Source organism: Callospermophilus lateralis, chromosome 2 (assembly GCF_048772815.1).
Source record: "Callospermophilus lateralis isolate mCalLat2 chromosome 2, mCalLat2.hap1, whole genome shotgun sequence".
Lineage (NCBI taxonomy): Eukaryota > Metazoa > Chordata > Mammalia > Rodentia > Sciuridae > Callospermophilus > Callospermophilus lateralis.
In genome coordinates this window covers 143,464,127-143,608,305 of record NC_135306.1, presented here as the reverse complement: position 1 = coordinate 143,608,305, position 144,179 = coordinate 143,464,127, and positions in this window count along the sequence as shown.

Sequence of the window (144,179 nt, the reverse complement as noted above, 5' to 3'; positions counted from 1 at the left end):
ATCAAAAGATCAAAGCTAAGATTTATTGGGATAGAAGAAGGCACAGGGATTCAAACCAAAGGAATGCACAATCTCTTCAATAAAATAATATCAGAAAAATTCCCAAACATGAAGAATGAATTGGAAAATCAAATACAAGAAGTTTACAGGACACCAAATGTACAAAATTATAACAGATCTACACCAAGTCACAGTATAATGAAAATACCTAGCATGTAGAACAAGGATAAAATTTTAAAGGCTGCAAGACAAAGGAATCAAATCACACATAGGGGAAGACCAATTCACATCTCGGCAGATTTTCCAACCTAGACTCTCAAAGCAGGAAACCCTGAAACAGTATATATCAAGCTCTGAGAGAAAATGGATGCCAACTAAGAATCTCATATCCAGAAAAATAAAGCTTCAGATATGATGACAAAATAAAGACCTTTCATGAAGAACAAAAGTTAAAAGACAGTGAGAAAGCCTGCGCTACAAAGCATTGTCAGCAAAATATTCCAGGAGGAGGAAATGAGAAACAATAATGAAAATCAGCAAAGGGAGGAAGTATCCTAAAAGAAAGGCCAATCAAAGGAGAAACCAAGCCAAGTTAAAACCAAAATTAAACCTAAATGTCCTGTAATACAAATCATATTTCAATAACAAGCCTGAGTATAAATAGACTTATCAATTAATAGACATAGACTGGCAAATTGGATTAAAAAATTTTAAAAAACCCAACAATATGAGAGGAAAAGACATCCATAGACTGAAGGTGAAAGGGTGGAAAAAACATACCACTTACATGGACCATGTAAACAAGCAGGGGTTTCCATCTCATATCAGATAAAGTAGACTTCAAAATTTTATACTACTTAAGGGATTCGTACATCAACAAGACAAAACAATCATAATATCAAATAAACCCTTCTCAAATACAAGAACCAAATAGATGATGACACAATAATACTGGATGACTTTAATACACCTTTCTGGCCACTGGATAAATCTTCCAAACAAAACTAAACAAAGAAACTATAGAACTCATAATACAATTAATAAGTCAGACTTAGCACACATATAGAATATTCCATTCATCAATGAGAGACTACACTTTCTTCTCAGCAGCACATGGGTTCCTTCTACAAAATAGATCATATGTTATGCCCCAAAGCAAGTCTTAGTGAATACGAGAGAGAGAGAGAGAGAGAGAGAGAGAGAGAGAGAGAGAGAGAATACCCTACATTCTGACACTAATGTAATAAAATTAGAAATCAATGATAAAATTAAAAATACAAGTTATTCATATACACTGAAACTAAATAATATGCTATCAAATGGTACATGAATAACAGAAGATATCAGGAAGGAGATAAAAGAATTCATAGAGGTAAATGAGAAAGCTGATACAACTTATCAAAATTTATGAGACACTATGAAGGCAGTGCTAAGAGGAAAGTTCATTGCATTAAGCTCATTCATTAAGAGAAGAAAAAGTCATCCAAGCATGATAGTGCACACCTGTAATTCCAGTGGATCGGGAGGCTGAGATGGGATCATGAGTTCAAAGTCAGCCTCAGTAATTGTGAGGTGCTAAGCAACTCAGTGAGACCCTGTCTCTAAATAAAATACAAATATGCCTTGGGATGTAGCTCAGTGGTTGAGTGCCCCTAAGTTCAGTCCCAGCATCAATAAATAAATAAATAATAAAAAATAAACATGAAAAAGTCAACATATAAATCCTAGGGCTTTGACATTACATCTCAAAGTCCTAGAAAAAGAATAAACCAACACCAACAATAGTAGAAGACATAAAATAATTAAAATCAGATATTAAATCAATGAAATTGAAACAAAACAAAGAATTCAAAAAACTTGCAAAATAAAAAGCTGTTTTTTTGAAAAAATAAATTAAACTGACAAACCTTTAGCCATCCTAAGAAAAAGAAAAAGAGAAAAATCAAATCATTAAAATTTATGATGAAAAAAGAAATATGACAGACACAACTGAAATAAATATGACAATTAGAAACTATTTTGAAAATGCATACTCCAGTAAAATAGAAAACCTCAAAGACCCCAACAAATTTCTACAGGCATATGATAAACCCAAACTGAGTCAATTTAAAATGACCAATTTTAAGCAAGTAAATAGAAGATGCCAACACAAGCGTATGAACCAAGAAAAGCCCAGGACAAGACACATTTATAGCTGTGTTCTATAAGACCTACAAAGAAGAATTAATACCAATACTCCTCAGATTATTCCATGAAATAGAAAAGGAGGGAACCCTTCCAAACATTCTATGAAGCTAGTATCATCCTGATACCAAAACCAGGAAGAGACACATCAAGAAAAGAAAATATTTCAGACCAATATACCTGATGAACACAAATTCTCAATAAAAGCAAAAATTCTCAATAAAATTCTGGCAAATTGCATTCAAACACATGTTAAAAAAAATAGTACACCATGATCAAGTGGGATTCATTCCAGGAATGCAAGGTTTGTTCAACAAATCGAAATCAATAAATATAATTCATCACATCAATAGATTAATAGGTAAGAATCATATGTTTATAGCAATAGATGCAGGAAAGCATTTGGCAAAATATATTCTTTCACGTTCAAAACACTAGAAAAACTAAGGATAGTAAAAACATACCTCAAAATTGTAAAAGCTATCTATGCTAAACACAAGGTCAACATCATTCTAAATGGAGAAAAATTGGAAACATTCCCTCTAAAAACTGGAACAAGACAGAGATGCCCTCTTTCATTGCTTCTATTCAACATAGTTCTTGAAACACTGGCCAGAGCAATTAGACAGACAAAATAAATTAAAGGATACAAATAGGAAAAGAAGAACAGAAACTATCATTATTTGCTGACATGATTCTATACTTAGAGTATCCAAAAAACTCCATGAGAAAACTTCTAGAATTAATAAATAAATTCAGCAAAGTAGCAAGATATAAAATCAATACCCATAAGGCAAAGGCATTTCTATATTTCAGTGATGAATCCTCTGAGAAATTAGGAAAACTAGCTTATTCACAATAGCTTCAAAAAAAATAAAATAAAATAAAATACTTGGGAATCAACTTAAGTATTGATCACCTCTTCACAAAAGAGGTGAAAGACCTCTAAAATAAAAAATTACATTAGAAGATGGAAAGATCTCCCATACTCTTGGATAGGCAAAATTAATATTTTCAAGCACTATACAGATTCAATGCAATTCCAATTAAAATCTCAATGTCATCCCTTGTATAAATAGAAAAAACAATCATGAAATTCATTTGAGAAAATAAGAGAACTAAAATAGCCAAATCAATCCTTAGCAAGGAGAGTGAAGCAGGAGGCATCACAATACCAGACCTTAAACTATACTACAAAGCTATAGTAACAAAACTGGCATGGTACTGGCACCAAAAGAGACATGTAGACCAATGATACTGAATAGAAGACACAGAGATAAACCCATATAAATACAGTTATCTCATACTAAACAAAGGTGCCAAAATATATATATTGGAAAAAAGTTAGCCTCTTCAACAAATGGTGCTGGGAGAACTGAAATCCATATGCAGTAAAATGAAAATAAAACCCTATCTTTCACCATACACAAAACTTAAGGTAAAATGGTTCAAAGACCTAGGAATTAGACCAGAGACCCTGCACCTATAAAAAGTAGGCTCATATCTTTATAATATCAGATTATGCCCTGACTTCCTTAACAAGAGACTCCTAAAGCACAAGAAATAAAATCAAGAATTAATAAATGGGATGGACTCAAACTAAAATGCTTCTTTTCAGCAAAAGAAACAATCAATGAGGTGAAGAGAGAGCCTACAGTTTGGAAGCAAATGTTTGCCACATACACATCAGATAGAGCACTAATCTCTAGGATATATGAAGAACTGAAAACACCAAATACCAAAAAATAAAATAAAATAAATAACCTCAATCAATAAGTGGGCTAAGGAGATGAACAGATACTTCTCAGAAGAAGATATACAATCAATCAAAAAATATATGAAAAAGTGTTCAACATCTCTACTAATTAGAAAAATGCCAATCAAAACTACTCTAAGATTTCATCTCATGCCAGTCAGAATTGTATCAAGAATACAAACAAAATAAATGTTGGTGAGGATGTGGGGAAAAGGCACACTCATGCATTGCTGGTGGGATTGCAATTGGTGAAACTAATCTGGAAAGCAGTATGGAGATTCCTTAGAAAATTTGGAATGCAACCACCACTTAATCCAGCTATCTTACTCCTTAGTCTATATGAAAAGGATTTAGAATCAGCATACTCTGGTAATACAGCCACATCAATGTTTATAGCATTTCAATTCACAGCAGCTAAAATGTTGAAGCAACCTAGATGCCCTTCAATAGATGAATGGATAAAGAAACTGTGGCATATATGCACAAAGGAATATTACTCAGTATTAGAAAAGACTAAAATTATGGCCTTTGCAGTTTAATGGATGGAGTTGGAGAATATCATGCTCAGTAAAGTAAGCCAATCTCAGAAAATTCAAAGGCCAAATGTTCTTGATAAGTGGATGCTGATCCAGAACAGGATGGTAGGTCATGGGAAAAATCGAAGTACTTTGGGCAAAAGGGAGGAAGTGGAGGGGAGGGAGCATGGGGGATAAAAGATGGTGGAATGAGATGAACATCATTACCCTAGGTATATGTATGACTGCACATATGGTGTGATGCTATATCATGTACAATCAGAGAAATGAAAAGTTCTGGGGCAATTGTGTACAATAAATCAAAATGTATTATTCTGTCATATATATCTAATTCAAATAAATAAATAATTTTTTTAAAGAAATTATATTCTAGGGGGCTAAAAAGCCAAAGGGACCAGACATGTCCTCCTCTGCTACCTGGAAGCCAATCAGACCTATCTGTAGAACAGTAGGAAATACATTCTTTGAGTATGAAAAAGAAACTATTGCTGTTCTTAGTATGAATATATTTAAATGAAAATAATAAATGAATTGAAGCATACTGTTAATAACTTACTCAAGGAAAAGATAAAAGCATAGGATATTCTTTGTACTATTGCAGTCCTTGAAATTTTCCAGTAAATTTGTTTTCTTTTCCAAAAAAAAAAGGATTTACTAAAATTTTTGAAATAAAAACAATTAAGAGAGTTATATATGTGTCTATTTTTTCCATCTGTAGAGATCTACCTTACTTTTAAAGGCTCATCAGCCATTTCTGTATGCACACTACTCTGAGAAGTATTGGCCTGAATTCTTTCCTTCCTAATCTCCTATTGGCCCCTGTTTACCGAGACATCTTTAATACAGATTTAGTACCCCTAATCTGGAAAATCTGAAATCTTTAATCTTCCCAAATCCCAATGTTTATGAGCACCATCATGATGCCATGAGTACAAAATTCCACACTGAACATCATCAGATGAGATGCAGCCTAAACAGATGTACTAGAAATACTGGATAAAGTTACCTTCACTCTAGTTACATTCATTGTAGTTGTAAAAGGTAAATATGAAGCAAAAGCAAATTTCATGTTTAAATATGGGTCGCATATTTCATTATACATATTCAAATATTCTAGATTCCAAAAAAAATCCAAAATATCTCTGGTCCTAAGAATTTTGGCTAAGTGATACTCAACCATTTAGAATTTTAATAGGCTTATTAATATGGCCAGACCTAGAGCTAGTTATGTGATATAATATATGTTTAGGAAAATCTAACAGCAGCCTAAAATCAGAGAGATTGACATTGCAAGATGGACCAACCTACCTACCTACCTTCCTTCCTTCCTTCCTTCCTTCCTTCCTTCCTTCCTTCCCTCCTTCCTTCCTCCCTCCCTCCCTCCCTCCCCTCCTTTCTGCCTTCTTTCCCAGTGAACCTCACTTTCCCTCCTGTGTCCCCACCTCTCTTTTCTCATTAATCTAACATAGTGATTGGAAGGGTGGGCTTTTGAACAAGATTATCTGGGTTCACATTCTGGCTGCATGACAACCTTGGGCAACTTACTTAATCTCTTAGGCTTAACATTCATTGTCTGCTGGGCATGGTGGTGCACACCTGTATGCCCAGTGGCTCAGGAAGCTGAAACAGGAAGATCTTGAGTTCAAAGCCAATCTCAGAAATTTATCAAGGCTTCAAGCAACTCAAAGATACCTGATATCTTACTACAATACAAAAAAGGGTTGGGGATATGGTTCAGTGTGTCCCTGGGTCCAATCACCAGTACCAGAAAAAAATAAATAAATAAAAGATTTGTTATCTGTAAGTGGAGAAGAAATAATAGTACCTACAACTTGGGGCTCATCTGAGGGTTAAAAATGATGGCTGCCACTGCCACTCATGTTTGTGACAAATAACACATTTCCACCATTAACATTGTGATTACTGAGATCATCCTCATGTCAACCTGTGTGGTTATTGCTAGGATTTGATATAATATATGAAAACCACCTAGAACTCCTTACAACATAAAAGACAGCACTTTGACAATGGTAGTGATTAAGGTGAAGTGAGGAAGCTGGTTGAGTGGGGCATTCTGACACGACCTCAAGTTTCCAGCCTTATAGTCCAAGGCTTAGTGTTCTGTAAAAGTTATCCTTCTTTCTTGTGTGCTCTAAATTTCACTGTTAAAGCCATTTTTGAAATAATTCATCAAATAACACTGTGGCATATAGCTTGGAATTCACATATGGCCAATGGTTTCTCTAATTTAGGTGTGACTCTCTAACATTTCCATCTGGTCTAGAAGTGGCTATTTTCTTTAATGATTTTGCTAGAAACAATGATTTCACATAAATGACTTTGCTCTTTGGCCATAAGAGTCAAACAATGCTTCGGTTTTGGAAAATAACACCCATTTCCCACCACTTGGGCTTTTTCTGTGTCTTTCAAGCTGCAAACAAAATAGGTACAATAATTTTCCCTAGATACTATCGTGTTTCTTCCCACTTTTTAAACTATGGTCTAAAAGTAAACTGGGAGAAATATAACTAAGTTCCCATCAATAATTAGTTCATTGGCGGAGAAATAAAAAATTGGCTAAGGAAAATAATTAGCAATTCTGTTCTGTCATTAAAGACTCGTTATTTGGGGGTCCAGTAACACCATATTCAAATTAAAAGTAAGAACAGCTGGTGGATAAGTTGAAAGATGCCAAATACATTTGATTTTCTCCACATTCTGCTGCTCCAGTTATTTCTTTAAAGTAAACTATTACTGCTATAAAGATTATAGCAAAAATGGTGGTAAAATTGAAATTTAGAAGCCCATGTTAGTATTATATAATAAAATTACATAAAATTAGTGCATCATAGATCTGATTCTGTCACAACTTTTGTTGTTAATTAAGTATGACATAGGACAAATTACTTAACCTTCACACTTTCAATTTCCTTATCTCTTATGTTGGAATAATAGCATATATATTTATTCTATCATAGTGTATCCATGGTGATTAAATTGTGTAAATTTGTGTGAATACATTTTGAACAGTATAAAAATATAGAAATGTTTGCTTTCCTTGTTAATCACTCACTATTGTAAAATCTTCTGTATGTGGTATTTGCAGAAAAGCCATGATATTTTCTGCAAAGACATAGGACCATTATTATGTGCCAGTAACTTTACACCATTTTTAGAAATTTGAACAAGCATTTTCTGCACAATTGATTGAAGGTCAGAAAATAAAACCACCTTCATCAATCAGGTGAACTTGGAGATTATCAAACACACAGGCTTTAAGAGATAAAAATATGTCCTTTCCAAACAGAGAATGATAATAAGTGTGGTGGTGGCAATGATGATGAGACTATGATAATAATAATGAAAGTGATAATAATAGTCATATATATGACTATATTATTATATACACACATATCTATAATACACACACACACACATATATATATATACACACACACACATATATATATATATATATATACACACACACACACACACACACATATATATATATATATATATATATATATATATATATATATAATATTTTTAAAGCACTGGTAGATCTTATAGTATTTTTGTTTTAAGAAACCTGTGAGAATAAATAAATGTGCACGCATATTATCTTCATACTATGATAAAGAAACTGTTAATCAGAGTGGTGAATTACCTTAACTAAGATCAGGAGTAATTAAGTGGGAAATTTTAGAATTGTCTTTCATTCATTAGTTTAGCCAGTCAATAAACACTGAGTACTTTCTGGGTACCAGTGAGCTGGGCAATGGTGATTTAAAAGTGAATTAAACACATGAGTGTTTCCAAATAAATGTGACACAGTGGATCAAAATTTAGGAAATAGGAATAAATAATTAAATCAACAATTATAAGATAATAGTGTAAGAGTGATATGGAAATATTTACAAAATATATGGGGGGCAGTGTATGCAAGATGATGGAATACCTCATTCCCCCCCAACAAAAACTAATTTAACAGATACATGGCTCAAAATCCCTTTAAGAGAATTCCTGAATTTGAAGTTGTAACTTAGGCAAGTACAAACATGTATTAAAAGCACAGAATAGGACATTAAAAAGAATAATTCTACTCTGCTTGAATATCTTCCCTCCCCAAGTCAGCTTGGCCCAGCACAGAGAAGATCCAGCTCATGACTTCTTAAAGAGAAGAAGAAACAGTGTGTACAATGTTCCAGTCCTGCTCAGAGGATGTAAGGTAAAGGCATAGTTTGGATATCTGTGAGCTATGAACAAAAAAGGCAAGTGGTGGGCAGTTTGTTATGACCAGTTTGGTTTGTATAAACAAAAACAGGTCAGGCTTCCTTCTCAGCAGAAATGGAAAGAAATGAATCATGCCTCTAATGTCCCAGCATTTCATAGTACTAACCAAGAATTGGTCACCCTCTTACCTGTCACAGAGCACTGGTAGTATCCAACATACTCACTCTATACATAAAGGTCACTGAGAACCAAAGTAAATGCTTAGACCATGTAAGAGTTCTCCTACTACCATACAAGCATGGTCCCAGATTCTCCCTAGAGAGGAGAAAAGAACACTGAAACCTACCCAATGCTTGGACTTATAGTGGGTTTCCTGGGGAACTGGTTTCTTTTTATCTGTCTCAGAGTTCTGACCAGACATATCATACCCTAGATCCCTGGGTATCAATAACAATAACAGTTAATAATGTAAAAGAGCTGCCATACTCCTGCTCCAGAGGCCATAATATAGAAAACAGACATGCCAGAAGGTAAGATTATGTACTTTTGAAAAGAGAAATCAGAAAATTCTATAATTAGAAGTTTTACACAAAATTCAGAGAAACACAGATACAGAAATGGTTCGATAAATTCCAGAATCTCTAGTTGGACTAATTGGTGAAAGTCTCTTCCAGGATGAAGCCAGTCCATAAAGACTCGGAGAGGTGGCTGGTTTTAGAAATGCAAAGATATGAATAAAAATTGTCAGGATATTCCAGAAAAACAGCAAAATATGGCCCAAATAAAGAGACAAAATAAATTGCTAGCCATTAATCCTAAACAAATGTGTTTGAATGCCCTGACAAAAAGGAAAACAGACATCATAAAATGCCCTTTAACCTTTGTAAAATATACATAAGTAAAAATAATTTTGGCAAAGAAAAAATATAAAACAGAAATTTGGGAGGTTAATATATGATGATTGAAATGATAAAATACACTAGATGGGTTCAACAGCACATTTGATCTAATAGCCAAAAGAATTTGGGCCATGTAAATTAAATAGTCAGAGGAGAAAAAAGAATCAAGTGAATAAAGCTTGAAAAACTTTCAGGACACCATGAAGTAGGCCAATATACTCATTTCATAAGTTCCAAAAGAAGAAGAGAGAGAATGGGTCAAATGCTTACTTAATGAATAATGGCCAAAACCTTCCCAAAATTGAAGAATGAAATAAACACCTTGATTCAAGAATTCCCCAAGCCCCAAACAAAGAGAATGTATAAAACAACCAAATAGTGACTTCTATAATGGAATCTATTTAACACTGAGTGGATTTCTCAACATAAACTTTGTAGACAGGCAGGAAGTGAAATTATATATGCCAAATGCTAAAAGGAACAGTAAAATTTCTAATCAAGAATACTACATCTAATAAAATTGACCTTTAATAATGAAGAACAGATAAAAGGCTAACAATATTGTTTAAAAATTAGACATAAATGGGTAAACATCTAATTTTCATGGATGAAAAGTCTTAATAATATTAACAGGTTCATATTATCCAGAGGGATCTACAGTCTTAGTATGAAGCATATCAAAATCATGAGGTCATTTGTTATATAAATGCAAAAAATCCTTCATGTTCATGTGGAATCACAAGACTTTTAAATAGACACAACCATCTTTTATTTTAATTTTTTTAGTTGTAGATTATCTCAATGCCTTTATTTGTTTTTAGGTGGTCCTAGGATTGAACTCAGTGCCTCACATTTGCAAGGCAAGTGCTCTACCACTGAGCTACTACTTCAGCCCGACACAACCATCTTGAGAAAAGAGAACAAAGCTAAAGGCATTATATTTCCTGATATCAAAAATATTAAAGGGTTACAGTAAACAAAACAGTATGGTACAGGCATAAAGAATGACATATAGATGCTGGAATTGAATTTGAGAGCCTGGAAGTGTACACTTTAACTGATATTCAGCAAGAACATCAAGAATACACAATGGAAGAAGGATAATCCCTTGAACAAGAAGCATTGGGAACAATGAATATCTGCATACAAAAGAATCAAATGGAACCTTATACCATACACAAATGCCAATATGAAATGCATTAAAAACTCAGACACAGATCTGAAATTTTTGCTGTGCACAGTGGCTCACGCCTGTAATCCCAGTGCTCGGGAGGCCTAGGCAGGAGAATCGCGAGTTCAAAGCCATCCTCAGCAATTTAACGAGGTGCTAAGCAACTCAGAGAGACCCTGTCTCTAATAAAATACAAAATAGGGCTAGAGATGTGGCTCAGTGGTTGAGTGCCCCTGAGTTCAATCCCTGGTACCCAAAAACAAAAATTAAAATAAAACAAAAACAAAACAAGCAAAATCTGAAATTTTAAAATTTCTAGAAGGAAACACAAGGGAATTTTTTCTTGATGTTGGTCTGAACAATGACTTCTTAGCTATGAAACTAAATGCAAATGTGACATTTCTACCAAGAAAATGCAAAATAAATACATAGACTATATTAAAAAAAACAAGAAATAAACAAACAACAAAAGCAACAAGAAATCCCTCTGGCCAACAGAGAAAATAATAAAGTAAAATGGCAATCTGTGAAGTGGGAAAAGGAGATTTGAAAATCACATATTTGATAAGGGTTAATAACTAAGGTACAGGGAACTCATAAATTTAATAACAAAATCTCCCAAATAAGTGAATTTAAAGTATCAGCAAAGAGGGCTAGAGGTATAATTTAGTGCTAGAGTGAGTTCCTACCATGCACAAGCCCCCCCCCCAATAAAAACAACAAAACCAAAAAAACAATGCCTTTTTTGAATAGTTATTTTACAAAGAAGGCATACAAATGGCCAACAGATAGAGACAAAATGCTCAACATCACAAATTATTATTGAAATACAAATTAAAACGTCAATAAAGTATTACCTCACGCCTGAAAGAATGACCGTTTTATTAAGTGAATGAATAAATGAGTGTAGCTGTAAAGATATAAAAATATGTGTACCCTTGTGCACTGTTTATGTCAGTGTACAATTATGTATTCACTATGGGAAACAGAATAGAATTTTCCTAAAACATTAAAAAATAACATATTATGAACCTCAGTCCTACTTCTGAGTATTAACCCCCAAAACATCAAGATCTTGAAGATATATTTGCATTTATATGTTCATTACAACATTATTCACAATATCCCAACTATAGAAGCAACTGAAATTTTATCACTAGACAAATGGATAAAGAAAGTATGGTATAAGCAATAAGCATACATACACACATAATAGTATATTAATCATACTTAAAAGGAATTAAATTCTGTTATGTGTGACATGGATAAACTTTGAGAACATCATGAATGGTGAAACAGACAGAAACAGAGAGAAAACTACTACATGATTCTACTCATATAAGTGATCTAACATAATCAAAATCATAGAAGCAGAGTGGTATGTTTGCTGCCAGGGGCTGATGAGAGGTTCAAATGAGTAGTTGTTGTTCCACAGGTACAAAATTCAGATATGCAAGATGAAAAAGTTCTACATAGCTTCCATGTAATACTTTACTGATAGTTAATACTATGCTATACACCTAAATTTATTAGATTCAATCTTGTTTTTTTTTTGCCACAAGAGAAAAATGAAAAAAAAAATATTATGGGTCTAAAGAGATTTACTCAGTCATTTTAACTTTGTCAGGGTGGTTTATCATAAGCAGACTCAGATGCTTTTGGCTCAGGTGCTTTTCTGCACATGTGCATGGGTTACAACAGGGTCAATTTCATGTTGATTTTAGTCAATCTTTTCAACTAGTTTTTTTTTTTTAATTTTCATTTAGTCACATTTATCTAGGTAAATTAGGAGTGCAAAAATCCTACAGAACACTTCCACACATGTTGCTCATAGCAATATTCTTTTAAAAGACAGACTGGAAGCTGGAAATCTGGTAAAAATCCTGACCATGACTTTTTCTCTCAGGGTTTCCAGTTGGCAAGCCATCTCCTATTTTCCTGAATGATGGACTGTTCCATTGAAAAATGCATTTCTTGGAATCATACAATTTGAGTCTGGGGATCAATGTAGCTGGAAAATATCCTTATCCATCTAGCAGCAATGGAAGCTACACAATTAAATATGAACAATGTACCAAGTGTCACTAGTTTGTGAGATGATTAAGCATCATGAACAATGACAAAAATTCTGAACAGAAATGTTTATCCTGAGAATAAAAGAGAAGTAATTCAAGAAACAAAATAATTTATAAGAATCCCTTAATTCATGTATCCAGACAGATTTGAGAAAATATTATAACAAAAACAGATGTGAACTGATGTGATGAGAGTAAAACAAAATACAAAAACCACTATTACAGACAAAAATTATGATTAAAGATATTTGAAAAAAATATCAACAGAATACCTAAAATATAAAGACGAGAAAACTTCTCAGAATATATGTGATAGCAATTAAAAAAAAAAAAAAAGAAGGTAAGAGGGAATGCAAGAGTTAATAGGGCTCAATCTAAGAGGTACTGCATGATGACGATTTTAGAAAAAAGAATAGTGAAGGGGAAATTTACCAAAGAAGAAGGAGGATTTCTTTGTGGCTTGAAGAAAGGCCTAAGTCAGGCTGACAGTACCATTGAGTTTAATTTGCATACAAATAATAAAAACAATAAAAAAATCTCAAATTTCATTGCATCCTTGTATATTTTAAAGTATAGATTCTGATTGCTTCTAGAGAAAGAAACCAAGAGACATATGGAATAAGAATGATGACTATCATCAGCTTCTGATTAGTGACACTAGATGCTAGAAAATAATGGAGGGCAATGATAAAATCTTTTTTTTTTTTTGGGAAAATGATTTTCCAACTCTTGTTTGAAATAGTGCTATCATTTGATGAAGAATGATGAGAAGTCAAGATATGTTCAAGATATTCTCACACAAAAAAATATCAGCTAGCTCCAATTCTGAAAGGGTCCTTTAAGAAGTACTCTAATAACTATACCCCAAAAAAGAAAAGTAAAATCTCGGTGTGTTAGTGCACACCTATAATCCCAGGAACTTGGGAGGTTTAGGCAGGAGGATCACAAGTTCAAAGCCAGCCTCAGCAACTTAGTGAGACCCTGTCTCAAATAAAAAAAAATAAAAAGGGTTGGGGATGTGGCTCAGTAAAAAATACACCTGGGTTCAATTACTAGCATCAGTAAAAATGATTTAAATAATTAAATTAAAATAATAATTAAAAGTAAATACTAATTTAAAAAATTAATTAAATCAGAGAAATAGTGGATGCAGCCTGCAGGAACAGTATAGGAGGAGGTGTAGGAGGAGGAGAGCTGAAATAGCAGAGCTGGGTTTAAGATGCAGGGAGGGAGGAGGATCCATGTGGAGGAGCAGAATACATGATAAGATCTTGGGGGAATTAGAATATTTCTAAAACAAAGAAGGAAAAAATAAAACTAGTTAGAAATTGAAAGAAACACAATCACTGAATATGAAGCTATTTAAAATATGAATGAATTTTAGCTGTAGATAGAATGCAAAAAATAAATGAGTAATTTGAACATTATGTTTCTAGAAACATTCTCCTTTAAGTAGTCAAAGGTTTTTGATGTTGGATTACAACAGAATGAAATTCATTTTTGTTGTAATTTTGAACAATATTTATTTATTTACTTATATGCTTTCTATGGTACTTTAGCTTTGTGACTCAGTGCATTTAAACTGTTCACAAAGTCATAAAGAATTATCAATGCTTGTGGGAGATAAATATTAAAAACTTTGATTATTCAAAAAGAAAAAAAATGGAGCTGTTGTATAATGAGTCCCAAAAAGTATGTAAAATATTATGAAGAGATAGTATCAAAATTGATGGAATAGAGAAGGATATGAAATTATTAGATTGAAATGTAATCATTAAAAATGGTAAAACAATGATACAAATATCAAGCATCACTATTTGTTGAGGAGAGAACAGCAATCAGAAATGTGAACTGAGTACTTATCTTCCCATTGGAGAGTCAATTTCTATTATCTAAAGTTGATGAATTAAGTTAATAAGATATAATACCTAGAGTTACAGAAAAAGTCACCAGAAGAATTAAACACAGAAACAATTAAAAGATACTGCCTTTGAGCCGAAGGCTAGAGGAAAATGCTCTTTATCATAAATTCTTCCTTGCCTGTTAATTTTATCATTGTACATACACACTGAAAACAAAACAAACAAACAAAAAAAGCAAGAAAACAAAACTTCAAACAATACAGAATTTCCTGAGGTCTGTAGCTTAAGATATTAGATCTATAATGCTAAAAGTAGGTAAGATAAAAGGGAAGATCCCATTGTTAAACAAGCACAGAGAAAGTGCAAACTTTCAGTTACAAGATGAGTTTCTGGGATCTAACCAAGCGCATGGTAGCCATAGCGAACAAGAAAGATGTTCCTTGACTTATGAGTTAGATTCCAGAACACCCAAAGCAATTTAAAAAAACTAAGTCAAAAATGCATTCAATGCATGTACCTTACAAAACATAGCTGTAGATTACCCATAGTTTACCCTTGTAATCACGTGGCTGACTGGGAACTGTTGCTTGCTGCCTCTGCCTGGTGCCACAAGAGAGTATAGGACCACAGACCAGCAGTCTCTGCCAAGGACAAATTTCTAAATTTGAAGTACTTTTCTAATGCACTTACTTTTCTAGTGTTTTCTAGTGAATGTTTCTAGTACTAGTTTAGCCCCACAGTAAAGTTGGAAAATCCTAAGTCCAATCATCACAAGTCAGAAACTATTCATACTGTATTTTTTGGACTGTACTGTGCTGTAATTTTCCAAGAAATCTGTTAGAAAATGTTCTCACCACAATGATAACTAGGTGAGGAGATGATGTGTTAACTGACTGGATTATGGAAATCATTTCACAATATATACCTATATCAAATCATCCTGATGAACACATTCAACTTACACACTTTTACTAATCAATCATTCTTTGCAAATGTGGAAAAATAAGCTTACTACATAAATCCTATTTAAAAATTCAGAGTGTATAAACCTATGCTAGGAGGTAGTATAGTGTAGCTAGTGATAAAAGGTAGTGTAAAAGAGATCAAGTGATTCAAAACTTCTCTGACCAACAAATCCTTTCTGCTTTTTAAAAATTTGTTTTTAAATGTAATATTCATTTTTAATCCAAGGTACAACTGTTCTACAAAACTATCGTTCAGAAACACTTTAAGAAAAATATATTCACTCACAGTGAGGGAATTGTCATGGAACTGCAATTTTTCCAATTGTAATGTGTAGTTTTGAATTGTGAAAGTGCATTCATAAATGACAAGCAACAGTTTATTGCTGAAAATGTTTCTTGGCCTTTATGTGTCTTAATTCACTAACCACACCTTTTATTATTTTTTTTTTCCCCTGGGCTGGGTATTGAACTCAGGGCCTCATACATGCCAGTTAAATCCTCTACCAGTGAGCTATAGCATAATCATGGCCCTCTACTTTTAAGCATACTATTTGATTTCCTGTCTGTTATACCCAGATGCTGTTGTTAAATATAAATAAATACATTTATTGAAGATACGTCCCTAAATTTCTATTTCTTCCACTAAATTGTCAAATCTACCATTTGTCCTCAAACCCCAAACTCAATCCTTTTAAAAAATATAGCTGTGTTAACATGTATTTTTTGTTGTTGTTTTTTTACTTAATTCATATTTTTTATTTTATTTTTCTTCCATCATACTGAAACAACTGGTAGACAACTTCTACTGTCCTCCTACCAGCACCCACCTCTAAAACCAATTACTATTATTAATGCCAAGTCAATCTTAAAAACAAGCATATAAACAGAAAATACAGGGTTTGGGGGTGTGGGTCAGTGATAGAGCTCTTGCCTAACATGTGTGAGATCCTGGGTGGGATATCCAGTACCACAAAACAACAACAAAAAAGTACACAAATCACCTTCCAATGACTCCTCCCTTCCTATCATAGAGTGTGATAGACAAAAGCTATTTCTATATTTCTACCTGAGAGAAAATCCTCTTTACAAGCTCTCCTACTCTCCTACTATACTCTTTCCATGAATGTCCTCCTCCTATAATATACTTTCTAAGGTGAAAACTGTATCTGCCTTTATGTCTGCCCCCCTCTCTCTCCTTCCATCAACATCACACTCCTACCCCAAGTTGATTTTACTGTACCTACCAAGCAAACTCTTATCCCTAAGGTGTAGATCAAATGTCACCTTCTCTTAGAAGACAGTAGAGGAAGTGTTACAGTTTGGATCTTATATGTCCCTAAGAAGCTCACCTGTTGAAGGTTTGGTCTCCTGCTGATGGTTCTAATCAGGAGTGGTGGAGACTTTATGAGGTAGGGCTTCCTTGGGAAAGCAAATCACCATGGTGTGTGTTCTTGAAGGGTCTATTTGGCCCCAACTACTTTCTCTGTCTTTCTGCTTCTGGGCTATTATGAAATGAGCAGCTCTGATCTAGTGTGCTCTCCCTTGCCTGGATGAGCTGACTCCTCAAAGCTACCTACAGGGGGTTGGGGGGTGGGCAGGAGCCAAGTGGCCATGGAAGGAAAACACTGTGACTGTGAATCAAAATAAATCAATACCCCATTTCAGTAATTTTTCATGGACACCTTGTTACAGTGCTGGAAAGCTGACTAACACAGCAAGTAACCTGATATTAGGTGACTTCCTACTGAGGTTGAGACAAAGGGGGACCCAGATTAGATATTTTGCCATAACAAGGTCAAGCCATAATCCAGATGACACAATTTATTTATTTGTTTGTTTGCTTATTTATTTATTTATTTATTTTTGGTGCTAGGGATTGAACCCAAGGCCTTGTGCCGGCGAGGCAAGCACTCTACCAACTGAGCTATATCTCCAGCCCCCAATCCAGATGACAAAACTGAGAGATTAAGCAAATTACCCAAAGTCACACAATTCATAAATGACTGTGTGGGAATTCAGCCTGATTTCAGAGTCCATTCATTTCCCACTTCACCATTCCATTTGAAACTTTTACTTCTGTGTTTTCAATGCCCCTTTTCACATATTATACATAGCCTTCATGTTATCATGCTAAGATTCTTTATTAATATATATGTGTCTCATATTAGGATCTCCATACTTCAGAATACTAAACTTTATACTTCCAGAATCTGGCACAGTGCTTGGATTATGAAATAGATGTAACAAATTATTGTTTAATGAGTGAGTATAAAATAAGACTTCAGAATCCGAAACAACTGCTGTTTGTCAAAATCTTTCTCTTTCTCTTCTCCTAGTAGATGATGTTTACTTCTTAAAGATAAGAAAATAAGAGTGTTTGCCTCCCACTTGTTTTCTTTGGAGTCAGTCCATATTCCTGGAATTACTGGTCTGGGTTAATACATATGGAAATTCAAGAGAGATTCTAGGAGCCTAAGAGATTATCTAAGAGAACTCATATTTTATTAAAATAAGTTTCAGGGATGGGAAATAGCTTGTTACAAGCTAATAAGCATTTATTCTATACCCAAGTAGTTATTCTGCTCAACTATATCTAATTTCCTGATACTATAAAGAGAGATTACATAATAATTTAAGTCATGTGTAGGAAATAGGCTCAACCAGACTCCAGGGTAGCTCAAACCAAATGGTATTCTTTGTGTAGTCAGATGGCAAAGAAGAATTAATTGATTCTTAACTGGAGGTCTGTTAAATGTCTAGCTCCTCCAGTTTGTAACATTCTGACCTTGACTGGTACTTCTCTTCACACTTGGTGGTAGTGAGGATAGGGAAACTATGGTTCAATTTAGGGAAAAACATGCACGAACATCTACTGTGAATCATATGTCTAGCACTGTTCTATGAATTTCATATGTTAAATTGTCTACTACTCACCAATGCTTTAAGGTTAAGTGTTGTGATCATATCTAATTTGCAGATTAAAAACAAACAAACAAACAACAACAACAAAAACAGGTTTTAGCAAAGTTAAATTGCCAAAGCCTCTCAAGATAAAGCTAATGGGCCCAGAATTAACCTAGCCAGTGCCACTGCAGGGCTACCTTGCATCCATTACTCTGTTGAAATAGAAAGCCTTCTTCCTTAGTCTCTAATAAATCAGAACTCTGTCTGGCCACCCTCAATAGGTCCAATGATGCTTAGGCATGTCAGCTAATGCACTCATCTGCACTATCACGTCTAAGGGAGTTCCCCAGAGCAGCCTGAGTGGAGAGGGAAGAAATGCACAGAAGATGAAGCTCAATACTATCTGAGCTCTCATCTCCAAGAAGGTAGTTATTATAGAGAAGATAAAACAGACTGTTGTGCTCACATAAAATTAATTCCACAGTTGCTCTTTACCAATGAATGCATTTTGAAGTCTAAAAATAACCATTGTAAATGAAAACAGTTGGCTTATTAATGGAGTGGATTCTGGATATTCCTTTGTTCTACCTTGCCTTTTTTTGTTGTTGCTTCTTTGATTTCTGTTGCTCTTGCAACAAAATTATTATATTTTTTTCTTCAAAGTTATTGTAAATATTAATAATACTTAGGAAATAAATGTTCATATTTTGTGCCCCCAAAACACCAAAATGAAAAAAAGTTACTAAAGTAAGAGAATGATGGTTAATAGAGTTTTACAAGAATCTTAAAATGCAAATAAAGCATTTACATCGGGAAAGCAATGCCTTTTTAGTGCACCAAGCAATTTGCGTTACAACTTGGAGCAACTCATCTTCTACATAGCTGTGCTTATAAAAGCTGAGTACACATACAGCAATGGTAGGAAAGTAGTTTTCATTATGAAAACTATAAAAAATAAATGTGCGAATATAAATGATCTATTTGTAATCAGACTTCAGGAGTCCTGAAATAAAAGCCAAAAAGCAAGATGGTGTACAATAATATTGCTTTTGAGCATTGATTTATATGATATTCTGGTGCTGGCAGGAGTTCCCAGTTATTATTGCAGCATAACAAACATATAGCAAAGGGGAGAATTTGGCAGTTACTATTCACTTAGAAGAAAGCTCATTTCTTATTTTTATAATATGCAACAGCTGACAAAGTTGCATTATCATTCCTACATTGTTGCAATAAATAGTGATGGGGTACCTACTATGTACAAGGCATTGAACTACAAAGATTAGCAATGGTTAGTATAAGGGTTGGGAGCAGGGTAAGTGAATTAGTTGAATGATATGTTTTCCCTTTGAAGAGACTTTGCATGTGCGTGTGTGTGTGTGTGTGTGTGTGTGCGCGCGCACATGCGCGCGCACGCATGTGTGTGTTATATCTTGACCCCAAGTGATTTTCAAAATGTTAAAGACAGACACAAACATTCAGCAGATCTCCCAAACTCAGTTTATGATGGCTCCTCTGCTATGCATTTATATTTCATTCACTCTTGATTCAATCTTGATTTTTCAACAACATAGGGAGCTTTATCTTCCTTCTGATGCCTTTTCTTGAAAATCTTCAGGTAGAATTTACCATTCTCTCTTTGATGTCTTTTTAATAAATAGAGACCTTTTGGCATCCTACATTCAATCCTTTATTATATTTATTTGCCAATTTCTCAATCTGCTACCATTGGATTATAAGATCCTTGAGGGCATTTATACATCCATAGAACTCAACAAAATGTCAGGCTCATGGTGGGTGCTCAATAATGTTTGATGCAAACATGCATGAAATATTTATAAGGCAGATGGCAATTTTGATTAAAGTAAGAACCAGAATAATGAGAGTATGGGGAGAGAAAAGAGTTATAAAGAAGTTGGCAACAGGGAAAGAGGTTTTCTATTTATCTCCAAGGGTGATGATGGTAGGACATATAGAGAAATCACTTTGCAATTGGAAAATGCTTCCTTAAGTGATTGGAGACTTAAGACAGTGGTGGTGAATGCTCAGTAAACATTTGCTGATAGGATGATAGGATGGGTCTGCTTTCTTCTTGGGCTTTACTAATTTGCAAATCCTCTGTCTCCTCTTTCAATAATTGATTAATTCTGATCCATGTACACATCTGTTGTTTCAACTAATTTTTAAATTTTGTTTAACAAGTATTCACTGTTCTTTCTCACATCATTGGGTCTTTCCAGGAATTCTTTCAATTTTCCTGTCTTGTCCTTTCTCTTTTGGTCTTCTCTTGCAAATCTGATTTCTGTTCTACATTTATTCCTATAAACCACAAGTGGTACTCTCCACTCAGATCCTCCTCTGCTTTGTACTTGCTTATCTCCAGATGTCTCCATTATGTTTTCCTGTGTCACTTCCAGCATTAACAGAACAAATAAAAAACAGCTATCCTTTTTAAATGTTAGCTTTAATTTTTCTCTTTTCTGTCTCTGTCAGTAACTATGTTACCTCTATTTCTAGTAATCATCCTTGGTGTCCTATAGGTTCCTAGTTATCATGCATGTTATCATTTTGGTTTAAATTCCATAACAAATGTAAATTAAGTCTAGGTAACATTATTCAAAATCTCTTCTCTATTCATCACTGTATCATCATAGCTGAGTACATACTAAACATCTGTATTGTAGACTTTGTAGGACTGTAGATACTATAACAAGTGATATTTGAGTGTTCATTGTGTGTATGTGTATACACATACTGTATGTATTGTGTTTACCTGTGTATGTATTTCATATATATATATGAATTTTGGTCAGAAAGAAATGCTTTACCTAAAAAGTAGTGACTGCAACAAAATCCATGCACATTCTGTCATAAAGGAAAATAACATTTATTCAAATAAGTTAATATGAAATATAGTAGAAACTAATGGATTTATGAGTTCTTAATTTTTGTTGGGCAGTCTTCTTTTGTTATTTTCTATAATAAACCTCTAAACTTTGCTTCATGGTCACACTAAAAAATAGCCTGTGTATTTGGAGTGTTAGAATGGATGCATTTATTTTAGGAGGCAATCTCCTAAGCAAATATATATATATATATATATATATATATATATATATATATATATATATATACACACACACACACACACACACACACACACATATATATATATATATATGTATACGTATGTGTATGTGTGTGTGTGTTTACACACACATATTTAATTTTTAGGCCTTTGTGACATGTAAGGAGAAGCCACCCACCTACTTGTAAATTTGCTTCTCATTTATTCTGCTAGAGGGACAAGGCAGTGTGTAGATAATTGTGGGTTCGTTAGGATCAGCTAGAGTGAGGGAAGTATTGATAACTGTTATAATTTATAGGTGGTTTTCACCTGGAAGTGAGACTTATTAAATAGTCAAGTTAAAAAGTAACCTTTCCCCTGTTTTCTTTTTCTTTTTTTAATTAGTTGTGGATGGACACAATCTCTTTATTTTTATTTATTTATTTTTATGTAGTACTGAGGATAGAACCCAGTGCCCCACATGTGCTAGGTGAGTGCTCTACCACTGAGCCACAGCACTAAACCTGACCTTTGCCCTGTTTTCTACATAACCATTTTATACCAACAGGGGGTTGTGGTGGGGAGACAGGAATGACAGACAAATAGCACTTTTTACCCTTAGAAAAACCCAAATAACAACATCGCCTGATTAATTCTGGTCCCCAAGATAGTAAAAGCTTAGAGACTTTCCATAAATCTGCACTACCTAAAATAAAAAATTATCTCTTATTTTTCCTATGCTGATATCTGAGTGCAAGACCTGACCTTTATGAATATGAAAATCATGTGGGAAAGTTTCTGTCTGCCACCAACAGACTAATAGATATTTTCTGTTTCCCTTTTTTGTTGTGTTTCCTCTAAATACTTGCTAAGTATTTTGTTTGGCCAGGCAGCAAGATTTTCTAACCCCTTTGTTCTTTCTGTAGGTCAATTCCTTCCTTTCTTTCCTATAATCCCTTTTACATATTTTTGACAGATTATGCATTTTGGATGTTACAGCACCTACTTTCTTGCTCCACCTCTGAAATCTTAAGTTTGAGCATCCTCTCTGATCACAGTTTTATAGAAATTCATTGTGCACCTGGAGTCTGTCCCTGGACTCAACTGTGTTTGTATGTCTGGGTCACTATTATCTTTGATTAAGTTTCACTGTGTTTTTTCCATTTTTATTTTGTTCTGCTTTTTCCCTTAAATGAGAGGCAGGTAGGCTAAAGTAAACTAGGTATTTTTTACTTTACCCAGATATGTAAGACTATGGTAAAACCCCAGTAGATTAGGCTCTGATAAAGCAGTTTTACTTGAAGGCATCCCTTATTAATAACAGAATGAGTGTTCCTGGCATTTTTCAGAATAGCAACTCTTCTCCACACCCTCTCTTTGCTGAAGTGTGAGGAGATTCTGCACAGTGAGAATGTGATTGAGCTACTGGAGGTAAAAGCACTAGGGTGCGGGAACCCTGGGACTCCCTCCATGCCCACTTATTCACAGAGTCTCCAGCAGCTCTCCCATTACAGATCTGACTTTCTTGCCCTGGTTCTGGGTCCTATGGACATTTCCTGTTCTGAGCTTCTTCTATGGTAACTCGATTCCCTCTATCGGCCTGTCTGTATCTTCAATTTTCGAACAGCAGTGTGCCATGATATTAGTTCCATAATAGCCTTACAAAGAGTTGTTGAATTCAGTTTATTTTTTTTTTATTCTCAGGTGAATGATAAAAATACTGACTCCCAAACTCCAAGATCCTAAAGTGCCAAATAAGAAAGGGGAAGACCGATGACTTCTCTATAGGTTCCTATGTTTGTTGCCTATCCATTGTCTCTCTTTTGTTTTCTTTCTCTATCAAATGATATCATTGCAACCACTCACTATAAAATGAAGCCCCAATTTTATTCAGTCTTTCTCTTTACCTATTCTGCTTCTGGGCTACAGAGAAATTTTAAAGAAAATTCCAAGCCTTCCAAGACCTGATATATCGGTCCAGTCCCCAGGTATTTCCATCCACCATACCTGTCTCCATTAATCATTTGACATTTTAAGTAGAAGTCTTTTTTCCCTTCTACTTAAAGAAACTTGTTGGTTCTTCCCCAATAAACACTTCTCTTTTCTATACACTTACCTTTATCATTGATAAATCTATGTTAGGCATTTGATCTTCTGACCTGATTGCAGTCATAGCCTCCTGTTTATTCTCCAGGCCCTCAATCCTGACTTTTCCAATCCATTCCTCCACAGTGGGAATAGATAGATGATTTCAATGCACACTTAATTGTGACTTTACTCCAAAACATATCTGTTTCTGTCTTCTGCCCATAGATGTTCAATATGGTCTCAGCGTGATTATCAAAGGCCCTCATAACTTGGTGTTTTCCTCATTTTCTGACCATGGCTCTTGTCATATATCCCTTTAGTCTGTGGACTATATTGAGTTTAACCTTCAGGTTCTAGATAGGACAATGGCATACAATATCTTGGGAAGTTCATGAGTTGATCTGAATTTTATCTTAAATTAGATATCAGTTATTATACTAGGTATAACTTTTTAAGATTTGATTATTCCTCTACCCTCCCTTAGATGCTTTCCTCCCTTATTTAGAATGCATATTGCACTAAATTTTTTATTTACCTTCTTTTCTGATTCTTTCCCATAAGGAAAGAGACCTCATCTCTTATTTATTATTGTATCTTCAGTATCTAGCACAATGCCAGTCACATAAAATGCATACAATGAATATTTATAATGAACTACAAGAAAATGCCATATAGCATTACATAAAAGATAATACTAGTCTCTAGCGCTATATTCTTAACCTGCTTGCTGAACTTACATACTTCTTCTCTTATTGTAAACTGTAAGCTATTACACTCAAAGTTGTAAACAACCAGTCTTCAGGCTGAATGTTATCTACAACAATGTTTGTTTTGGTACTCTTCACACTGGGAGGAAATGGTGCCGACATTTGAGAAACAAAATATTCATCCCTTGTGTCACTAAGGGCTGTTACCTATGTATTAGTCACCTATTAGTCACCATGCACCATCCCATCAATGCAGCTGTCACATCCTTTCTTTGCCATTGGTTTACCATTAGAGACTGCTTCTTCTACCTACACTCCTCTCATCAAAGGAAAGGAAATTCCAAATTGGGTTTTCATAGCCTTAGGCCTTGTGAGACCTTCTTTGTGGGTGAGATCAGTGCTCACAGTACCTGCTCTCATTCTTCCTGTCTCCACAGGTCAACAGACTCCAGAAACCCTGGTTTTAGATCATGCTGTCATATGTCTTTTCCAGTTCTCCATTCCTGTACAGATGGACAGATGTGTAAATAGAGATGGAGCTTTGCTTCAGTGAAAATGAGGCATTTTTCCAGCTTACCTTTTTCTTTTTCTCTTGCTACTAATTAGGAAGGGCAAACATACTCTCCTTTTTAGTCAGTCTTTCATTGTTCAGAGCAATGGTCTCCAGCATACTCTGAGCAGGACTTTCCTAGCATCATAGTGACGTTGATGTGTGGAAAGATGATGTAGACAGAGCCTGTGACTACAAGCCAAAAACATAGCTACAGCTTCTAGAGGTATCCAGAACACGCCATGATGCTGGGAAACCATGTTCCTATATTAAGTGAGCCTGAACATCATTGGTAGTTAGAAAAGTAAGAAGAGAAAAGAAAAGGTTCTCTTAGAGAATTTACTCTAGGGTAACAATCTTTCTTATGGAGGTAAATCAGATATGTGAGGGGAGAATGCACATGTCACACAGAACCTTTGTTCACAGACTTTTGAACTTTGTTTAATAGAAGAATTGGAGGATCCTAGCTTGTTCTACTGTCTGTCTTATATCCAGACTGCTCAGGCAAGGCCTATTGGCTATGTAAACCTGCAGCCCCTAACTATATAAGAGTCATGGTCCTCGGGTTGTCTATGCTGGATAAAAGGCTGTCCCATAGATGAATGGCTCATTTTGTTTATTCCTCTATCACTTTGGTTGGCTTTTTGGATTTCTCTCACCTAATACACCTTTCATCTTGCTTCTTAACAGGGTGTACTAGTCCACACTTCAACACTGCCATGTGGCAGACCAAGCCTCCAGCATGTGAACCTTTGGGGAACAAACCACATCCAAAATATAACTAAGGCTAGGAGAGTCCAGGTTTAATGGTGAATTTCTGTGATACTGGGTGAAATCAAGCCAAAGCCTGAGGGTTAAACAATGGCCAAAAACAAATAGGATACAAGGAGTTTGGGAGATAAATATGGCAAATGACATATTTATTATGAACCTTTGAATGCACAGACTTGAAAATACTTGCAGAAATACTACAGGGTTAAGAGGGGCTTAGGAGGGAAGGGAGGGGGCATGGGGTTACAAGTGATGGTGGAATGTGATGATCATTATTATCCAAAATACATGTAAATAAAAAGACACAAATTGGTGTGAATATACTTTGCATAAAACCAGAGATATAAAAAAAATGTGTTCTATATGTGTAATAAAAATTGTAATGCTTTCCACTGTCATATGTAAATAAAATTTTTTAAAAAAGAGGGGCTCAGAAGCCACCTGACAGAAGCCTATGTAATCACAATGTCCCTTTAAAGATCGTACAACGCTGTGGCCTTGGACAACTAGCATGGATTTAATGACGTCTAAGTGAAACTAAAACTAGCTATGATTTTTTTCTTCCACATTCTCAATTTTGATTTTGCTAGATAAGAATATATTTAGGTGAAAATGAGAGAGAAACATAACCTCTGCTTGGGAGTGTTCATTGACACAGCTATTAAATATATTCCATACTATGTTTTGTTGGTTGGGACTGGTGCTGTTCTGTACATGTGTGATTTGTTAATTCATTGAACCCTGGAAAAGTGAACACGTGAGAAATAGAGCTTTTGATTGCTCAACAGAAGAGGTATTCAGAAGACAGGACTGTTTTCAAGAAAGATAACCCATGGGGGGAATAGTATAGTCTGCTTCTGAGATTAATTTTATATCTAGATCTTTTTTTTTTTTCCTTTAGGGATTTGTTGAAGGAGGCAGTTGTAGTTTATATTACAGCACCTTTCAACATACCATTTGATCTGTTGAGATGAACTAGTATGAAGAATATGCAAGGAACATTTTAAATAGATTTAGAATTAGGGGCATGAAGTTTTTTACTTATTTTACAGGGTGGCTTTGAAGTTAATGATTATACTGACTCATTTGAAAAATGTCTGAGGTCTTTGATTGAACACTGTATCTCACTAGTTTTGATGCAGCATGTTAACACACTTGCATGCAACCCTGTGAGACAGAGGCAGGGCTTGCCTAAAACTCCACCAGTATCTCCACTGAGGAAATATTTGTATTTCTGAGTGATTGATCCTGGGAGTGGCTGCTAAGTTGATCTGAGTTGCAGACTAACCACATGGAGGGAAGAATAAAGGCAGTAGAGACTGTGGGCAGTCTGTGTGTTGTCTCTCTGATCCTTCACTTCCCAAGTCAAGAAAAGAGAAGTTGCTAACCTGACCTATCATAGTCCAGTGCCTCCACAGGGCTTCAGAGAGATATGGTGCCTTAATAGGTCACTCACCTGCCCACAACTCTCTCTTTAGTGCTCTCCGACTTCCTATGCTAGTTCTAAGCCTTAGTTGGTATGTTGATCCAAGGTTAATCTTGCCTCTGTATGTGTGTCTAAGCATGTGGGCCATTGCATTGGCTTCCTGATCCATATATAAGGTCAAACATGATAGAACCCAGTAAAACATATTTCAACCAATTATCCCCAGAGTTTTACTTGGAGGCATTCAGAAGTAGCCGAATAAGTTATGGATGTGAGGCATTGGTTTGCATTGAACCAATGTACGCCCAGCACTTCTTAAGAACTTTCTTCAGGGAGGCTATGTGATAGGAGAGTGTAATTTAACACTATTAAAATTATATCAATACTCCAGATACACAACAGACTACTTTTGATCTTCATATATTTATTGTTTATGGATCTAGATTCTGCTTTATCACTTCTTCAGCATGGAGTTTTTTAAAACTTCAAAAAATATTTGTGCTCATAGGAACACATACTCCAGTTCTAAAGTATAGGCCAAACCAACCCATCACTGAGGTCCAAAAAAACAAAAACAAAAACAAAACAGCAATGAAAACATGATAAATATGCAACTACAAGATATCATCAATTTGTTTAAATAAATTATGCTTTAAATTACTTATTGTTGAGTAAAATTGATTCTGTAATAGAGAACAGGGATCAGTGTTGATGTAGCAGATGGGTATGAATCCTAATTTTATATTTACTAGCTCTAGGACCTTTGGAAAGTTAAACTGCTTTGAGGGTTAGTTTTTAAATTCTTATCTCGTATTGTACATTCTATATCTCTGTCCCTTTGACATTGGTTTCCAGGAAGGAGTAGGTTTATTCTAGCTTGAGAAGGATGGATGTAGTGATGACACCCATTTCTCCAAGATGCCCTCTGTGTTCTAGGCCCTTTCTCCTCATACACAGACACAATGATTTACTCCACATTTGGTTGGAAGAATGAAACAGAAAACTGCTTTCCCAAGTTGTCTTACTCTAGGGAAATGGATTCACAGTTTGCTTTTGATTTAACTAATCCTTTCTTCCCCTGGGCTGTTCATTTTTGTTTCTCTTTTTTAAAATCCTTCAGATTTATCCATGCCTTCCAGCGATTTCTGCTGTCCAGGACACAATGACGGATTCTAATACAGCAGCGACAGCTGGAGAGTTTCACATTTTCCTCTGGGAGATCCCATTGGTCGGTGAAACTGAAAATGAAGACATTTTAGGCTTTTCCCTGAAGTGCTTCTCTACCATCCTTATGGCTAGTTTGCTTGCCCACACTGCTTGAGCAGAGGCCTGTTAACACAATGATTGCAAAACATCTGGGGGAAATATTTAGGTTTAAGAGGTTGCAGGAGGAGCATTTATTGTTATTAATGAAACCAGCTCACCATTTGGCACAAGAGTCCCATGCCTTCTGAGTGCTGTACAGAGTGATGCCTCATTGCCTGAGATATGCTTTGTCCCCAGGATTCACTGCCAATTAAAATAATAAATAAGCAACACAAGCTATAGAGATTGAAGGGAAGGATAATTGTCCTTCCTAGTCATATAAATGAGGGGCTGGCTGGGATAAGAAAATAGAGAGGTATCTGTTTTCCTCTCCCATGGTGCCATTTTCTTTGTTGCTTTATCTACACTACAATGGGTAAAAAGCAAGATTTAGTCACAGTAATAACAACCAGCTGAGGTGTTTATACCCTTGCAGGCTTTAGGCAGAATTTTTCCTTTCCCTACTCTGACAACTTCTGACTATTCCCTTCAGTGCTTCTGTGGAAGCTTGGGATAAAACTATTTTATCAAAAGGGAGAAGGAACATTAGCTACATACCCTTTGGGAGAAACCAACAAATACCAGATCAATTCAAAAAAAAATAAAAATAAGGAAATACAAACTACAGGGATATTCCATCTCAGGCCATGAATGGAAATAGATTTTACCATTTGAAAAATAACACCAAGAGTAATAATGGCTAAACTCTATGAAGTTGCTTACTGTGTACTGTTTGCCAAATTAAGAAATAACCTGTAAAATCTTGATTGCTTAATATAGTAATCTGTAGTAGGTGCTGTTATTTTCATGAGAATTAATAGTAAATTTTCCAAGGTCAAACAAAAAGTTCAGTACCATACTCCACAAGTAAGTTCAAGATAACTCTGATATCAGTAGTCATTGAATTACCCTTGATGTAGCAGATTTTGATAAGCTTACATATAATACTTTTTGAATAAAACAATCAGGAATATTACTTCAAAATGTTACCAATTGGCTATTGTCAGATTTAATTGTGGAACTGAAGAAGAAAGCTCAGGAAACCTGGAATGGAGAGTAGTTGGATGTTAAACTGAACACATAATTTGTATCACAATGTATCAAAATGTTTATTTGCATTTAACTCTCCATTCCGCCCCCCCACAAACACATTTAACTTTGGGCCACTGAACCAATAATCTCATTATATTCACCTCTCTTTGTATATTTATATGACTTATTACAAGCTCAAGTAAGATCGTGTTAAAACTTAAGAAAGGAGGGGAAATAAGAGTGATGAAGCATTTCTTTGAGGACTTGAACAGTGCTAACAATTAAAGTTCTATGTAGCATCACATTCAATGTCATTTTAAAGAAAGTAGGGTTATTCAGTAATAGAAATAGGAGCATGAAATTTCAGGGAATGTACATAATCATAGGTCAGTTAGTACATGGTAGAACTGGCATGGAAATCTATATTTGTACATGCTTATTCTATAACACTAAGTTGAGTGCATTGTTTTATGCTTTTTTCTAGAACAAAATGTTGAACGTTTAAGTTTTTATCATGATTGATCTTGCATAATTATGGTCAACTTCTAAGTCTGTTAATAAATCAGCAGATGACTCTTAGAGTAATGATTTGAGTTAAGTGTGTGTGTGTGTGAATGTGTGTGTGTGTGTGTGTGTATAAGAGTGTAAAATACAAATAAAAATTTGATACAAATTATATGTGTTTAGTTTAACATCTAATTGGTGAGCTCTCCATTGAAAAATAAAATATATAAAGAGAAATAGCATTCAAGTATAAGACAGGAAGATGTGTTTGTTTTTTCACCATTGAGTTTTAGGCGACCATGCTACATGAAAAGATTTTTGGATAAGAGCTGAAAATATGAACTTGTAAATTAGGAGGTAAATTTGTGCCAGAGTTGGGGTCATGAGAAATAGGCTAAAAAGTTGGCAGCTATGACCTTGGGAATGAATAAAAGAGAAAATATTAGCTGAGAAGAGTTGCTAAAGGTTAGTTAGCCTTCATGAAATAAGAAGAGAAAGAGAAGTCTAAAAAGATTTTGAAAATGTTCACCTCAAGAGGAGAAAAAAACAGACACAAAGTTACTAGAAAAAAAGAAACAGTTTCAAGAAAGAAGAAACCTGAATATATAAAAATGAGTTAAGAACCAACATATACCCATTGGATAGATCAATGAAGAATTCTGTTTTATCAACAATTAGGACAATTTGAAGGTTCAGGGTTATATCAGATCTAAGGGACATTTGATTTAGGTTGATTTTTTTGTTAGGCATATTAATAAGGAAATTCTACTATGCACTTGTAAGCAATGCTCAATATTGTCTACACTGGATTTCATGAAAGAAGAGTCACTCTTTTATCCTTTACTATGGCTTCTTCCACTTTAATACATTTATCATTATTCATCATCTGCAGTATTACATATACATTTGTGTCTGCCTCCTCATGTTAGCTTATGAAAATAGCACTTTATTTTATGACTCCTATATCTTTGATTTCTGGAATAGTAATTGGCCAAATATAGCTCACTGCTTGTTGTTATAAATAAAAATCCATTATAAAACCATGCTTTTTATATTAATTATGATTCCATATGACAGAAAACATGTTGCCCACAAAACTACTTACATGGCCTATTACAACACAAAATGTTTGCCAACTCCAGGTCAAAAATAATACTTGTACATTGTGGGTGGTCAATAAATATAAAGATTAATAAATAAGAGAATTTATACTTTAAGGGAATTATTTCCAATTATTCAACATTTTGGCAAAATTACTAATTAATTAAGCTTTTCAAGTTCTGTTTTTGATTTGTAAGAAAAATATATATATATGGATGGAAGTGAGAACTAAATGAACTATACATAGTTGGCATGTGATAAAATAAAAATATATTTATTCCCTTCATTCTTATCCCTTGTAGAGCTCTGTCTGTGAAGTAGATTTCAGGGCCTATGACCAGTTTCTCATGTGTTCAGAAGTGCCATTAGTCACTCTGCTTGAAGTCATACTGATCAGCAATATGAAGACAGCCAAATGATGCTGAATCACCCAAATACAATGTCCCTCTGTCCCTAGAAGTTAAAAGACTTAGATTGCTATAGTCACCAAAGAAATAGGGCCTAAGGAAAGTCAAAGGCGCCCTATTACCAAGTAGGCCCATTTCTTTACCATCATTACATCATTAGTAACATTATTTTGATGTGGAAAAGGAGCAAGAAATAATAAACAGATATATTGGAGTTGATAGAAACATTGGGAATAGCCTTCCAAAGACACAGACCTTTACTTCTCTTCTTTCCAGAAGAGCTCTTCATTATTCATGGCTTTCTCTGCAGTGTGGTATATCATTCAATGTAGCTGTCAAGACCATTCAACTTCTTAATTTTTTTTTTGGTACTTTTTGCTAGGGTTTCTTTTTCATTTATGGTTGTTGGGTATCCAATGAGGAAGGTTATTTTTAAAGTCACTTAGCTTTGAAAAAATACTAGTACTGAAAGCTGTTACAAGCTTTTGTTCTTAGACATACACATACTCAACCAAGGGAGATATTTTCAATTTGAGTTTGAAAAGGGATTTAAACATTAAAATTAAAGGCTTTGGAATTGACAGGTATGAAGAAAGAGAAAAGAGCAGAGACAAATATTTCACTTTTCAGAAGTATTTTAACAGTTTAGGAAAAGCTAGACAAGAGAGTATAAGAACAGGAAAGAGTTAGAAAAAGAACAATGCTACTATATACCTACATCCAGCTCTTTATTTTTAGGCCCCAATTATCCATACTGTCTGGTAAAACCTCAAGTCACACTCTATGTTTCACAGGCCCTATATTCCCTGGATATCAACACCTTCCATAATTAATTTAACAAATATGTAGTCATCTTCTGCATTTGCTAACATGCATTTATCTATTATGTGTTAGACAATACAAAAGTGGCTAGGAAGATAATGATATCACCTTGAACAAAGCTCATTATATTAGGAATTTCTTAACTACATTAGGATATTTTTAAAGATTGAATTTGCCCATTTGATGATAAACACACTTATTCTCACTTTTATGATCATCATTATCTAGTTTTTAATTTTTCTAACATATGATAAAGATATTACCTGTCTCTTCTTTCAGATAACTCAGTTCAACTCCTACTTCTGCCTTACTTTGCAAAAGAATTTAACATTTTTTCTAAGCTGCAGTTTTTTGATTTTTAAAATGAGTATAGTACCACCTACCTTAAAGAGCCATAAAAATTACACAAATTAGTTTATAAGAAATATGTAAGGCATTTAAATCTTACTTGCTGGTACTATAGTACGGCAGAAAAGTTACTGAACATTACTTAATCAGAACTGGGTGGTAATTTGTATTTTTCAGGCTTTTCCCTGTATAAATCACTCAAGTTACTAAGATCTCAGGTTTTCATTTTTAATGTTGAAAGAACCCACCAGAGAAAGAGGTCATGCATGAAGATTAAACTGAATAATGAATGTGAATTAGCATACTCATTGGCTCTTTGTAGTACTAAATTCATGGTTTTAAAAAGTCTTCAAATTTATGGGAGGGGAAATAAAACAAACACACATAACAAGCAACTGTCATGGAAGAAAGCTTCGCTACAAATATAGTAGACAGATACAGAGAGCTCTAAGAAATTAATTGAAAATCCTTCAAAGGATCCAATAGAAAAATGAGCAAAGAACCGAAAAAGGTAATTTTCAGAAAAGAGAAGTCAAAAGATAAATAAGTAAATTAAAAAGTCAACCTCATTATATAATGAAAAAAAAGGAGGGGTTTGTTTTGGTCTCTTTTTATATAGTGTTTTCCATGGTGCAGTGGCTGTCTCATCTTACACAGCTTGCTGGACCTCTGATTAGTATAACCTGATGAAATCTCTAATTATTTTAACCTTTACAGAGAACAGGCTGGCAGCATGTATCCAGATCTTTACAAATGGTCATAGCCTTGGGCTTGGTAATTCATGCAAAGGAAATAACCAGAGATGCTGAATAATTGTTATTCATAAAATTATTCATGCATATCTTAATTTTTAACAGTAAAAAATATGTGCCAAAAATGGGAAATTGATTTTAAAAACAAGTAATATTTAATGAGAAAAATGATTCTAATATTATGTGAAAACAGTAATTGAATTCAGTTTTTTTTCTTTTTGTGTTTGTGTGTGCGTGTGTGTTATTGATTATATAACCAGTTTATTAATGAGTTGGAGTCCTTGAGGCTCAATGAGAAAAAAAAATTTACTTTTCCCCCAAACTTTATTCAATCTGCTCTGTTTAGTTCTCTACACCATGATATCTCTGACATGTCCCATAGCTGTTCATCCATTCTTGTTTTGAGATATTGAGAAGTCCAGTTAAAAACAGTAGTATTTGGAAAAATATTAAAAAGCATATTTCTGCTATGAAATTTATTGAAGAGATCATCTTCTCCTTTTCTTCATGATAAAATTTTAGCAGTTATTTATGTAATTTGGAAATGTGTGATCAATGCATTAACTAGAGCTCCTGGGATGACTTGGTCACATATCAGCAGGTTGGAGATGATATATCATGCACTTCTTCTCAGAATATGTGGGATTTTATCACCTATCATCCTGAGCTGTGGTGATAAATTTAGTTCCTCTCTTTAGAATATGTGAGCATTTATCACCTGTAGTACTTAGCTTTGGGCATTTGTTAAAAATCTAAGATCAAGAAAAAATGCCTTTTAACAGGGGGCTTTAATTTTGGAATTGCAGATAATTTCTGTTCTTTTTTTGGTATCATGTCTTATGAGTTCTCTATAGTCAGTCTTATTAGAATAAAATAAAAAAATAATTGTTTGTACCAGTCTGTATTATTCATATCACCTAAAGTACATTGTAATTTACTTGCAGAAAATGATTGTTTACACTTTTTATGTAAATCATAAATACTGAATAAAATCACTGTTTAGAGAAAGGTCAAGAAAGTCAATAAATTAATCAATATTGATCATAGAAAGGAAAGAAGGACTCCGAATTGGGATTCAGTTTTATTTTTCCAAAGACTAATGTGGCATGACTATACCTTACTGCTGCTTCTGCTCAGTAACTGTATGATGACTACTCACTGTGAGATAAACAATATGCTCAATGTGATGCATGAAATTTTCTAGGTTCATCCATGATATTCTTTAAGCAACAACTGGTCATTTCAGACTAGGGTTTAGGTAAGTGCTATATTTTTACCAAAATTACTCAATTAAAATTTGACACAACCAGTATTCAAATCTTGCTTGACTTAACTAGAAAGAAGATCATGCTGTTTCCTTGTCCCACATTAGAGGAAATGAAAAATAGCAGCACTATGGAAAATGGTGTTATCATCATGTTAAAATTCCCTCTTCTGCAAGGTGAAAAATCACCATTCCACATGCAGACAGGGAGCATATGGGAAATCTTTGCATCTGTTAAATTTTTCTGTGGACCTAAATTTACCCTTAAAAAATAAAATCTATTAAAATATTACACAAATAGTTGTCCTTAGATAATCAAGATATATTAGATTATTGATATCTGACATTTTTGTATAAGGAAGATATTTAGTATAAATAGGGATATAATATATATATATATATATATATATATATATATATATATATATATACATGTATGTGTGTATATATATATACACATATATATATATACAAACTTACACAGTATAGTATAACATGTTCATACAGAAATTATTTTGTTTTGTAAAGGGTGATTTAATTATTACAGCTTGCAAAGTCTGTTTTTTATTGAGATTAACAAGGTAGAATGCTGTAGCCACATGCTGAATCCCTGGCTGGCTCAGATCTAACAAGAACCAGTTGCTTCATTCAATTTCTTTCTTCCTCCGAAATGCAATTAACAGACTGTGATTAGTTGAACAAATTCCAAATCGTATTCAAATGAAAGCAATTTACCCAGAGTCTGGTTCCAACAGGTGATCATTTTCAAAGCTCCTGGAAGAATTGGATGGTTTCATCTAATTGTTCTCAGGAAGAAATGGATTTAAATGCTCGGTTCCAATAGGCCCCACCATGCGCAGCCCATATGGTGGTTCAGTGTTAGCCTTTCAGCTTCACTAGCCCAAAGGGCGGCCTGGATAATTACATCTTACTTCCAAAATATTTTATGGTGGACTAAAATGTTTCAATCTAGCACAAAATAATTGCTGAAACTTTCTAACTTCTAGGCAAAGAAAGTTGTCGAGATATATATGTGCAGATGGGACATTTGTAGGAAGAAGACCTCTGTTTCTGAGGGAGAGGGGTGAGAGTAGCAAATAAATAATGATAAAGGCTCTTTATGTGCTACATGAGAAACATGGAAAGTGCTTTCTTTTTTATTGTGGGGGCTAAGTAGCACATTTAATTTGTACTAAAAAATGTACAATATGTGTCTCTTTTTCCATTAGTATATGGAAGAAACTGAGGCTTAGGATATATTAACAAATTCCCATAAATCCCATGTTGGCATGTGATTTGAAACTGGAAAATCTGGGGATTCAAAATGAAGTATGAATAAATAAAAATAAAGAGCTTTTCATTTCTTCTCTGCCAGGTTGCCTTAAATTATGCTTGAAAAACCATACAAATTTGGCTGAAACATTTTGTATTAGGTTGACCTAAGAAAGTCTAATTAAAAAAAAAAGAAACAAATACACAAGTCTATAAAATTCATGCAAGCCTATCAAAATCATTAGAGATCACCAAAACAAATAATATTCCAATAGTATTGTAACATCAAAATTAAAGGTTTTCTTGAGGCACTGATCTGAATTTACATTTTACAAACTCTTTTCAGTATTTATATTCTTGTGGGGGCACTTGCAAATGGTGTCCAAAAGACAGTAACCTAGACTGGAACACACACACATTTACTTCACTTAATGAACATGCTGGCACAGACATTTATGATAATTTCTAATTTTTAATAAAAATATTATTTTAAGAAGTTATCAGCATATAATACTTCTGATAATAAACTATTATTTTATTAATTAATAAAAAATAAAAGAAGACATGTAGCAGTAGAATTAGAAATAAAAAAATGATCGAGAACCTCAAAGCCGTCAAGTCCTATCATATTGAAGTTTCCAAATCCTAGAATAAAGTAGCTACCAATTACTAATTACTGCTATGATCAGCACATCAGATGGATGTTGGTGCTCATGGACTGCAATCAGGTACTCCCTCCAGGAGAATTCTTTTACATTAATGCAGTCTCTGTACTTTTTCATCAACATGGTTGCAGAAGAAACCATCTATTTATTTCTTCTAAAAAAATCCACTATCAGTAAAGCAATAAAAATTTACAGATCCTCCCTTTGTCCATCCTTTAATATCAAATTTGTATCCCAATTTTATGCCGATCAAGTCAATACCACCCCCAATTCTGCCCCTATAATAGCACAGCATTTGTATGTACAGACATTTCTTTTCATTTTTAGACATGTTTATGCTGTATTTTCATATTCAGTGAATATTAAACGAATATTAACTGACTTAAGAAAACACAGCAAGTAAAGAGGACAACCAGTGCTCCAATCTAGGTTCACATTTTTGTAGACAAAAACATATAACATTTTATTTGCATGTGCACATACATAGGTAGTTTGATTGAAATGAATTGTCCATTTAGTTTAAAAATCAGATCAAAAATAGAAAGTAACTGAATTACTAATTTAATCAATAGGTCCATCAAATCAACTCAAACTAACTGGAGTGACAGTTTATGCAAATAGTTTGTGACTTAAGCTTTTTAAATAAATCAATTGAGTATTTCCTTGCAAACTATGCTCAGGATTCCTCTGCATAGAGGGCTTTGGGCTCTAATGTATGTTCACCAATGTACAGATCCTGCTGGACCATTCATGCAGATGGTAAATTGTGCAATTATTTATATAGAAACTTCAGAACAGTCATGGCTTTCCTAACCAACATTCCTCTACAAAAAGTTTAATGTATTACTCTTCAAATATCAAACTTATCTTCTCCCATTCCCCCCACTCCTACTCTTTGTCATGTCTCATATTTTGTAATTCCTGTAGACATATCTGATAAAGGCCCATCAAAACCACTGAAATTCATCCTTTGTCTTTCCATTTCTCATCACTCATTAGTGACACATACAGTTAAGTCTTTGACTATTTTGCTCTCTCTTTTTTTAATTCTTCATATTTTACTGCACACAAAGAGATGAGAGACAAAGGCTCATCAAAGCCATCATTAGGCTACATTTATCTCCTTTGAACTGCCTTTGTCTTCTATTAGTTCTTAAAATGGTCCCAGTCCTAGTATAGCTAGCTGGAATCTCTCGTCACATTTGCTCTTTTTTTCAAGTTACTGAAATAGCAGTGCTACTTGATTTTTTTGTGCTGCGTTTCCAGTGATGAGAATATCTCTGAGCAATCTTCTAGAGGTTTGAATTCAAAAGAAAATCTTTTTCTTGTAATTAAAATATTAAGTGTTGCCTGCATTTATGTTTATCATCTGTGAAACATTCATTTTTCATACTCATTTTCTTGCAGTTTGAAAGCATTGTTATGCAATGATTACTCCCAATGCCAAGCTATCAACAGGAATATTTTGAGATAAACAGTGTGTTTACAATAGGAACTTTAGTGGAGTCTTGTCTTTTGTTTTGGAAGATGTTGGCATTTATATTATCATTCTGCTCAGGAACAAGCCTGTTCTAAGCCTATTGGAAAATTGCAGTAATTTTCTCAGTGATTGCACACAGAATTGGCCCTCTTGTCAGCGTCATCACGGGCTGAGGTAAGGTCTTCTTGCATTTTTGGTAACCCCCACTATTTTATTCACGCATTTGTTCATTCATTCATTCACTCCCTCATGTAGCAATCACTAACAGTGTAGCTTTCAATTATGCCTAAAAAACTGCTTTTACAACATCCTCTCCATCGAACTATAAAATATGTATGAATTTGTAGAAAAAGAAAGTTAGCAGTAACATGAGAAACAAAAATCATTAGACACATTCTGGGAAGGATTTCCACTAATTTTGAAGCCCCAGTGATTTAGATTAAGACATAGCAATGCTAACCTACTAACACTGACCCTCAGAACACAGAAACTGAGAGAGAAAGACATTTGACACTTGTATTCCAATTACTACTTTCAGGAAGATGGTCCTAGCTTTGAAACAAACAAAGGCTATATCCATTGGAAAGATCCTTTCAGAAAGAATAGTTAAAAAATGAAGGGAACAACTCTGTGATAAGATGGGGAAGATAGTTTAAAATATTGGCACTCCATGGCACTCCATGGCATTCTGGTAAGAGAAGTTATTTATTCTTGCAGTCCTTTACTCCCCTGAATATCAGAAAACTCAGAAATAAGAGAGGAAAACAATAAAAGAGAACTATAGTTGCCCTGGAGGAGGGCCTACTTGATTCAGACACTGGGCTGGCAGAGATGTGCTTTTGTCCCCTTGCAAATGAGCAGAATAAGCACAGCTAAATAACATATTATGATCTGTCCTGTTATCAAACAGGGAATCTAAACAAAATGTTTAATAGCCTATAATTATCTCTTGATGATTTTAGGTAAATGCTTTACTCTAAATATGCCTTTCTAAATGCTTTACTTTGAAATGTGTTATAATTCAGGATTGATGATTTTTATCATTGCTGACTCCACCTGTTGTGGTCTATAAGTCTTTAAATACAGAAAAAAATAGCTTATGGCAGTTTAAGATACTTGTGAATATTCAGGATAATATTTTCTTTCCCTTAATATACAGTATTTTGAAAAAACACATATGTTGATTTCATTTTTTTCATCTTTCATATAAAGACATTAAGCCATTATGGTGACAGATATGACTGAGAATGCAGGGAATGATGATGATACAAAGTTTTCTTTGACACCATCTCAGGAAATTTAGGATTCTCCTTCAAAGCTGAGTCTTTGGGGAGAGTCCACATGATATTGTACTTTTTTAAAAAATTGAAACTTTTGTTCATATATGTATTGAGGGTGTAAAGTAAAATGTTAGAATTTGTCTAAGATGTAAATGTAAAACAGTTCGACTTTCATAGTAAATGTTCAATAATCAGTCTCCTTTTCCTCTAGCCAATACATTTTTATTTAACTTGATGGTCCAAATCCTGGATAGACACTACAAACAATTCCAGAATCTGTCAAACTGAAATAATTGCTTTCTTTTATTTACACATGTGACTCTCTTACCTCACTGATGAACTTTGAGCCCCTTAAGTATAGACTTATTCCTTGTTGTATCTCTCCTGCTTTGTTTGACATGCCCTATACGTGTTTCCTAAATGACAGAGAGGAATGACAGGGCCAGGTAATGCAGTGCAGGTAAGTCAGGGCAGGCCAGAAAATGGAAATCATTGACATTAAAACTCAAGGACTATCAGTCAGGGTTTAGATTTTGTTGTCAGAGCCCTGAATCAACTCCTTGCTAACTGAGGTTATTTAACCTGTCTAAATTTAATTTCTTCACATGTAAACTGAGGATAATGATAACACTCAAGAATTGGCTAATATCATTATGTTAGCATTATTATTCTCGTTGGAAAGGGAATTTGTGGCAATACATAGCTATTGAAAGCACAAACATTCTTCAAAAGTTTGTACAGTAAAAGAAATCCGTCTCTCATCTTCTCCAACATAATATCATCAGCTTTAAAAATAATAGAGCACTCTCATAATCAAAGAGGGCATTACTAAGCAATTACTCATCCATAGCTTAAAACAGCTTTCGTTAATGTCACAGTGACTCTCATGCATCTAGGAAATAATTTTGCTTTTGAAACTTTGAACTAATTAAACTCATGCTTGGAACTTAAAAGAAAAAGAACCACCAAAAAACAAAAACAAAAAAGCAAAATAAATAAATAAATAAATAAATAAAACAAAACAACCCACACCCCCCAACACAAAACCAACAAAAGCAAATGAGATTTTTTACTGAATTAGAATAAATAGGTATATGCGACATAATTGCCGCTTGCTGCTGAATTAACATTGGCAGTGTTGGCATAATTTGACATCTAAATAAAGGTATTGAAACTGAAAAAAAAAAGGTGACGTTTTCAAAAGAGTGAACTATGTGATTAAGCTATGTAAGTGTTGTTTGGATATCAACCTTAGAAGTCATTTAGAAAGCATTTAACACACAAAACAGTAGGAGATGAAAAAAATAAAATGCTGAGATAAAGATAAACTAGACTGTTTTAGAGTATAAATTCTTAAGGATAATAGAAAAGACAATACTGTGCATATTACCACTGCTTAGTTTTTTTCATTTCTTTAAAGAAATGAAAAATATTGCTTAGTCGTACCCTCGTTGATTATGACAGTACTCCATTATTTTTAAAGAAGATGATATTCTGTGGGAGAAGATGAGAGACAGACTTCTTTTGCTGTACAAGAAAAAAAAAAGTTACACAATCTCAAGTCCTCATATTCAGAAAATTTCAGCTTTTTTGCACTCGTGTCTCCTTCTTTTCTATATGTTGGAAAAGTCATTCCGGATAAAAAAAAAAATGCCAGAGCTGGATCAGGGAAAATCTGATCTATGGGAAAATATGGAAGAAAATGGCATTTCCAGGCTGTGTGAGCATCAGAGCTGGAGAAGTCTTTGAAGCTAAACACAGGTGGTTTCAAATACTATCTCCATAGCATAGAAATCATTTGTTACTTCATCTGACTGGGCCTCAGTTTCCTCCTCCATAAGGGTGAGATGATAAGATGTAAGAGTTTGGGTATAGAGAAAAAATCATATCTTTTTTTTTCAATCTCAAACTCAGAAGACATCTCTTGCCCTTGCACAAGGTCAAATGGCTTGACAGAGAAAAGATTAAAACCCCAGTATCTCAAAGACAAAACTGCTTCTCTTTTACCTATACCCAGTTGCTTCTCTGGGCTACCATTTGTTAAGTGGACCCCAAACTCATTTTGGTTGTTGCTATGCTACGTTAAATATTGACAAATAGCCCCCAACACATCCTAACCTTTTATGGATTCATTTATTAACAAGTAATTGTAAAGCATCTGCTGTACATCAAGCATTTTTCTAATTACCAGTGATGCACTGTAAGTCAGTGGGGACAAGGTGCCTGATCTTGAGCAGCCCATGCTTGTCCAGGAGAAGGAGTGGGAGGGCAAATGATAGAAAATAAACAAATAAACAAGAAATATATCAAATGGTGATACATGCTAGAGAATTAAACCAAGGGCTTTGATAGAAAGTGACCAGGTGGCTGTGTTAGATTAAGTTATCCAGGAAGCATTCTCTGGGGAAACATTTACTCTGTCGCCCGGACTAAATGACAAAACCAGTCATAGAGCAGGAACTAGTGTTGAAGCTACAAAGCAGGAATGATCTTAGCATGTTTGAGAAACAGAGGGATCTGTCAATGCTGCAGCAGGAAAGGGAGGGCCATATCAGATGAAATGAGAGAGAAAGCCAGAGGAGGCGCATCCTAATGTGAAGATTTCAAAGCCTATGTAAGCAGCTTAGGCTTTATTATCTGTGCTATAAAAGACTTCTGGAAGGTTTGAGCTGATGGAAGTGTTCTAAGAGATTTAAATACATGTAAGAAAGGGAGAGAAAGCCTGAAGGAGAGGTGCAAAGACAAGGAGAATAATAAGAGCCAGAAAGATGACAAATGATAGATGATAGATGGATGGATGTATAGATAGATAGATGGATACATACATACGTAGATACAATCAGACAGCCAAATATTCAGAGAGATGACAGATGGGTCGTAGATAGATGATACATAGATGAAAGAAATAAGGAAGAATGATGATAGAAATAGTCACAGAGATAGAAAGATCAACAGACATATGATAGGTTGATAGTAGGTAGATAAAAATATGGTATCCAACAATACCTAAACTGGCCATGAACTCTGATTATCAAAGTTGGGGCCATTTTTAGTCATATTCTCAAAATGAAAATAGTAACAGGGGCTGGGGATGTGGCTCAAGTTGTAACATGCTCGCCTGGCATGCGGGGCACTGGGTTCGATCCTCAGTACCACATACAAATAAAGATGTTGTGTTTGCCAAAAACTAAACAATAAATATTAAAAAATTCTCTCTCAAAAAAAAAAAAGAAAGAAAAGAAAAGGAAAAAAATAATAGTAACAGAGTTCTGCACCCAAGTTCATTTCAAAAACAAGGACAGTTAGAGTGAATGTACTGAAGATAAAATTCAGGGAGAGAGGAGAGAAGTGGGAGAAGTTTACTTTGTGTAGGGGCAGCCTCCATAGCCTCCTTTCACCATTACTCCTTCTGTCAAGCTCCATATCTGACATCTGGCTTCCTTTCTTCCCCTCTCTGCCTCTGTGAAACACTCTGCTTCCCGGGACTCCCACACCCCAGGAAAGGTCCCTTTCTCCTCCTTGTTCTAGAACCTCTCCTTAGGGCATTTTCTTAGTTTACATCTCATGTCCCAGTTCATGGACACAAAGGTCCTTCCTTGGAATCTTCCACTTTAATGGGTGCAAAAATGAGACTGATGAAACTGAGAAAGTTTTAACTAACTAGTAGTTAAGTTCTAAGAAACATGGAAGCAGGGTCTCTCCTGAACCAATTCAATAGACCCTCAAGAAAGGCAGCATTCCAAGATGGCGCCAAGATTCCTGCTGCCAGTAGACTCCCATTTCCTTGGGAAAGGGTAGGACTAGTGATTGTGATGGGATGCCATGCTCATGATTAGATTACATTATGTGACAAAGAAGAGAGCATTTACAAATGCAATTTAGATTGCAGATCAGCTGACTCTAAATGAATCAATATGGACAACATTCTGAGACTATTTCATTAGCAGTACTTTGTGGTTATTTTTCCTCTTTCCCACTCACAGCAAATGTTTTGTTTCTACTTTATCACCTTCTTCACTTAGGATTGTTGGTACAGTCTATCCTCTTGATTGATGGCCTATTGAAATTATTCCCTCTATTTTATAAGTGCTTTAGGAAATTTGGGCTGTTATAGCATAAACTGGATGTCGTATACACAATAGGACTTCTCAGTTTCTTTTTTTTAGGAAACATATATTTATATATTCATTTATTTATTTTTATGTGTTACCAAGGATTGAACCCAGTTCCTCACACTTGCTAGGCAAGTCCTCTACCACTGAACTGCTCTCCCAGCCCCACTTCTCAGTTTTAAAGGCTGAGAAATCTTAAGATCTGGTAGTAGACTTAGCATTTGGTAAAAGCTTTTATCCTGGTTCATAGACATCATGTTATCATTGTTTCTTATATGGTAAGAAACAATGTATTCTTCTGGAATCTCTTTTATTATTGCAATGTAACTCATGAAAATTGTTCTCTTATGATGTAATCACCTGTCAAAAGCCTTACCTCCTATGCAAAAGGGGCTAGAAATTTAACATATGTATTTTGGAGTAACATTCAGACCACAGTAGGGAGGGTTGTGAGTAATTTACTTATTTCCCAAGGCTATTCTTCTTAATCTAGATTTATCTTCTCTTATCCTTCTTTTAAAATTCTATGTATTCTTCTAAGTGTTGTTCACAAACCACTTTCCCCATGAAGCATCATCTGAATACAGTTGTAATTGTTTATTCTAAATTCCCTTAACAATTTCTCATTATGTTGCATCCTTATGTTTCTTTTGCCTTGTAGGATTATTACTTTCTGTGTTCAATTGAACTATGAGCTCTTTGATAATAGGGGGCCAGTTTTTTTCAGTAGCACCAAATACAGCCAATCCTCATTACATGTAGATTCAATATTTACAATTTTTCCAGTGGTTAAAATGTCCCTTATAATCAAAACTCATGGAATACACAGTGATTTCAATCAGAGATTAACTGAGTAGTGACTATAGGCAGCTAGTGTGTGGATATAGAGGGTGGGTTATTAGGGGTTTGCATTTGGGGTATATATTTTGTGATTACAATAGCACCCCGGCTTCAGCATAATTTTTCGACTTGTTGTTCCATTGCCTGTGTCATATTTATTAAAAGTGATTGCACCTAGTGCTGTGGTTCATGTCTATAATCTCAATGACTCAAGAGACTGAGACAGAAAGATTACAAGTTCAAGGGCAGGCTTAACAACTTAGAGAGACTCTACCTCAAAATTCTAAAAATAAATAAAAAAAAGGGTTGAGATTATAGCTAAATGGTAGAGTGTCCCTGGGATCAATCTACAGGAAGAACCAAAAATGATTATCAAAATTAATGAAAATAATAGTAAATGATAGCTGAATAGATGAACTGAATCTTCCATAAACTACTCAAGAGGTATAATTTGAAATAAATTTACTTAAAACCAGTAGCAGTTGATTTGTAAAATATATGTTCACATTCTATTAACTAAATTAGGTGTTCAAATGGAAACTTAAAAGTCCTAAAAGACTAAAAATCAATGCAGAACAAAAAATAAGCAACTCAAAAACCTGGCAAAACATTAATAAAGTATTTTGTGTAATATAATAACTCAATTTAATGAGTGTGTGTCCAATATGTATTAATTTTCCATCAATAAAACAAATTATTTCACTATCAATATAACTTTACAAAGCACACAATTCACTATTGGCTCATAAAGTGCTAATATATAAGGGCAGAAATATCATCTCATGAAACAATCATTTTCATTTACAATTCAAGAATTGATAAGTTTTGATTCCTACTGCTCTACAAAATTCAAGGTGATAGACTAATCAACACAAAATGAACTTTTGTTCATGTGTGGTTTCAAATTTTTATTTATTTAGTTATATTTTTTCTATGTATTAATGACTGTTAGTCTGATTAACTCTTTCTCAAAGTGGATTTATCAGACTTGTTTCTAAATAGTATGACAATAATAATTTGCATATATACTTTGATAAGTCCTTGTTTTATCAAGAGATTTTTCTTATGGAAAGTTGTACTTCCTAGCTTGTGACCACAGTTCTTTGCAAGACTAACTGACTTTAAAATGTTAGTGAAATATTAATAAATACCAAGAGTTATTCACTGAGATAAGGCATGCATCCTACTTAAGGGGATGTATGAATATCCTATCTATCTATGTGTACATATCCTGAATTTATACATATATCCTCACATCTGTATCTTTATATGTATAAAGAAAAGAAGGGTAACAGAAGTAAGAAGGAAGGCATAGAGGAAAGCAAATGCTTTACTCAAAGACTAAGTAGTTCTTTATTTTTCCTTTGTCTTCAAGTAAATTTAACTCATATTTAATGATTTAAATAAATATTAATGCATGAAAGTTTGCATGATTGAATGAATCTTTGAATATATTTAATATCATACTGCCTTATTTGACAGAATATGAAGGAAGGGATAAGAGGCCATCAAGATTAGTGGTTTTTATTGTGTGTTCTACAGCATACTTATTTCACTGGGACTTAATACTGCTAGAAAAGAGAAAGGAAATACTTTTTAAAAGAGCAGAGACCACTCAAATTAATGCTGAGCTGGAAGGAAACTTTGGGCTTTACAAGATGCTGGCCATACCTGAAATGTAACTGAAAACAATAAGACATAGTTAACTTACACTTATATGACAAGAATCTAAAACAATAATATTTAGGGTTGCATAAAAATAGTAAATCAAGCATAAATAAGCAGATTGTGGTGTTTACCACTGTAATTTTGTAAGGATATATTTTATTAAATGTGCAAATTGAAAATAATCTAAAGCATTAAACATTTTATATCAATTCCACATATTGAAATATATGAAAATAGAAAGCTGGTGACAAGGTGATTGTGGAAGGATGTTTATTATAAACTACATTATTAAACCTCAAGAAATATGTTATTGTGCTATATGTGTATATTTCATGAATATACTAATAATATTGGAAAGGAATGGAGGATATTAATCATAGTAATTCTAGATGCACAAATGGCTTATTCGTGACTATACATTTATTTTAACTTATAATTTTAAAGTTTTCCAAAATGATCGAATATTTTCACATCATAAATTTATCACTACTTATTCCTTGCATGATCCTTTTTTACTTCCTCAAGTAACTCTTGCTTTGCTGAGAAGTAGCTGAAGCACCTGTAGTCTTCTGTGTTTGGGTCAAGGGTGAGATTTCATAGACTTTTTCAACAGAAAAGGAAATTTATAAGGACTTCTGCAAATTCTACCTTTAAAATTGGCTTCTAAGCTACATGTGGAAGGGTTCACTTAGGCATGCAATTACCCATCGCAGGTCTAATTGCCCATTTGCATGCACAATTTAGAAAGGCACAGTTGAAATTTAGTCCCAGGCTCTCCAACACTAATTTTCTCCCTTGAAATTGACATTTCAAAGAACATCAGGTGGCTAAAACTCCAGATTTGTTATTTATTTCAACAGGAAGGGAATTTTTCTCCTTTCCAAGTTGAAGGTTTGGTTTTAAAAAAAATAAATTAAAAGATGAGAGGGAGAAGACAAGTTCACAAAGGAATATGCCTCCCCTCCACCTTCAGGAAGAGATTCTTCTTTGCCTTTAAAGAAGTTATAATGTGATCAGTTATCCAATTAGCAAGACTGTCCTTACTGCTTCCTGGAGGAAAAAAAAAAAAAACGATATTTAACCATCCTGTGGTTTTCTGCCTCCAATTATAAACACCTCTATTCTCCTGAGTGAAAGAAAGGGTAATAAAACATTTTTCTTAAGATGGTTTTGAAAATTAAAACTGATAATACATGGAAACAAACCTGTCCTGAACCCTCAGTATCAGTCTTCTCTCTATTTTCGTGTTTTCTTTTACTCTCCTTCTCCTTCACAGGTAATAATACATAGAGTTGATTTACCAAATTATGACTAAAAGGAGTAACAAGTGGTAAAATCAAGTCCAGCCTATCTAGTGAGTATTGTGTGTCTTAATGGTAGAGAGTGGAAACAGCTTTATTTATGAATTGGATAGTTAACCTTATTGTGCTGTTTAAAATAATGGTTATCATATAGCTGTATCAGTGGAAAAGAGAAAGCTAAGGTCTCTACTAACTGGCAGGTATTATGAAAAACTAACAATCAATTTTGCTTCTACCATTGCACATTAATAAACGACCATACAAACCAAAACCTGTGGGGGCCATTGAGAGTATACTATACCTACCCAAGGTGTCTGACTGCAGCCTGAATCACGGAGAGAGGAGTGGTGGTCTGGCCAGCAGCTTTGGCTGTGAAGCCAAGGAGAGTTGCTCTGGTACTGTGGCTGGCCTGTGCTACTGGATCTAAGCTCCCATTCTTCTGTGGAGCACATCTAGGTGCACAAAGGGTGAGTTCGGGTAGATGATCTCAGGACTGTCCAAGAGGGCCAGTGGGAGGGATAAATGACCCCCAGCAGGGAGAACTGACAGTCAACCTTCCAGCCAGAGACCCTCTCTCCCTACATTTCTGCAGGCTTCCTGTCAAAGGCAGTCTCTGGGTGGGGGAAGAGACCTTTACCTAGATCAAGTAGAATTTTCATGATCATAGACTTATGATGGGAGGGAGGGAGGAAGGGAGAGAGGGAAGAGTTCATTTTTACAAATACAAGAGCATATATGTACGTGACTGTATGTTCACATGGGCCATAACAGGCCAAATTTTTAAAAATGAAGGGAACAACTCTTGTGATTTCTTTTCAGATGCTTCTGACTTACTACTTTCATGTTTTTCCTACTCCTGTGAAGTTCCAGAGTCATTGGGCTTCATGGTACATTTCAAATCCCAAGCTTCCTTTATAAGAAGTCCTTATAATCTGATATTAGTGAAATAACCATCATCAGATTTAAAAAGAGGAATCCTGCTTTCCTCCCCACCACCTGAGTATAATGCTCTTTCTGTTTCCATTACTCAGCATGTGGGACAAGGAATACAAACCTCCACTGCATTCCTTATCCACACACAGATTTTGGTACTGCAGTTTTGACAAGGACCTTCTACTGAAGTTATTGAAAAGCTCCCAATTTAACTCCAAACATTTGGTATGGGTTGTGATGACAGAGAAAACCTTGACAAATCAATTAATAAGTGAAGGAAGGGTACCTGAACAAATTCTTGAAGGAAATAAAAAATAAATGGATATCATGTTGTATTGCTATAGGTTTAGAAATCAAGAAATACCTTTTGAAATCCCCCAGTGATATTATTGGATGTGAGCAATATCACTACACAAGTTGTTCCTGTCCTATTAACATTAAAATGTAGATATGTGCTCTTGTTCTCAGGAAGACTGCAGATGTGTGAACAAAATTGTAGGGTAAGAAGGAGGTATGTGCTTGGCCAGCCACAGGTAGAATATGTAGAAATATTAGCTCAGAATATCACCACGCTTTCAACCCTGTTTGAAGAGCCCTTTTGCTGACATGTGGGAGTAACCCTTCCTTATTTATGGAAGACCACATGCCTTGTTTTAATCTTCCCTGTTCAACCTGACATCAGCCTCCCTTTCTTGCTCCTCCTCCTTTATTTGATTTATGAACATTGAATGATCTCTGAGCCTGGATGTCATCCTTACTTGAATTCAACTTTCTCTTTCAGTTTATTCCTTTCAGTGATTACCAATGTCATCCCTATAGGCACTGAATGGAGATCCCAATCTCCTCACCTACCAGCCACCATCATTTATCTTTCTCCAGTTATGATCTTATAACCAAGTTCCAGTTCTATTCCAGTCCCATCTGTTCAACAGACTCCCTGATTTCTAATAACAATTTCAAATTCAACCCAAATAAATATTGATTCCCTATGACTGGTGTCCCTACTACAAATTTCTTTTCCTGTATATTTCCATTTCATGAAATGGTACAACCATCTACTTAGTTGTTTAAATCAAACATTTAAGCATTATCTTTAATTTTTTCTTTTCCTTCCTTCCTCTACCCCTTATCTAATTGAGTAGCAAATCCTGCACAGTCCAAAACATATTGTAAATTAATCCACTTCTTTATTTGACTTTTCTCTAACCATCCTACCTACAGCCACCATGTTTCTCCATGCCTACTCAGCATTTGCCTAACAATTTTATACCTTTTCTGCCCACTTACAATCTAGCAAGAAGTACTTTAAAATATGAATCATAAAATCTCCCCACTTATGAATTTTTGATACAAACATGAATGTATCCTAGTGGACATTATGTAGAATACAATTAGTATTTGTAACAAAACCAGATTCCTTAAAATGTTGATAAGACTCCATACTTTGTAAACCTTATTTATACTTATTTATTTCTCACATCATCACCTACCATACTTCTCCCAGCTCAACATGCTTTGGGCACATGATTTTTGTTTCATAACATTGTTAGCATCTATTCCTTCTGCTTAAAATGCTCATCTCCCTCCTACTATCTGTTAAGAGTTTCTCCTATAGGTCATTCATTCAGGCTCAACTAAAATGCTATATTTTTCATAGGGTCCTACCACTCTTATCACACAGCACTGATCTTCCTTTCTGCAGTGTAGTTATCACTCTCTAAAATTACTTTGCTCATTTTTCTGAAATCACTTGCTTCTTTTCAGCATGCCCTGCCACTTTGGAAGCTTCTCCAGTGAGCTTGCTCCATGGTACTCATGAGAATTTAGGAAATCCTGTTCCCTATATTGTGGCCCCAATGTACTCCATTATCCAGTGCCCTGTGATGAACTGCTACAGAAACTGCCCTTACTCTCAAGGGTTCTACTAAGAGTCAGAGCCATTAGTTTACAGATATTTATTATTGTCAACTCTTCATCAATTTTGTTATATTGATACCACTTTCTGAGGCACAGAACTTTCAACAAATTGCCCAAGGTCATGTAACTACTGTTCAGTTGAGCTGGGCTGTCAACCAGACTAGCAGGTTCCAGAATCCATAATCCTAACCCCCATGGCTTGCTGAGGGTAGGATATCCCTTCTTTAGACACACTACTGAGAACTGCTCTCTGGTCAGTCAAAGTCAGATATAGGAAAGTGGCAGAGATATGAAGCAACAGTTCTGAGAGACATTTCATACAGAAGACATAGTTGAGCAAAACCCAAAACACTAATGATAAAACAATAAGCACCAGAAAATTAGGTAGTTCATTGGCAACTCACAGAAGCAGAAGCTGAACATCACCTTTACTGAAGAGGCCACAAAGGTCCTAAACTACTTGCTTCCTGGGATCCAACAGGACAGCGTAAGTTTCAATGAGGCTCCATTTTAATCTGTGGGACATTTTGCATCCCTGTGATGTTTCCATTTTCATTGCTGTTATTATTGTTGTTGTTTTATTTCTTTTTATCTCTATAATAACACCAGTGTAAATGAGGTAACCTGAATGAACTCTGTTTCCTGAAAACAAAATTAACCTGGTAAAGCCAGAAGGTATTTCCTTACATGTCCTATTCAGACATCTCTTTCCACTTTTCATTAGTTGTCAATTAATTCTGCCAAAGTGTTGTTTATTAACTAGAGTCCTGGCTTTCTATGGTTCACAGCTAGGCTTCTCCAAGGAAGTCCTCTCTGGGGCTTGCGTGAGAAGGGAGGGCAGGAGAACGAGTGGCCCTGGGATTTTAGGAGCATTGCTTCTAGTGATCACTGCAGGAGAGAAGGGTTTTTAAGTCTTGCATCTTATCTTATAAACTCATGTGACTTTTTTTATTCTTTCACAATATGACCATGCTTGTTTTAATGTAATAGTGACCATGCTTGCTTTAATATAAAAAATGTTAAATCTGTGGTTTTTAAGGACAACATGGCACTATGTGCATTATTTTAAATGGTAAAGAATGCAGTGGTGAACACCTATAATCCCAGAGGCTCAGGAGGTTGAAGCAGGAAGATTATGCATTCAAAGCAAGACTGAGCAATTTAGCAAGGCCCTAAGCAACTTAGTGACACCCTGTCTCAAAATAAAACCTAAAATGGAATGGGGATATGGATCACTGGTTAATCACTCATGGGTTCAATCCATGGTACACCCCCTCAAAAAAATTAAGGTCTAATCCCCTTAAAAATATATACAGTCACAAAAAGAAGGGGTGAAATAAAACCTCGATAGTTGAACATACTTAGCAATATGATAGAGATCCAAATAATGAAAACTGCTATTTGCTAGCATGAAGTCCTACCCTGGACCCTTTCATTCAAATCTATAGGTGACAAGACCTGCACTTGCTTCCACAAAATGATGTTTCTGGTAGTTTCTAAATCTGGGCAGTGACCAACATCTTTCAAACCTCTTTTTTTTGACTACACACATAAAAAAACATATCTGAGATCTCAATAATGCATAATCTATCTACCTACAGGCAAAGTTTCATAACTAAAGCATCATATCACATATAATGCACTCTGCTCTCTTCCACCATCATTTTATTTTCTAAAGTATGCTGGCCAAGCTCTCTAAACTGAATCTATACCACAGGAACATGTCATGACTCACAGTTGGAAGAATACCACTGCCGGGGACCATTTCTCTATGATGCTTCATGTGAGGAAAGCATGTTTATAAACAAGCATGACACAGAAGTGAATGTGATGGCATGAAAATCCAGCTGAAAAGACATGTACTCTCACCTCCTAAAATTTCTAAAGACTACGTGGGCCACACTGAAAGGACTATACTTGCTTTTGCTCATAATAGTCAAAACACCCAAAGCTCCCCTTGAATCCCTGCTTCTACCGTGAACACATGACTTTCCACAGCTCTCTAACTTGTCCTCCATCTGGGTTTCTTAGTAAAACACTTTGGCACCATCATTTGACCTACAGTGTATTTCTTTTAATTTGAAAATTGTAGAAGAACAAAACCAGAAAAGCTTAAAAAAAAAACTCCATGCACTATAATATTATTTGCATTTTTTAATTACATAAAGTCAAAAGTAAAAATGCTCCCCTATCCTTCTCAATAATTACAAACCTTAGAAATTACTACTTAAACTATTGGATACATAAACTGAAAGTTTTAAATTCTCAAGTAAAGATTAAGCCCATGCATGTTGTAGAAAGACTTAATTTTATATACATATGTAGATATTTTAAATAGAAATTTTTTCTCAATAAACTTTCAAATTAATATTGTATAATAAAATAGCTCATGCATACTTTGTATTTAGTCTATATACATGTGTTCCATGTCTGCAGTGAATGTGGTACTTTTCCACTGAACATCATACATATTATCTAGCTCTTTGTTAAATGAATGTTTTTGAAGTTTCCCACTGTTTTCAATATTAATACAATTCTGCAATGGCTCTCTTGAACATGTACATTTATAAAACTAATTTGTTTTTGTGGGAGGTCTCAAAAGATGAAGACTGGCATTTCAATTTTTAAATGAGCCTTCAAATTACCATCTAAAACATTCTGACCAATCTGTATTTTATTAACATTATCTGAGAGTATTCATTTCACAGATCCCCTATCAACATTAGTACTGTCAATATACAGAAGGTTTTGAAAATTTTTATTTCATTTTGTTTTTCTAGGGATAGTGGGGATTGAACCCAGGGGCACTCTACCACTGAACCACAGCCCCAATCCTTTTTATTTTACATTTTTAACTTTGAGATATGGTCTTTCCAAGTTAGTGAGGATGGCCTTGAACTTATGGTCCTCTTGCCTCAGCCTCCTGAGTTGCTGGGCTTACAGACATGCACCAATGTTCCTGGCTTGTTTGTAGATTTAATGCACAAAATATGCAGGTTTCGCAATTTTACAAAAATTAAGTTGATTTTAATGAATACATAAAAAAATTAAATTTGTATATATTTATGGGGCACTATGTGATGTTTTGATACATGTATATATTGTGTAATAGTTAGAGCAAGGTAAACATATACAGCTCCTCAGGTATCATTTCTTTTTGGTAAAAATATTCAAAATTTTTTCTTCCAGTTTTCTGAAATAGACAGTACAATGTTATATATAGCCACCCTACTGTGCCATAGTACACCAATTTGCTTACTCTTTTCTTTTATTTAGTACCTCTTGACTAACCCTCCACATCGTTCCTACTCTCCTACTCTCCCAAGTATCTGTTAACCACCACTTCTACTTTAAACTTCTGTGGGATTAACTCTTTTATATTTTATATATGAGTGAGATTAAATAGTATTTATCATCATTATTTGTTTCTCTACTTTTTGCCCTGAATTTAATAATCATTTCATGTTATGTGTGTTTCATTTTTTAAAAATTTTCTTAATGGCTTGTTCATAATCATTGCCCATTTGCTATTTAGCTGCTTACCTTTCTTAAAATTTGAAGACATTTATCAGTTATACATCTCCATTTTCCCTCAGGATGTCACTTTTAATTGTATACATAGATGTTCAGCAATGCCTTTTATATTTGATTTTTTTTATTAAAAGACATGTATTTAAATCTGTTGCTATTTTGCTTTGTCATGATAAAGTAGGATAATCTATAGAGCTTGTTTAGTGAATCTTCATTCTCATTATATTTTTTTTCTAGAAAATTGCCCACAAATGTGATTATGAGACATTGATTATTCCTTTGGTCCAGAGCCTGCTATCAATATACAAATCTGAAATCTTTAATTCTTTCATGGCAGATTTCTAGATCTCTCTGAGTTCCCAAGGTGCCAGTACCTTTCTCTTTCTCTCTCTCTCTCTCTCTCTCTCTCTCTCTCTCTCTCTCTCTCTTTATTATATTTTATTTTATTTTATTTTGGTACTGGGGATTCAACTCAGAGGTGCTTTATCACTGAGCTACATCTCTAGTCCTTTTGCATTTTAATACTTTGAGACAGGGGATCTCAGCAAGTTGCTTAAGGCCTTGCTAAATTGCCAAAGAGAGCCTCAAATTTGCAATCCTCCTATATCAGCCTCCAGGGTACCTGAGATTACAGGGATGCACCACCACACCCAGCTGGTTCATACTCCATGTATGAACTAGTGAATGTTGATGGTAAATGCCCTGGTCACCACCTCATTGATGACCTTTCTTGTCACTCTTCTTTGCAGGAGTCATTCTGCTCTGGCCATTGCAAAACTAATACTGTAGTTTTTAATGTCATATTATTTATTTGTGTGTAGGTGGGCCAATTTCAAAATTTTATGTTTTGCTATAAAAAAACTACCCACTTTATGTAGTTCAAATTTATTTCTGTATTTATACAAATAAAATGATCTAATGTTTTTGCTTAATTTCATTTCTATCTATAGATACATCACAAAATTTGCATTCATGATATTGTATAGTTTTGCCTTTTTAAATTTTTCTCAGGTTTGTTAACTGCTCAACTTTTTAATTGTTTTTAAAAGAAATAGTTTATTTTTATTAATTTTATTAGCTCTACTTTAATTTTAATTTGTAAAATATTACTTTATTAATCCTTTTATTTTTGTATCTTTATTTTGCTTTTAGTTCCTGAAGTTAAATTTAGCTTATTTATTTGTAATAAATTTTAAGGCATTTAAATCATACATTTTGTAGAATACAACATAAGTTGCATTCCAGGCTGGGGCTGGGGCTCAGTGGTAGAACACTTGCCTAGCATGCATGAGGCACTGGGTTCAATCCCCAGCACCACATCAGAAAGCTAAAATAAACAAAATAAAGGTATTGTGTCAATCTACAACTAAAAATATTTTTAAAAAGTTGAATCCCACAATTTTCTAAAATCATCTTTCTTATTTCTGTGAATTTCTATTTTTTTTTTTTTTTTAATTTTCCTCTTGAAGTATCTGTCACCAGCAGTGAGCACTCAAATCCAGATTGGAAATTAGGTATTTCTAGGCATATTTACTAAACTAATAAGAGCTATTTTAGTAAATTCTCTTTTTCTTTTCTACATAGGGATATGAATAGAATTGGGAAGAGAAGCATCAGTTACAGAGTGGAAGAAGAAAGGAAGGAAGAGCAGCATTTCCCCCAGACCTGGGCCTGCAGCTCACTGAAGAAGCAGCATTCTGAAGGAGGGATCTGCCAAGAGGAAGGGGCTGTTACCCAAGGGCATCTCAACATGGTACCATAAACAAATGCAGCATTTGAAACTTGGAAGAAAGTAGGACAGTGAAAGAGGACAAAGGCCATTCTCCTTCTTTTTGTGCTGAACACAACATTGCTTCAATATATTAAGAATTCTAGGAGAGGTTTGATAACTCTTGTTCATTCCAAATATTTTAAAGCATGTGCCTCATGTAAGTAATATGCTAGGCCCTGAAGCAGTGCCAAGGCACAGTGTTGACTCTCTCACAGGCTGTCTGCCCAGACTGGTCACCCGCTTAGTCACAATGCATACTGGTAGCAGAGGGCGCTGGGAGGTGACTGTGGGGAAGAAGAAGGTACCTGCTCTCTGCAAGTGGTCCCAATAGAAAACCACCGAAAAAGAGCACAGAGAACACAAGAGAATTGCCCATCAGCAAATTTGAAACTTCTTACCACAACTCTCATAAACACTGGGGTGAACTTTAACGGGATTTGTTAAGATTCTACATTCACAGAGGTGTACCAAGAGTTATGTGGCTTAATACAATTTATGTGTCACCAAATTGTTTGCAAAGACCAAGGAGCCATTGCATATGCATTTGCTTGCTACTGACACCCAACTATTGGGAGAGGGCAATGATTTTATTTTTGTTACTGTCTAATATTGATTTATTCTGTATTCTCCAATACAAGGAAGAGATTTGCCCTAATAATACTTGGTCCAGAATCCTATGTTCTTGCAACTGTGTACATGCATCTATTTTATTCAGTGACATGGGTCTGTGCAGTAACTACCAACCCCCTTCTACAGGGGGGTGAAGTAGAGGCTGATGGAGACTGAATCACTTACTAAAATCACATGCATGACACAGAGGCTTTCCAGGAAATAGCACATGTTCATCCTGTGTCTGATGAACCAAGGATTGTGTAAGCCACAGCTTTATTACTCATTTTGTTACAACAATTTAAATTGGGGTCAGGTGATGGACAACCACTGAGCAATAATAAAATGTAATTACTGCCCATTTCAGAGTAGCCAACAATAAAATATTAGGAAGAAAAAAAAAACCTCACTTATAACTACAGATGGTTCGTAGAGGTAAGAAAAATAAATTATGTTATTATCTGAAATGAAGTACTACAGTGGGCCCAAGTAAATATGGAAGAAGTATGAGCTCTATTAAAATCGTTCATTAGATTGTTAAATATATGCCTTTACAATCTCCACATTACCAAATACTATGCTATAGAAAAAGAGAGGGAGAAAATGGACTCTTTTCTAAAAGGAATTGGAAATACATAATTAGGCATGGTTGGAGACATTTGAGTTGGTTGCTACCCCTATCACAGGGTCAGAGGTGAAGCTTCTCGATCTTTTATTTCATCTACAAGCTCAGTTTTTTCATCAGCAAAATGAAAGGAGTCGGTGGTCTAGAATATGGCTAACATGTCAATATTGAGTGCACAAAGTTTATAAATTATTTAGGAAAGATCATTTCTTGCTGGATTAGAAAAAACACTAAACAGCAGGTATCGCTTTTGAACTTAATCACAAATAATATGAGAATCATCCTACAAACAAAGGGAGAAATGTCAGATTTTAGAGCAAAATATTTACTATCAGAGTAAATCATATTTTTGGTTTAGCCACAAAATATTTTTTGGTCCTCGGTATATGTGAACTGTTTCAGGACATGCCAGTTAAGAAACTGGAAGATCTCAGAAGAAATGTCTTAGAGACTTTAAATTATCTATGTAAAAATTTATGTTTTCAATTTCTAAAATTTATGTCTTTATGGTTATTTGAAAAGTGTCTGCATATCAGCATACACTCCTTTAAATTTAATAGCAAACTCAGTTCTGTAATTTGCCCATGTTTCAACACCTTTCCTTATATTCTATAAAATTGATGGATCTTGTATAAGAACTCCTATTTATATTGAGATCATACCATTATCAATCTTTATGTTGCACACATTTTGACAAATATATCTTGATTGTCTCCCTTAACGCTGAAATTTTCTCAGGGAAATTAAAAAAAGAAATAAATCACTGTGATGTCAAACAAACAGTTGGTTGATTCAATTGTACAACATTCATCCAGATGTTAACAGCAATCAGCCAAGGCTCTGTGTATGTGGTGGTTGGGGGGTGGGGGTATAGTGTCCTTATATATTTAAATACTTTCTTTGGATTTACAGATTTGAAATTTTCCTAGTTTTATCTGTGGATTAAATTAAAATCACTACTAATAGTGCCACCTTGTGTTTAAAATTTGAATCTAAAGAGTATGTTTTCAGAATATTCAAGCTAAAAATAAAAATTAATATGGATTAATCTTCTCCATTATTTTTTTCACAATCAAGCAGTTGACATTCTAGGGAGGCAAGTGAGTTGTTTGAAGCCACTCTTTCCAATGAGTGGTGTAATTGGGACTAAAATCCAACATTCATGACTTTGGGTTTGGTCCTTTTCAAATATAACACATTATTCAAAGAACTCACTTTTTTAATGGTAAAAAGCAAAGTAATCAACTTTAATTTTATGAAATTAAGGGATAGAAATAATGTCAATTCAGCTCTCATTTACTGTTTCAGTTGGATTCAGTTTTGATATTTAAGTACCATAAAAATCTCACAGTTAATGAATATGTATAGCAATAATGTAGTCTCCTATTATTAGTGGTTATAAGGGACAATGAACAAAAAAATATATTATGCATTTAACTGTTTTTTAGACACATTAATATAAGACAGGTCTCCCAAGATATCTTCTTATATGTCATCTAAATTTATGTTCCATTAAAGACATGAACTACATTGGTTATCAGAAGTATGGTTTATTTGTTGTTTGTTTTTTAGAGTGCTGGTGATCAAACTATGGGCCTTGTGCATGCTAGGCAAGAGCTCTACCACTGATCCACATCCCCAGCCCCCATCATCATCATCATTATTGTTATTATTATTATTATTATTATTTGGAGAACTGGGGATTGAACTCAGAGGCATTCAACCACTGATCCACATCCTCAGCCCTATGTTGTATTTTATTTAGAGACAGGATCTCACTGAGTTGCTTACTGTCTTGCTTTTGCTGAGGCTGGCTTTGAACTCATGATCCTCCTACCTCAGCCTCCTGAGCCACTGGGATTACAGGTGTGTGCTACCTTATCCAGCTTCCAGCAGTAATTTTTAACAGAGGACTTCGAGTGCATGGCACAACAGTAGCACAATAAAGAAGAATGCAAATATGCATGATAGAGTTATCATGCAGATACAGAAAACCATCTTATCATGTACTTCTACAGAATCTTCACAAATTTAGCTCCCCTTCATGAGAAAGAAACTTTTCAATTAACAAAGATGTGCTGAGCACAGCACTGAGCTGGTAATAATGAAATGTTAAAAACAAAAGTGTGAATGAGAATACATAATCATTCTTTGGGAAACTTTCAAAATTAAAATGAAGGATGATTTACTAACACCAAATTAAACATTCAAATAAGTCCTATTTTTCTTGTGGCAGAGAAAGAGTCATAAGCATTCTAAATAATCGGAAGTAAAAGAAAAGGGAAGGAATCAGTATTTCTTGGCCAATTGTGGCATTCTAGAAGAATCACAAAGGCTCTGGTTAAGTAAACACATCTTTTCCCTCTGTCTAGCCTTTTATTGATATGAAATTCAATTTCTAAAAACAATTTATAACTGGGATTGTGGCTCAGTGGTAGATCGCTTGCCTAGCATGTGTGAGGCAGTGGGTTCAATCCTCAGCACTGAACATAAATAAATAAAGTCCATTGACAACTAAGAAAATATTTTTTTAAAAAATTCATATATAAATGTGTGTATGTGCATGTGCATCTGAAAATTGGTCTTCATATAAACCTTCCCTCATTACATACATTTCTATATTTTGTGATTGATACATTTATCTAATTTGATGTTTATTTGTTTAGTAAAGGTCTAAAAATCTTAAAAAGATGAACTATGTTTTCTGGCCATTATTTCAAAAAGGCTCAATTAAAGAAAAGATGACTCTTTCCTAAGTTTAACATGTGAAGAATTCCAAATGCATGCAGTTATATGACATAAATTATCCAACAGAAGCAAAAATAAATGAATAAAGCAGAAATTAGGAACAATATTCCATAAAAACATGGTCATACCCTCGGAATAAAAATTTTGGCCATGTAGTAAAGAGGACGAAGAGGAAAGGAAGAGAAAGAATTCTAATCAAAAAAGAATTCAAATCCAAATGCATTCTGCTGTCATATCTACCTAACTGAAATAAACTAATTCATTAATAAAAAAAAATAGGGAGCAGGAAAACTAAACATGGCTAATGTAGAAAAGAAAAAAAAAAGCATGAAGAAGAGGGGCATCCTCAAATTTAGCTTTACAGCATGCCAGCCAAGGCAACTGTTGAACTCAAAGGAAAACAATTAAATAGCAAAATGTAACCACATTAAATGTGCAATGACTCATAAATCCGTAGATTACATAAAATTGCCAAATTAACAAATAAATTTCAGTAGTTTGCTTTGTTTTTCTCAGCTGCCTAATTAGAGAGGTGACCAAAATACCAACCTTCAGTAGGAAAAAAAAAAAAAGTCCACCTAAATGCCAGCAAAGCACAGAATCTAACTGACTGTCTTCTTTCTAAGTACTGATCTCTAGTTATCAGGTGAGAATTTTATGAGTTGTGAAAGATTTGGCCTTGTGAAGGTTGCAAAATTTCCCATAGTGACTGTTAAGACATCATTGCAGAACACTGCAATTTTGAAGAAACCACAGCTCACAGTGTTTCAGATGAAATATAAATATGATCTACAAACGTGACATCTTCTGGGGTAAAGAATAAAATAAAGGCTATGTCAAGAACCAAAGGAATTAGTTTAATGCTATCTCAGCATCACTAACTAACTCCTGGCATTTATGAAATATTAAGCGACAGATTTATCTACTGACCTGAAATGGAAATGAGAAAGCTATGTACTGAGTGAAACTAAAATATTTGTCCCAGCTTAGAGACTTGATAAATTATCTTGCTGGAGAGTCAGACCTCAAATCGATTTTTAAAAATTTGAAAAGCCTGGAATCCAGAAATATAAAATGGATAAAGAGAACAGAAGTGTTGGATTTCTCAACATAACATCTGCAATGGGATGAGGGTGGGAAAGAGCAGTTGCCCAGGCATTGTTGTCATGGGTCCAAGATGAACAATGAATTTGCTCAAATGTGTGGGTGATCAAGGTTGTGCATGTGAACACACGCACCCACACTGCTACGATTGGCTTTACAAATCACCACAAGGGAGGAGAGGTAAGCCTGTATGGGAACCAGTTTTTTCTTTTATTTCTATTTTAACAAAACATGATTATCTTAGCATCATTTGTGAACATTAGCACTGGAGAAATATGGTCAAAAATCTTGTTAGGTAAGAGAAGGTTTGAAAGTTGCAGGGTACATCATTCAATTAAAAACCAATGGGAAACATGTCTAGGATGACCAAACAGGATATTTTTCTTTTGTACAAAGTTGTACAAAGTCATAAAATATTGTTTTTTTCTCACTTTAGTTTATCTCTCTTACACCTGACATAAATATTTATGTCTTTCACTGAGATCATTGTTTCAAAAAAAGGCAGAAAAGAAGACAAGAACTATGAAATTTTAGGATTGACTTCTGTAAAGAAAGATAAAACATTCCTTGTGAATTAAAGATCAGAGCTATGGACCCTGAATTTCTCACAGTGTTGGCCAGTTAGCAGTAGGATGAAATATGTAATATTAATTTGTATCTTCCTTGTAATGAATGTCTTAGAAACACATGTATTTTAGACCACATAGGAGCCAAGCACTGTGCACTAATAAAGAATGGAAATAAAATGGAAGGGGAAGAGGAGAAATATAAAGAAGTAAGGAAAAGAGGTGTATCAGTATTTAGATGTATAACAAATCATACAATTCAGTTATTATTTTGTTTCATCATGCCAGATGTGGAATATCTATCACACTATAATCTATACATGATTTTATAATAATAAGAATGTAATTATGTTATTATATATATATATATATATATATATATATATATATATATCCAAGCTATACAATTTCCAACTTCTTTCAATACACATATGTATGTGTATGCAAATGTACATATGAAATATTTGAAGAATTGAAAACTTGGGTCTTAAAGGATTTAATATCATAACTGTATTCATCCTCTCCCCAAGTAAAACTGTTTATTCTCATTGAAACTATTTATAAAATAGGCAGGTGAATAACTTAAACAGATTAATTTTTAAAACTTGGGGAAAAGACTAGCAAAGTGGCTGTCATATACACTGCACATGTTAGTAAATCTAATGATCTTAGAATTGCCTTACTCTATAGCACCTGGAAAATAGAAGGTAAAAATAAAACTTGCGTAATGTGAAAGTGACAGTAGATAGTTTGGGAAAGACCAATGCTGGTATGAAGCTGACTGAAGTTTTAATGTGTGATGAAATGAGACTTTAGAGTTCAATATCCATAGACTCCTCTGGAATGTGCAGCCATATGTAGCTTGCTGTAATTTTGACGAAAACATCAATTTGTGTTAGTTTAACTCTGGTTGAACTATATAAAGGTTTAATTATATGACATACATATGAAGCATAAAAATCAAAATGACAATATTAACTGTACCTGGATGGTGATACATGTACATTTTATTATCTATCATTTCTTTAACTATTTTACATTATCTTAATCAAAATCTGTGCAATAGAGTAACCCGTAAGCTATGAAACAGGTATGACTATCTGTGTATATGTATGTGTATGCAAATGTACATATGTAATTAAGTTTACTTGAGGTTTCTTGGAGTTTTTGTAAAGAAAATGATTTGAAGAATTTTCTATCAAAAATAGTTAAGCCAGGCATGGTAGTGCAGTGGCTGGGGAGACTAAGGCAGGAGGATGGTAAATTCAAAGCCAATCTCAGCAACTTAGCAAGGCCTTAAGCAACTTGGTGAGACCCTGTCTCAAAACAAAATAAAAAATAAAAAAGCTGAAGATGTGGATCATTGGTTAAGTGCCCTGGGTTTAATTTCTGTTACCAAAAATAAATTAATTAATTAATAAAATTTTTAAAAAACAGTTAAACTAGTCAATACAATATTGGCCTTTAAATAAATACCTTTTGACAGAAGGCCTTGCTAGGTACAATGTCAAAGAAAGGCTATACTTTGCTGTTTATTATTTATTTACATTTTAATTTGAGAAAGATGTAATTTACTGAATGTGTGCAGAGGAAGGCAGCTACATGAGTATGGCTGATGCTTAGTGAGCATGGTAGGGAGGCAGAAAAATGGAGCCTTCAGGGTAAGGAATTTGTTCTTAATCTTGTGTGTGATGTGAAAACATTGATGCATTTTACCCAGAGGCATAATGTGATTATATTAGCATTTTTAAAAAAGACTTTACTCACTTAACATCCTGATTCTTGTTCAATGTAGCCCAGAGGGAGTGTTTGTAGGATTGGTCTTCCCATTTCTTTGGAACTTGGCTTCAAGGAGAGGCTAACAGGGCTCCACTTCAGGCTGAGCTGTCTCTGTGCTAATCTCCCTGGGAGCTAGGGTTCCAGGAACACATAGATGGAGGTTTGACTCCTGAAGGAGTAGTCTGGAAGGGTTATGAGGCAGCTGCTGTGATAAGATAGTTGAAGGACAAAGCTGATTTGGGGAATGGGTAGGTGGAGAGAAGAGGGCAGATGTGAGTGTCTAAGAGGCAAACTGGCCACCCTGACAATATCCATGGACACAGTTTCCTCCACCACAATGGAAGCATAATTTATATAAAAATTTCACATTTATAAGAAGATTTTAGACTTCTTGTGTTATAAACCTGATTTTCAATCTGCAGAGTCCATCCCTCTTATTAGACTAAGGATGTTTATGGTTTTGCACCAATAGATTATATTGATAAAATAACTGTAATAATGGAAATGAGCAACATCAAATTCTTAGTTTATTCTCAAATATTTGTCTCAAGAAAAATATAAAACTTAAAACATGCATATTCATAAGTTACCTAGGATGACTGAGTCAATGATGGTACAATTATAAAACATGGAATTTTAAGACAGATAATTTAGATAACCAATCTACTTTGGGCCTTCATTTACCAGTAAAATTATAATGAAAAGAAACTACTTGTCAAAATGTCCCTTAAATTTTATAATAGGTATTAACTAATTTTTAAAATATGTCTGAATTTAAGATTAGTGAGGAAATGTCCATATGTAAGTCTTTATGAATTTCTTCTATTTATAATTTCATACTTTTAAAAGTGCTGCAATATCCTTTTTCTCATGAATGCTCTTAAATTCCTTCTACCACCAAGTAAATTTGGTGCCTTTGTTCTCTGGTCTCCATCCATGTTACTGATGGCAAGCTGAGAAGCTGACAATGTAAATGCATTCTTAAAGGACATGGTGACACTCTGTTGTCTGATTAAGTAAGTGTATCCCTCTAACATTAGGAATCCTCCCATGTTCTGTTTTGAGAATTCAGTAACATGTTGTTATATTTTTTTTCCTTAAAATAAACCATACTTTCAAGGATATTTACATCTTATTTTTTTAATTATCACATACTGTTAAGAAAATGCTATATTTTTATGCTCGTAAACTTTATCAGAGGAAATGAGAACATGAAATTTTGTCCAAAATTTATTTCCATTTTGTTATTTTTATCTTATACCTCAATAGATATAGAAGATTTTCTCCCATAATTTGAACTGACTTCCCTTTACTATAGACTACAGTGTTTCTCAGGCTTACACAGTGAAAATGAATTCCACTGGCCAGTGTTGAATATTACTTAACATGCTTAAGACTTTCAAAGCTTACCTGAGGGTCTGTGAAATGAAATTTAAGAAGATATGTAGCCAACTTCACAGATTGGGAGATGGCTGCTGCAGGATGTCACACCTAGCATGCCTCAAGATGTCCAGGATTCATTTAGCATGAAAACTCTTGCCCTGTGCCTATGCATGGTCCTCTCTTCCCACATACTCCATGGCTCCCATCCGCTCCTCCTTAGGTCTCACCTTAACTGTCAGCTTAGGAAAGATAATGCACTAAACAGTCACTCCCACATATTATATTCCTCTAAACAGTCACTCCCATATGTTATATTCCTCTTGTGTGATTTATTTTAATCTAAAGCCCATATTCCCATCTTATGTGACATGTTATTTGCTGATCTATTTTTCTTGTATATAATTAACCATTAACTAACATCTCGCTTTCTATTTTCATAAGAAAGCAAGCTCCATAAGTTTTTTTTTTCATTTTGCTCATTAGAATATTAGGCACCCTATTAATAATCCCTGAATGGATTGAATCCATGAAAAAGAGAATGTGAATCCTATGAAATTTAAATTGTGGTTGCAGGTCTACTTCCAATCCATAGGCAATTATTTGTAAAAGTTACCTTAAAAGGTAAGTAGGATTGTTTCAGATAGTAAAAACCTATTAGAAGTGGGTCCTTGAGGCCTGGCACTGAGAACAAACTTTGAAGAAAAAGCATGGAGGAAAAGAATGGTGCACCAGTCTGTCTTGACTTACTATAACAAAATCCTGAGATTAAGTAATTTATAAGTAACAGATTCAGTTTTTATAATTCTAGAGTCCAAAACATCCAAGGTCAACTGACCTGTACTGGGTGAGGGAATGTTTGCTGGACCATCCTATTATAGAGGCAGAAGGGTAAGAGAGTACACACATGAAAGGGAAATGTCATAAAGTCAACCTTTATGGCTGAATAACACTCCATTGTGTGTATGTACCATGTTTTCTTTATCCATTTATCTGTTGAAGGACACCTTGGATTGGCTCCATAGCTTTCATTAATTTATTAATGAAAGCCAAGTTCTCATGATCTGATCACTTCCTGAAAAATCCCTTTTCTCAACACTGTTGCATTTGGGAATTAAGTTTCTAGGACATGAACTTTGGGGGATATCACATGGTTTTTGGATGTCTTTTCCAGCCAGATTAATTTTATCTGATCCCAGAAAAGGTAGAAGAAAAAAAAAGACCAAGTCTCCAGGGAGGCCACTCAGCAGTTTATATCATATCACTCAATCTCTGTGTATCAGTCTGTCCTTCCCACCCACCCATCCACCGTTCCTGTACTTAGAAATGAGGCAAAAGGGAATTGGGTCCTGGAAACACCTTGATGTGAAAGAAGGAAAACAGTGAGAACATCAGATGCCCAGAAGCTGTCCAGAGCACAAGGACAACAGTTGGCAGCATCTGCTGAGAAACTATTGTAGACTTCTAGAAATAAAAGGCAGGAGACTTTGAAGAGCTGGAGGTGCTACATGAGGCACGAGTGTGAAAGCATGTTGGAAAGTTGGTGTAGGGTTAAGGTATGATACAGCATCTGACCATGGACTCACAAGACACAGGACAAATATGGAGTGCAGAACCAAGTGAGACAAACAGGGGAACAAAAAACAAAAGTGAGATGATGTATAGTTATTTTAAACAGGGGAACAAAAAACAAAAGTGAGATGATGTATAGTTATTTAGAAACCATATTATATTATTAACTCCTCAGATATATCAAGACCAACACAAAGCATTTTCATTTCGCCAGATACTCAGTAAGCTTTACTACAAGTCAGGCAGTGAATTAGGCACCAGAACTAGGAAGATGAATAAAACAAATCACTGCATTTAAGCTAATCTCTTGGAAGTTAGTAAATGATAATAATAATAATAATGATAATAAGAATTATTATTATTATTATTATTATTATTATTATTATTATTATTACTCCATTGTGGCAAGTTCCATAATAGAGATAAATAGAAGTGTTTTCAACTACATAGATAATGATGGATGCATTTTTGGTGTATAAATGGTAGTTCATGGTTTTATTTTACATATAAATGGGAGGGGTACTTTTACAATCTTATTTAAAAACTGGCTTACAAATAAGAGATTAAAACAATTCATGATTTTGTTTTAGTAATCATTTCTAAGCTAATGACATGTACTTGAGTCATTTAACTACAGTTTCCACCTACTACTGACATAGGGTATATATAGAAATTTTCTAACTATATAACATGATTAAGTGGGATATCATTCACTATTTATAATATCAGACAAATATTTCTGATGTCAGGTGGAGGTAAATTATATAATTTGTTCACAATATGAAATTAAAAATAAAAGAATTTTAAAATGCCTGATTTAGCTACCTATGATGCTAGACACAAAAGATGACCTCATTAGAGCAGAAGTTAGTGCTATCATGCTTAGAATTCTAAAAGAACTGAGAACCCAGGTGTTGCTGGAACTCTAGTAACTGTGGTATATCCAAAAACTTCCTTTCTGATTGAAAGTAATTCAGAGTATCATATATCGCAAGCCTGGACTTTGATCTCTCTGTACCCTAGAAATATAAGATCTGGTTGTAAGAAAGTTCTTGACATCCATTATTTCCTGCTGATAACTATGAAGGCCTTTTCCTTATGACAGCAGAGCCCTTCTGATGGAACAACATAGGAAATAATGATCTCTACATTTCTTTGAAAGTACCAGCGGTAGGAAAACAAGATCAGTCAGAGAAAAAGAGTAAGGAGCAAAGGACAAATACAAAGCATCAGCTAATCAAGCCTGAAGTCTGACTGCTAAGGTGACATGCATATTGGAAAGGCCACCTTATGAAATCCCAAGAGTCTGACAGATAGCATAAGAGGACAATGGCCAATTCCTTTCTAGAAATTTGTCAAGCTTTACTACTTTGTGATAGCTGATCACTTATCTCTCTATAGGATCTTACTTCACATATGCCACAAAAGTCTTTCTATACCATAGCAAATGTACAATGTCTTCCTTTCAGGTTTTCCATTGTAGTGATCCTATAAACCCCACTGTTTTACTTCCCCAAACAGACCCAATTAAATAATTTGCTTGTATATAAAAATTTATTAATAATCAATTCCCGATGAGATCTTTTTATCCACAAAGAATTTAAAATCAGCATACTACAGTGATACAGCCACATCAGTGTTTATACCACAACAATTCACAATAGCTAAGCTATGGAGCCAATCCAAGGTATCCTTCAACAGATAAATGGATAAAGAAAATGTGATATATATTCATGATGGAGTGTTATTTAGCCATAAAGATTGATTTTATGACATTTGATAGTAAATTCATGGATCTGGAGACTATCATGCTGAATGAAATAAGCCAGTCCCCAAAATCCAAATGTCAAATATTTTCTGTAATATGTGGAAGCTAATCCATAATAAGTTGGGGTGGGAATAAAAAGAATGGAAGTTCAGTGGAGTAGATAAAGGGGAATGAAGGGAAGGGAGGGAGAACGGGATAAGGAAAGCCAGTGGAATGAATCATTTCTCTGTACATATATCAATACCCCACAGTGAATCTCACCATTTTGTACATCCATAAAAACACTAACTTAAAAAAAAGGAACTATGGAAAAATGGCAGAATGATCAGTAGAGTGGTTGTAAGGGAGGAGAGGGTATGGAAAGAGAAGAGGAAGGAGAGGCACTAGGACGACATTAGAATAAGATATATTCCATGTTTTATAATTGTGTCAAAATGGATTATACTGTACTGAATAATTAAAAAGAACCAATAAAATGAATAAAAATATTAAAAGAAAGTACAAAATCATAGGTTTACTCCCTGGGCTGAAAAAAATTGACTAGAAATTCCTAGTAAGAGTTGCCATTTGAATCTCACCTTGAGAGATGTGTCCCATAAACTTTATTACTAGCAGAGTCCTATTCTGCATAAATCTAAATGATTATACAGCTTATGGAGGTCCAAAAGGCAGGAAACAACAGTTACATTTGTCCACACTGCAATTCTCTACAAAGAAATTTTCTATCCTCTTTCCAAAGAAAATGCTTTCTTTGTATCATAGTTTTTAGAAGAGCTATTGAATTTCTTGGTGAAAACATTTGGTGGAAGCCTCTAAAACATCTTTTAAGAGTGAATATAAATAAAAAAAAAAAGGAAGTGGACAAGTTGCCTTTACATACTATTTTTTTATTTGAGGAAATCTGGCTCAGGAAGGAATCAAAGCACCATAATACTTAGGAAAAATAGAGTCTTCTGTGATTAGGGGCCTCATCACCTTAAGATATGTGTAAAGAGAAGGTAGATTACAAACCAAGATGTTGATCAGATGTGTTCACTACTGCATCACCATGTATAGAACAGTAAATAATTTTAAAGCTTGTAAGTATTTGTTGAAGAAATAAAGTAAGGAATTAATGCACTGTTGAACATGACCACTCATTCTTTATCCATTCATTCAATGAACTCTCCCAGTACATTGTTCATTACTCTTGTAATTCCTTTCATCTCTCCTGTGAGCAAATGCTAAAGCCAATGTAGCAAAATAGTAACAACTGCTGAGCCAACACAATGGGAAAATGGGTATTTACCCTTCTATTCTTTCAACAGTTTTTGAAGAGCTGAAATGCTACAAAAATGGAGTTGAGGAAAAATGTAATGACATTAAAATTGGTACATACCTCTCTTTCTATAGACCCCATTCCACCTACTTCCACAGACGGCCATTTTTATTAGTTTCTTTTCTATTCTTTTATTTTAAAAAATATGTTTACATAAGCAACTATGAATATGTATTATTCTCTTTCCTACATAAAAAACATAAAAAACCTCACATCTGCTATGATTTGAATATTCGTTCCCTCCACAACTCATCATGAAATTTAATGGGCATGGCAACAGGGCTCCACCCTCCCAGGTGTGGATAATGGCTTTACAAAAGTGTGGCTTTGACTCCCATTTACCTCTTCCCCCTTTTGCTTTCTGCCATGGGATGACATAGGAAGAAGGCTCTTGTCAGATGCCTAAGCTTCAATCTTGAACTTTCCAGCCTTCAGATCTATGAGAAAATCAAATTAAGTCTCATTATAAACTACCCAGTCTGGGATGTTTAGTACTGCCTAACAGAATGCACACAGCTCCTTTCTCCCTGCCTTCCTCCTAAGGTTTCTTTCTCTCCATCTACCTGAAAGAACAAACAAGGCATCAGAGCAAATGCCGGTTTATTGAGGAATAGCTCTGCATATTTATAGAGCCAGGGGTGGTTTGACAGTTGGCATGGGATGCTTTTTGATTGGAGGGTAAAGATCAGGTGAACCAGCAGGGATAGTCTGATTGGTGGGTAGAATCAGGTGAGCCAGCAGGGCTCTGATTGGTGAATAAGGATCATGTGAGCCAGCAGGGCTCACCATTGAGAGGCTCTTCTTGGGGGATGGGGAAGTTAGTCTTTGGAGCCGGGGTGACTCCCAACACTACCTCTCCTGTGTCCTTCTTTCTTCTTCTTTGTCAGTTTAAAAATAAATTCTGGAAAATAATTTCATATTGGTTCAAGGGTACATTCTTATTCTTTTTTTTATAAAAAACATATCATAGAGTGATAACATCAGTTTACTTAACAAGTCATTCATAAAAAGAAATGCAAAAATAACTTGTATATTTGCTGTTATTCTGTGTTTCTGTAAGTGTGTCACTAACATGAATTCAAAGGGGTGATTACCAGTTCAAAGAATGAATACATTTGTATTTTTTGTGTGGTGGTGAGACTTGAAACAAGGGCTTTGTACTTGGTAGACAAATGGTCTACCACCAAGATATACTGCAGTCCATATTTATCTTTGGAATATTCTTCACTATACTCCATGAGCAGTATGCCATTTGGCACTAAAGCCTGCCATGTTTCCAGAGCTTGGATTCCCAGTTTCATTAAAAGATTGTGCTGATTTTTATGTTTTTGCCAATTTGATAGTTAAATATTATGTCAGTATGCTTTAATCTTAATTACTTAGATGAAACTGAGGTTGAGCATTACTTCATATGACTAGAGATCATTTATATAGTTTTCTGTGTATTTTCATAATATTTTATACATTTTTAATTGTTTATAAAAATTTCTAAATTTTGTTCCAAATATAAGGAAATTAAGATAATCTATGCTTTGAATGATGTTATCTTTATCAGTTTTTTATTCAACTTGATGATGGTGTTTTTATGTTTATTAGTCTTTTATTTTTACAGATCCCTGTTTTGAGAAGCAGAAATATATGCCTTACAAAAATTATAAGTAATAATATTTAGCCTTTTTTTTCTTTTAGTATTTCTAAGGTTTTACCCTTAGGTTTAAAATATTTGTTCACTTGTAGTTTTTCTTGATATTCATTATTTGGGTACATCTAGCCTTATTTCTAAAAGGCTACCTACTTGTCCAATACAATTTAATTAAATGTTCAGTTTTCCACATTTCCTTCTTCATTACTATATTTGTACCTCTTTCTGTAGTTTAAATTTTGTTCCATTGATCTGTCTTTTTTGTGCCAAATTGATATGGTTTAGATAGTTGAGATTTTAAGCCTTGATAACTTTTAATTGTTACATATTTAATATCTTTTTATAGTAATTGTAGAATTAATCTAGTTTGGGAGATTGCTAAAATGATTTGGGGAGTGTTTCTTATCAAATTATACATTTTGGGAGATTATTATACTTAAGCCTTTATATTTGAAATTATGACATATCTTCCTATTTGTTTTATTCACTTTTAATTCAAGTATTTTAAATAAGCATTAGATGTTTCCTCTGAGACTCTATAACTAAATTCAGAATACAATATTTCCTTCACTTTTTGTTTCATTTGCATCTTATGTTTCTATTACGTTTCATATCATGATAAAATTATTTAATTTTTTACTCTGTCCCTTACATATATATACTCCATGAGAGACAGTGTCATGGATTTTATAGCAGGGTCCCCAAAAGGGCTTGTTGAAATTATAAAATCTATGATGCATTTTTCTTATTATTTCCACTTAATGGTTTTCTAGTGTTAGATTTAGAGAGGCTATATGACTTGGACAATCTTAATGCCACCAAACCAAATTAGTAAGTGAAGCCCATTCTTACTATACACTTTCTGATTTAAAATCCTGTATTTTTCTATATCTTATGATATTTTACCAGAAAGTAACACACTAAAATCTGATGTTTATGCAATATTGGATACATCATCCTGTGGTTAAATCATCACTGGCACAGCTCATTCTTGTGATATCATGAAGTCTAAGTGAGTACCTGTTTATGGGGTAGAATTTCAGTTACTATGACTTTGGGGGGAGAGAGTTTTGTTCAGTCACTAGATCTTCTTAGTCTAATCAGATGACCCTCAGGAACATCATTATCACCATAATACCAAAACATGCATACACTGAATCCCTGTTCTAACTTACGCTTTCATGAAACTCATTAGCATAGGCTTGGATAGGTATTATTACATTGAGTTTTGAGATAAGGCAACTGAGGCTTTGAGCATTTAAGCAACTTGCCCAAAATCATAAATTGATAAGAGGCAGATACAGGGCAGAAGCAGAAGTGGAATCCAGATCTAGGGGGCTTCAAATTTAAGTGCTTCTTGATCAGCTGCTTTTCATAAAGGTGGCCACATATCTGCCTAACCTAAGACCTGATTTAGGTTCAAAGATATTTCCCTGTAATTTCTAATTTTCATCAAACTAGAGCATTTTCTGCAAAGTAAGTTATTGGGTCAAAGAAAAATTGTGCCCTCTTCTGTTGGTAAGGCATTTAATGTCATTATTTATTTCTAACCAAATGTCCCTGGAGTTTTTAGGATTTCTTCTCTGTGAAAATATATTTGCATATCCTGCAGCTGAAAAAGGCAATTAGTAATTCATGAGTAATTTAGGAAACACTGCCTATAAAGTTGTAGATATTTACATTTCCACAAATTATAATCAAAAACTATAATTTGTTCAATTGGAATTCTGCTGAAAGCTTGCATTTACATAGAATATCCAAGTGCCAAATGTTGACATGCATTTATAAAACCAACATATTGGGGCTATTTCCTCACATAATTTAAGTAAAACTCCTATTCCATGCCAGAAGAAATTGGTTTGTTTGCTTCCATCAAGGAGAAAAAAATGAAAAAACTGTTTTTGCAGTTAGAGGTGAGCACATGAAAATAACTACAAATCCATTAAATATGAAAGAAGGTAGAAAAGTTTAGCAAGCAGAGTATCTGAATGACATACAAAACAAATAATTATTAAAGAAGTGCAATGTCTGGTGTCAGTTAAAGGATTACCTATTACAAAAAAATTCTAAATATAAATGGAAAAGCAAAAGAGTAGGTGTGGTAGTCAGGAAACAATAAACTGAGATTGATAATTAGATTTCATTATAAATAATTACAAGTATTTAAGCTGAAATATGTCAAATTGATGTTTCAAACCAGTCATAAAGCCAATTCCAAATGCTTGAACTAAAGAGCAATCAATAGTATTCAATCATTTATTTGCTTAATCAACAAAGACTATTTATTAGGTGCTTGCCATGTTTGAGCATACTGTTACATAATAAATGAAGCAACACTCTGCCCTTAATAAATTTGGTAATGGCCTTCTGTCCATCCTTCCCTCCCTTCTTACAAATTTTGTTCAATAATTTCTTTATTCATTTTACAAATATTTACTGATTACATGTGTAGTATGTTCAGGCTATATTCTTGGCTCTGAGGATAGACCAGTAATAAAACAGACAAAAATCTCTGTTATCTTTGAGCTTACATTCTTAAGGGAGGAAAAGGTAATTAAGTAAATATTATCATTTTCATTAGTTAAATATTTTTGGATACCAGCAATTACATATTTTTTAACTTAATATGTCCCATTGAAATAATGAGTGCTATGGAGAAGAAAAGAGGCAGGAAAATTTGGGGAAAAGGAGTATTTATGTACAGAGGGCCACTGGAAGGGCTGCAGACATGAAAATCCTGGACACTACTGAGTAGAGGACGGTTATGATGCAACTTTCTGGAGTAAAAAAAAATCCCATGTTATATTAAGAGAATATTTGAGGTGGCGTGTATGTGGAAATGGTCTGCATAGAGAGATTGGCAGAAAAGAAAATGTTAAGCTGATGTAATTGCTTGGGTCAGGGTGGTAGTGGAGAAGGTGATGAAAAGCAGTCAAATTCTGAATATATTTTTAGGGTATCATTAATAGGATGTTCTAGAATAGTTGGTCTTGATTAGGGAAGAATGAATTTAAAAATGAGTGAGGAGCTTTTGGCCCAGCAATGGGAGTTTCAACAGTGTTTTCTGAGTGGAGAATACCGCAGGAAGAGAAGGTTTATTTCTGATGATCAAGAGAGGCACTTTGTGCAGTTTCCGTCACAGATCCCTTAAAGATATTCAAATAAAGATATCAAGTAGACCCAGTCCTGTAAAAGTAGAAAAAGAACTGAGATGTAGATATAATTATTATCATATGATGCTACCAGCTGCTACCATATAATAACATTTGGAAATATTTTAAAAGCGAAGTGTGAGGGCTACGGTTGTAGCTGGGTGGTGGAATGGTTGCCTTGTGTGTGTGTGTGAGGCACTGGGTTCGAACCTTAACACTACATAAAAATAAATAAAATAAAGACATTCTGCCAATCTACAACTACAAAAAGAAAAAAAAGAAAAAAGAAAAGAAAAGGATCTTTTTTTAAAGGAAGCATAGGAAGTAGATCAACTAGGGAATGATGTATGTGAAGAAAATGATATAATCAAAGACAAAATCCTAGGTTTTCCCAGCATTTACATGTGGGGTTAATAAGGAGTTGTAGGTAAAAAAGGAAGTGAGATAATAAAAAGGGATGCCCAAAATTTAAATGCAGATAGAATCTAAAGAAGCAGTCAATGAATTATGTGAAAACCCACTAAAAGAAAAATCAGTTAGTCCCCTGCACTGAGCACCACAGAAGTCTTGGATAAACTTGTGACAAGCATTTATTTCCAGAGAGTCACAAGTATGAACAGTTCCCTGCAATGAGATCAAGAGGAATGACAGGAATCAGGGGGAGGTAGCTCTTCTGAGGAGTTTGGATGTGATGAAGGGCAGGGAAGTGAGGTCACAGAAGAGGGAAAGTGGATTTGAGAAGACTTTGTTGTCATTTTTTAAAAAGATGAGAAAAATAGAGTAACATATCTATATGTGAAACAAATGATAAATGAAGAGAGAAATATTAATGACATGGAAGAGAGAGTTGACTGTTCCTAAAGAAAATCTGAGAATAAGTAACAGGAGAATGGATTTAATTCAGAAACAGGTGAGTAGGCCTGACAGAGAAACATGGTCTGCTAATCCATTCAATGGAACAGAAGGCAGAGTGGACTAGATTGTGTCCTTGTACGAACTTTCATGAATACCTGGGGCCCCTGTACATAAAAGGATAAACTCCCACATCTAAGAGTCTAAGCAATTCTCCAAAGTACCATTCACCATGTAAAGGAATGTATTCACGGGCTCTGGGCATCAGGACCTGCACATATTTTGGGGTCATTTCTCAGCTACCATGGTAACTCACACTTGCTAAAAACTAACCATGTGGTAGCCCTGCTTCTAAAAATACTGCAGGGATAAACACTCAACCTGCAACATGATTATTTGAGCTGGGTATTTTCTATATACACTGGGACAGATGAAACCTAAATAATTTGCCTAGATTCATAAATCTAATAAGGAGAATAACAGGGTTTGACACCAGTCAGTTTAACTACAGACTATAGTTTCCTGAATATGTGAAAAAAACTATATTATTGTGATCGCACGTGTTCCATTTGAACATCTTTTGTTAACTAATTGTGTAATATTGTAGAGTCTTAGTTCCCTATCAAGAAACTATGGAGACAAGGTCCACTTCCCAGCAACAGCAAAAGAAAAATAGTGATAGAGAGCATGGGTGGTGCAAGACTTTTACATATATAGTGAGTGTGACACACACACACATACACACACACACACACACATATATACACACACATATATATATATATATAATTATTTCATATATAATTAACATATCCAAACCTGACAATTACACTTCAAAGACTCATTTGCATAATTGCTGCCTTCTAAGATTGATCTCAACTATTTATAACTATTCACAGTCAGCAAGAATAATTTTCTGGTTTGACTCAGTGATCATAATTATGCTTTGTCTGACTTTTGAGAGCCCTGGAAAATAATTCATCTCTAATATCATAGTGCCCTACACTATATGATGAGTAGGTCAGGCGGGTCATGGCTTAGTACAGATGATCTCAGTGGAAACAACACAGTATTAAGAAGCAGAAACTTGTTCTCATAATAAAATATTCAACCCATAATATTGATTCATAAGTGATACTGGTAAGGGTTTGGACTAACTGAACTTAACCAGATTTAGATGGTTTATATATTATATTAATGGTACCCTTCTTAATTTATTGTAGAAAGTTCTATTGAAAGGATACAAAGTTAGATAGAATATAATCCTTCCTTTCAAGGAACTAGAAAAGTAATTGAATAAAAAAACAAATCATCAATTATAATACATTATGATAAGTGCAGTATGAACAGATACTGGTAAAACACAGCAGAAAGAGTAAAGACCTCTTCAACACAGATGCTGAACAGATAACCTGACATCAAGTTGAATTTTGAAAAATAGTTGGGGAAGAACTATTCAAAAAGAGGAAGCAGTGCAAAGGGCAGAAATAGCTGAGAGTGCATCAGAACAAAGGATCTGAAAGCTGCCACATACCACAACAACCCCTCCCAAACCCCCTGCACAGGTGAGTTAGTACAATTATAATTGGCTCAGAGCTACCAAGCCACCCATGCACAGACTTAATATCATGACTTCATTGTAAATATATGCACCAACCATGAATCAATATTCACCTTCCATTTTTTTCCCATAGTATTATAATCCCAAACATATTATGAATCATGAAACCTGTTTGAAAAACTTCTTTTAGCTTCAGAGTAACTCTTTTGTATGTGTTATTAGAAATAGTTAAATGTTTATCACTGATTCTCTTTCATAAAATAATTTCTTATTTTAGTGGCTCCAGATAGAATCTATCCACTTTGACACATATTTTAACTGTTAAATGTTATTTTTCTATTAAAATTCATAAAGTCAAGGAAAACTTCAATTCAGATACAAGTTAAATGCTTTACCTCCCACCTGTCATCTGCACAAAGCCTATAATTTCCCTAAAATTATGCAAAAAATTAGCTAATTAAGATTTAATTTGCTAATCCTTGCGCAGTTTAACCAGTGACATATGCAAATTGCTTGCTGAGCCCTTTAAATTTTTGAAGCATATGATAAACAAAGCTTCTTTTGAATTTAAAAAAAATGCAAAGAATCTAGCAATTGACTCAACAAAGTAGGAGATGGTTGGATAAATAGTATAATTTTGTTAGAAAGAAAAATTGACATATTCATAAAAAGCTAATAAAATGCTTGCATAAGGATGTTGATTACAATGTCTCAAGGATCACAAAGATGTTAGGACAGGAAGAAATGAAGAGTGGACCTCTAGAAAAAGAACATATTCTAACTCTTGTTTATCAAATTATAAGAATTTCTATAGTTTTTCTAAAATATTTATTTACTCTTTTTGCCTGGAAAATTAAAAATAAAATCTAGTATATTTTTCAGGGAGTTACTTGGAATTGTTTAGCATTAAATATTCTTAAGAAACAGTCAGAAAATATAAAAATGATTTCTCCAATCAATAGTTGATAAATGTTTTCTGTATGTAAATTACTGTAGTTGTTTTATTTAATTATTTAGTTTTCAGGGAGCTATGCCACTGCTATGTAGAAATAGAGGATCTATCAAGAGGAAATATATCTTATGTTCATGTATGTGTTACATGGTTATGAGTGTTGGTAAAAATGTTGCATGTGAGTTTATAACAATTAATGGTAGTAGATTTTCCAATTAGTGATTCAGGAAGAAAAAAAGGGAACATTAAGTATTTCTTAGAAACTCTTTTAAAAGATTTTGAAGAGACAAACACTATTCTTATACCACGATACAGTATTGTTTCAAATATAATATTTTGAAGATGCCAAAAGTGATACAAAATGTTCTCATTCATTTTGTGTATAATATAGAACAAATGTTCTGCTAGGCTTTTTATATATGTTGTTTAGGGACTGCTTTGGATTCCTTATCTCTGAATCATTCAGTAATAATTGTATATTTTTTGAAGCAACTGTGTTGGGGAACAATTTGTTACAGCAGCAATGGGATACTAATACAGTTATTATTATCATCAATGCTATTATTCATATAGAACTGAGTTATTTTACAGCTGGACTGAGTAGACCCCACCCTTATCTCTGAGGATATCTGTGTATCTGGGTTTGATTCTGGTTGGCCAAATATAGAGCAGTGAGATTGATCATGTTCTTGTTGAATTCTGAAACTGTATACAGATGGATTCATCTAGTACAATGAGACAGCCTCACTTGCCTATGTGATAAGAACAGGGAAACCTCACTGAAATTTCTACTGAGTTTTCCTAAAGCCAAGATCCATAGTATGGTTCTTGGTGGTCCAGTCTGGACCCAACAAATCTGCATATATGACTAAAGATCCTGGATTTCACTCTATCTATGATACCTGTCTGCACTATTATTTTTTTTACTTTTACTATAAAAATCATTTGCCTATAAATAAAGGTCTATGACTCTATGTTTAGTGGAATCTTCAAGTTCTTTAAAATATTCAAATTAAAAAAATAACCTATTACTTTTTTTCTTTCAAATACTTCAACTTTATAAATTAGGTGCTAGAGATTATACCAGCCATCTCATGACCTCTCCTTATAGGGATTCATAGATATTTTGAAGAAATGTGTTTTCTAACATCTTTTGGCATTCACTAGGATATTAGTCATCACCATTCTGTTTGTTTAATGCTTGTATCCCTTGAAATATTTCTCTGATTGTACTCACTGCATGCTAAACATTGTATTGAGTGACCTACAAGGGAAATGATTAAATTAATCTCGTTAACACACACGCGTACACACACATACACACACACACAGAGGGATATATGTAATCTCACAAAATATGACATTTAACAACATTCGCATCATTGGTTTGTATTTTGTAAGTACTCTATCCATTAAGTGCTCATCAGCATTCTTCAGAGGACCCTCAAAACAATTGCGAATGTGGCCGATTAGCAAACATGTAAAGAGCCCACTTGCTATGAAGTGCATTTCATGTTATAGCAGCAGCGGGTAATCAACCAGAAATTAATACTTTTCATGTTGTGACCCATATAACTGTGAAGTGAAATGTGATCTTGACATTGGGAATTAGAGTCGCTTGCAATCAGGCGGAGTAACACTATTCAAGCAACACCATTTTGTGAGGTTTCAATTAGTTCACACAATAGGGGGCTTTATGATGACAGGCTCATGAGTCAAACCAATATCAAGGGGTTATCAAAACAGAGATGCTTCAAGGAATCAATCAACTGCTCCCTCTTTGCTCATCATTCAGTTTAGATGTCGCTCTCAAGAGTTGATTAATAAGGAGCCTTGTGGAGACTCGGGTCTCAGATGTTGAAGTCTGGTGATCTTTCATTTCTTATGCTTCCTCCTGTAACACAGGCTCCTGTTATTATGCAATAATGATCCAGGTGTACAGAATCCCTGCAGGATTAATGATCAGAGTAAGGTAGTTGAGTGCATTAGAGGAAGCTGGTAGTTCTTAGCACCCACTGACCATTCATTCTTGAAAAATATGTCCAGAATCTTATTTCTTTTCAGAATTAAACAGATGGCAAAAGAAAGCAAAAAAAAAAAAAAAACAAACAAACAAAAAAAACCACATCAGATTCATTTTGGAAACTCACATACATTAAAAATGATCAATATGTTTGGTTATACTAGCTATTAATAGGCTATGTTAATTATGTGAATTCTCTTATTTATTGGTTCACATGACTAAAATTTAACTGCTATATGCCAGACATTGTGTTGGATAATGCTAATATGATCTGAATAATAATTCTAGCATTTATAAAGTTATTATCTATTCTCAGTCTCCACATCATGACATAGATTTTTTTTCCAGGAATTCTGCTTAGAAGTGGAATTATCTTTTTACCAGGTTCAGATCCTTTATTAAAAACAAATACCAGAGGCTGGGGCTATAGCTCAGTGGTAGAGAGCTTGTCCGGCATGTGTGAAGCATGCATTTGATCTTTAGCACCACATAAACAAAAAATAATATAAAGCCATGCTCTCTGTCTACAACTACAAAAAAAAATTTTAAAAAATACCAGAAAGTACTTGTTTTCTTGTTTGTTTATATAGCACTTGTTTATTTATATAGTAAACATGAAAACATGATTTTTAGTATAGACAAATGTAAGCTGTTCAGTGTCTAGAAGAACAATAATGTCTTCTCTTAGGGAGACTCAAGATAATTCTGTTGATTGAAACATTCTTTATAGGTAGGGGGAAGAGAGTTTAATATACAAGTGAAAAACATACAAAAGCTAAACAAGGTATTTGACAGACTGAATAGGTTGAAAACTTCCTTGGGTAGACGAGGCTCTTGAGCCACACGTTTTGAATGTGGTAAAATCTTCCTGAATACTGACTGCATATAGGGCTCAGCATAGATCAGCAAAAGCCTTAAGAAATTCTTGAAGAGTTGCCACCCACATCTCTATTCATCATGCCAATTCTACCTACAGAGATGGTTGTTATTCATTCAGGATAATAGAATCACTTTCTCAGTGAATATTAATATTAAAGAGAAGAAAATGAAAATGACATATCAAATATTTGGAGCTTAAGAAGAAATCAATGGCTATGTCACATTAGAAAAATGCACTTTAAAGAGAAGTTGCCCCTATTAGAGCAATGTTCAGCTTTTTAAAACCAAATTACTATTTATGATTGGGCAATTAACTGAGGTTGGCTTATTGGTAGAAATCTTATTAAGTTTGTATGTACTATTAGAACACTTAAGAAAACTTAAGATTCCCCCATGTTTGTTAATTTAAGTTATTAGATTTAAGTATTTCAGAAGTTCTTATTGTTTTTACATTGGAAAAATTAAAGTATTAAAAATAAAATATGCACTATGTTTAAAAATGCAGTATCAAATAATTGAAGAGAGTTGAAAAACTTTGCAACTAGTATCAATATAATCAATAACAAACTAGAAATGGTATTTTTGTATACACCATATCATAAGTTTTTAAATGTTAGGAAGATTAATTAAAAATTTGATGGAAAACTATATTTATATATTACTAACAACTAATAATTCAGAAACATACATCTGAATTATTAATTCTTCAATGCTTCCAAAATTTCTATAGAGACTATTAAGCAACTTGCTTTAACAATATAACATGGGTGCAAATAATCTAAAAATATATATGTTGAAAATTTTATTATATTAATGTTGATTTCCATGTGATTACATATTTTGTATATTCTAAATTTCCTACATTTCTAAAACAATATTTCTATATATGATTTCATATGTGTAAAATACAGATTAAACCTTTTGTGGCTTGCCTTTCTCTTATAAAAATATAGCATCTAATCCCCAAAGAAAAAAAATTCCAGGCACAGTGGCCCATGTCTATAATCCCAGTGACTTGGGAGGCTAAGGCAGAAAGATTGATGTTTTTCTAAGTCGGCCTCAGCAATGTAGCAAGACTCTAAGCAACTTAGTAAGACCTTGTCTCAAAATAAGAAAATGGAAAACAAACAAACAAACAAAAAAACAGCTGGGGGAGCTGGCTCAGGGGTTAAGCCCCTAGGTTCAATCCCTGGTATTAATAAATAAATAAAATAATAATAATAATAATAATAATAATAATAATAATAAATGAAACAAACTCTTTGGTGTTCCAGAATTGTATTGTATCATGTATATCACTGATTCAAACAATACTACAATTTTTTATTTGACTAAAAATCACAACAAAATATGAAGATTTACATATGTATGTTTCTGTGTGCATTGGTTGGCCAGTGGAATTACTAGACATTTTAATAAATGTATTACTGAAAAAGAGACCCTTGTTCACAAGGAGTAGGTCCTTGGTTGATTCAGGAAATCTAGTTGCAATTTACAATTCTGGAATCTCGTTATCACTTGGCTGTAATGTGACTCCATGTCTCCATGAACAAATCAGGAATAGCACTACCACTTCACAGGATTATTATAGACATTTAAAATTAAGTGAAAATGAATTGAACTATGAAATGTTACACAGATTTAAGGAGGTCCCCCTAAAAATTTCTTTATAGAAATATTGGTAAACACAGTTTTTCTTAACTTCACAACATCTAAAATTTAGACAGAAAAGCAGAGTGCACATTAAGAAGAAAACAAACAAAATATAAGTGGGCATGAATATATAACTTAAATCAGCAGCAAAATAAAAAGTGGTAGTTGATTTTGAGAAAAAAAAAAAACAATTTCATCATATGGAACGCCATTTTCCAAGTACTGTTGTAATCACTTGACCCAGGACTGGCTGCAGTGCATGGCCATGGGTAGGGATTGTCACAAGGCAGCAAACATGTATACACAGATTGACAGTGGTGTTTACAGGTGGTTCATGAGGGTTTTTTAGAACCTCAAGAAGATATGTGTTCAGGTTTCAAAGAATGAGCAGATGTTCACCAAGAAGAAAAGAAGAGAAGGGTTATTTCAGGCAAAGGGAACACTGCTTGTAAAGGCAGAGAAGGAAGCTCGTACTTGTCATGTTTGAGGAGAATTGTGACCTGCTTCCCCAATACCTTATGTTATACAAAGTTTAATCATGAAAGATTCTGCAACATGGAAGGGTGGAAAAATGCCATGGAGCATAGAGAAGCAGCATTGTATTGTTACTGTACATCTCAATATCTCTATGTTATGGTTATGATGTTTTCTGTCAGTGTTTCTATATGCAATGAAATGTGAATTAAAAGTCAATGTATTTTGTACAGAGATGCTATGAAGTTTAAACTAGTTTTCAGGCAAATGTTTTCACTTCAAGGGATGTTGCTTGAAGGAAAAATAATGCTTTTAATAAAATAGTACAAGTGAACAACTATATGTTTAGATATCTCAAAGTTTCAGTAAGTTTTCTGTATCAAAAGCTAATGATCAGACAAACCCAGATAACAAATACTCAGGTTGTACTAATTCTCTTTCCTTTTTTCAAAAGTTTCCTTGTTTTTCCATTGGTGTTTTCCTTAACAGCTTACAGTATAGGCAGAACAGTCTGAAAGTGTTTAGAATTCACTAGAGATCAATTAGAAGAAATAGAATTGTTGTGCCTAACAGGTATATAATTGTTCTGACACTAAAAATCATTCACTAACTCATATGAAAACAAAAATCCCCAAAACTAACCTTTGGGAAGAAGACAACCAAAATTTGCTATTTTAAATTCTATTGCCAAGAGCAGCAATTTCATTTCCTTTTGCATAATGAAATAATTGTTTGTTCATATGCAGACTCATACATTTCCCTTGGGAATATCAACAGAAGGGAAAGAAATACAAATTATTTAAATAGGATTTAAAATTGTTTTAGGAAGATTAAGTAGTGTCAAGTATTAATTTCATCTCAAAGAAAACCATAGTGTGGGGAAGGAGTAAGAGAAGAGACTATCCACATACTTAACATTCACCCTCAGCTTTCATAGGGTGAAGTTGTCAGGTTTGCGCATGTGTGTTTGTGAATGTGTACTTGTGTGTTTGATTTTTCCAAGTTTATTGAGATATACTGCTTAAATCATACAATTCACCCATATTAAGAGTAGAATTTAATGCATTTTTAAAATATTTGCACTGTTGAACAAAATTTAATTTTAGGACATTTTTCTTCCATCTGAAAGGTCATGCCCATAAGCAGCCACTCCATATTACTCCAAACTCCAAGAAACCACTAATTCAATTTCTGTCCTTTTTAAAAAAAAATTGTAAATGTGAAATATTTTTAAAATGGTACACATTTATAAAGACGTTTCTACTTTATCAAGATTGTTTGAATATTCTTCATTTGTTTATCTATTTGGGGAGTACCAGGGATTGAACTCAGAGGCACTCAACCACTAAGCCACATCTCCAGCCCTATTTTGTATTTTATTTAGAGACAGGATCTCACAGAGTTGCTTAGCACCTTGCTTTTGCTGAGGCTGGCTTTGAACTCATAATCTTCCTGCCTCAGCCTCCTAAGCTGCTGGGATTACAGGCATGCTTCACCATGCCTAGCTGTCTTGAATATTCTTGATCCCTCTTATTTCCATATAAATTTCAGGATCATTTTGTGGATTTCTCTAAAAAAGATCTAGCTAGGATTTTAATAAATACTGTGTTAAATCAATTTGCAAAATAGACTCCTTAATCAGATGAAAGCTCCTGTTCCAGGATCATGGGTCATCTTTCTACTTATTTCAATAGTCAATGTCTTAGTTTCAGTGTGTCAGATACCTATATAACATATCCTAAATATTTATATTTTTGACATTATTATAAAATTAATTATTTTTATTTTCAAAGAATTAATTGCTATTATATAAAAATACAATTAATTATATATGTTGATTGTATATCCTATATACCTGCTAAAATTGTTTATTTTCATGATATGATGATGATGATGATGATGATACAATACTGGGATCGAACTTGGCATTTTGCATGGTAGACAAGCACTTTCCCACTGAGCTATATCCCTAGCCCTGAAATTATCCATTATGTGTGGATTTATGTGTAATTATGTGTAATTATCCATTACTTTTTTTCAGTAATTACTTAAGATTTTCTTTCTGAAATAATGTCACCTTCAACTAGACAGTATTACCGGTTCCTTTTGAATCTGGATTCCTTTATTTTTATGTCCTTATTAGAACCTGTAGTACATGGCACGGTACAAGTAAAGGTGAACATTTTTATCTTATTCCCAGTATCAGGAGGAAAATCCCACTGTCTTTTATCATTAAGTAAGGTTTTTGCTATGGGTTTTTCATAGAGGTGTTTTATGAAGTTCAGGAAGTTAACTTCCACTCCTATTCCTAGTTTTTAGTGGTTTTTCTTTGAACCATAATACCTTAAATTTTGCCAAATTCTTTTTTTTTCTACTGAGATAAGCATGTGATTTTTATCCTTGATTCTACTGATATGGTCTATCACATTAACTGATCTTTAGATGTCAAAACCCCTTACATTCCTGGAATAAATCCCAGTTGTTCATGGTATATAATTCTGTTTTGAATATAGCTATACTTGTTTTGCTAGCATTTTGTTAATGATTTTTTTCCTTCTCTATTAATAAGGAATATTAGACTATTTTTCTTTAAATATGATGTTTTTGTCTGATTTCAGCATAAGTGTAATATTGGCTTCATAGAATGATTTCAGGTATGTGGTTTTGTGGGTTTTTATTTTTTGTTGTTGCTTGTTTGTTGTTTTTTTGAAGAGTTTGTGAAAAACTGGTATTAACTCTTCTTTAAAAGTTTTGTTGATTTTACCAGTGAAGCTATCTGGGCTTCAGATTTTCTTAATGGGAAGATTTTTGTTTAAAAATCCAGTTGTTATTTGTTTTATATCTACTCAGATTTCCTATTTTCTTCTGATACAGTTATAATTGTTTATGTCTTTTTGCAATTTTGTTCAATATTCTCTGTTATCTTGGCCTATAGTTACTGATGGTCTACTCTTATATCACAAAAAAAAATGCTTTATAATAGGTAATGAGTCTGTGTAATTTCTCTTTTAGTTTAAGGCATCTTTCATTTAATCTTGAGAAGTGTAGCCAAACGTTTCTTGCTTTTTCCAGTCTCTTCAGATAATCAAATTTGTTTTACTTTCCACTTACCTTTTCTCTATTTCCACTCCAGTATTTATTATTTCTCTCCTTCTGACTGCTTTCAGATTAGTTTTTTTTTTTCTTTTTTTGTCTCTCAACTGTTTAAGGGCAATGGATAGTTTACTGATTTGAGATATTTCTTTTCAGTCAGTTGTAGCTATTAAAGTTCTCTGTAGGCACTTGTTTTTGCTATATGTTATAATTTTGTTAATTCCTGAATTCATTTTCACTCAACTAAAGATATTTTGTAATTTCTTCTGTGATTCTTTAATTGTGGAGATTTAGAGTCATGTTGTCTCATTTTTATATCTTTGAGGATTTCCCAAATTTTATTGTTATTGATTTCTATTTTCATTCAGTTGTGGCTGTATGTCTTAAATCATTGTCATTTTTTTTTAATGTAATGAGGTTTGTTTTACCCCAAGCATTGTAACCTGGAGAAAGTTCCATGGACATTTGAAAATAATGTGTATTCTGATATTCTCCAGTGGAGGGTTCTATCAATTCTGTTAGGTCTGGATGTTTTATCATATTTTTCAAGTTTCTATTTGTTTGTGGATATTATGCCTAGTTTTTTCTTTTTTAAATCTGGTATTGAAAGTGAAACATTGATGTCTCAAAATATATTATACAATATTCTCCCAACAATTCTGTTAATTCTGTGCTTGTGGATTTGAATTAGTACCTTGCATCTTTTTTTAACTTCTATAAGCTTTGTTCCAACCTACATTCTTTTTATGCAATTCTTTTCAATTGAATATTGCATAAATAATCACCCAATTGTATTTGTTGTATGCCTGCAAATACAATTACATAGTATTGTTTTATGCAACTGATTTTATTGTACTAATTAGTTATATATGATAATTGTATGAATTTTAACATACCATACATAAAAGGAGTATGATTTCTCATTCCACTGGTTGTGCATGATGTAGAATTACACTGGTCATGTCGTCATATATGTGCATAGGATAAATATGTCTGATTCATCCTACAATCTTTCCTACCAACTACCCGCTCTCCTCCTTTCATTCCCCATTGCCTAATCCAAAGTACCTCTATTTTTCCCTAGTTGGCCACCCCACCCCCTTTATTGAGAATTAGCATCCTCATATCAGAGAAAACCTTTGACCTTCCGTTTTTAGGGATTGGTTTGTTTAGTTTATCATGATATTCTCCAGCTCTATCTATTTACCTGTAAATTCCATAATTTCATTCTTCTTAAAGGCTGAGTAATATTCATTCCATTATGTATATATTCTACAATTTCTTCATCTATTCATCTGTTAAAGGGTATCTAGGTTGGTTCCATACTTTGGCTATTGTGAATTGAGGTGCTATAAACATTGATGTGGCTGCATCACTGTAGTTTGCTGATTTTAAGTCCTTTGGGAATAAACCAAGGAGTAGGATAACTGGATAAGTGAGGAGTGGGATAGCCAGGTCAAATGATGGTTCCATTCCAAATTTTCTAAGGAATATCTATACTGCTTTTCAGATTGGTTGCACCAATTTGCAGTCCTACCAGCAATGTATGAGTGTACATTTCCCCCCACATCCTCACCAACAATGTATTGTTGTTTGTATTCTTGATTATTTATACAATTAATTTTTAAATCAGATAAGAGAAAAATACATTTTTGCTTATGCAATCTCTTGCAATTATATTTCCTGATGTTTTTCTGTGTTTTCAAATTATTTTCAATAGTCACAGCATTCAGTCTAAAGCAGTCTCTATTATTTCTTATAATTTGGGTATTCTGGCAACATATTTTTGGAATCTGTTTATCTGGGAGACTTTATGTTGTCTTACATCCCTTGTACTTTTAAGGTTAAATTTGCATAAGAATAAACAGAGTGAAAATTTTAGTGGCATTCAGTACATTCATAATGCTAATGAAATTTCATTCACATATGAAAAATGATTTTGATGAATAAAATATTTTTTAATTGACACCTTTTTCTTCTTCAGTACCTTGAAAATAGCATCCCACTGTCTTTTGATCTTCATTGTTTCTAATGATAAGTTAGATGTCAATCTCATTGACATTCTTGTGATACATGATTAGTCAGTTATCTCTAACTGCTTTCAAAATTTCTCCTTGTTTTTGCCTTTCAGCTTTTTTACTATGATGTATTTTGGTGTGGGCCTCTGTGTTTATCCTACTTGGATTGCACTGTGCTTCTCTGATGTGTAAATTAATATTTTTCATCATATTTCAGATATTTAGCCATTCATTTTTCAAATATTTTCTTTTCATCCTCCTCTTTCCACTTCTAGTATATCCATTATGCACATGTTGATTCACATAGTGATGAACATATTTCTGATTCTTTTACTTTTATTCAATTTTTCTATCTCTGAATTATATAAAGTCCCTTTATTTTTGCTTTCTTTATTTTTTTCTCCCAATTCAAATCTTTTATTACTCACTTGTAGCAATTGTTTTACTTTTCATTATAATTTTTGAATAATTACAATTTCTTTATTTTTGTACTTTTATCTCTTTGTATTCTCTCTTTGATGAACACATTCAGTATATCTTTTTTAAATTCTTTATCATAGTTTTTTTCAGTTGTCTGCCCATATTTATAATAGATGCATTGATGTCTTTCCTATTAATTTTGACACTTGAATACCCTAAAAAGCAGTTTCTATTTTCTTCTCTTATGTCATTCTACCTACTAAATTTGCAGGTCTCATACTGTTCTTGTCAGAACTTGGAAGTTTAGTTAATTTATTGCAGTATCTCTGAATACAAAGTGACTTTTTGTGACTGTGTTTGTATATTTGCTTAGTGGTTTGATGTTTTTGTTACGGATTAGATATGAACTGTCCCCTAAAAGTTTACATGTGAGACAAAGCAAGAAAATTTAGAGATGAAATTATTGGATTTAAAGAGGTTTAATATAATCAGGGCATTAATCCCCTGATAGGTATTAATTTAGTGGTAACTATAGAAAGCTAGTGTATGGCTGGAAGAAGTGGGATCCCTGGAAGCCTCCCTTTGGGGTACCTATTTTGTCCATGTTTAGCAGAGTCCTCTGATTCCTAGTATGATGTCCTCAGTGAATCTCCTACACCACAATCTTTGCCATGATGTTCAGCCTCAATTTGAACCCCAAAGAATGGAGCAGGCTGACTATGAACTGAGACCACTGAAACTGTGAACCCCCAAAGAAACTTCTCCTCTAATTGTTCTTGTCATGTCTTTTAGTCATAGTAGCAAAAACACCAACTAAACCACTTGGACAATTTTAGTGAAATCCAAAGGTGAGAAGCACATTATAGATTCCCTGATCTTGTTCTTCTGAGGAAGTGGCCGTAAGCAAGCAGAGTCTTTTGGCTTGCCTATGGTTTAAATGGGCTCTCAGCCTCTATATTTTTCTAATTTCTGGGCTAAAACGCCTGCCTTTTTTATGACCATACATAGCTGTTAGGCTACCCTAATTTCTAACTATTGCTTTAATGTGTTCCAAATGATCTGGAATATAAATTATTTTACAGTTTTAGCCAAATACTTTTATACTCCTTTATAGGAATGGTTTTTGAGGCCAGTGTTTGAAGTCTGGTCTGACTTAAGAAGAGGTCTTTTTTAAGAAGAGGTCTTTTTTTTTTTTTGGCTGTTTCTTTTCCTGATCTTTTCCATTAAAGTATCTGATATACATTTATTGTAATGTATATTATTGCTTTTGTGAATTTACGTGCTCCTTTTAATTTCTTACCACCCAAATATCTGGCCTTGAACTTTCCTACATTATTTCATCTAGAATCAGTTCCTTTCTATAGAGCTTCATAACTCCTTGTTCCTATGAATTTCTCTCCCTGGGAAAAAATCTTGGAGCCACTTATATATAGCTGGGTATAAGAACAATGGCTTTTCTCAAAGTGACACTGTCTCCTTATAAGAATGCCGGCAGTGGTGGTGGCTCTGGTCTTCTTAGCTTGTCTTTTCTTGTGTGGAACCACGGTCCTATGAACCATTTTTGCAGAGGGCAAGCAGTAACACAGAATTCTTGGTTTAATACTCCTGTAACAGATATTCTACTTTATGACTTGGGTCTTGGGAAGGAAGGAAGACTCAGTCATCTTGGCTGCACCTATCTATAATAAAGATTCTGAAAATAAGACTACAATGAAGGAAAAAGGCAGACAGTATGCTCCTGATGGGGTAAAGCATAGCCCCAAACTGGGATCTTGGTAAGGAAGAGCCTTACTTTCTTGCCTGTACCTGTGTGAGATAAGGCTTCTAAGACAGAAGAGTTTTAGAAAAGAAACAGGTAATGGTAAGGGGTTAAGTCATGGTACAGACTCTTATACCTTTTATTGGGATTAGTTGAATTTCTTGAATTAATGTTTCCCTATTTTTATCCTTTAATACAAATTATAGCAACTTTAATTGATTTCTTTTATAATAAATTATATCATTAAAATTGTTATTTTCCCAAAAGAAAGTTTGCCAAAGTTCTCACTAAGGGTTGTAGAAGTTCCCTCTCTTTTTATGATTTATTTTAAGGGAATAAGATAATACATACTTCCTAGTACATCAATAATGGAAATACTTAATTTTCAAGGTGGCAAACAAGATAAAATTTACACATTATGTTCTACTAGATACTGGGCTACATAACTCATATTCAAGCTTTTATGTTTACTTTTTGATTTTTAATATTTTTGTTTGTATATCATTGTTGTTGAGTTTCAGGTTCCTTATGTTGCCCAGGCTGGCCTTGAATTCATAATCTTCCTTCCTCAGCCTTCCTAGGCTGTGACTGTAGGTGTGCACCACTTCTATTGGCTCAGTCTGTTATTACCTGGTTTCCACTTTCTGTTTTCAGTATTGCCTCTTTCCTCTGGCACCTATATTCCTAATACAAGTGAAAACATTTCAGTAATTTTCACAACATATATTTTGTCATGTATTTCTTTAAATACATTCTCATTCTTGTTTTATGAGTTGTATTTCCACTTTGCTAGAACTTAATTGTGTCCCTCTTCACTGAATCTAAGCATTAGCATCTCTGCAACCCAATAAAATAACTTCCTTCATTATCTTACCACAACATTTTATATGGTGTTATGGTTTGGATGTGAGGTGTCCCCCAAAAGCTCACATGTGAGACAATGCAAGAAGATTTACAGAAGAAATTATTGGGTTATAGCCCATATTATTAACTAAACAGTGAATTAATCTCTGAGGGATTAACTGAGTGGTGACTGGAGGCAGGTGGGGTATGGCAAGAGGAAGTAGTTCATCGGACACGGGGCTATGGGGTATATATTTTGCAGAGTAGAGTGTGTCTCTCTCTCTCTCTCTCTCTCTCTCTCTCTCTCTCTCTCTCTCTCTCCTTCCTGATAATCATATAAGCTGCTTCTCTCTGTTACACTCTTCCCCCTCAATGTTCTGTCTCAGCTCAAGCCCCGAAGAATGAAGAATGGAGTCAACTCTTTCATGGACTAAGATCTCTGAAACTGTGAGCCCTCAAATAAACCGTTCTCCTCTACAACTTTTCTGGTTAGGTCCTTTAATCATAGCAGTGAAAAATCTGACTAAAACGTATAGCCATCTTGTCACAAACACTGATTTAAGATCCCATTTCTTTGAAACATAAGAATTTCATTGAAAACATGAATTTTATTTACCTAATTCCATGTTGACTTCATGTGAATATTGAACTAATGTTTGATGCTTTGGATAAAAGTGAATGAAGAGTTACAGAAATACATTCAGAAGCAAAGGTCAAACAGAGTTTTTCTTCTTCATAATGATTATATATGAGTGTTCTGCTTATGAAACACAGGTCTAGGTTGGCAAGTTGGAATGATTATGTCTTTTCCAGATCATTGGATAAGAATGGAAAAGAACATGATGTCTTTAGCAAATGTACTTACTGTTCCTACATCAAATATTCTGCTTCTGATCCTGATTTTATGCTGTTCTCCCACCTTAAAAATTATTGTGATCTGAACCTCCTGCCCAGGTCTATTTGTTGCTCCCACTTCTTCCATTCTGTTGTAGCCACTCTAAATTCTCTCTTACAAATTCTCTATCATAGTTCTGTAAATCCCTATATATGCTATATCCTCTGTCAGATACATCTTGCACCTCTATTCTAATTTTATTCTTTTGGTAAGAATGAAATTTAGTTTTGAAAAGCTAAGTTTAATCTATAAATTAGAATCTAATTTCTACAAATTAGCTTCTGTATTTTGGACTTTTTTAAACAATGGAATGCATAGAAATAACATAAAAAATTGAGCATTTAGGTAAGTTATTTGAGGGACATAGACTGTTCACTTCATTTTTTAATTCTCAGAGCATAGCATGGTTCCTGGCAAATACTGGGCTCAATGAATGTTAAACTCATGAATTATAAATTAATTAACAGCTAAGTTTTTTTCCCTTGCTTTCTCTACAAAATAAGTGTTAACTTGATCATTAAAATTACCTCTTTTTTTTTAGATTAAAGTTAAATGTCTGGTAGTGTGAAATTGGGGGAGAAATAGATGATACAAAGATTTTGTTAGCATACTTGGTAATAATAATTACACATATTATGGAGTATAACATAATATATGTACAAAATTATAATGATCAGATCACAATAAAAAGTATATCACACCTCAAAATGTATCATTATTTTTATGGAAAACATACAAAATCCTCTCTAGTAGCTATTTAGAAACACACAACCAATTGCTATCAAGCACAGTTACTCTAGTGTGCTATAAAACATTAAAAGACATTCCTTCTATCCAAATGCATCCTATACTCATCAACTATTCTGAGACAATATGTTAAACTAAAATAATTAAAAAGTTCAATTCTTAATTTGAGGAGGATAGAAGATTAACATTACAAAGCTAAAATTAGAGAATGTCTATGAAGAAGGGATTGGAAAACATGTTAAATTGTTCATTGTTTCCTGTTTTGGTATATAAAAAAGGGTCATGCTATATGACTAATGAACGATTTTTTATGAACACATATTAATGTTGTTCCACAAATGTCCACTGACTAGAAGGACAACATTTCAGTTATTCACACATTTCAGGTATCCAACTTTAATCCAAACTAATATGGTTGAAGTAGAATGAGGATATTGGAGGTAGAATGAGGATAATAGTGGGTTATTTACTGAAAATAAATTTAAATGAAATTTTTCACCTGTTTTCATAGAATAGAAAATAAAACTTAAAAATCCAGGACTGATACTAACATGGTAATTTTTTGGCAGTCTATTGGGGTAGCCCATCAATGTGTCATATTTAATATAGATTTACTATATTTAATTATTTCTCTCTTGCTGCATACTTAAGTGTTTTATATTTGTTTGCAAATTTTTTCCATATTTTATTATTAATTTTCACAATGATTTAAGTATTAGAAGTCATTATTTAATAATGAATGGATGAGTATTAAAATAGTGAGACATTATTAAGATATTATGTGTTTGATAAGCATCTCATATCCAGAAAATACAAAGACTCTGCATTCAATAACAAACAGATAAAAATCTACTTTAAAATGGGAAAAGGACTTGAATAGACATTTCTTCAAATAAGATATACAAATGACTAATCAGGACATGAAAAGAAGCCTGCTATCACTAGACATCTAGGTAAATGCAAATCAAAACCACAAGATATCACTTGACACAAATTAGTAAGGTTAGAATTTTTCTAAGATGTTGGATTTTTAAGCAGATGTTGTAGTGTTAAATCTAGCTCATAAAATAATATGTAATGAGAACCCAGATACTTTGGTCAGAATTACCACACATTGTCATATGGACCAAGCTTGCCATGCACAAATAAATATCTCTGTGTGTGTGTATTTTTTTTTAACTTATATTTGTTCTTGTCTTACAAATAGAAAGAACAAGAACTTTGGAGTTAGGCTTGAAAGCATCTGCTGGCTCTACCATTTTAAAGCTTTATGATTTGAGACAAATTAGTTAATCTCACTAACCTCTGTTTCCTTTTCTAAGAAATGAAGATAATGACATGTACGTGGTTAGGGTGCCTTCAGGGTTCTATCCAATGCTAAGTGTGAAGTGTCTAGCAAAGTGCCTGACATTATCATTGTCAACTAAGTGTTAATTTTTATTATATTATCATTTCATTATTATGGCCATTCACCAGGGTCTTTGAGAGGTGAGGTTGGAGATTGGGCATGGGAACTGAATCTCAGCTAAGGCAGGAGTGAGAGCCAACATAGAGACAGAAGTACACAGTACTGAGCTGCCCTCAGCCAAATCTCTACCTCAAAACATAGAATCCTGGCTGCATGTACCAGACATCCCAGGAAGGGGACTAAAGGAGTCTCCATTGAGTAAATTAACCATATCAAGACACACTCATGTGCACATACACAGGCTAATGTTTGGAAGTGCACAAACAGAATTATTAAAACTACCAGCCCATTATTACCATTTGAGCACATATAATTTTAATAAAATTTAAAACTATAAGTATATAGTTTAAATATATTATTAAATTTATTGTAAAAATTTAAAATGTATTGTTAAAATCCAATTATTTGTAATCAGTATTAGTAGCTATTTAACTTAATTATAATTAAGCTCCTCTTAAGTGCTCTTCTGACAATCTCTATTAATATATAACAAAATCCTTCTTTCGGCTAAAGGTAACTATGTTTACCATGGTAAAATCTTTCTTATGTTAGCGTGAGATTTCTGATAAAACACACACACACATACAACATATTTTGGTAAATATATTTATCTGCTACAAGACTTCCGAGAATTTTATTTCACATATTACACTCATATAATTGAAATAATCACTTGTGTTCTCTCCCAGTACCAAACAAGCCTTCTTTGAAGTTTTTTTAGGCATTAAGTTCTTCAGTAAGTGAATACACACTGTTATTTTTTAGTTTTTATTTCAAATATCATTCTCCTGTACTATAAAAAAGTACTTGATAATAAATAATACTAGAGATTCAAATAGTCAACATATACTTTGGTGCCAGTGGGAAAGTACTTCCACAATTAGAATGTAACTATCTTGAATTGCAGACTGTGCTACAGGATGCGGAAAAGGTTCTAGTAGGAAGTTATATGGAGGATTTTTCCCTGTGATGAGATGTACATCATCATTGCTCCCATTTTAGAGTTTTGCAAGAAATAACTCATTAATGGAGAGGAAACAGCTGTTCTTACGTGTTGTAAGATTATTTATAAAGGGAGTTTGTTCCATATAAGATAGATTAGTTTTTAATGTTCATTAAGAAAACATGGGGGTAGACACGTCACTCCAATTGGAGGAGGGGCAGAGCAGAGCCGCTGCCCGTGCCTGCAAGGTAGGCAGACCTGCGACCTAGCGGGAGAGCAGTCACAGCGGCCCGCCAGCGTGGTAGACACATCACCCCAATTGGAGGAAGGGCCCATCTGCCGCCTGCAAGGTAGGCAGACCGCGCGTCCCGGAGAAGGGGCCCAGCGGCCAGCAGGCCTAGTTGAAAGATCACCCCAATTGGAGGAGGGGCACAGCCGCCAACCGGGCCTGCAAGGTAGGTAGACTGGCAACCTGGAGAACAGGTCCAGTGCCCCGCCAGCGTGGAAGACAGATCACCCCTATTTGAGGAGGGACCCAGCCGTTGCCCGCAAGGTAGGCAGACCACACAATCTGGAGAAGGGGCCCAGCGGCCCGCGGGTATGATAGATCGATCACCCCAATTGGAGGAGGAGCACAGCCACCTGCAAGGGAGACTTTGAAAATATACAAGAGCAATATAAATATATAGGGGGAAAATTCAATAACACAACAGTTTCACCAAGCAGAAAGAAATGAGAGCAGTATGAAAAGACAAGGAAAAAAAGGACCACAAGCAATGCAGTTCAACTCAACTTAAGAAAAGGTAATAGCTGCAGCAGATGGAATGTCAGATAAAGAATTCAGGATTTACATGCTTCAGATGATCTGGAGTCTCAAGGAAGACATTAGACAGCAAAATCAGACAATGAAAGATCACTTCGACAATGAATTACATAAACAAATCCAAGAAGAAAAAGGTCAACTATACAGGGATATAGAGGTTATAAAAAACAACAAAAAAAAAGAAATCCTAGAAATGCAGACAGCAATAAACCAACTTAAAAACTCAAATGAGAATACTACCAGCAGAGCAGACCACTTAGAAGATAGAACATCAGACAATGAAGACAAAGTATTTCAACTTGAAAAGAACATAGATAGCTCAGCAAGACTCTTAAGAAACCATGAGCAGAACATCCAAGAAATATGGGATAACATAAAGAGACCAAACTTAAGAGACATTGGGATACAGGAAGGTATAGATGTCCAAACCAAAGGAATGAGCAATCTGTTTAACAAAATAATACGAGAAAACTTCCCAGAGTTGAAGAATGAGACAGAATCCCAAATCCTAGAAGCCTACAGGATGCCGAATGTGCAAAATCATAAGAGATCCACACCTAGACACATTATAATGAAGATTCCCAACATACAGAATAAGGAGAGAATTTTAAAAGCTTCAAGAGAAAGGAAGCAGATTACATTTAGGGGTAAACCAATCAGGAATACAGCAGATCTTTCAACACAGACTCTGAAAGCTAGAAGATCCTTGAATAACATATTCCAAATGCTGAAATAAAATGGGTTCCAACCAAGAATTGTGTATCCAGCGAAATTAAGCTTCAGGTTGAAAGATGAAATTAAAACCTTCCAAGATAAACAAAAGTTAAAAGAATTTGCAGCTAGAAAACCCATCTCTTCAAAACATCCTCGGCAAAACACTACAGGAAGAGGAAATGGAAAATAACAATGAAAACCAACAGTGGGAGGTAGTACAGTAAAGGAAAATAATAATCAAAGAGGAAAAACAAACCATGTTAAGTAACATAAATAAACAAATATGGCTGAAAGAACAATTCATAGCTCAATAATAACCCTAAATGTTAATGGCTTAAAGTCACCAAGTAAGAGACACAGGCTAGTAGAATGGATCAAAAAAAAAAAATATCCAACCATATGCTGCCTACAGGAGATGCATTTGATAGGAAAAGACATACATAGACTGAAGGTGAAAAGTTGGGAAAAAATCATACCACTCATATGGACTTCGGAAACAAGCAGGAGTGTCCATACTCATATCAAATAAAATAGATTTCAAGCCAAAGTTAATCAAAAGGGATAAAGAGGGACACTACATACTGCTCAAGGAAACCATACACCAACAAGACATAACAATCATTAATATATATGCTCCAAACAATGGTGCAGCTATGTTCATCAAACAAACTCTTCTCAAGTTCAAGAGTCTAATAGACCACCATACAATAATTATGGGAGACTTCAACACACCTCTCTCACCACTGGACAGATCTTCCAAACAAAAGTTAAATAAAGAAACTATAGAACTCAAAAATACAATTAATAACCTAGACTTAATTGACATATATAGAATATACCACCCAATATCAAGCAGTTAAACTTTTTTCTCAGTAGCACATGGATCGTTCTCAAAAATAGATCATATATTATGTCAGAGGGCAACTCTTAGACATTATAAAGGAGTAGAGATAATACCATGCATCTTATCTGATCATAATGGAATGAAACTGGAAATCAAGGATAAAAGAAGAAAGGAAAAATCATGCATCACTTGGAGAATGAACAATAGGTTACTGAATGATCAATAGGTTATAGAAGACATCAAGGAGGAAATTAAAAAATTCTTAGAGATAAATGAAAACACAGACACAACATATAGGAATCTATGGGACACAATGAAAGCGGTTCTAAGAGGAAAATTCATTGCCTGGAGTTCATTCCTTAAAAAAAGGAAAAACCAACAAATAAATGATCTCACACTTCATCTCAAAATCCTAGAAAAAGAAGAGAAAACCAACAGCAAAAGAAGTAAAAGGCAAGAAATAATTAAAATCAGAGCTGAAATTAATGAAATTGAAACAAAAGAAACAATTGAAAAAATTGACAAAACTAAAAGTTGGTTCTTTGAAAAAATAAATAAGATCGACAGACCCTTAGCCATGCTAACGAAGAGAAGAAGAGAGAGAAATCAAATTACTAGCATACGGGATGAAAAAGGCAATATCACAACAGACACTTCAGAAATACAGAAGATAATTAGAAACTATTTTGAATCCTTATACTCCAATAAAATAGAAGATAGTGAAGGCATCGATAAATTTCTTAAGTCATATGACCTGCCCAGATTAAGGCAGGAGGATATAGACAACCTAAACAGACCAATATCAATTGAGGAAATAGAAGAAACCATCAAAAGACTACCAACTAAGAAAAGCCCAGGACCGGATGGGTATACAGCAGAGTTTTACAAAACCTTTAAAGAGGAACTAATACCAATACTTTTCAAGCTATTTCAGGAAATAGAAAAAGAGGGAGAACTTCCAAATTCATTCTACGAGGCCAACATCACCCTGATTCCTAAACCACAAGCAAAGAAAGAAAACTGCAGACCAATATCTCTAATGAATCTAGATGGAAAAATCCTCAATAAAATTATGACGAATCAGATACAAAAATATATCAAAAAAATTGTGCACCATGATCAAGTAGGATTCATCCCTGGGATGCAAGGCTGGTTCAATATACGGAAATCAATAAATGTTATTCACCACATCAATAGACTTAAAGATAAGAACCATATGATCATTTTAATAGATGCAGAAAAAGCATTTGACAAAGTACAGCATCCCTTTATGTTCAAAACTCTAGAAAAACTAGGCATAATAGGAACATACCTCAATGTTGTAAAAGCTATCTATGCTAAGCCTCAGGCTAGCATCATTCTGAACAGAGAAACATTGAAGGCATTTCCTCTAAAATCTGGAACAAAACAGGGATGCCCTCTCTCATCACTTCTGTTCAACATAGTTCTCAAAACACTGGCCAGAGCAATTAGACAGATGAAAGAAATTAAAGGCATAAAAATAGGAAAAGAAGAACTTAATTTATCACTATTTGCAGGTGACATGATTCTATACCTAGCAGACCCAAAAGGGTCTACAAAGAAACTATTAGAGCTAATAAATGAATTCAGCAAAGTGGCAGGATATAAAATCAACCCACATAAATCAAAGGCATTTCTGTATATCAGTGATAAATCCTCTGAAATGGAAATGAGGACAACCACTCCATTCATAATATCCTCTAAAAAAATAAAATACTTGGGAATCAACCTAACAAAAGAGGTGAAAGACTTACACAATGAAAACTACAGAACCCTAAAGAGAGAAATAGAAGAAGATCTTAGAAGATGGAAAAATGAACCCTGTTCATGGATAGGCAGAACTAACATCATCAAAATGGCGATATTACCAAAAGTTCTCTATAGGTTTAATGAATGCCAATCAAAATCCCAATGGCATTTCTTGTAGAAATAGATAAAGCAATCAAAAAATTCATATGGAAAAATAAAAGACCCAGAATAGCAAAAACAACTCTAAGCAGGAAGTGTGAATCAGACGGTGTAACGATACCAGACTTCAAACTATACTACAGAGCAATAGTAACAAAAACAGCATGGTACTGGTACCAAAACAGGCGGGTGGATCAATGGTACAGAATACAGGACACAGAAACCAATCCACAAAACTACAAGTATCTTATATTTGATAAAGGGGCTAAAAGCATGCAATGGAGGAAGGATAGCATCTTCAACAAATGGTGCTGGGAAAACTGGAAATCCATATGCAACAAAATGAAACTGAATCCCTTTCTCTCACCATGCACAAAAGTTAACTCAAAATGGATCAAGGAGCTTGATATCAAATCAGAGACTCTGCGTCTGATAGAAGAAAAAGTTGGCTACGATCTACATACTGTGGGGTCGGGCTCCAAATTCCTCAATAGGACACCCATAACACAAGAGTTAATAACTAGAATCAACAAATGGGACTTACTCAAACTAAAAAGTTTTTTCTCAGCAAAGGAAACAATAAAAGAGGTAAATAGGGAGCTTACATCCTGGGAACAAATCCTTACTCCTCACACTTCAGATAAAGCCCTAATATCCAGAGTATACAAAGAACTCAAAAAATTAAACAATAAGATAACAAATAACCCAATCAACAAATGGGCCAAGAACCTGAACAGAAACTTCTCAGAGGAAGACATACAATCAATCAACAAGTACATGAAAAAATGCTCACCATCTCTAGCAGTCAGATAAATGCAAATCAAAACCACCCTAAGATACCATCTCACTCCAGTAAGATTGGCAGCCATTAGGAAGTCAAACAACAACAAGTGCTGGCGAGGATGTGGGGAAAAGGGTACACTTGTACATTGCTGGTGGGACTGCAAATTGTTGCGACCAATTTGGAAAGCAGTATGGAGATTTCTTAGAAAGCTGGGAATGGAACCACCATTTGACCCAGCTATTCCCCTTCTTTGTCTATTCCCTAAAGACCTAAAAAGAGCATGCTACAGGGACACTGCTACATCAATGTTCATAGCAGCACAATTCACAATAGCAAGACTGTGGAACCAACCTAGATGCCCTTCAATAGACGAATGGATAAAAAAAAATGTGGCATTTATACACAATGGAGTATTACTCTGCATTAAAAAATGACAAAATCATAGAGTTTCCAGGGAAATGGATGGCATTAGAGCAGACTATGCTAAGTGAACTAGCCAATCCCTAAAAAACAAATGCCAAATGTCTTCTTTGATATAAGGAGAGTAACTAAGAACAGAGTAAGGAGGAAGAGCATGAGAAGAAGATTAACATTAAACAGGGACCAGAGGTGGGAGGGAAAGAGATAGAGAAGTGAAATTGCATGGAAATGGAAGCAGACGCTCAGGGTTACACACAATTACATACAAGAGGAAGTAAGTGGTAAGGGTAAAAAAAAACAAGTGGGAGAAATGAATTACAGTAGATGGGGTAGAGAGAGAAGAGGGGACGGGAGGGGAGGGAGGATAGCAGAGGATAGGAAAGGCAGCAGAATACAACAGACACTACTATGGCAATATGTAAATCAGTGGATGTGTAACCAATGTGATTCTGCAATCTGTATACAGGGTAAAAATGGGAGTTCATAACCCACTTGAATCAAAGTGTGAAATACGTTATATCAAGAACTATGTAATGTTTTGAATAACCAACAATAAAAATAAAAAAAATAAAAACAAACAAACAAACAAAAAAGAGAGAACATGGGACAAAAAGAACATTGATCTCACTGGCCAAAGAACATGGAATTAAACTCATGTCGGGCAGCATTTTGCTACACTGCTTTATGCAACACTTTGAGACTAGGATGGCAGAAGAGTAACATCTGAGTCCCTTTAACTCTGGAAAAATTTTTGTGCAAATGATATCTCTGATTGCATGGAGACAAGTTGTGGTCCACTTGGGCCACTTGTGGTCACTGCCAGTTCTCTGAGTCATCCAACTGCACAATGGGAAGCATTAGGCCTAAAACAAGGGGACAGTGGGAAAAGGCACAGATTTGTCAATCAAAACATTTGTAAGTCTGACTCTGACTCCCTGTGTCATTACTTATAAACTGTTCCAACTTAAGATCTCATAACACACTAAACTTGAAATCTCTTTTCTTTAAATTGGGGGTGTTGTCCTTCTTGTTCAATATATGGAAACTAAAGGAGATCTTGTACTTAACAAATAAAATGGTTTCCAGAGTACATATATATCTATGATGTCATATGTATTAATTCTCTTTTCACTAAGAACAAAAACATAATGAAGGGTTTGGACTCCTTCTTTTAAAAGATATATAAGTAAATAAATGACATGTATGTATAGGGTTAGAATAGTGTTAATCAAATCCTGTCTACAAAAAGAAAGCATCTTCTGGGAGCCATTAGCCAAGTAGGTATGACAATTTCCTTGCCAGCGTACCCCATGTTACTTAATGGAAGGACTCCTGGAAGGTGACCTTGCTCAAGGACCAGGGCGGATCCAGGTTTAGGGTGTATCCTGCTGGGATTAGGGAGTATCCTGCTCCTTGAGTTTAGGGTGGTTCCATGTTTAAGGTTATTCCTGCTGGGAATAGGGCGTATCCTGCTGCCTGAGTTCCTCTTGAGTTCTCAAGGGATTCAGACAGTATTTTTGGGTGTCAGAAACCCAGTGGAGGTGTGGATTTGGGCAGAGAACGTGGATTTCCCCAGAACGTGTTTGTAGAAGGCCGGTGTGAGATCGGGAATAAAGAATTGCTGTTTGAATCTACAAAGCTGTGAGTGGCTCGTGATTTGTGCCCAGCCAGACTGCGGCAAGCATCAAGACCTGAGGAGGAAGTTTTGTAGATCTACTGACAATTAAATTATAAGTGAGACCAGAACTAAAGAGGAGGAAGAAGACTTGGATCTGAAATGGGGTGGATTGAAGGCATCTTGAGGCCTAGTATCCTCTGAAGCCCCTTTCTCACAAGTAAGAAACCTGAGGTTTAGAGTCACTTAATAGCATTCCCTGGGTCACAAGAGATTAACTGTTAGGTTTAGACCCAGATCTAGAGCCCAGAATGGCTGTGGTGTACTCTCTGTTCTTTTCACCAGGCCTTACTGCTTCTTGCCATCTATTTTATTACCCATGGAGTTAATGTGAGTTTTTATTTTTGTGTGGTACTGGGTACTGGACTCAGGCAGTCTTCACTGAGCTACATCATCCATCCCCTTTTTAATTGAGACAAGTACTCACCGAACTGACCAGGCTGACATCAAACTGGCCATCTTCCTGCCTGGGTTTGTGGAGTAACCAGGATCACAGGCGTGTAGCCCTACACCCAGCAAATGGGTTGATCATTAAATCAAAAGACATACCCCTCTTTGAGTGGGACTTAAGTCACATAATAGTCACTTTCTGGGCCAAAGCTGGCACACTGTGTATTGCAATGGTTTAGCTTTGCAAAATCGAGTTCAAATTCTGACTTTTTTTTTTTAATCTTTTGACTTAAGAGAAACTACTTGATGGTTTTTGTTTTTCTTAATATTTAATTACTTTATCTGGAAATAAAGATGAGTAAACAAGAAACAAAAATAAGAAATACACAGACTTACATTCAGGGTTGTGGGGTGTTATGAGATAACTATATCTATAATATATGTTAATGCTTTGTCAAGCATAGAGTTAGCACTAAAAATTAGAAGCTGTGATTTTTTTTAAAATTTTCACTTATACTTTGGAGTATTCTTATTGATCTTTAAGTCTTTTCATTTGGTGGGGAAAAGGAACCATGGATTTAGTTGCTCAGGTAAGTGTTAAGTGAAAGTTTTGCTTCAAGTCCATAGCACCCAGCTCTTGGTCATCATGTGTGCACTTCATACTTAACTTTGAATCCCTCTGTGCCAGAGAGCTTTTGGGTTGGTTCTAAGGGCCCACGTTGCAATGGCTGGACCTAATGAAAGGGCAGCCTTTCAGTTTTAATCTTCCTTTATATCATATACAGAGGGAAGGCAGGAACTTGGTGGCTGAGAAACTTCCAGTGAAACCTCCTTGTGCCCTCATCATGAAAAGTCCTTGACACAGAAATCTAGGAGCTTAAAAAAGAAATAAAAATGTTGTCTATGCCTGTCTGAAGTAACTAAGTGCAAGGACCTTTGGGGATTTTTGCAAGAAACTGGAATGGGCTTTGGAGGACTAAATTTGTATTTGTCTTTATATTTTATTGCATTTCCATCTGACTACAGCCCCTACAGAAGCTGCTTCATGCTCCAAGTAGTTTAGTTAGTGAATTTGAAGAAGACTCCTGGGAAAGGCATCTTTTAACACTCAACTGCCTTTTTTTTTTCAAATACACTTTCCCTAGCTGTTCTCTGACCACTCAAAGAATCATTTTCTTTCGCAGTTGAAGGGGCTTTTGTTAAGTGGCCTGGAAGTGAGATGCTGTGCATCAATCTTGGAAAAATTAATCCAGGAGTGTAAATGCCAAATGGGACCCAGTTGTTTCTATTCTGAACTAATGCTTTCTGCAGTATTTGAATGAGAAGGGAGAATACTTCCTGCAAGCCTCCATGCCACTCCTCTGAGAATTATCAATGCCTCCTTCTTCTAATCAAGTCCCTCATCAAAGCTGAAGGGAGGCAAGTCCTTAACAAGCAGGAGACTGAAAAAAAAAAAAGCAGGGAGAGGTGGCTGCTGATCTCATCAGTCACTAGAGAAACAGCAATTGAATTTCTTAGAAATTATACAAGGAAATCAATAATTTAGAGAAAAAATAATTTATAGCGTTTAAAATGCACACAGTCACAAAGTTGCTTGGGGGATAGAAGCATTCACTGGCTTCAGGGTCAGGTAATGGAACCTTGAAGGCTACTTCCACACTTCACATCAGTGAGGCTTGGGCAACTCTGCCTCCGGGCTGCAGTTTCCTTGTACCTAAGTGGAATAATGGCATGATGGCATGTGCAAAGCATACTGTCCTACTGAGAAGAAGTAGGAAAGATTTTGCATGAAGGGGAGTATATTAAAGACACAGATGGCTCACAGAAGGGTGTTCATTCTGGATGGAATTGTGTTATTACATAGTTTGAACCCAACAAAAGACCTCTTTTGTGTCCCTGTCTATTCTCTCCTTTCTAATCCCACACTGTGGTGTACTGTGATGAGACATTATTCTCCCCACAGTAGACCATGAGGTCCTATCTGACCCAACCTTAGGCAGCTTTCTATTTATCACAGGATCCAATACCTGAATACCAACTTAACTAGAACTAATTTGATGGGTACATTAAGCATTTTTTTGAATGGATATATTGTTATTTTGTTTGTTTGTTTGTTTGCTTGTTAGGTGCTGTGGATCAAACCCAGAGTCTCTCATATGCTAGGTAAATACTCTACTACTGATTTATACTCCAACCTCTTCTGTTTTGATAAAATAAAAGAATATTACACCTGTGAGAGAGCTTTGGAATCACCTATTTGATCCTAAGTTTACATCATGATTGTTGCAACTTTAGAGTTGGTTGTCATAACTCAGAAGTAGATGCAGAATTAGAAAGGTGATCTCTAATGTCTGAAACACTGCTTTTACTGTCACCTTCCCCTGACTTCTTTCATTAATTCTTTTTTTTTTTAATCTAGGTATCAGAAAATGAGGAAACAGGGCTTCTTATAAAAAGATGGTACAACTGATTTTCTCCTTTTATCTCTTTTTAAAAATTATTTTTAGTTGTATATGGACACAATATGTTTATTTTTATTTATTAATGTGGTGCTGAGGATTCAACCCAGGCCCTCATGCATGCGAGGCAAGTGCTTTACCAGTGAGCTACAACCCCAGCCCATCCTATTACCCCTTTAGTGTCAACTTTTATAAAGCAAATGAAACCTTTTCAGAAAACTTTTACTAGGTAAAATGTGTTCAAGGCACATTTGAATTAAGTTAAATGAATTAGAATATTTTCTGACTAAAAACATGGACCTAATATATGACAAAAGGCTGATTAAAGATAAGGAGAAGTTAGTGTATTCTAATAAAGCTTATAAATATATAGAGAAAGTAATGTTATGTTTGGGACTAGTATGTGTTATTTTATGATGAATGCATATTATAAAACTAATTTAAATTTGACCTTCAATTATCTATGCAGTTTAACAGCACAAGCTCCCAATTTCATAGTACCAAGTATATATCATTAACTTAGATCTCACTGATTGAAGATTTGTGATAAGCATGACTGGAAAAGGCTGATGTTTACTTTATGTCATCCTGTTGAGCAAGTTTCCAATGTGGAAACAGTGTCAGAGCAGTGATTAAACACCATAGTTTGTTTTTTTCACTTATCTATAACATTAATTTTAGGGGCAGAAGTCTTTATTTTTGAGTTCAAGTTCATTAGTAACTACAACTCAGTATAACATAGTGGGATAAATTCATTCCTCCATAAAACAGTAATAATAATGATGATTTTGCATGCCTTACATCATTGGTAGTGAAACATAACCTGGAATGCATATGTGCATGTGCATTCAAAATGAACAAGTACTCAGCACAGACTAAGTTATGATTATCATTAGTAATAATATGCTAATGATCACAGATTATTTTTCATCAAGCAAATCTAGCCATACCATATGTTTTGCCTAGTTTTATGCTTCTGTATGTACTTCAAAGTATCAACATATAATTTACCACATATTGCTTAAGTCAGAGTTGCCCTAGCTCTTATTACATGTGAGTTTTTCCCATATTTGGAATATACCCACTGTTATCTTCTGTAGTATACTGAATTGTTCCTCACAATATTTGGTGCTCCTTCTTGGGGTTGTTGTTCCTGCTCAAGAATTATATATACCCATGTTCTCACATTAGTGAGAGTGACCATAACCAGTTACTGAGTCTTTTGTCTTTATTGGTAAAGTATGGAAGAAACACTTATCAAATCTAGCAGAAGCATTGAGTGCTAACTCATGGTTGTCAGTGCCTCTTTTTTTTTCTCTGCCAACAAATTACCTGTACCTGACAAAGAGTCTTCTTCGACAGCTTGGGTCTCAGACTCAGATGACAAAGAACACGGCTACATGTGACTGAACAAAAGCACATTATATAAGCAATAAAATAACTTTGAAATGCTGTCTTTTCTGTACTGGGTTTATGTATTCCAGGATAACTTAAATTAAGTTGATAAAATAGCTTTAGAGACTACAGAAATGTTTGTATTACTCCCTCCTTAAACTGCTTCCCCCTTATCTGGTATGCTGTCCAAATTCTATAATATGACATTTTAAAATTCCCATGCCCTGGTTCCCCTCAGCCCTTCCCCAGCCTAAATTTCTGCTCCTCTATGAACACATTAGCAGCCAACCCTTTCACCATGTTTCTTGCTCTAGGAGAGCTTCCTGCTGCAACACATTCCTGTGTGTACACCCAACTTTCTGGAAACCTAGGAGTTTCCTATTTTTCCTGCAAAACCCTATTCTAGTCATTCTTTCTTCATGAAACCCCTTGATCTTGACAGAGACAAGCAGTCCATCAGTTTCACCATCCTTTCTGTCTCTGAATTTTCTTCTGTAAATGTAGTTAACACAAGGCAACAAAAGTGCAATGTTTTAACTTATTTGTTTATGATAACATTTGCTTCACTGTTCCTGATAATGCCTGGCATGATGGAGAGAATCAATAAATGTTGATTTGTATTTTATTCTTTTATTTTTTAGTGAAGAAAATTAAAATACAAGCTGTGTTTGAAATGCAGGGATCCCATTTTGTGGCCTTCAGGGATTCACACTTCTTTTTAAGTCTGCATTTCTCTCTCAGGAAGAGACTGTTTTAGTATCAGAATGTGCTTTGAAATTATGGAGTATGGTTTATAAAGTAGAAGTTATTAATCATATTCAACATGATTTACAAACATATTTCAATAGCTCTCCCTAAGTCCCATTGGGCAAGTATTAATAGGGGTTTCATTGATATAAATCTTTTAAAATGAATTGTCTCATTTGAAAATCAATTTAATGTGTCAAAATGTAGTTGAAACAGTATAACCTTTCTATTTCATCTATTTTAGTTCAATAATGTACTCTCACCCTATAACACCCTACTGAAACAAGTACATACATGAGCAGTTCTCCAGAGTGTCCTGAATGATATGTTTAGGAGGAAAGGTAAGAATCTTCCAAGTCAAAGCTTTCTAGGAAGATTGCAGGCAAGGATTTCATTTCAACATTTGAAAATTCTCACCTAAAAAAAAAGATAACCACTACTATACACCCCGAAGTCTTTACTATGAAAGACTAGAAGATAATTTCCAGCTTAGCAATTTAAAAACTCTGAGGTCCACTTTGCTCTCCATAGGAGTCCCAAAGGACAAGTGAGGTACCAGACATGAGAGATAAAGAAAAGGACAGTGAGTTTGAATCTCTTCCCTAGGAAGCATCCAGTTCAGTGGGGCAAACATCTCAAAGAGTGAAAAAACAATTGCTTTGCTCAACATCATAATAAATGGCCCAAACAAAGGGGAAGAGCGAGAGGAGGTAGGGGAGAGAAGAAAGAGGAAAGAGAGAAAAAGCACATGGAAGTTATTATCCGTGCAGTCAGGGGAGGAAGTGGGAGAATGGAGAATAATGTTAAGCTGGAGAAAGTGGGTATTGAATTGGACTTATGGATGAAGAGTGCTGTGTGAACAGGACAGAGAAAACAGCAAGTGCAAAGGCACCAGGTATAAGGTGTGTCCTCTAGATAGGAACAATGGCCATGTGTTGCATCAAACAGACACACACTGGAGAGCAATCAAGTGCATAGTCTTTTATTTCGTGTTCTTATTTGAAACCTGCCTGTGTGACCCTCTAACTAATAGCAACATTACAATGGATCGGTTTTACCCTGAGAGATAGGCTTTAACTTGAGGGGTTGTAGAGAAACAGATTCAGCCTCAAGAGGAGATGGAAATGAAGATACTCAAAAATTCTATGGAATTAGGCATCACTTGTCTACCCAAGTTACCATTATAACAAACTCCTTCAGAGATATCTCAGTTACACACATACACACACACACACACACACACACACACACATACACACAATAGTGTTTCCAGCTAAAGCACGGTTAATCAAATGGCATTGACCTCAAAAGAGGGGATATCATATGTTCATTTAAATTACATTCACAAGTATTTTAAATACCATGTTTACAAAAATACATGAATAAAACTGTAATCAGTGTGACCTCACCCTATGAAAAGCCAACACACACATAAACTGTTCAAACTATTAGAAAAAATATATATAAATTTACAACAGTAGGTCTCTCTGGGTGATAATCCTCTAAGTGTTTTTTTTTTTAATTTCTTCTTAACCTTCTATGCTTACCAAATTTTCTGAAATGATCAATGATCATTATGTGTTTATAGTCCCACGAATAGAAAATACACTTGCTAACAACAAATCTGACTCAAAGGTGAGTAACGCAGCTTATCACAGCAGGATTAACTTTGCTTACAGTAAGTAAGACAGTCCACTCACCAGACTTAAACACGCTCTTTCAAGATAATTGAATCTTATTATCAAGAGTGCTTCATGAAATGCTATGATTTACCTTGATCAACCGTTTAAATGTGTTTCTACTTCAAGAATTGCCTTAACACCTTACACAACGCAGGACTTGGTTGACCTTTTATATAGGATTAAAGCACCGTGTAATTAACTTTTTTAAATACAGAGTTAAAACTTAATGAAAACGTGAGGTGAAATGCCAAGAGTTAATTTACAGACTCCTTTCCCATCTTACATTCTGAGCTCCTGAAGGCTTAGTTGACTTCTCTCTTTCCCGTGCTTTAATTCTGACCAGACAAAGATTGGCTAACTGCCTTCTGGTAGATCATTTGGAAAGAAAGCACAGGAAGAGAATCTCAGTGTGTGGAGCCAAAGGAGACAGGATGAAGTTGAACTTCCTAGGCAGGGCAAGCACCATGGGACTCTATCTCTGGAATCATACAAACTTGAACAAAAACCTCAGTTTTTACACTTATTAACAACATAATTATAGATAAATTACTACATCTCCAAAATTCAGTTACTTTGTATTTAAAATGGGAATGATAATAATTGTACTGCATAGGTTCATGTGAAAGCTTGGAGATCATGCATACAAATCATGATCTAATGTATTTTTAAGAGCACTGGACACATTTATTGCTAATTCATTAAAGTCTCTTGATGCACAGTCTATTATTATGCCTCCAACCTAGGTCACATTTCTCTTCCTCCCCAACCCTCAAACTACCTCCTGCACTCTAAGTCAAATGGAAGTGTTTGCTATTTGTTGAACATCCTATTTCCTGATCATAGCCAAACATATCATTTTCCTCCAAGACAAATTATCTTGTCTTTCACAATAGTAGAATTTTCACCCAACACCTGGCTCCCAGGGATGTGCACCATTTATCCTAGCCTCCTTAGTAGCTGGATGCCAGTAGATTTTGCAAATGAATTACAAGAGAGAACATCATGGTGCAACTTCTCATGGTTGTCTTTAAGACAGAGCTAGAGTACATTTTTTTTTGCATCCCCTTCCCTCCTTTTCTTTAATCTGCTGTCTGTTTGTAGATGACAGTTTAGACCAAGCTAACAGTCATATCCAGAGATAATAGATAAATGAGTTAAAAAATCCCTAAGGAATTTATAAGCCTTGGAACTTTGTTTGAGATTGAAATAAATGTATCTTTTGCTTATATTATTGCTATTTATCTATCTGCTACTTACAGCCAAACTTAATCCTATCTGGTAGATAGGTCTCCAACCTAGGTCACATCTCCTTAACAAATCCTAATAATTCTGCCTGGAATTCTGTTTCTTTTACTGATTTGTATAAAAGGGAATTTTTTCCACTTTCCATGAAGATGCAGCTTAAGTATTATCCATTCCAGGATTTCTTCCTGGATTCCATAGGCTATGCAAATCTAAGCAGGTGTATCATTCATCATGGTAATTATCACCAAACATTTTAATGATTACTCCCCTCTTCTTCCTTGTACTGTGAGAGCCTTGCCTCATTTATTTCTTGATTACATATGCAATTTTCAAGGCTGCCCATAGTAGGAATACATTAAACCTTTGAGTGAATGAATAAGTAGGTGAATGAAAAACAGGGAAAAAAAATCATGGGGATTTCTCTATTACTATTCAGACAGGGTCCTCACATCACTCAATTTTTTTCTCATCTACCCATCTTATTCCTCAGCAATAGAAAGGAGTTGCTTCAACACCGAGTAACAATTGCCTTCAGAGTTTCTTAGTCACATCAGAATGCCCTCCTCCAAGGTTCACTGTGATTTCCTATTGATTTTTCTAACCAGAAATCTCAGCTTCACTGATGAGACTACAAAGGAGAGGAGGAGGAGGAACTGTGTGAAACCCATTCGTACTTCAATCTTCATTATCTTGTGCTGTTCTTGTCCCCAGATGATTCAATTACATAGTATGTTTCAGGCCTTTTTTTCCCCAACAGTAGGACTGCTTATGAAAAATTAAACTGGTTACATAAAAGAGATTATATTGCTACACTTCCAAACCTTAGAAAAAAAATGAATCATCAGAAACTAGAATAGACCAATACAAGCAATTTTGATTTAAACTTCAGATTAGTTCATTGGTGGAGTTTATGTGCTAGTATATTGCTACTACAAATTTTCCTAAAATATCAATACAAAAATGTAATTAGATGTTCTTTCAAGGTCTTATTTCCTCCAATCTACAGAGTATAAATTGCTTTCTAAAGACTTTTTTTTTACATTACCAAATAATCCATATTGCTTAGATTTTTGTATGTGGTAAACACAACCCTGGCTGTATTATCACAACTCAGATATGTTCAAATTCAGATTCAATTGGCTTCAATTATGGTGGCTTCAGCCAATTGAAAAGGGATTTTAATCTAATAGTATGCTTTCAATGGTTCAGAGGATTTTAGAATTTGAACTCTGCTTTCTCAGTTGGCACTTTAAGTTACATGGGAATGAGAGAGGGGGGAAAGTGGCTGGCTTGATTATAACATAATTTAAACTGAACTGTTTGCAGCAATGATTCCCAAAGTTGCTAGGTAATGTGAACTGGTTCATGTTAACTCCTTGTAGACCAGGGCCCAAGGCATTTGTATACAGTGTTTGAATGTATTTGGGGCTTATTTAAAGGTCATTAAAATTCAACTTAGATTTTGTAACTACTAGATGTCTGTATGAACAATCTTGTGGAAATTAACAATGTTCAGTTCAGTGAGACACTTAAAACCATTCTGCAGCTTACAAGGGTAAACCCAGAGAGCATGAGCAACATGGAAGAGGCTACTACCTCAGTCCTGGCAGAATAAAAGCAATGTTTCTAGAAGACCTTACTTCTATATAGGTACGATTGTGAAAATGTGTGTGGTTCATCATTCAGTGCAATAAAGAGATACATTCCAGGCAGGAGAAGAGTTGAGAGGAAGGAGATGAGGCTGGAGAGGTAAGGAACAGTTACTGATCCACCATCTCTTCTACTTCACAGCTTTGGATCAGTTAAGTCCACAGGCCTCCTGCCCACTGAGAAGCAGGAATCATTTATCAGTCCAAACCCAAGAGAAAGAATTGGCATGGTAAGGCTGAATGCGGCCTCTGGCATCAGGCCACCAGTGTTTGAGGTCCAGCTCTACTATTTCAGCCATGGATTCACTGGTGCATTATTTAACCAGCAATTACCTGTTGAGTATTCACTATGTTACAGGGATTTTTCAAACACTTAGAGTACAACAAAAACTGATCAAATCCCTGCAGCCACGGAGCTTATAATCTAAGAGGACAAACTATTCAAGTAAATAAATTATTTGGTACTTTAGAGCACAATATACCTGGGCTGTGGTATGCAGGAACAGTCTGGTGTTAAATAGAGTGTTCATGTCAACTTTCATGAAAAGCGGGTATTTGAGCAAAGATTAAAAGAAGGTAGTGGAATTAGTAATATGAAGATTGCTAATGAAACTCTTAACATGGGCAAGTTTGCATCAATCTGCTTCTTTTATCACCTATACAATGGGAATGACAATAATAATGAAGTCATTGGGTTATTTTAATAATTAAATGAGTTAATACATGTGCTATTCCTAAGAGTATGTCTGGCACAGTAAGTATTGACTAAGTATTTTCTATTATTGTTGTTGTTGCTGGTTTCAAACTGGAAGCCTCATGCTCATTTCTCCTTTCAGAAAATCTATACAAAGTTATTCTGGTTTCCTCTCTTTGCTGCATACTTATATAATACAATAGCAATTACCACTGTGTCCAAACTATGTTCCAAACCTGATCTCTTCCAAACTTCTCCACTGCCACTAGCCTAATCTAAAATGTCTTGGACTACTCAGAATCCTCCAGAGTTTTCTCTTTCCCTTCTTTCTTGTTCTTCTATGATCCATTCTTCATGCAGTGTGTTTCTTTGTTGTTGTTTGTTTGTTTGTTTGCTTCCTTGCTCATTTTTTGATGTAAATTAATCATGTTGCTTTCCTACATACAATATCTAGCAGCTTCTGGCTGCATTAATAATAGCATTCAGAGCTGTTCTCCCAGTCTGCAGACTGTAATGGGGTCTAATCCCTACTTTCCTCTACTCTGGCAACTGACCTTGTGGTTACATGAAAAAACTGAACACATTTCTTCCTTGGGGCCTGTCCTTTTGCTCTTCTTCCAACTTACCACAATTGCCCCATTTATCTTTGCATAGCTAGCCCTTTCTTGCCATCAAGGGTCAGCTTAAAAGTTATTTCTTCAGAGTTCTTTTTTGTGACCATTTAATCTGGAGATGGCCTCTTGTCAATATCCATCATAATAGCCTGGGTAGTTTTCTTCATGAGGTTCTTATTTACTTTTTAAGATGTTTCATTCAACTCCTAGAGTGTGAAAGCTTGAATCTTATCACTCATGCTTAGTCCTGTTTCCCCAGTACACATCAGTGCAATTGGCCCTGTTGGATGAATAGACAAAAGGCAATTTTGGCTGAAGTTTTAGAGAAGAATAAGACACTGGACATTTTTTCAGTCAGAATATGTATGCAAAGTAATGCTGGCAGTCATTGTCCAGATAAGGAAGGTGCCCTATGTTCAATGATATAAGCTTCATAGTCTCCTTTGGTTCTGTGGTCTATGAAATGCTGAGACTATATATCAAACAAACTATTTACAGTTGCCTGAAGAGCTTCTGTTGATTCTACATCAGGATCATGGCCAATGTTTGAAATATATTTCCCTACCTGGTCCATATGGAAAATTCCAAGTATCACTTCAGAAACAACCGAGTCTGTATCACCTGGTATGAAACTATTTTTCTGAACCACCACTGGAATTCTTGCAAACCTTAATTTTGATATTTGTCATTCTATGCTACTCATCTACAGATATTCTTTTCCCTGTTTACCTGGGAAATTTTTGAGAGCAGTGAAAATATTTTAATAATCTATACACAAAGTTTACTACCTGCTCAATGTTTGGTGAATGAAGATATAGGTGCTTTGATGTTGATCTCATGCATTATGATAGCATTTTAACAAGAGAATCTAGTCCAATCACCAAATTCTGAACAGGTGCACATTTTTAAAACACATGACTCCTTGTAATTGCATTTGTGTACACTGGCCCTACGTAGAACTTTGATGCCGAAGTGAATTTGATAGTACAAAGCTGTAAAAAGTGAACTCATATTTCATCTTAGAGTGGAATGCTATCTTCTAAATTACTTAATCGATAAATGAATTGAATTGCTTCAGAAAAATTACAATTTATCTTAAAGATAAAACTGAATATTTTGTAATAAAATGTGGCCTTGTGTCACAGCTATCTATATTTGATGTAGATAAAGACATATAAATCTCTTTCTCAGTCTTTTAAATGGTCATAAAAATATGCAATTCAAACCTAGATGACATAAATCAGACAAAATTTATGACAGAACTAGATTTTAATATAAATTTAACATTTTTGAAGATATTTATGGGGAAGGATGAAGTCAGTTTTGCACCAAACAAAGCAAAGCATAAAATATGGTGGTACTCACCAATTTATCTGTGTTGTAAACATTTTCATTTAACAAAATAAAATGGGCTGGGGTATAGCTCAGTTGATAAAACTCTTTGTGTATCTAGGAAGAACAAGGCCCTAAATTTAATTCCTAACCTCACATCCATACATACAGATACAGTCACACACACATATACATGTACACAAATCAAATGTTTTTCAAAAAGTAATCAAGGTAATGTACAAGAATCATAATGGCAAAAAAGGAAAATAAGAGATTCATGGAATTAGGAAAATTAGAATGAACGATTTATTTTTAAAAGAATCTTTTTAGATTCTTTAGAAATTATCACTAGGATTATGAACTAAAATTAAATTTTGGCTGTGTCCTGTTAACAATACAAAAATAGAAACACAGTAAAATGATGGCATTTTCTTAAGAAAAAAAAAATGTTTTGTTTTTTTTTCTTAGCATTGGTTCTAAAATAAGCCTGTTACCTACAGAACCTGATGCATGGGAGATCATGTGATATTAGATAATGTGCTTGTAATCAATAGAAATCACAAGGATAGTAATCTAATGACGATGGTGGTATTTGTAATGGTGGGACAAGAATTCAGACACTAGAATATTTATATAATAAATGACAACTTATATTTTAGGTACTACATAGAAAGTTCCTATATTTTCCATAACCATCTTTCAAGGGTGCCATTTTATAAATGAAAAACATTCAAGGCTACACAGTTATTGACACTTTTAGCATTTTTCTGAATCCATGATATATGCATTTCTCACCATATCTCATTAATAACTGCAGAAGTAGTTTATAGATTATAAGATAAAAACAAATGGCAAGTACAATTCAATTGGGGAATAAGTTAACCTATTAAGTAATGTATTATTTTCTGTTGGTTGCAGTTGGTACATAAATAAAATTTAGATATCCTGTAGGAGTAGATATATAATACATCCTTGATCATCTTTATTTCTTGCTTACTTGAGTACAAGCAGATAGTTATGTACTTATGTTCTGATAAGGTCACAGAGTAGTACCAAAATATAGATTCAAATTCAATAGTACTAAGCAATCCCTATTTTAGGTGCTTGTATCTCATTTAACCTTATTCTGAAGCATCATTATTTTACATTAATATTTTTTATTCAACAGATACTTAGTAGTAAATACTAGATTCTGGGCACTGTACTATGTATGTAACCACATGACTTTACTCAAAAAATTGCAAGTAGACAAGTAAACACACCCTATGAGTACTGAAATCTTTAGCCAATAATTTGAACAAATATCTCAATTACTGATATGAGAAGCAGCAGATTAACTTCTGTGGAAAACATTCAACAATGCTTTTCACATGTGCAAACTTTTGTATAAGGTGCAGAGAAATGGATATACTAATGAATTCATAATGTGTGAAGCCAACTACCATGCTTTTCTCAAATCATTAATCACTATTTTGATAAACTATAGGCAAACATTATAATATACACTGGGACAGAACAAGTAAAAGCTATCATTGCCTTGAAAAGATGACTAGGTGACATTTAATGCAAGAATTAACATGCTTTCTAGAAGTAAGAAAGTATACAAAGGCATGAATAATTTTCTGATTTACTTCTTTGGAAGAATCAATGCTCATCTACAACAGAAGCTCAAAATTTTCCAGCCAGAAAAGAAATCTTAAATTGCATGGAAATTGTACTTCAAACATCATCTACCTTAGAATGTTGCAATTTGTGAAAATTGCTTTGGAGTATTTACTTCTGGGTGTGCAAAGGAAATGTCTTCTTATAATCAGCAGCAGAAACGTGAAATGTGCTTCTAAGCAGCATCACAACACTCACATGCGCAGGGAGATATTGGCACAGGTAAGGCAAGCTCCCCAAATGCAATTACCCAGCATTAAAGAGCATTATTATTGATGTTTTATACTTCATCTGACTAACCACAAAAGGAAAGAATCATGCTACCTCAATTACTGAGAGCAGCTCCTCCTCTGCTCTTCTCCTCCATGTACCTGATGTGTGGCTTTGGAATTTAAGTCTAATTGTCCTCAGTTGGAAGTAAATAACAAGTTCTTTCAAGCAGGCAGTAACACTCAGAGATAAATGCAGAGAGCTTGCACTCTCCAGCACCCGCTGCTACCCACACTAACTCCACCCTGGCTGGAATGGGCAGTTTCTTCAGAAGAATGGTAAGCTTGTTGCATTCTTGAACACAGTATTTTTAATTTATTTATCCAAAAATGACTAGGTGGCACTGAGTTGCCTTATACATAGATCACCAAAAAGGTTATTTCACAGCAGGGATTTATTTTATGCTGTCAAAAAGAGAGAATACTCTAAATAAATTGAAACCGGACTTTATTGGTTTCTCTCTTCCCAGAAGAGGAAATTATTTTGCTGGGGTGATGTAGGATCACGAAGACAGTGTTATTACTCCTCTGGATGTTTTGTTTAGTAGTCAGGGAAAGGAATGAAATTAACATTTATTGAGTTCCTGGATAGAAGGTGGTACTGTACTCAGCATCTATGTGGATGATATTTAATTGCATTTCTGTAATAACTCTGAGAGTGAGGTGTCATCATTCTTTTTCTCTACAATAAAATAAGAGAAGCATCTCACATTTATTAAATACCTCATATGTACAGGTCAATCCTGTCAATCAACACTCGATTCTTCATATACATAGTATGCTTAATCCTTGTAACAATCCCATCTATTGAAAGTATATGACAACAGAGATAAATGAAATAAGCTGACCAATTCTAGTTAGCTCAAATTCATACTATTTATAGTTAGCATTCTGTGTGAGCAAACCAGGAACTGGGATTCTCTTAATTTCAACTAAATAGAACCTAAGGTAAATTGTAGTTTTAATTCAGTGAACAGAAACCAAATCAATTGCATTATACCTCTGGTGTGCACAGTAACTTTAGAACCATGGGAGAAGCCACAATGAAAGGACAAAAACATAAGCTTTCAGGGCAGAAAGACAGGGGAACCAGCTCAGTGATCAACACCTTTAATATCCCATTATTTCTATGAGCTAATAAATTTAGATTAAGTTATGTTAATTGAGGTTATATATCACCTGAAACTAGTTGAGTAGATGGATGGTCCTGTTACCTTCTTCAAGCAACCCCTCTCTGTATCATATGAAGGATGCTATCCACAACTGATCCTTCATATTACATATGTGCTCACTGGAGAATCAATGCATAAGGATGTTGTGAACATTGCCCAAGAGAGATGGCATAACTCACATTCTAACAGATGTACCTGACTCCAAAGCAAGACTTCCTACATCATGTGCTGATGTACAGAGCAAGGACTGTTGGACATTTGAGGAGACAGGAGATAAAAGAATGCTTGAGATTCATATAATGGATGTGTATCTTTTGAAAGAAAATAATGAAGTCATTCAAAGTGATCCCACTCCATATCCTTAGGAGATACTGTGAATGTACCAAGCCCTTGCAGACAGTCAATAGCAGAGATGAGGTTATATGTACTCATCATTTTCTCTTCCTGTGCAGAGCCTGGCTGTGTATCCCAGTCTTCTTCCTCTGTCTCAAGGACCATGAGTTTAAGATGGATGGAGCCCCAGACAACAATTTGTGAAAAGATGAGTTACTTTGGAATTTTCAGTTCTGCGTGCTCAAGAAAAATGTCTGGTAATCAGGAGACGATGTGTGTTCCCAAGCAGAATTGAAGGACTTAGTCCCTCAGAACATATACAACCTCAGAGTAAGCAAGGTAAGCATCCTAAATGCAATGATCTCACATTAAAGAACATTTTTAATGATCGTTTATTACCTAATCTTTTACATCAAATTAGTAATATTTTTTTAGTTCAAATAACAGCAAGTTTACTAGCTTCTATTCTAATTTCATATACAGTTAATAAGAAAGAAATGAGTAAAATGTATAGCAAATTACCTAGTGCTAATTTTTAAAGATACAAATCAAGGAACACAATAGAAATATCAGTTGTAGGCATAAGTAGTGAAAATATTGGCTAGGGTTGCCTGGCAAAACTCCACATTGAATTTGACTTTCAATAACTAAATCATTGTTTTAATTAATACACAATAATGTACACCAATTTTAAATGTAGCATTCAGTAAAATTTGCCAAATATATTCATTCCCATTTTTGCCCTATACTATATAGAGAGATTCATTACCCCAAATTTTTCTTTTGACCCCTTGCAGGTAATCCTCAATCTGTGGCTTCAGGAATCATTACTCTTCTTTCTGACATTATGCTTCTAGACATCATATTTCTCTGTTCTAAAATTTTATTTAAACAGAACCTTCTAGCATATATTTTTGTATCCAACTTCTTTAGCTTAGCATATGGCTTGGCAGGGGGAGGGGTTCATCCATATTATTATTATTAAATATAATAGTTCAGCCTTATCTATGTATCTATAGATATATTTATATATATTTTTCACATATTTTGTATATTTCTATTTATAGAATATGCTGTAGTTTTTTAATGCCTTCAATTTTAGTGGAAATTTGGGTTTTTATAGTTTTTTTATTATTGTAAAATTTCTGTACTGTTGCTATTAGCAAGTTATGTATAAATGTATAAGTGAGCATATGTTCTCATTTATCTTGGTAAATAACCATGAGAATAATTATTGGAGTATATAGCAGGTATTTCAAATTTGTAAAGAAAACTACCCAAAGGTTTTCTGAATTAGGTATAATATTTACTCTCCCACCTAACAGTGTGTGTGAGATCCATTTGCTTCACATTCTCTCCAACACATAGTGTCATAAAACTTTATTGTGGTATCTTGAATTTTCATTCCTCTGAGAATGCATAATGCTGAACATGCTTTCAGGTGCCTTCTGATTACTCACACACATATGTTTTACCATATCTATTCTAATATACAGATATATATGTATTTTAATATATATATATATATATATATATATATATATATGTGTGTGTGTGTGTGTGTGTGTGTGTGTGTATGTGTGTGTATGTTTGTGTGTATATTAGAATAGTCATCATTTATATTAGAGTAGTTATATAAACTTTGACAAAAAATGGTGACATATCAATGGAAGTTGTTTTTGAATTATTAATTCTAATACATAGAAATTATACACACACATACATACCCACATATACATATACAAAGAGAGAGGTGTTTCATTTCCTATAATCTTTTTTTTTAAAGAGAGAGAGAGAGAGAGAAAGAGAGAGAGAGAGAGAGAATTTTTTAATATTTATTTATTTTTTTAGTTTTTGGTGGACACAACATCTTTATTTTATTTTTTATGTGGTGCTGAGGATCGAACCCAGCGCCCTGCACATGCCAGTCGAGTGTGCTATCGCTTGAGCCACATCCCCAGCCCCTCCTATAATCTTGATGATTTGCTTATTATTTCAAATAGATATCTTTTATTTTTTTAATTTTTAATATTTATTTTTCAGTTTTCAGCGGACACAACATCTTTGTTTGTATATGGTGCTGAGGATCGAATCCGGGCCACACGCATGCCAGGCGCGTGTGCTACTGCTTGAGCCACATCCCCAGCCCTCAAATAGATATCTTTGTATATTCCCTAGGATTTTCTACATACATAATTACGGAGACAGCAAATAGATATTTCATTCCTCTCTTACCAATCTCCATGTGCAGTTTTTCTTTAATTTTATCATGCTGGTTAGAACATTTGTTACAATTTCAAATGGAATGCTTCCTTTCTTTGTGGTATTAAGGGACACACCATTGATCTTTTACTATTAAGTATCATGTTAGCTGGAGACTTTTCATTGTCCCCCTTTGACATGCTGTGATAATTTTATTTATAACAAATTAGAGTTTAAAATTGTCAAGTTATTCTTCTTTATGTACTAAAATGATTATACTTTCTCCTTATGTGTGTACACATTGCTGATTACTTTCCCAATGCTAATCAAATTTTTGAATTATGAGGTCAACTTCAATTGCTTTTCATATATTATTACATGTTTTTAAAAGTTGCTCAATGTGATTTGCTAACATTTTGCTAAGGGTTTTTATATCAAGGTTTATGAAGAATTTGGTCAGTTATTTTATTTTTATCCACTGTACTTTTCTAGCTTTGATATAAGAAGAATACTTGTTTCATCAAATTAGGGAACAAATGTTCCTTCCTCTTTATTTACTACAAGAGTTAATAGTATTGTAACTACCTCTTTCTTTGAAGCAAGATAGAATACACAAATGTAGCAATCTGGTTATACAATTTAATCTATAGAAAAATACTTATAAATTCAATGTTATTTGAAGATTATCTCTTCTATTTTTTCCTAATTCATGTTGAGCAATTTTTATTTTTTAAGAAATTTATTCTTGTAGTCTATATGCATGGGTTTTTATTTTTTGGCCAGAGGCTGTTCATAATGTATTTTTTATATCTTTCCTTTCAGTAGCTTTATGATCTGTAGTGATAGCCTTTTAATTCTTTTTATTTTTAGAGAGGTAGAGAGAATTTCTTTTTTAATATTTATTTTTTTTTTTTAGTTTTCGGCAGACACATCTTTATTTGTATGTGGTGCTGAGGATTGAACCCAGGCCGCATGCATTCCAGGTGAGCACGCTACCGCTTGAGCTAAATCCCAGCCCTTAATTCTTAATACTGATTTTTTTCTATTTTCTTAATTCATCTAGCTAGAGGAAAGAAATTTTATTAAGCTCATCAAAGAATTATCTTTGGTTAATTTAATTTTTTATATTATTTATTTGTTTTCTATTATTATAGTTTTATTGGTAATGTTGTAGTTTTCTCATATTCTCTTTTCTGTTTTAGTTTCTTTTTTTGTGTTGGGTGGGTACTGAGGATTGAACTCAGGGGCACTCAACCACTGAGCCACATCCCCAGACCTATTTTGTATGTTATTTAGAGACAGGGTCTCACTGAGTTGCTTAGCACCTCACTGTTGCTGATGCTGACTTTGAACACATGATCCTCCTGTCTCAGCCTCCTGAACCTAGCCACTGGGATTAAAAGTGTGTGGCACTGCACCCAGCTGTTATAGTTTCTTAATGCATGCTATTAGATTAACTTTAATATTAATAGAAATGAAAGTATGAATTCCCTTTTTCAATATTTTGTTTATTACCAAGTTTAGAGTTTTTAATTGTTATTTAATTTTTATATGGTTTTGTGTATTTATATGTCTCCTTCTCTGAACCACATATTTTTATAAGCATTCTAACTTTCAAATATTTGGATATCCTACAGATATTTTTGAGACATTGATTGCTAATTCAACTCAGTTCTAAACCAAGACCATGCTCTATATTTTTAATATTTTAATGTATGAGTAAGCATATTGCTTATTTTGACAAATATTCTACTTACACATTAGAACAATATATGTTTTGCTTTTGTTAATTGGCATGTTCAACAAATAATAATCTGTGTTACTTGCTGGTCTCCTTTTAGTCTTCTCTATACTAATTTATTCTACTACTTTAATAAATTACTGAGAGAAATACTGAAATTTCAACTATTTACCTATATCACTTTTCAGTTTTGTCAGTTTTCAGTCCATGTATTTTAAATTTTATTGTATAGGTAAATATATTTATACATGTTAGTATGGCTTATTTTTACTCAATACTACTATGAGAAAGATTTTTTTAAAAAAGGTTGGCAGTATTTCTTTTGAAGGTCACTCTGTTTGATGTTAACACAGGCACTTTATCAATTCCAGATCTCTAATGCTTCTCTTATACTTGGTGATTACATGTTATGTAATTTTGAATCCAATAACATTTAATTTAATTGTGTCACTATAATTGAAGTACATTTCTAATGACAAATGTGTTATTTGGTCTTGATTTTAAATCCAGTCCAACAATCCCTATCTTTTAGTTATAGTGTTTAGGCTATTTATATATAAAGTAATTTTTATACAGCTGAATTTAAATCACTCAGTTTATTAATGATTTCTTTTTTCTTTTATTTCTTTATTTCCCTGTCATTCTTATTGATTTAATAGATTCATTTTCCCCATTAAAATTTCATCTCCATAGTTAGAATTTTCTGTTGTTATTTTAAGAAGGTGTTCTTAAGTTTATTATGTCCATCTTTAAATAATATATCACTTTGTGTATAAAGAAGTTAAAAATAATTAACTTTTACTCTACTTTTGATTCTACTTTATGTACTTACAATGTACTTACAATTTCTGGTGTTTCTGTTTCCTTTTTGTATTTCCTAGATTGAATTTGAGATTATTTTCTTCAGATGACTGAAAACTTTAACATATTTATAAGGTAGCTGATGAATTCTTCCTACTTTCTTTTCTGAAAATGACTTTCTTTTAACATTTAGAAGTATTATTTGGACATATAATTTTAGTCTTGCTTCCAATATGTTTCATTGCATATTCTCAGGTGATGCCAGCATCAACTATTCTCTTGGTATCTGTGTTCATAATGTGTCTCTTCCTGACTAGTCTTATGATTTTTATTACTGATATTTAGTAATTTGACTAGTATATGTCTTGGTCTAATTATTTTTATGACTCCCTTGTTTATGTTTCCTTGAGGTTTCTGTACATATAGGTTGACTGTTTTACTCAAATGTGAAATATATGTCAACAGTATTTTCTTCACATATCTGCTCAGCCCCAACCTTGTTCTTCTTAGATTACCAGGACAGATTGCTTTACATTGCCCCTAGGCCACTGAAGAACAATTTATTTCTCACTGATTTTTATGTATGTTCTTAAACCAGGATAGTTTTCATTACTATATCTTCCAAAAGTTCATTGACATTTTCTGATGCCATGTCTAATTTGATATTAGTCCTTACAGTTTTTTCCTGTGACTGTTCTTCCTCCTCCTTCTTCAGATGTTACATTTCTAGAACTTGAAATTCTATTTCATTTATATTCTATATCTCTCAATTCTTTATTAGAGGCATGATTTCCTTTAAAATTTTGACCTGAATTATAATAGTTATTTCAACATCATTTTGTATTAATTCTTATTTTTGTCTTTTTTGAGTCATTTTTATTGCCTATGTTTCTTCTAATTGTGCTTCACATTTTCCTGTATCCTTACATGTCTGGTAGTTTTTCAATGAATTTTGCATATTTTCACAGGCATAATTTTGTTCTATTTCTTTAAAGAATGGTGTCTTTTCTGTTGTCATGAGTTAATTACTGAGGATTAGCTTAACTGTTTTTAGGCTTGCTATTATGGGTTTAGATTAGTGCAAAAATAGGATGCACTAGTATATCTAGGAATGTAGCAAGGGCTGTCCTGTCTGCCTTTTCAGAACTGGAATTCCTTCTAGCTCTGTCCAGTTTACCCTTCCATGCTCTTCTTGGCCATCCCGTGAAGTTTCATTCTAATTATGCATGTGTGGTGTTCAGCTCCTTTAGAGCCCCAAACTAGAGCTCTGATACTTTTTGGGGAGACACTTTCTTATTTATTATTTCTGACATTCTGCTATTGCCTTTGCCTCTACAACTTCGGATCTGTTTCTTTATCTAGACCATTTGTTTACTTGGCATTTTCCCCCTTGAACTTTGGTATAAAATGTATGTTGGACCAAAAGCCAAGGAAATTGTGCACTTGCCTGTGGGAGGCCACTCTGAATGATTCATGTTCTCTGTTCCAGAGCTGAGAGGCTTTGACTGTCACTTCATCTCCTAGTGACCTGGACATTGCCCCCACCTGGGAAGTTTGAAGATGTGTCTTTAGACATAGGCATGTCACCCCATGGATTGAGCTATGCTCACCTGTTCTTTTGTGATACTACCCCTTTGCCCTGTTTGGGTTAGAATGTTCCATGGAACATTTGTGTGTCCCATTCTTTTGCTCTGCTTTTGGGTGTGGACTTCCTCGATGTCAGTCAATTGGCTGACTAAGCTAGACTCAACCCACTTAAACCTGATTCCTTGCTTCATTTGAATGGCTTCTCCTCAATAAAAGTGTTCAGTGCTTGCTTGCTCTCTCTCTGTTTCTATGGACCCTTAAGGTCAGAGAAGCCCTCACAAGACCCCAAAGAAAAAGGTATCTCTGTCTCTTGTGTGGCTATTTTGTGCAGCCCAGTGCCCTACAGTAACCCTTAGTGTTTTAGACCCGAGGAACACAACCTTTTCTGTTTCTTTCAGGGATTATAGTGCTATGCCTATTTTTCATGTTTGAAAATGACTTTTTAAAAGTATGGTATAGATTTTATTTCTTAATTGTGAAAGTGTGAAAATGGACTCAGATACCCCATAATATCCAGAGGAGAAGGCTAGAGATATTGACCCTTGAGTAAAGAACTGGAAGGAGTGAAGGATCTATGACAATATCTGCAAAATGATCTTTCTAGGAATAGTAGCACCAGAGAAAGAACCCTAAGGCATCTGTGTGTCTTAAAATCTTAAGAAACAAAGATGAATGTAATATAAATGGAACAGAAGAAGTAAGAAAAGAGAAGAGCAAAAATGGAGATAAAAAATTGAACTTGTTCCAAATAATATAGGAATTTGTAGGTCATTGTAAGAACTTTGGATTTTACTTTGAGTGAGATAAGAAAATGTTGGAGAGCTTTGAACATAGTGCATGATCTGAGTTCATTTTATTTCACTGGTGTGTAAATGTTAGATTGAACAGACATAAGGCCAGAAGCACCAATCCCAGTCAGAAAATTGCTATGATAACTCAGGTAATGCATGAAGGTGGCTCAGATCAGAGTCCAGAGCTGTCCTTAACTGGTCACGAGAGCCGAAGTACTATAAGAGTTTTAGGATATTTTTGATTTACTTCTGAAAGACTATTCTGTGACCTCCTTGTAAAGAGAACACAGAAAAGGAAAAAAAACATATTTTCATTCTTTTATTGTATAAGTCAGGATTTTATAGGGAAATACAATCAACATGATATATATGATTATAAAAGGAAATTTATTAGGTTGGCTTATATGACCAGAAGCTGGATAGTCCCACAATAGCTATCTATCTGCTGGAAAGCACAAAACACAATAGCTGCTCAGTCCAAGAAGCTGGAGCTTCAGAAGAAGAGGGACCAATGACACAGACCCAGTCTAAGACTGAAGGTCTAGACGTTTCCTGGGGAATTGCTGCTGAGCAAAAAGACTGAAGGAGCTAGAGTTCAATGACCCCTAGTGATGGCATAAGTACTAGATATACCTACTCAAGAAGATTGAGTTTGTGTCTTTTTTTTTTGTTCGTCTGGGCCCATAGCCTATTGGATAATGCTGCTCAAATTCAAGATAGCAAGACTCTTGACCCCCTGCCCACCATCTACTGCCCCACATGCCAATGGTGTCTGGAAACACTCTGACAGACATACTGAGAAATTTCTTAATCCTAGGCATTTTATAGGTGCCTCTGTAACCAATCGATTCCAGATTAACCATCACCTCTCCATGGGAACAATTTAATTCCCTATTATCTGTAAGGTAAAAAAAAAACACAAACTTATCAAAACAGAGTAATATGCATAGGATTCTCTTTCACTGGTGTACTTTTACTTTTCTTTCTCCACTGTCAAACCACTTAGAGCAATAGGTGCTAATGTCTTGCTGTCAAAAGTGGAATAAATCTGACATAATTTCCTATATACATATATGAACATGCCACAGTGAATCTTACACATGGATAGCCACAGAAACTAACTTAAAAAACAACTCTGGGTAAATGGCAGAATAATCATAGAGCCAAGGGAAGGGTGCAGAGGATGGCGGTGGGGAGGAAGAGGAAAAGTACACAGTGGAACCTGAAGTAGAACCAAGGTATATTCCATGCTTTTATAATTATGTCAAAATGGATTATACTGTCATGTATAATTAAAAAGAACCGATAATTTTTTTTCTGTCCAATTTCTCTTTGGATTACCACATATTTTTTTTTCTATAAATGTACATGCTTAGTCCTTAAAATAACTTAAGTTTTCAACTTTCCTATTCCTTTGAGTTTGTATGATTAAACCACTATATTAAGGGCCGCTATTGGGACCCGGTTTCTAAGGGGATAGAACTTGAGTAAGAATTTCCATCATGCACAATCACAACTTCAAAGAAATGCAGGAATGAGACAAGTGAAAATCCATTAAGAATTGAGGACGTCATGTCAGAAGGGATGAATACAAAACAATGCCTAAAGGTCCAGTGTCAAATGCTTAATTTCAAAGAAGGCTTGGAGGAGGAACAGAATCTTGATAGGAGAAAGAAAAGCAGTAGTTAGTACTTAAGTTCAGTTTGAGTACTTGGAAATAGTAGTTGAACATAATATTTTGGCAGTTATAGTTTTAGTGGATATGAATATGCTTTGTCATGTGTGTGTGTGTGTGTGTGTGTGTGTGCGTGCGCATTTATAAATTCAAGTTGTTCTGGCTTAAAGTGCCAGAGTCCAGGCTCATATCAAAGTAGAAATAGATGCAACTACATGGCTGGTTATTAATTCATTAATGAATATTTAAATACAATGCACCCCAAGGAGCAAAATCACACACCTTTTTCCAATGTGTAAAGTGGTTAGATGTGTTTCCACATTAGAATTATATATATCTGATGTGGCACAAAGGCAGAAATCAGTGTAAATGGTTAGTTCACTCATGCAAACATATAAACAGACTTTTTTGTAAAACCAAGGTGTGGGTGGGTGTTGAAATCCACTCCCTGCTGATTTTCTGATTTGTTCCTAAGCTCATTAGATGCTCTGCACCACCTCCAGGGGATGAATCTCATCTTCAGACAATGTTAAACTCATTCTCTTGAGCGGAGGTGAAAAAGCTATTTCCCCACTGGAGTTTTCAAAGGCAAACATTTCCTGCAGGAAATCAAACAATTCTAGGACTTGACAAGATAGCTAAGTATATTCGGTTTAGCAAGTAACTGCCAGTTGAAATGGTCATATAGGTCCATGTACAGTAACAGGCTCCTCCTGGGGATGACAAAGCCATTAGTTTTAAAAGGAAGGACAATAATTGGGCAAAACATCTTGCTGCAAACTCTGGCATTGCAAAATAAGAATGGACCATCTCTTGGTAAAGCCTAGAGCCCCAAGCTAATTTAATGATGAGTACATCTATGAATATGTATATTTTGCCTTCTTCTGTAACTAACACACATGATAAATAAGACTTGGAATCCCTGATTTTAGCAGCTTTTATTTTCTGAATATTTCTTATTTTTCTTATTTAACAAATATTTAAATACCAAGTATCTGTCAGGCACTTTGATGGGCATTAGCTGTTTACTGTAGACAGGGAAGCATAGCCCCTGGATTTTGGTTTCACATCCTAGTGCTGAGGGTAGATAATACATCAATAAGCAAACATATCACAAACTACAATAAGAGCTATGAAGAAAATGAGCAGGGGGATGAAAAGAAAAAAAAAGGGTGGTGATTGTATGAAGGTCAGGAATAATAGGCTTCCTGAGGAAGTGACACCTAAATTGGATCTAGATGTGGAGAGGAAGCCAACCACCTGAGAAGCAGGAGGCTTAATCTCAGACAAGGGAACAAGGGCAACTGTTCTCTGGCCACAAGGTGAAGGACAGCTGTGGGCCAGCAGCTCAGTAAGCAAGACAAAAACTGGCCTTCAAGGAGGTAGGAGGCTGGATGAGTATAGGCTGGATGACTTGAGTTGATGAGAGTTGATGAGAATCGTACACAGGATAAGAGTGGACAAGGAGCGGTGGTCAGCCAGCAGGATTTTTTCTTGCTCTGTGAAGTTCTGTTTGGCTCAGGAACTTTCTCTGTCATTCTCCTTTAAGCTGACCAATCTTTCCATTCCTCCTTTGGAACTGGGATTATTTTAAAGGGTAGGCACCTGGTTCTCTAAATTATCTTGGATTGTGAAGACGGAAAAGCCTTTTCCAGAAGTGGTGACTGGAAATATGACTAGGGAAATGAGAAAAGTGCATAAACATGCCACTCACACATGTATGATTTTCAAAAAATTAGAAATTTGCTCTTTCTATACGCACCTTCCTAACAGAACTTTTCTCCATTATACATCTCCAATTCTGCCTCTTCCTATCCACTCCTGGAGATCTTTGAAGATTATTTGGATTGCCGTAAATTTTCTTTGCTCATGGATCCATATATTTGATAGATGATATTTATGTTATGTACAAATGTGTACACACATGCATGCATGGGGTACAGAAGGGAACACAACCATTATTATTTCCAGTCTCTCCTAAAATATCTATTTCTTGGAGTTACTGGTGCTCATAATCCTTACATCACTTCCACCTTATCTGAGGCCCTTCAGGCAGGTTCCCTGTCCTAACCAGTCTATGTGCCACTCATTTGCTTCACTGTTGTATAACCTTCACTCTGACAGCAGACCAGCTTAGCTCTAAGTCTTTCTTACCACATTTCTATTTAAATATTCTTATTCTAAATTGAGAAGCATTTGAGCAGCCATTGTACAAAGCTCTGTGGATTCTTCCGCATCACACTCATCACAGGGACTGCCATTGTAAAGTCTAAGAGAAACTAACAGACAGATAGGTTTGTCAAAATTGCTTGTCATCTGCTTACATAGCAAAACATAGCAGCTAATGATAGTAGACTGAGCAATGATTAGGGAACCTGCATCTCACAAAGAAACAAATTACCTAGAAGGAGTATCTTGATCTGAATCTATTCTATTTTACTTGAAAAATACACTGGGCCAGAATTTAGCTTCTAAACATTGACACCATTTAGATAATTGTGTCCACTGTATATAATTTTGTAATATGATAATTGAATACATCCTATTAAAAGTTAAAAATGCCTGCAATATAGTCGCTAGAAATAAAAGTGGAAAACTACCTTATAGTTTTATTAATTATCCCAGTCAAAAGAAATAGATATTAAGAGTTTGTTTACATAATTCCAGATGCTAAAAAGTTCATATAAAAAACTATATGTAAAACAAAATTATAGTTTGGAATTATTGGGACTTAATTTTTTTTCTAAAACATTTTTACTATTTGAGGCCATGCTATTTTGCTATTTTCTTTCTTCAATAGTGTGCTATAAGTCGACCTTAGCATTTGTGTATGTCATAATATAGGATATAAAAAGCAATCAACTAGTCTTTTAGTAGTAGGTAATAAATTGTTTCTAAAAATTATTTTGTAAGAAGAATACTTTCACACATAACTTTATTCAAATGTTAAAATTTTGTAGTTTTAATTTTTCTGTAACTATAGTTATGCTCCTTTATTTATTTCTAATTTTATTTTTAGAATTCCCTTTTCTCTACTAATTAAACTTTAAATTAAAGTTTAACTAACTTTAAACTTATTAAAATTTTCTACTTTATAATTCATTTAAAAACAATTTATTTTTACTAAACAAATTTACTCATTTCTAATTCTATTTTAAAACTTCAGTATTTGGAACATGGTACACAGATCTCATTTACTCTTTGTTGTTCTCTAATAATTTCATTTATATCTATGTATATTAATTTGAGTATTACACAAAGAATATACAATAAGCTGATTGCTAAGTATTTCAATTTTGGATTTCTTTCAAACTTTTTTTTGAACACAAATCTTACATGGGGTTGAAAAACAAATTTAATGAATGCTTGGTTCTCTAGGCTTGAGTTTAGTCAATATCTAACTTTTCCAGATTTATTAAAATATAATCAACAAATAAAATTGTGTATTTTCAAGAGTATAATGGATTGATTTTATGTGTATATGTGTGTGTATAATCACAATCAAATAAACTCATCACCACATTTAAGTTATCATTTGTGTGTGTGTGTGAGAATAATTAAGATCTATTCTGTTAGCAAATTTAAATTAGACATCATTAATTCAACATGTCACCATGTTGTACATTAAAACCCCAGAATTTATTTATCTTATAACTGACTATACCATTATTCCTGCATCCCAGACCCCAGAAATCACCATTCTATTCTTTCCTTCCATGAGTTCAATACTTTTAAGAATCCATATATAAATGATGCCATAGAGTATTTTTTGTTCTGTGTCTTGTTTATTTTGTTTAATATGATGTTCTCTAGATTTCTGTATACTATTCTAAATCACAGAAATTTCTTCTTTTGTATGATTGAATTATATTTCATTATGTGTGTATGTGTGGCAACATTTTCTTTATCCAATTATAGACAATTAGGTTGTTTCCACTATTAATTCTGCTACAATGAACAGAAAGAGGGAAGAAGTACCTCTGTGAGACAGATTTAATTTTCTGCAGATATAAACTTGCAATATGGATGATGTGGACATTTTAAAAATTTTACAGAAACTAACTAGTGTTTTCTATAATAGTTATATCATTCTATGTCACCTTCAAAAGTGAACATGGTTCCCTTTCCTCCACACTTCTTATATATTGTCTTTTTGACAGTAGCCATCATGAGAGATCCTAATCAGAGATATTATCTCATTTTGATTTTTTATTTGCATCTCCATGATTACTGGTGATAATCAGCAGCATTTCATATAACTTCTGGACCCATCATATATCTTCTTTAGAGAAATGTTCAGTCAGGTCATTCACTCATTATGGAAAAAGTAGTATTTTGTTTTGTTTGCTATGGATTTGTTTGAGTTTCTTATGCACTTAGGAAATTAACACTTTATCAGATACATCATGTGTAAATATTTTTTCCCATTCTATAGGTTGCCCTTCCATTTTCTTGATTACCTTCTTTGATGTGCAGTACCATTTTTAGGTTCATAAGTTCCAACTTGTTTATTTATATTTTATATTTTTAGTTATAGATGAACACAATATCTTTATTTTGTTTATTTATTTTTATGTGATACTGAGGCTTGAACCCTCCCAAATGCAAGGCAAGTGCTCCACCACTGAGTCACAACACCCCCACCACCACATGTTTATTTTTTGCTTTTGTTGCCTGGGCTTCTGGTGGGATAGTCAAATTATTGCCAAGAATGTGAAGAAATGGTTTTGTAGTTTTTTTTTCCTAGACATTTCAAGGGTTCACAGTTTACATTTAAATTTTTATCTAACTGTAAGTTAATTTTAATATGTGGGATAAGCTAAGGGTCTAATTTCATTCATTTCCATTTGGATGTCCACTTTTCTCATCATCATTTATTGAAGACACTATCCTTTGCCCATTATGTATTGTTTCTTCCTTTGTTTTAGTTCAGTTGATAGCATATGTAGGGGCTTATTTCTGGGCAGTTATTTTTATACATCTATAAGTGAATTTCTAATTTTAACAATAAAAATTCTTCCAATGCATAGACATAGACTTTCAAATTGTGACCCCCATAAAAAGAAGCACTCTACTGAAGATAAATAATTTTCACTTCTATAGAATCAAATTAATTCTATAGCCACTGTTAGAAGAGATCTTCATCCTGACATTTTTTTTCAGTACCTATTGCAAGCAACTTCCCATCTTGCTTTTAGGAGAGCATTGAATGAGGATGTACCTAAAGTTTGGGCAGATGTGAGATACTACATTCATTTGTGCAATATTTTTTATGAAATAGTTTTGTCATTCTTCCAATGAACACTCATTGAGAGCCTACCATAAATGGGGTATATTTTATATGCTTGGTGCTCATTAGTGAAAATAAACAATAATCCCTGCTCATATAGTTTATTTTAGTAGGCAAGTCAGGCAATAAAAAAGGAACAGAATGCATATAGCATAAGGCATATTGGAAGGTGATATAAACTATGTTTAAATTAAATCAAGCAAGGAAATGGGGAGTGGGATTTCCACCTGTCATTTTAAAATAAGGCAGTCAGTATAGCATTGAGCATTAGTATTGAGCTTTTTTTCTTTTTAATTTGTAGTTGTATATGGACAGAATTCCTTTATTTTATTTGTTTATGTAGTGCTAAGGATTGAGCCCAGTGCCTCACACATGCTAGGTAGATGCTCTGCCACTGAGCTACAGCCCCAGCCCAGTATTGAGCTTTAAGGAGAGAGATACCCGGGGACAGAAAATCCTAGGTAAAGGGAAAAGTAAGTCCAAGTCCCAGCGGTGGGAAGCACTTTGGAGAAATGAGTGCTTGGTGACCCCAGAAAGGCAAGGAGTTGTGAGAGAAGATCAGACAGAGTTGGAAGCTAGGTGACAACACCTATACACCTTATAGGCAACGAAAACTTGTGATCCATAGATATTGTGAAAATTAAAGTATTTCCTAAAGGTCCTGTGGCCCAACCCTTCCTCTATTCAGGCACATTCATGCCCTGTTATGATCTTGCATTTCAATCTGGGGTTTCCTTGATTTCCTTAAGTCCTTAAGAAATAGAAAAACATGAAGATTCACATTGACCCCGAATGTGGCCCGGGGATTTTAGTTCTTTTTTGCCACCTTCCCTTTGTCTCCTTATCCATAAAGCTTCTCCTGTAATCACCTGAAGCAACACATAATTCTGAAATGCTGCCAGGCGTCAATGTGGCCTTTTAATGAAACACACACAATGGCTTGTTTCTTACAGTCCCTCTGTAGACAATTTATTGACTTGCTTTTCATTTAGCATTTAGAAAATGTACCAGACAGACAGCCATACACAATTGAGGTCCCCACCCCGGCTTTGACTCTCTTTTATGGTTCCAACATAGTTGAAGCCTTAGCATATCCTTCCACCTTTTCTCAATCCAGAACAAATATAACCCACGCTAGATGAAACAAGGAATATTTTTACAGATATAATAATAAAATAATTAATTTCAAATGTCAGGGATGATATACATCAGAGACTGACAGCCCTAGGGTGTCAGGAATTATGACTATTTTGTTCACCACAACATATGAAAGAATTTGTTAAATATTTGTGAAATACATGAATAAATGGAAAGTAGTAAATGTTTACAATAAGTGACAACATGAGTGTAGTTTCTATTTTGTTTTATGACCTTGGCCATGGTAGGTAACTTCCCTCTGCCTTAGTCTCTATCTAAACTGGGCCTAATAATAGTACTATTTTATTAACTTATTGTGATCATTAAATAATTTAACAATGTTAAAACACCTGGCATGTATCAGTCTTTACATTTTACTTTTCCTGTTTCTCACACTCCATGATGTCCTTTAAGATGTACCCATCAATGCCAGTCTTCCACACAGTTCTCTGTGTGCGAGTTGCATGTAGACATCTTGTTCAGTGTGCAAGGCCTGCCTCCCAAGAGTAGCCTCCCAGTCTCACCCTCCTCTGAGCATGCCCAGAACGTCCCTTGTCAAGGCCTATTCTGCCTTTTATCTCCCACTGCCTTCCTCACATGAAAATCCCCGAGGACAACTTATTGGGGTGGCCAGGACTTACCTAAGGGCTTCTTTCTCTGAGTAAGAACTCAGTAAAAAGAAACTATTGAAACAAAACAATTCTGTACAGTTTCAAGAGTGCGTTATCTTTCCTTCTCCCAGATGGTTGTGCACTGTACATGAATACCCTGGCCTTCACCATGCCATTGTTAAGTTTCCATGACTCACCTGATGAAAAAGGATTTTAGAACATGGGAGTGTGTCTGTCATTTGAACATGTACTCTAGGTAGTGTCACTCTTGGGCATTTTATTTCAAACCCACTGTTCTTCAGTTCCTTGTGCTTTAAAATGAGTAAAAAATTGTACCTAAGTCATAGAGTTGCTATAAGAACTTAATAATACTTTCAAAGTACATAAAATGATTCCTATCCCATAGTGAATACTCTATTATTATTCTTGTAGTTATTACTATCTTTATGTATTATTATCTTCACATTAGGGTGAGCCTATTAAATTTTTGAAGTATGTGATTATACTGTACTTTTATAATTAAAATCAAAGCTACTCTAATTTGTGACTCTAAATAGAAATGATCCGTAATTGATCAGAATGTAATAATTAGAAAGAAGTTCTGAAATAGCTGAGTGCCAAACCTATCATTGCCTGGTTTTCCAACTATGATTCTAGCCCAATTTCCTGCCTCTCTCCACATGTACCCTGCTCTTGATATTTCCTCCAGAAGGCCTCCCACCTTGTCTCCCCATTGTATCTGGCCACTCCCTCCTTGCACTAAGTACCATTGAAGTCCATTCTCAAGTGAATCTTTCTTGACCAAATCTATTCATCTCAGTCTCCTTTTAGGGGAATTGAATGGGGGTCAGAGTTGAGGCTATGGTATTAAACAGAACAAGGACATAATTCAACTTCTGCCATTTTTCAGCCACAACCTATATGGTAGGTTACATAACATCTTTAAGTCCTGCATGTCAGGTAGTCTGTATATGAGACATATTTACTTCTTTTTGTTGTTGTTGATGTTGTACATAATGTGGAGTTACACTGGTCATGTATTCATAATATTCATATTAGACTTATAAAAGTTATGTGTGATTCATTGTACTGTCTTTCCTGTTCCCATCCCTTGTACTTCCCTTTATTCCCTTCTGATTAATACAATGAACTTCTACTCCTCCCACACCTTATTGTGAATTATTATCAACATATCAGAGAGAGCATTTGGCCTTTGTTTTTTTTGAGATTGGCTTATTTCACTTAGCATGACAGTCTCCAGTTCTATTCATTTACCAGCAAATCCTATAATTGCATTCTTCTTTATAGCTAAGTAATATTCCATTATTTATCTATACCACATTTTCTTTATATATTCATTTGTTGAAGGACACCTAAGTTGGTTCCATAGTTTAGCTATTGTAATTTGAGCTGCTAAAAACATTGATATGGCTCTGTTACTATAGTATGCTAAGGGATGATGTGAAGATTGAGTCAGAGAATATATATAAAATTTAGATATATTGTCTGCATAGACAACAAGAACTTTATGAACACTAATCATTTAGTAGTCATTTTCTTCACCCACTTCTTGACTATGATGATATTTATCACATGCATTTGTCATTTATAAAAGTATCAATATCTGCACATTGATCTCTAATATTACCTGACACAGCAGGCCCTCAGCAAACATTCATTAGGTGAGGTAGTGTATGAATAAGTTTCCTGAGGGCAGTGGCTACACAAGTTCTACAAAGACAGATTTACAATATCAAGCACAGGGACTTCTGCCACAGAGTTAGTAGATTTAGTAATAAAAATACAGGACATCCAGCTAAACTTGACCTACATAAAAAGATACTATTTTTAGAAAACTTATCACCATGATGTATTTGAAATACATATATACTGCAATTTTATTTGTTATTTAACTGAAATTCAAACGTCCCTGGGAGTCCTGCATTTTACCTGGCAACCTTAATGGGAGGACACATTCAATCCAAAAGTCTTTCTCAAGCTACAACTGAGTATGAAGAATTGAGAACACCTTTGTTATACCCAATGTCATGATAGACATAAATTGTATTAAATACTACATTATTTGCCTACTTGATCTAGCTTTGAGTCTCATTTACTTTGAAATGACTACTACTATTAAATTAAATCCTGCTCCTCTGAATATACTGAGGTGGACCATAGTGTCCTTTTTTTTTTTTTAACTGAGGAAGCAATAAAATATTACATCAGAACTAGTGCATGCATATACTAATCCCAAAGCATCCATAATCCAGGCCTTGATTTGCCTCCTTTATTATTAATTTCATGGAAGAAGCTGAGCCTATGGGCCAATCCTGGCCACCCCAAGTGGCCTCAGTTGGGAAGCTAATCATTAGCTGCTGTTCCTTTTTTCTTTTTTCTTTTTTTTTTTTTTTTTTGCCTTTATCTCTGGGATCACTAACACTCCTTTAATGTAATTTAGTACTTGGATAATTTCAATCTCCGATTATCTAGTATAGGTTATTGCTATACACAATATATAATTTCTTCATTCATTTTATTCAGTTACTTAATTGTAGCTCCTAGCAAAGTTCTTTGCACATAGTAGCAGGTTAATACACAGTAAGTAAAAGAAAAAAATAGTCAAGATCTTTGGCTCTGGGAAGCAGACCAAACAAGATGCAAATCCTGACTCTTGTCACTTACTAGCTAACTGTATGAATTTGCTAAGTCACATATCCTCTCAAGATCTTAAGTTTATTGCCTACAGAATGGGGATAAAAGAAAAACTGGAGATACATTCATACTTTAAAGATTAAGTGAAACTTTGCACTTAAGTTATTTAGTAGAGCACCTGATGTTGTATCACATGTCCTAAAATACTAGTTAATGTGTTATTTCTGAATCCTACTGTAGGCAGAGTGTTAACAAAATACCATCTCTGCTATGAAAGAACCTGACCTTGAGGTAATTATACAGCTCTGATCCCCTGACAATTCTGATAAGGCTAAAAATGTCAACATGTCTCTAGGCAACATATCTAATGTTAAAACATTATCCCTACACAGCAAATCAATCTGGACTGGGAAGAGCTATAAATAAACTATAAGCACATGGGAGGTAACATCTTTGGGATGCTATGAGTGTTGTGTCGTGCATGTCCCTTGTTTTGACGCTAGATGTTATTCCTGTGAGGGTGAAAAGATACTTTGCCCTTCTGGAATGTGGGGCTTCTTAAGCCAGGACAACCCTGCAGTACCACTGTGGACTTTGCTTCCCTGAAGCTGTCACCTGGGGAGAAGACAGCTTCTGTATAAGGATGAACTTCGGCCTGCACTGCCTGCCTGCTGGAGCTCCCCTGTTCTGTTCTTCCACTGCGGCTTTTGATAGACTCAAAGTCTAATGCACACTTAAGCCTTAGGAGACTACTGATTGGTGTTTTAGGTCTGCCCACTCAAAAGTTGACTTCTGTTACACATCCTTCATAAATTATCTAATGATCTATTAATCTTAGGACTAGAAAAGATCATGCATGCAACCACCTATGAAAGTTTTCCCATTGTGGAAAGTTCTGCAACATTTACAGAAACTGGCCAGCTGGACTTTGTTATAATATTTTCAGTGAAGGATACAGATTTCCCTCTAAGGAGTCCACCAAACTGTCAGACAGTTCTATAGCCAATTCTACAGAACTTTGTACTATGCAGAAATTTTTGTACTTTCAATACTTAGCCACTAGTTTTATTGTGATCCTATCTTGAGAGACTGAATAAGTTGAGGTTCTTCCCCACAATGAATCTCCATTTACTTGAAAACAGGCTGTGCTTTTTCACAGAAAAGTATGTCCAGTTTCCTCAGCCATCTCTTACTGTCTTTATTACCTTTCTTCCCTCTTCCTATCCTAAGATATCACTTCAGGGCTGGGATTGTGGCTCAGTGGTAGAGCACATGCTTTGCATATGTGAGGCACTGGGTTCAATTTTCAGCACCACATAAAAAATAGACAAATAAAGGTTCATTTTCAACTAAAAAAATATTTCAAAAATATCACTTTACTCTTTCAGTAGTTTTTGGTAAAGATAGTACTATCTATCATTCAGAGCAATAGTATAATATTTTACCTATTTATTTATATTAAAGGAGCAGTGCATGATTATTTTAAACATTAGATAGAAAATGTAGAGCAAAATATCTAAAACACTAAAAATGACAAAAATTTATGTTACATGGTATGACTAATAATAAGGAAATAGGTCATCAATAAAATGCTATGACTGACTGTATGCTTTGGAGGAATAACAGCTGTATTCAACTCATTGCGCCATAAATGATTAGGCATACAAATTTGGGTAGGTTATTTAATTTATCCAAGCCTGTTTACTCATCTATAGAATAGCAATAATAATATTACTGGTCTCAATAGAGCATTAAAAAAATACAAAGGAAGAGTTCACATAAAATCTTCCCTTTATCTTTGACTAAGAGAAAACAGTATGGAAACTAGCATTGCATGTCAATAAACACTGCACGTTCTGAGGTTGAATCTTATTCTACTATTTGTTAACTGCAAAATCTTGGGCAAGTTATTTTATGATCCTCCATCTTTATCATCTCAATTGAGAAATGGACACTGTGGCAGATTATACTTTACAAAGAGGTTCTTAAATTATTTTCAGTCTGAAATCTCTTCTTGAAACATGGCAACTCTGTCATCAAGTTGTGGAGGCTGTGTCCCTTCTTTTCAACCCAGGTAGTCTTTTGGACTGCCTGTGTTGTTGACACAGTCCCATTTTCAGTCTCCTCCTCCCTTTCCCTCTCCCCTGGCCTCCATCCATCTATCTTCTATCACTGTAATCTTTCTTTTGGAAATGCCATGAAAGAATTCTGACTAAATTGCCATTGTGGAATGACTATGTAGAAACAGAGAGAAATGGCTAAAAATCTGCTGCTGTTCCACTTTTTTTAAAATTTTATTTTTTATTCGAATTAGTTATATATGACAGAATATGTTATAGTTCATATTACATATATGGAGCACAATTTGTCATATTTCTGCTTGTACACAAAGTGTATTCACACCATTTGCATTTTCATACATGTACTTAGGGAAATAATGTTCATTTCATTCCACCATCTTTTCTATCCCCATGCCCCTTCCCTTTCCCTGCCACCCCTTTGCCCTCTCTATAGTTCATCTAATCCTCCCTTGTTCCCCTTCCTAATCCCACTATAAATCAGAGAAACATTTGGCATTTGATTTTTTTGGGATTGGCTAACTTCACTTAGCATTATATTCTCAAACTGCATCCATTTACCTGCAAATCCAATGATTTTATTCTCCTATATTGCTGATTAATATTCCATTGAGTATATATCCCACATTTTTTAATCCATTCATCTACGGAAGGGCATCTTGGTTGGATCCACAGTTTACCTATTGTGAATTGTGTTGCAATTAACATTGATGTGACTATGTCCCTGTAGTATGCTGTTTTTAAGTCCTTTGGGTATAGACCAAGGAGTGGAATAGTTGGGTCAAAAGGTGATTGCATTCCCAGCTTTCCAAGGAATCTCCATAATACTTTTCATATTGGCTGCACCATTTTGCAGTCCCTCTAGCAATGTATGAGTGTGCCTATTTCCCCATGTCCTCGCCAACACTTATTGTTGTTTGTCTTCATAAAGCTGCCATTCTGTTGTTTGTATTATTAATGGATGCCATTCTTACCGGACTGAGATGAAATCCTAGAGTATTTTTTATTTGCATTTGTCTAATTGTTAGAGATGTTGAACATTTTTTCATATATTTGTTGATTGATTGTATATCACCTTTTGAGAAGTATGAAAACTTCTGTTCAGTTCCTTGGCCCATTTACTGATTGCATTACTTTTCATTATGTTAAGATTTTTGAGTTCTTTATATAGTGGCCTATCTGATGAGCAAGTGGTAAAAATTTGCTTCCAAGCTGTAGGCTCTCTCTTCACCTTACTGATTTTTTTCTTTTGCTGAGAAGAAGCTTTTTAGTTTGAATTTATCTCATTATTAATTCTTGTGCTATAGAGTCTTATAAAGGAAGTAGGGGACTAATCTGATATGATGGCGTTTTGGGCCTACTTTTTCTTCTATTAGTCACAGAGTCTCTGGTTTAATTCCTAGGTCCTTGACCCACTTTGAGTTGAGTTTTGTGCATGGTGAGAGATAGGGGTTTAATTTTGTTTCATATGGATTTCCAGTTTTCCCAGCACCATTTGTTGAAGAAGCTCTCTTTTCTCTAATGTATGTTTTTGACAATTTTGTCTAATATAAGATAATTATAAGTATATGGTTAGTCTCTGTGTCTTCTATTCTGTACCATTGGTCTACCAGTCTGTTTTAGTGCCAATACCATGCTGTTTTGTTACTATTGTGCTGTAGTATAGTTTAAAGTCTGATATAGTGATGCCACCTACTTCCCTCTTCTTACTAAGGATTGCTTTAGCTATTCTGGGTCTCTTATTTTTCCAGATGAGTGCTTTTTTCTATTTCTATAGGGAATGCCATTGGGATTTTGATCAAAATTGCATTAAATCTGTATAATGTGTTTGGTAGTATGGCCATTTTGACAATGTTTATACTGCCTATCCAAGAACAAGGGAGATCTTTCCATCTTCTAGGGTCTTCTGTAATTTCCTTCTTTAGTGTTCTGAAGTTTTCATTGTAGAGGTCTTTCACATCTTTTGTTAGGTTTATTACTAAGTATTTTATTTTATTTTTTGAGGATATTGTAAATGGGGTAGTTTTCTTTGTTTCCCTTTCAGAGGACTTGTCACCAAATACCCAGAAATGCCTTTGATTTGTGGGTGTTGATATTGTATCCTGCTACTTTGCTGAATTCATTGACTAGTGCTAGAAATTTTTTGGTGAAATTTTTTGGGTCTTCTAAGTATAGAAACATATCATCACCAAATAGTGTTGATTTGAGTTCTACTTTTTCTATCTGTATCCCTTTAATTTCTTTAATCTGTCTAATTGCTCTGGCTAGTGTTTCAAGAACTATGTTAAATAGAAATGTTGAAAGAGGGTATCCCTATCTTCTTCCAGTTTTTAGAGGGAATGGTTTCAATGTTTCTCACTTAGAATGATGTTGGCCTGGGAGATAGATAAATAGCTTTTACACTTTTGAGATATGTTCTTGTTATCCCTATTTTTTTCTAGTGTTTTGAACACAAAGGGATGCTATATTTTGTCAAATGCTTTTAGGCATCTATTGATATGATCATATGGTTCTTACCTTTAAGTATATTGATGTGATAAATTACATTTATTGATTTCTGTATGTTGAACCAACCTTGTATCCACTTTCTGTCCCAGACCATAGAAACATGTGCGAGTAAGCCATCAGATCATTCTGACCTTACTCAACTGTGATCACTTGAGAGACACAGAAAACGTATCACAGGGGCTACTTAATCTCCAGAATAATGAGAAATGATGACAAAATGATTCTTGCTGTTTTGAGCCAGTATGTTTTGAAACAATTGGTCAGGCATCTATCAATGAGTGTGCATATAAATAAATGATTGTCAGACTTTGGTGTCTAATAGGTAGTACTAAGGGTTGCTGAGGAGCTGATTCTTGGGCTCCATCCTCACAATTTGAGAGTGTGAGTGTGTGATTAAGCTGAGAACTTGCATTTTTAACATGTTCTTAGAAAAAGCTAATGCTGCTAGTCAAGGAGCTACATTCAGAAACCATGATATAAAACTATTATTACTTCATTTGTTAATTTTATTTCTACTACCAGTTTTAGTAATTAGTTATGTTTCCATTTCATGAAGCTTTAGTACATACTTCCAATTCTTTTTGGATACAAAGGAAATTTATACCCAGTTTTTCTTTATAACTTTCCATCTAATTTATTTCTGTTATCCTAAGTGTTGATCAAAATAACTTTCACCTAAGTGCTTAACAATGCTTCTAAAAGGATATTTGAACAGCACCCACTTCCATTTACAGATGTGTGATATCTGAATGGAACCAGAATTTAGGAGCAAGGGAAAGAGAAGAGGAGAAAGAATTAAGAGAGTGACAGAATTTCACATTGTCTTTTTTCTAATTTTAATGTATTTACCTCTCAATAGGAATATCATGTTTACAAATCCTCCTTTCATTCAGTCTCTTGAAAGTGGCATAGTAAAATAAAATAATTGAAAGTGTCAGCAACAGAAATAATTTAAAAAACAGTTATCAGACTCCTGTTTTTATATTATGACTATTCTTTAATAAAAAGAAAGCATCAGTTGTTTGAGTTTTTGAGCGCCTTCTTTAATCCATAATTCATGCCAGAGACAGATTCAGCATTCATGCCAGAGACAAGATTTTGTGGATAAAAATAGGAAAAAATATTACTGGACAGAACCAGGTTTGAGGACCCCCCACAGAGCCTCTAGACTCCATATAGCCCAACTTTAAATAGGACTTATAATGTTACATCTAGGAGTCCTATAAAGATTTTTAAATACACATTTAATATCTGGAATCTTCCTTTCCAGTCTCATCTAGAGGAGTACCATGAGAATAAGTGGCATAATCTATATGAAAGCTCTCTTAGCTTGAAGAGTTCTACTTGCATTCACATAAGTCAATTAATGCCTTCTTCCTTTAGTTTTAACAGTGTGCAAGTCATGGTAGAAATTAAGATGTTAGTCTACATAATATGTAACTTAGATGCAATGCTTTGAGGACTATTTGGTACCTGTCTTTCCCTAAGTGCTTATGGAAATGCACATAGAAGACATCATTTTGATAGGAAAACTATATTGTGAGACAATATTTGCCACTGTTAAACATGCATGGCATCATATGACTTCTCTGTTAAAAGTTTTTAGACGTTATCATGTTGCTTTTAGGGAAAAGTAAAAAACATTGAGCAAATGACAAAACTTCTGTCATCTGGTTCATCTTCCATCTCTGATTAGACTCAATTTCCTCCACATCCCCACAATCCTCCAGGCCTTGGGGTTTCCGGCAAACAACATTCAAGCTCATAATACCACACTTTTGCATTTTTCTGGAATATGTCCACCATTGATATTTTCCCACTGTCTGCCACATAGTAACTATGACATACAAAAACTTGATATCATTACTTATTCATATTGTCCTACTATAGCACTTTGTTAGCTTCTGCCCATGCCAATAGAATGCAAGATACAAGTTTGGGTGTGTGTCAACCTCACCATTGTGTCACCTCACAAGGCCCACAGAGTGTCTGCTGCTTAATAGGTACTAAATGTTCATTAATTTAATGACAAAAGAAAATGTATATATTCCAATCAATTAAAATAAAAACTATAATAATAATAAAGTGGACTAACAAAAGACACTATGGGCAGATTAAACTAGCAATTTGTTTAAATTTGATTCAACTAGCAAACATCTCATGTTTGAGAAACTTATGGAAGAACAATGTATTCCTGAGGTTTTCACATAAAAGATCCATGTAAAGAAATCTGATAGCAAAGTCTAAGTAAATCACAGGGCTTTTATATCTAGAAAATTTGATTTCAATTAAAGAATCAAGCTGGGCTGGGCATGGTGGTACACAGAAATTCCAGTGGCTTGGGAGGCCGAGACAGGAGGATCGCTAGTTCACAGCCAGCCTCAGCAAAAGCAAGGTGGTAAGCAACTCAGTAAGTCACTGTCTTTAAAAAGAAAATACAAACTGGGGCTAGGGATGTGGCTCAGTGGTCTAGTCCCTCTGAGTTCAATCCCTGGGACCCCTCACTCTTAAACCCATTAAGTTTCAAGTTTTTAATTCTGGTGATATTTAAATGACATTCACATAGATGCATTAAAATATGTTGCAAATCATAATCTAGATATTATATAAATTCTATATCAATTAGATTATAATTGCATTATTGTTAATTATATCATATGTTACATAATTATTTATATGCTATATTTATTTTTTATAGGTATTTCCTGTGGAACACAATGGGTTAATCATCATACTTTCACTCCACTGTGGAATGACAGGGTAAATGTGAAACCCCAGGTATTTTAGCTGCAGCACATTATGAATTTGCTGCAAGGTGATCAACAGAAGCGTTGCTGTTCATTTCCTTAAAAATAAGTGGATATTTTTAATAAATCTGGGATTTATAAAGACAATAAGTTTAACTACGATAAATTTGGGCTCAAATCCAAATCTTTCTTTACTTGCTAAGTTAGTTTGAGTAGACAATGGATATTCTCTGAGCCTGAGGTTATTTATTTTCAAAATACTATAATGAGTAAACTGGAGAAAATGTAAAGGGCTAAGGACATACTCAACACTCTGACCTTGCCTGCCCCTTTCCTTCTTTGTCTACCACCTTACATTTTCTTAAACTGTGTGTATTGCTTTCAGTCTCTGACAAAGCATCTTCTACCCTCATCTTCCCTTTTTCAGCTTGATAACTTTTTCTATTATTCTTGATGATAAATCACAAAAGACCTTACTTTATTACTTGCATGCTATACTAAATTCCAAAGAGCATTAGTCGATTAAAAATCAAGGATAATCTATTTTTTTCTAATAGAAATGGTACTATATAGACTACCATATAATGGTATTACTTTTTGCAACACACACACACACACACACACACACACACACAAAGAATAATGCAGGCAATTGACATTTTGGTCCATTTCAAAGACAAGAGTTTCCCAGAAATTATGTTGAAACAATGATGCTCTCCTGTGCTATTTATATCATTGCAAGGAAAGCCTTTCACAATGAGGGTGGGTGAGGAGTCCAAGTCATGGGTATACATCTTTGCATTCATCAACTCAACGGTGCTTTTTTTCCATAATAGTTCATAGAGATGTATTTTTTCCTCAATTTGCAATAATTCTTATTTCATCAAAGTCACCACTCAGGTACATATACCCTTGCCATCATTTATCCATTGTTAGAAGCACTACAAAGAGATGTGTTTCACACTTGGAAATTCCACATCTTAGTCAGGGGCTGTACTTGAAGGTGAGAGCTATTTTGCGATTTTCCTATGTTTAGCCTTTATATTAGAGCTGGGAATAAGACTCCTGTTCTGGAAATAAGCCTCACGACTACAGTCAACCCTCTTAATGTTAACCCAGGGTGACAACATAGCTCTCTGTCTGTATGTTATTATTTTTAAGAAATATAGTTATAAATAA